Source organism: Spermophilus citellus (assembly GCF_964194105.1).
Source record: "Spermophilus citellus genome assembly, chromosome: 2".
Taxonomy (NCBI): domain Eukaryota; kingdom Metazoa; phylum Chordata; class Mammalia; order Rodentia; family Sciuridae; genus Spermophilus; species Spermophilus citellus.
Window position 1 is genome coordinate 44,984,523 of NC_138183.1, and position 144,179 is coordinate 45,128,701.

Below are 144,179 nucleotides of genomic sequence, written 5' to 3' on the forward strand. Positions count from 1 at the left end.
CTAGGGCTGTACCCCATTCCTTCCCTTCATACCACTTAACTGAACTTTGTAATGATTTAATAATTTGTTGTCTGCCATCTTTAAAAGACCAAGTTTTTAGGGGAACCATGTTTTTTTTCTCTCTCTCCAGAACTTAGCATTGTACCTGACACAGGCCATCAGTAAGCATTTGGATAGATAGTGGACATGTGAATTATTTATGTAGCTGTAAACATAAGTATGGATGATATTGTAGTAAGTTCTATGAAGAAAACAACACAGAGGAAAAGAAATGGAAACTGTGGGCGATTAAATATGGAATAATTAATGTAGTAAAGTAAGTCAGACAAGTTTTACTTGTCTTTAAAGCATGGAGAACTCAGTTTCAGGATATAGGGGTGAGAGCTATGAATCTTCCAAAGAACAACAAGGAGAGAAGACACTGAGGAAGAACAAGTGTAGTAGACACAGGGCAGTGAGCAGAATGAGGATTTTGCGATGAGCAGACTTGAGCTTTGGGCTGTTTTCCCACCTGCTTTCTCTGGCCCGGTTACTTATGCTCTCAGAACTTTTATTACCACATCTATAGAAAGGGTTTTATATGGAAATTCAATGAGCTGATGTGTCAAATCCTGGACACATAATGAATGTTCTGTTAACAGTGGTTCTCTGCTTCCTTTCTCAGCAGAGGAGAAGAGGAAGCCGTGGGCTGCCAGGATTGGATGAGTAATGTCTGGATTGCTTAAGCAAGAGCCTTCAATGCCAGCCAGCCAGGGAAATTTGCATTCGATCAGTAATGTGCAAATGAACTTCAAGTATAGTACTTAAGGAGAGGGATATAATGAAAATATGCTTTAGGAAGATCAGCCTTAACATACTTAATGTATAAACTAAAACAGAGGCAGAGGATTTGTCAGGGAGCAGTTGACAGAACATTGTCTTGGGCTAGAGGACCGGCTCAGTACCTGACCAATTACGCAAAACAAAGAGTGCATCTATAGTGTGGAGGTCTTGCCAAGGTTGGAGCCAATTTCTGTATTGTGGTCTCAGTCTATGTAACTGGGTGATCTTGGACTATATGAAAACCTTGGATAAGTGACAGGAGAAGGTGGTAGGAGCCAATCATTGAAAGAGTTCCAGTAGAAAGAAAAGGTCAGGGAGTAGGAGTAGATGTGGAGAGGATATTTGAAGTAGTTTGTGGAGTCAAGACAGGAAAATGAAGTGAGGATCTAGGGGAGCTGGTGGACCAGGGCAGATGATGAGGTGAGGGAATTAAACGTGTTCATGACTTTGGACATTATAATTCACCTTCAAAGCACAGCCCCTGAGAGTTCTTATAGTAAATTTTTGTAAATTTTTCCTGCTCACTGTAATATCTAAAAAGTAACTGTTGATAGTGGTAACATAAAAACATTTGCACAGTAGAGTCCTTAAGAGTCTTTGACATTCATGGGTCTTAGCCATTTTGCCTTGTAAAGCTTATTTGTTTTTATTTTATTTTTGGTAGGTTTGCAGTTCTTGTGGCATAGAATCTTAATACCACTGTTGTGACCTTAGATACCCTGAGTGTCAGGCTGCCAAGGTAAGACTTTTCAAACAGGATGCTGCTTGTTTCAGTTACCACATCAGCACAGACCTTAATGATCAATAACAATTCGAAAAATGTTTCCATTGATGAAATTTTCATGACTTGCCTCTACAAAAAATAGAATAATATATTTGGCAATGCTTGTCCAATGCTCACAATCAAGAAGGAATCCCGTTATGCTAAGTGAAGCTAGCCAAGCCCTAAAAACCAAATGCCAAATGTCTTCGTTGATATAAAGAGAGCAACTAAGAACAGAACAGGAAGGAAGAGCATGAGGAAAAGACTAACAGTAAACAAAGATGAATGGGGGGAGAGAAAGGGAGAGAGAAGGGAAAGCATATGGAAATGGTAGGAGACCTTCAATGATACACAAAATTATAAGAGGTTGTGAGGGGCAATGGGGAGGGAAAAAAAGGGGAGAGAATTGAACAACAGCAGAGGAGGTAGAGAGGGAAGATGGGAGGGGAGGGGAGGGGAGGGGGGATAGTAGGAGATAGAATGGTAGCAGAATACAACAGTCACTAATATGCCATTATGTAAAAATGTGAGTGTGTAACAGATGTGATTCTGCAATCTGTATTTGGGGTAAAAATGGGAGTTCAAAACCCAATTGAGTCAAATGTATGAAAGATGATATATCATGAGCTCTGTAATGTCTTGAACAATCAATTAAAAAAAAAAAAAAAGAAGGAATCCCAGAGGGCTTTGTGAAGTTTTTTGTCGAAGTCCTGGCTGCTGATGGTGATCAGTGTGTTTGGGAGGTGGTGCATTGATTTTATGTTTTATTACTGTAATTTCAGCCAAATGATTGAATAGCATTCTAATTTCCAGGGCCTTATTTCTCAATCACCTTTAGCTTTGAAATGTTTGTTCACACATTTTCAGATGAAACTGAAAAGAATTAGTAGACTTTCACAACTGAAACTGAAAAGAATTAGTAGACTTAGTTAGCCAGGTTCATATGCTTAGTAAGTAATGGAGCCAGGAATTGGCTCTTGATCCTCTTTTTATTTGCTAATTTTTCTTTGTATGTAATCAGTGGCAATTATAATTATAAAATTAATGAGATTATATGAGTGAAAAAGGTTATGATATTTGTTATATTCCCAAATTGGCATAAATCTTTAAATACTTTAAAAAACATCATTGATTATAGAAACAGAGAAATCTTGGTAGAGATCTTCCTTCCTTCATATAAAAATTAATAGTAAAAAGTGAAGAAGGAAACAGAATTGGAAACCACAAGACCAAGGGTGCCTCACCATTTACCAGCTGTGACCACTGAGTAAGTCTCCCAGGTGCTCTAAGCTGCCAATTATGGGATTAATGACAACTTCACAATGAATGCAAGAAACAGATGCTAAAAATATGGGGCCATGCTTTGTACATGTCAAACATCATGTGAGTAGTCATCTAATAACAAAACATTTATAATTAGGGTTTTATTCCCTATAATATATTTAGAAAGCAAACGTGTGGGGTTACTTATTAATGGTAGAAGGACAGTGTTACCATTTCAATCTTAGAACTTTCTGGAAATAACATGCTGCTTCTAGCTTACAAAGCAGATATCATTGTCATACTCTCTCTAGGATTCCATGTTTATATGGTTATAATAAAGATTCTCCTGTTGAAGCTGTTTTTTTTCATTCAACAGGGAACCTGGCACTATATTGTCCAGTAAAGTAGATACTAGTCACATGTGGCTACTAAAATAAAGTTTAAATATTGGCTTTTGGGTTGGACTAGCTATATTTGAATGGTTGCTGAGATCCTGCTGATTTTTTTCTTCTTCTAGTGAGGTTGTGGTTTAGAAGATCCCTCTTGGCACAAGGTCTGGCTTGTGCACTATTTTGCAGTGGTACTGGGATCTGATGAGTAGGGCCCATGGAATAGCCATGGAGCTGAAGTCTGAGCAGAGAAACATTTGGAGGGACTATAGCTCTGGGGTCTGAGGGTTAATAGCGCTGGTACCTGGGCCGCAGGCATTCCCACTGCCACATTGTTTTTGAGGTAAGGGTGCTTGTGAAGTAAGCTGGGGAGGCACAGAAGAGCACATAGGCATGTGCCTGTTCAAGTGGCTCTGGGATCAGGATAGGGCCTATTCTCTATGGTAGCTGAGCTGGTGACAGGAGAGGCATATATGAGGGCTTAACTTTAGGGCCTGGAGTCTGAATTAGTTTGCTATGCTGTCTGAGATGTGGACAGGCCCAGTGTGGGCCTATAGAGCACCTGCAACTCCTCTCAAGAGCAACCGCTGCTTGACGTTGGAGAGAGAGTTGGGTGTGCAGCTGTGCATCTCTGAGATCCCTCAGCAGAAAGAGCTGTTGGTTATCTCAGTGGCAAGAGATGCCAGTGTTTTCTGCCAAGCAGGTTGCTGGGGACCAAAGTGGTTCCCACCCATCGTGGTTGGTATCAGTAGCCTCTACCTTTCTTTGCACCTGTCTCTTTGGCATCTTGAAACGCCAATATTGCCAATAATGCCCTCTTTGTGGATCCTCTCAGTTTTTGCCCTGTTTTGTGGCTGCATATTCCTTAGTGGGTCCTTGAGTCCAGCCTGTCTATTTTTGATTTGTGAATAGCTTTCTATATGTATTCTTCTGTGGGAGGATGAAGGTTGATATCTTCTTCTGTCCCATCTTGCTCATGTGACTGGATATTTCAATGGCTCTTCATTTGAGTTTCCATTTAGTTCATTATGATAGGCTGGCAGCTTGCTCTTGCTCTGTATCTCCTCTTTAATATGCTACTGTGAAAAAAGAGCACTTGGGATAAATTCAGTTTCCTTATTTCTGAATACATGAGATTGTTTAGGAAGGCTAGAATCTCAAACTTTATGTAGCATGTTGAACTGCTATTGAACATTGTAACACAAAAAATTCTAAGCCCTGGGTTCACATTGGAAATACCAAAGATATGCTGCCCTGAGACAAGAAAATGAACTAGATAGAAGGCTTCTAGGAGACCTTTCCGACTTTGTGAGCTTTGGATTTTGTTGTCTGATAGCGTATATTCAGCAGCAGCCACTCTACATGTTTGTTACTGACAGAAGTTAATAATTAAAGAAAATTTTCTTAAAATAGAACAAAGATTTGGCAATGCCTAGGAGACATAATCCTGGACAAACCATGGATAGGCAAGACATTTATTCACTTATATGATCTCGGTGCAACATGTTTTTACAGCTTAATGGTAAACTCACAACTGATCTAAACAAACTTTTTACAATGTGAAATACATGTAGGAATGTTAATTCAATATGATACATATCACACATCTCCCAAATCTCTCTCCTGGCTATTTTATTTATTGGAATACACAAGTCAATATTGCCAGAGAAACCAAAAGGTAAATCCCACTAATTCATCTATTAACCTTGTTTATACTTTTCTGAAGGTTCTTAGGTGTCTAAGAAATTTTTTAGGTGTCAGTTCAGAATGCTGACTTAGGGGCTGTAGAAACAGAAGACAAAGCTGTCATATGATCAAATGAAACTAGACTGGCTTCTTCAGGTAAGGGGTGAAATTGATAGAAAGATCTTCCACATCATTTGAATGTAACAGATATTCTTTAATATTAACCCATATCCTGTTAGAATTCATACATCGTCCTCGCTTTTCTTATCTGTGCTCTCAGGGTAACTGCTAGGTTTATTAACCATATTTTGCTTCTACACAGCTAAATATTTTATAGCATTCAATTATAAAGGCAAATATCAAAAAATATCTAGGACAATAAACAAATTATGTATTACAGTAATTGTAGTCTCATACCTTCCTATGAAGTCCATGTTTTTAGAAAAATATATTATTGCATAACCACAGGCACTCAGACTTCAGCACATTCTTACTTAAAACAGTATATACAGTCCTACTGGAGTCAAGAGTATACTACAGATCCACTTGGGGGTTTGGGGTTGAAGGTCCCAGACGTACAGCAATATATGTACACACTCCTATATCACATCTCTTGGCAGAGGCTTGCTTATCTTCTTAGCTTGCATCAAGGATCTCTCATGCCAGTGAAGGGGAACACAGGACACGCAGGTGAAGATGTTCTGTCCTAGGCTGCTTCCTCAGCAGAGCAGTCGATGCCTGCATAGGTAAACTTCTCATAAAGTGTGGTGTTCACGTAGGTCTGGAAGAGCAAGAATGGTTCAGACACAGGCAGCCTCAGCTCTGCCTCTGCAGGGGCAGTTACGATGATACCCTAGTTTTCTTTGCTTGTTTCAATTCACATACTAGATCTTTAGGGACACTTTCCTATCCTCAATCTCTATTGTATTTGACTGTTTTCCTGAAAGTGGATGTCATATGCTTCCTGTCCTTAGTCTTTGAGCTTCTCTTTCTCATGATCTCTCAATGCTCCCCCTGAAATAAGTTCTCTGGGGCTTCTTGCTCTGTTCATGTGTCCCAGGAGTGATCTTACTCATATTACTGGTTAAATTACCACTGGGGCTTTGGTGAAGCCAAAATCTGTTTCCTTCATCTAGATTTACTTAGCTGTATCAATCTGGGGCTCAACAGACAACTACCTTTTAAAAATATTGATAGGATTCCTGACCCTCCATGTAGTAACCTGTAGTCTAGACTTGGTTATCTACTTGTTGAGTGTCCTTCAGCAAGTTACTTTTACCTGAGTGTGTTTTTTCGCCTACAAAATTAAAGGGTCAGCATATAGGCCCAAGATTCTTTCTAGCTCCAATAGGGTAATTCTGTGTGTTGTTCTAGCCTGAATATGACTTTATCTTGTACACAAATTTATTTCCCTCTAATTGTAACTTCCTTGGAATTGGGGGGCACATCCTTTATATCCCTGTATTATCTAAGAACTTGTTAAAATCGTATCAGTGATTTTTGATGAGTCGCCCTCGGTGTTTCAGGAACTCCAGTTAAAGAGTTCCTGCTTCAAAGTGCCCACTCACCTTTCGTTCTTCTAACATTCTGTTTAAGGACACCAATATCTGGGCAAATGAAGGCCTCTCGTAGGGCTTCTCCCGCCAGCATTGTCTCATTAGATCATACCTTTGAGAACAAGAAGTTTAAGGGTTAACTCTGTGCTTCAGTCCTGGGTGTGTCTTAGTGTGGGGCAGGAAGAGAGGAAAGAGAATTAGCAGAAGATGAGAGCACAGCACCTGGAAGTTTCCACTAAGCTTCCTGGCTCTCTATCCACATCCCTTCTTCTCCACCCTGAGTGCTCTTCCTGCAGGATCTTGGTTTCCACTGTTCTGATCATCCAGAATGAACTGTTCTCTGGGTGGAGCAGCATTTCTCTTAGAATACTACCTCTCAGAATGGGAGTGTCTCTTGTAAAATGCTACCCTGGCATCTTCCTCTTAGAGGCAAGACTCTCAGGAGCCCTGTCATTAAAAACAAAAGGCTCCAGGGTCAGAATGGCAAGCAGGCCTGCTGTGGTAGCATCAGGATGGTGGCTGGATGGTATTCACAAATGGTATTATAATGCTACAGGATTTAATGAGCTGGGGTTCATGCAAGATGATGCAATGTAAAAGAAGCCATAGAAGGCTTCCTGAGGACCTTTATAATGACAGGGTGTTTTGCATCAAGAGAGCACTGGACCAGACCATGAGGCATCAGATCTTGCCTAAAGAGCAGGGAACAAAAATAGGAAGAGGATAATATCAAAGAGGTCATTCAGGAAAGAAGACTGGAAAAAGAAGTAATCGTGTGGTTGAAATCCGTGGACACAACAGTCCTCATAATATTTTTACAAAATTGGTTAAGTCTGAAGCACACAATTTAAAAATCATTTGGTCTGCATGTATATTACTTTAAATAAATGTCTATCACAATAATAAAGACCTGTTTAATCAGGTGTGATGGACTGAATGTTGGGCAGTCATCTCAGAACCAGGAAACAGTTCAGAGACACCAGACACCAAATCCGCTGGCACCTTGGTCTTGGATCCCAGCCTTCAGAATGGTAAGAAATATGTTTCGGCTTATAAACCATGCAGTTTATGGTACTTTGCTATATCAGCCTGAACTGATACCAGGCTTAACGTGAAGCTTTCTCAGCTTGCCTGACCACAGAGCTCCCTTCCTCTTGTATCATTTATTTCTTGCAAGACACTAGTAGATATGCTCTCTGTGGTCAGAACCTCTTGTGTTATGCAGCTCTCTGGGACCTGCCCTAGACGTACAGAAGCAGGATGTCTAGGAGTGGGCCAAGACCCCACATACTGAACAAATGCCTTGAGGAAATCTTAGGTACACAAAAGGCTATCAATTATCAGTCAGTTACAGATAATAGAATGATTTTACTGTAACACATTTCTTTTTTTTGTAACACATTTCTTAATGATGGGAGTTAATCTTCTATGGAATGACTCTCACAAAGTGATATCTGAGGAACTTCGTCTACTAATGGTACAAGTACATCCAGGTTTGCCTCTATGGCCTACATGTATGCTACTATTAATAGTTTTCATTCTCACAAAGTGGCATAGTCTGGACAATAAATTACTTGTTCAACTTAGAGCCTCTGAAATTTCCATGCAACATTAAAAAATTCTATGCATTTATTTCAGATGTTGTCCTTCCTCATTTCAGTCTTGGCAAGATTCATACCTTAAAATCCTCCTAGATTTCTATGCTTGGAAAACTACTCCTGCCTCTCCATTATGTAAAGGTCTTAATATAGAAGTACTCATTTTCTTCAGCTCTCTGGGGTCTCTATGCAGTGTGTGTTGATGGGTGTGTAGGTATCAGTGAGTTTTTCATTAGGGTGGACCTGTCCAAGCTGCACAGGAGGAAGGTTGAGATAGAGCAGCCCTCAGGGTGAGGCCTGACTTACACCTCGTCATCACAGTTCAGGGGCTTCTCCAGCCTGTAACCCTGGGGCAGCTTCTCATAGAGTTCTGCACAAGTCATTCCACAGTAGGGGGTACCACCTGAAAGATAAAGTGGTATAGCTTTGAGTCCCTCAGGCACAGCAGGCAGTACATCCTGACCCAAAGCCAAGAGGTGAGGAGGGAGACAGGCTATCAGCGAGGTGAGCACCTGCTCTGCACCAGGCTGGACTTGCAAGGCAAGAGTGCACGGAGATGCGATCATTCCTTCAGGGGAGGCCCTATTACTGACTGAGCTATTTTTCTTCCCTAAGTCTGCCTATATGCAGAACAGCTGCTGTGCCCACAAGATTTTTCTAACTGGAAAAGTCAGTAGTTATGCAATTCCTATTTTATCAATAATAGCTATTGTACATTTTTAATTATAAGATTAATATAGAAAAACTTGGGATACAAAAATAAGGGGGGAAATCACAATAGTTCTTATTATTTTTTCTGTGTAATGCCTTAGTTTTCTTGAACATGTAAGTATAAAATTGAGGAAGTAAACAGTTCTGATACCCTTGCACAAGCAGAAACAACCTATGAAGTTCCTGGCTACTATGTCAATAGTATTCCATATGTTAGGTGTATGGCTTTCAAAAAGAGAAGCATGAGAATAACTATACTTTGTGGAAACCTGTAAGGTTGTATTTCCCAGTTACATCCTAGCACCACACGCAAACAGTGCCCTGTGGAATTATTAGGAGACAGTGCTGGAGGGTCCCCTCCCTTTGCCCAGTATCACCTGGTAGGGAAACATACTCACCTAAGCTGACAATCTCCCATAGCAACACACCATAGGACCATCTGCAGGAGGGAAGAATGCAAAACCTTTAATCAGCAAATAGGTTGGCCACTCCACTTTCTGGCCCCAAAGGTCAGGGTGATCCACCTTTTCTCAGACAGGGAAATGTAAAATGTCTGCTTCCTGGAATGTGGCCCTGCACACAGTGTGGGCTCCTTGTAGGCCAATGGAAGGGTATAACAGGGGAATAGGCTCACTTTGCCAAAACCTTTAAATTACTTTAAGTAGGAAATGCAAAGTAGTACTGTGAAAAACGAGGAAAATTATAAGCCAGTTGGGTCTGAGTCAAATCCCCTCTCTGCCACCTAATACTCCTATGACCCAGGCCAAACTACTGAACATTTGGTAGCCTCTTAGTGTGTGTGTGTGTGTGTGTGTGTGTGTGTGTGTGTGTGTGTATTTGAAATATTTTAACTAAAGTTTTATTCTATACAACTATGAAATATAGATTTTTACCCTTTTTTATTGCAGATTGTCTAGAAACTGCATTACTGTGTGGCTGGAGGAGAAAAAATATATATTACAATGCTGAGGGGGCAGATCTACAACAGAGATGGAAAGCAGTCACCCAAGACTCAGCACACGGGGCGAATTGACCAAGTGAAACCCAGTCCTTTATCTCAAAGGCCCCTCGTGCAAACACAACTGAGGGCTGGTAAAGGAATATTTCATTTAATTTATTTGTTTATTTATTTTTGCCATTAGTTCACAACTATTGCTAATTGTTGTACCCAACTGATAGAAAGGATTTTTTTAAAGGAGCCAATTGCTCTCTGAGGAAAGGATAAAGACCACCTCAGCTCCTGGGAAATGTGGCCATGTCTTTGCTCACTTCTTCAAGGCGCAAGAGGTATACTTTCCAGAGTTAGCTGACCAGCAGCGAGAGAACTCTGTCTCTGTAGTTGTGCAGGTCAGAATATCTTAGCATATTTTTATGAAAGTGGGGAGACCAATCCTGCTTCAGAATTATGCAGAGATAATATATAAAAGGGACCTTGCAAGTGAGGATACAGTAGCTGCCAGTCCTCAACGTAGGCATAAGCAAAACCCCTGAAACAAGTCACCCTCTGGGCCTCAGCTTTTTCTTCTGAAAATGGGGTGCAAGACAAGATGGTCCAGTCTCAAACCCAATCCTTTTGACCACTGCCAGCCTAAGACTTGTCACTGCAGGCAGACATGGCCCTACTGTGCTCACCAGCAACTATTCTGGGCTGTGTCCTCAGAGCTAGGTCCAGGAAGGGGCGTCAGAGGCAGGATCATATGCCCTTCCTCTAGAGATCACAAGGACACAATTTGAAGCAAAGGAGACCCCAAACCTGCCGTCAGTGATTTTACACTCTGGAAACTGTTCTGTGGCTTCATTTATTCTATATTTCCTCCACAGAAGTATAGGATATTCCTGCTTCTCTTTTAAGCCTGTTAGATGTTGATTTTTTCTTGGGGGGAAAATCCCTTAGCAATAAGAAGATTACTCACACATCACTGTTGGTTGTGTACACACTGTAATTTAGGGACTCGATTGCCATCCAGCGCACTGGGAGCCTTCCCTGTAGAGAAGAAAAGGAGAGGTCACTCAGACAGGTTAGGGACCCTTCAGAGGCCTGTGTCTTACTCAAGGCCCACAGGGAACCCTGTGTGGTGCTCAGCAGACCTAAGGCACGACAGACTCAGGAATCTTTGCTTTATGAATATCCCAGCCACAAGCATATTTTCAAATTCAAAAATGTGCAGATAGTGCTTCACTTACCTCAGAGGGCCCCTGTAACAACTGTACATGAATTTGTGGATATGCACATTGACACACATTTGACCATTTACCTTGTGGTTTTCAAGACCATCCAGTGACTTGAAGAGGCAACAGGTGTAGAAACTGAGAATTGGAATGTGGGAAAGGGTAAAGGGAACACTGGGGTGGGGTGGAAGACCAAATGTGCTTGGAGGCCATGAAGGATTGCATTTTCCTGAGAAGGAGACACCTGAGCCCTGTTCTTTAAGAGATATAGGCATCATCCAATATATGAGGAGGAAAGAGCATTTCAGGTCTCAGGGAACAGGATACATATGTATCAACAGAGGTTGAGATAATGTCTAGCCAGTGCAATTTACATTGTGTTTGGAAATGAGACAAAGACACACACTCACCCTTTGGGTGCCTGGCCCTCACTCCAGGTTGCTCCCATTTTTTTTTTTTTTTTTTGCTCATTGAATCCCCATAGGCAAAATGAGATGTGCACTAGACATTGTGAAGCTTGGTTTCAGACTTTTTCCCCCCATTTCCTCAAATTCTATATGATTTGTAGCTCTTTTCCCATCTACCCACCCCGGGAATCATATGATTTGCCATGGACAGATCATCTCTCACTTCCAGAGCTTTGTCCAAATTTTATCAGCTGCACTTCAGCTACATTAGCCGGTGGCAGGGCAAATCCAGGAGTACTAGAGCATGTTTCTCAGCACTGCCCAGCAGGCAGCTCCCAGGCCACTCATCCACGCAGTCACCCCACTCCCATCCCAAGGATGGTTCCTCAATGTGCCGTCTTCTCCCAGTTCCGTGTGGAGTGGCAATTTTCGGAAGCATACATTTATGATTATAAATCCCAAAAGGTACTTCTGTACTTTTATATTCAAACATAAAAGTGTCCTTTCCTACATCTACACCTTTAATGTTTCACACTCACACCCTCATTCACTCTGCATCCACCTCACCCTGTCTCCCACCTGTTACTCCAGCTCTCTTCCCTGACGTGGCTAAGGATGGAAGGTGAAGCCCACTCTGACTGTGTCTTAGGACTCACTTACTTCCAGCCTGCTGGCTTTCTAACCTCTTCTAACCTCCTGGTTATCAAGTTCCACGTGCACTTTTTGGTTTTCTTTTTACTCCTGTTGGATCTGTCCCTATAGTTACCACCTTGATTCAGGCCACCATCATCCACCACCTCATCACAGCCGCTTGTTCACTGACCTCCGTGCCTAACTGACCTCACTCTAATAGTCTGTCCTCCACACAGGACATTTAAACAGCAACTCTAACCACATGGTTCTTTTCCTTAAAATTTCTTAATATCCCTGTCCCAAGATCCCAAATGCTTAGCTGGAATTCAGGGACCCTCAAGATCTTCTCCCTGCTTCCTCCTCCAGCCTGAAAATGTAACCCTGCTCCTGTTTCAGCAGTACTCTCCAGCTTTGTTCTAAAGGTCTCTTGGGCTCTCCTTTGACTCTATACTTTTTGTATGTAGTGTACCTCCAGCTCATCTGACTCATTTTCATATCCAGTATCTACTCGATATTTACTGTTAAACTCGGGTTTTGACCTCCTACAGGAAGCCCTCTCTGACTGCTCTCAGTCTTGGTTCAGTGCACTTCTCTGGGCCCCCATGGCATGTGTGATTTTGTGAGCTCTTCGAAAGTGGAGTCTGTCTCTAATATATGTTACCCCCAAACCTAGCATAAAGCATGAAACATCATGGTACTAAATAAATCAGTGACGAGGGTATGGAAACATTAATGATGGTAAAATTTTAAATCACTTAGTACAGGAGTTTGCAGCAACACTTCTAATAGTAGAATCCTCTAGGAGGATTTAACAAAAGCCCCAAATAATGCAGGACCACTGGAATCAGAAGTATCTAGATGGTAGGACTCAGCATCTGTACTTTTTTAAAGCTCCTCAGATAATTCCAAGGTGCAGTGAAAATTGGAACCCCAATTTAAAAAATGGGCCAGAGTTTGGCTATTGTGAATTGTGCTGTTATAAACATTGATGTGGCTGTGTCCCTGTAGTAAGCTGTTTTTAAGTCCTTTGGGTATAGACCAAGGAGAGGGATGGCTGGGTCAAATGGTGGTTCCATTCCCAATTTTCCAAGAAATCTCCATACTGCTTTCCATATTGGCTGCACCAATTTGCAGTCCCACCAGCAGTGTATGACTTTTTACCCACATCTTCCCCAACACTAATTGTTGTTTGTCTTCATAATAGCTGCCATTCTGACTGGAGTGAGATGAAATCTTAGAGTGGTTTTGATTTGCATTTCTCTAATTGCTAGTGATGATGAACATTTTTTCATATATTTGTTGATTGTTTATGAATGGATAAAAAATGTGGCATATATACACAATGGAATATTACTCAGCAATAAAGGAGAATAAATAAAATCATGGCATTTTCAGGTAAATGGATGGAGTTAGAGAAGATAATGCTAAGTGAAGTTAGCCAATACCAAGAAACCAAATGCCGAATATTTTCTCTGATATAAGGAGGCTGATTCATGGTGGGGCAGGAAGGGGGAGCACTGGAGGAAAAGATGAACTCTGGATAGGGCAGAGGGTCTCTGAGAAGGGAAGGGAAGCGGGGCATGCATGGGGTTAGAAATGATGGTGGAATATGATGAACATTATCCAAAGTACATGTATGAAAACACGAATTGGTGTGCATATACTTTGTATACAACCAGATATATGAAAAAAAGTTCTGTATTTGTAATAAGAATTGTAATGCATTCAGCTGTCATATACAAATAAAAAATAATAATTTAAAAAATTGGATAAGAGAGGATAGTCACTCTGCCCCCTGGTGGTGCCTTGCTGCATTGCACCATCCTTGCAAAAAGCTTATACCTCTCTATTCTTTTCTCCTTTCTTTTCCCTTCTTTTTTCCCCTTGCCCAGTCCCATGCTGCCACTGAACACAATACTCTTCTCTTATGAGATAGAGTTTGGCCCTGATCAGTGCTCTGCCCCTCTGAGCATCTCTAAGCTCTCCAAGACATCCTTGTCCTTTATGAAACTCCAAGCAAACAAGGGTTAGTCTTAGGAATCTGAGAGCATCCAAACATATAGTCTACAGAGCAACCATCACTGGACTTGTATAAACCCCTCCATTCCCTCGTTTGGGATGCCATAACCCCAGAGTGAAGCAGCAAGGGATTCTGTGTAGGAGATAGGAGTTGGGAGGGCTAGACTAGGTGGACGAGTGATGGGGCCTGCTTTCTTTACAGAGGAACACTTGCATTGAGTGAGTCAGTCTGCATAGCCCTGGGAAGAAAGGATTGTCTGGAAGTCAGCCCTCAGGGGGGTGTCTGTGGCTTCTGAAAGTGCTGGTGATAAGACTGCAGGGCCGTGGACAGGGCCAGCAGGGCCCCATTTCAAGCCCTCATCAAAAAAAGATCCAAAATGACTATGTTCACTAGCTTTCTGTGGAAAGAATAACCCCAAAATAAAAAGCTGTCAAGGTAGTGAATTATGAGTGCCTTCCTTTAAAAAAAATGCCTCGAGTATTGTTTCTTGTTTATCTTGTCAGTACCTAAAATAAATACATTAAGAAAAAAGGAAACCTGGATTTGAGGATAAATGAAGGACCCAAGCCTGGCTAAGAGGCAATTTGGTGCCTACCAAGCAAAAAGACCTTCGGTTTCACTTGACAACTGGAGCAATACCAGGGAAACTGAGCCTAAGTAATTTCTCTGACCTAGAAAAGGGACAGCCATAAAGAATAAAAAGGGTTGGAATGTAGCTCAGTGGTAGAGCACCCCTGGGTTCAATCTCCAGTACCACACACACAAAAAAATTACAAATTTCCTACAAGGTCTCTTTATGATTTAGGAACCCATTAAATATATTTCCTTGATTTGGGAGAAGTTATTTTTTGTTTCTCTGAGATGTTTGCTGTTCATGAAGACATTATCGGAGCTCTTAGAGATTTGAGACAAAGACATCGAAGGGCCTAGACTGAATACAGACAAGACACTCTGCCTGAATCACAAGGTCTGAATGTTCAATTACATAGTCACGTGAGACAGTGTGTCCATCATTGACCATATGGAGACCATATCATCTTAGGAACCAAAACTTGAGAGAATGCTTGCTGGGCCAGGCAACATGTGCCAAGATACAGTTCTATTTCAGTCACCACAGAGAACTGGAGTTCTAAGAGAAGTCCCTTAAGTGAAGGAGGGCCCTTGAAGTATGTTGGTTATCAGCGTCTATCCTGAACTCACCATCGTCTTTTTCACATATACTTCTTGACCTCGGGACAATCCAAAATCTGCTATTTTGGCTACGTAGTTTTCACCTACTAAAATGTTCCTGGCAGCCAGATCTCTGTGGATAAACTGAAACAAACAAAAAGCATGTATTTTCAGCATAATACTTGCTTTTCCACTAACTTATGTTAACACGAAGCCCTGGGAACCAGTTTAGGAAACAGAGAAGAAATAATAATATGAAAAGAGTTTTTTTAAAAAGTCACCAGAATCCAGTTCCCTTAAAGTACCTCTCCAAAAGTCTCAGATAGTATTTTGTGCCAAATGACCCTATCACATCCTGGGAGAAGCATTTCAGAAAAAAAAAAAAAAAAAGTACAGGTCATTAAATGTTCTAGTTACAATGTAGCAGCGCCTTTGCTACTGTGCATTATTTAGAGGCAAACCAAACTAAGATTTAAGGCTTCTCACCAAATACATATTATGAAATGTACTAGATAAATAACTGTCAATATTGGGCATTGAATTGTATACTAACAGATGGGATATTAACAAAATAAAACTAGGGAGACTGTAAGAAGGAATTGAAAGGTTGACAGAAAAATCATGCAAAACACGAAAGCCCTGACTCCAGAGGAAAGATGCCCAGAGCAGGGTCCTCAGGGCAAACCTGCTTTTGGCTCAAGTAGTCCATGCCCCGGGCCACGTCTGCAGCAAAATGAAGCAGCTGCTGGGAGGACAGAGTGGAAGCGGTGCTGTTGGCAATGGCGAATGCAGGGTCTGTCTCCAGCACGCGGCTCTTTCGCAGAAAATCCAGGAGGTTTCCGTGGGGGGCATACTCGATGGCCAGGTACAAGTAGCCTGTGGGGAAAGGACCAGGGCATTGCTGCATCATCAGCTGAACAGTTGTGAAATTTGGGAGATGTACTATGGGCCTTGGCAACTGATTACAAACTCCCTTCTGTCTAATAGAAACACGATGGCATTTTCCCCCCAAAAGGATAGAGCTTGAGAATGTCTTGCTCAGCGAAATCAGCCATCCCCAAACACCAAAGGCCGAATGTTTCCTCTGATAGGTGGATGCTAATTCACATGGGGGATGGGAGGGGGGCGGCTAGAGAGAATAGAGTTACTTTGGATTAGGCAGAGGGGAGGGGGTAAGGGGGTCAGGAGGATAGTAGATAGTACATAGGATAATAGAATGAATCAGACATTATTATTACCCTGTGTGCATATATGACCACATGACTGGTGTGATTCTACATCATGAACAACCAGAAGAATGAGAACTTATACTCCATTTATGTATGATGTGTCAAAATGCATTCTACTGTCACGTATAACTAATTGGAACAAATGTAAAATAAAGGGTTGAACAAACAAAAACACAAAAGAAAATATCCAGTGCTACGAAGCTACTAATGCTGGGGACATGAGGGACTATAAGTGGCTTCCTCCTACAGTACTCTAAGCGGGCAGCCAGAACTCAAGGCATTCCTCTCCCAGACTCTCCTCTCCATTCCTACCAAGGTGAACTAATGTGACCTTCCAGAAGTGCTTTCACCACTAGGGAATATGAGTAGAATGAACTCAAAGCATCCTCTTCCACATCAAGAACACTCTCTTCAAGTCACCTTTAATTATTCGTAAAGAACTTACTATGTGTCAGATATGTTATTCTAGCCTGTCTCTAGCTTTTCTTGAGGTTATTAAAAACGATTAGATACACACAGTGGAAGGATCCACCGCATTCTCCCCTGCCTTCTACTCATTCAAAACCTTAAGTCACCATTTTGCTGATTTAGGCCACTGGCCAGCAGAATATTGTTTCAAAATTTGTATGTTGCATAAAGAAACCAGAAAACCCAACTAGGAAAAATAAAACAATAGTTCCTAGAAAAAATTATGGTCCATAATCTAAATTTTAATTCTAAGGGTTTCCCATCACCCCCCCTTTTTTTGCTTTGATAAAATTTTTGCTCTTTAGAGCCAGTGAAATCTAAAGCAATTTTGCTGGTGTATTTTTTTTATAAGGAGGTTTTATTTTGATAAACAATTTTAAATGTCAAATGAATTTGAACTTCAAAAATATTCTAAGAAATCAAAATTCTGACAAAAAAAAAGAAATCTTCTAAATTTGAATTCTGTTGTATTATCAGGAAAGATAGAATTAAATTCTGGTATGAATATGCTTTCTCACATCTTTAGTGAATTATAAATTTTAGGAGCCAAAGAATTATGTGCTAATGTGATGATAGAGCAAAATTTTAAGACACATTTTTTTCTCAGTTGTTGATGTGATTTTCTTTTTAACTCACTGCAATCCCACTGATTATAGTTTTCAGGAAGTCACTCAAAAATAAATGTTATTACTTCATTATGTAACTAAGGGACATGATCTGGCTTCCAGAATTACACCCTTATTGGATCATAAAATGATATACTGTTGAAAGTACTAATATTTTTAGTTTAATAAATTGAGGAAATAGAAGTAGTCACTTTTCTATTGTTGGTGTTTGTGCCGCAAAGCCAACAAGAGGTTGTCAAGTTTATAAATCACTGCATGGAGCTTTTCTGTGGAAGTAAACTTTTCCATGAGGAAATCAGTTTAAGCATAAATTCAGAATTACAAACCTATGCAGCATGCAGGGGTGAACTCAGATTTTTATTGTAATCTACTCATCCATAGCTCATCACACATCACAATAGCAAGTACTCAATAAATATTTGAGTCCACAATGTAAGTTTGAAAGTAAGTGTTATGCAGACTAGTTGTAAAGCTCCAATCTAATTGTACATGAACACCCTTTGGATACAAAGAATATCATATATAAGCTGCTTATTATCATTATTATTATTATCATTATTTAATCTAAGTATCATCAATGTTTTCATATTACAGTACATTATTGGGATTCATGGTGTTAACATTCAGATTACTAATTTTCTTGGTTCTAGGAACAATGAAAAGACAGACAAGAAGAACCTGTGCATGGCACTCTTTCAGATGGTGAGGGGTGGCACCCCACTCTCTCCTAGTAATAATAGCATTTGAGAACACCCCTAGGTTTGTGAGGATGGGGCTGGTAGGAGCTGTGGATAACTTTGGGCAGTAATAGACCACTGCAGAGGCCAAATGATCCAGCCTCAGCACCTCCCCACAAAAGATGGCAAACCAGCCTAGAATTGGGATTGGCAAATGCAGTTAACTCCACAGTCTTTGTATTTCAGCTATAACCACCACATATATTCCATTGCTGACCTTGTGTCCGACTGTCTATTATCACCTAGCAACCTGGACAGTCTTCAGTGTACAATTTCTAGTTTCAGTGTGAACTGGGTGCACAAGTAAGATCCAGATCCATAGGAAGAGGAGATGGTCAAGAATCTGGATTGTCAAGAATCTTCCAGTCCAATTAAACCTGTGATTGTTCTAAAGCACAATGATTAAATATATATATATATATATATATATATATATATATATATATCTGAAGAGGAACCACCACCATTTTAAGAGCCAGGATATTGAAGCTAGACCAGAAGGAGAAGGAAAAGAAGAAGAAATAGTTGTGGTTGAAATTGAAGAAGAACTTGAACTTGATGTTGGTTGCCTGGAAAAGGACTGTGGGTGAGGGTAGAGATGACCCCTGATGTGAAAGAGAAGATTCCACCTCATCTAAAGAGTGCTAAATTTCTGGAAACAGATGATGTACAATCATAAGTCAAAAAGAAGACAAGCTGAAGTCCTACATGTTGTTGTTGTATTGAAAAATTTGACTTTTTAAATTTTCTCAATAAAGCTTCACAATTAAAAAAAAAGATGGCAAACCATGGCTCAATCCATTAATGGGACTAGAATTCAATTGAAACTGCAACTTAATAGGTAACCTTCTTAAGATTATTATTTTTCTTAGTTTCAGTGTGGAATGTGCCTATTTACAAAAAAGAAAAAATAGCCTGGCAGGAAAAATAAGAAAAAAGCACCTTACCTCGATGTTCACATGCTCCCAAGAGATTGATGATGTTTGGATGATGTCCAAGTTTACAAAGCACTTCCAGTTCTCCCGCAAAGTCCCTGTGGTCATCTTTGGAGGCATATTCTGGGAAGGAAGTCAAGGGTTGTGATCCTTCTTCACTGAACCTTTTCAGATGTAACTGTCTCCTCTTGCTCCCCAGGACCTTCAGGTGCGCTCGGTCACCATCAGGTCTGGAAAACTGTACCCACAAAGAGATGCTCTAAAGTAGGGCTTCTCAGCCTCAGCATTGCTGGGGGCTGACAATTTTCTGCCATTAGGGGCTGTCCTGTGCATTGCAGGATGTTTATCAGCAACCCGACCTCCACCCACTAGATCCCAGTAGCCCAACCAAAAAGGCATTGCCAAATGGCATTGCCAAATGGCACCCAGGGGACAAGGCATTGCCAAATGGCACCCAGGGGACAAAATTGAATAAGAACCACCACTCTATAAAGTTTTCTTGATTAACTCTCAAATACTCAATGAAATAACTCAGTAGAGGTGGAGCTGACCCAATGTTTAGATTTCAGCTCTTCCAGCTAAATCTGCTATCTAGAAACAAAAAGCTAAGGAAGAGAACCAAATTTTTGGTGAAACATCACCAATAATGTACTTCCCTTACTTTAATAATTTTAACTTTTTAACAAACCAATCTTGCTAAACAAATCAAATCCCAATGACATTTTATAGGCATTCCTGTAGTCACGAAACTGGGTTGCATTTTTTTTTTCCTATTCTTTTTGCCCTGTCTCATCAACACACGTTGACCAGAGTGAAAACCACCAGCATGGTTGGTGTATGAACTGACCCATCAGACTTGAGTGTAGAACAGGGTGCTATTATTACTGATTTTGGAAAAATTACATGGTAGGGGAGGGGGAGACTGCAGGTGGCTCTCTGTATGGTTGAATGTGCTGAGAAACTGCAGTGATGTTTTAGATGGGCTAGTGGTACCTATAAAACTGACAGTAAATTTCAAGTCCAGTGCCCTGTTCACAGCCACAGGAGCCTCACCGTGGCTCTGGCCCAGAGAGTCAATGTCTTAGGAAAATTTTGCTCTTGCTTCAGTAACCACCCTTGGATGCATTGCTCCTGCTGCCTCATTAAGCTATTTTACCTCTTCATATGGATATAAGATGGAAAAATCAGGCTTGGGTCATATCCCAGTACAAACTGACTTCATGAGATTCTGCACCCTATCTCCTCTCACCATTTACACAAATTCTCCATGACTAAAGTAACAGAAGAAAAATTTCTGGCTATTAAGGGGGTTTTTTTTTTTTTTGGTGTGTTTGTATTTTTATAAGAAATACATTACTATCTCTAAGCATAGGTAATGTTTTGTTTCTTGATGTGGTCTTCTTAACAATGCAGAAAGCAGATAATTTAAGAAGCCTTAAAATTAATTCTCATCTTGGGTTCTATATTGCAATCTAAAAGAAGGAAAGCCATCAGTGACCTTAGAGAGTCCCCAAGGTAGAACTGCACAACACCACAGTTAATCACATTTTCTGCTCTAAGGGACCATTTTTTGGACACACAGGCTGTAAAATCAATAGGAAGCTCCACAGTTAAGTCCTGCAGAAACTGCCACTTCACACAGAAGGCAGCTATGCTGCCAGTAAGCCAGACATTCTGCTTCCTCAATACTTATTATCGCATCTTATTAAACAGGTAGGTACAAACAGTCTTGAGATGGATGCTGTTAGAAAGGATTTAGTTCTTATGGCTTTAGATCAGTGCTTTTTACACTTGAGTATGCAGAAGAACTTGGTGGAGGTGAAGGGGTGGTTACTGGAGATTGAATCCAGGGGCCCTCTCTACCTCTGAGCTGCATCCCCAACCCTTTTTGTTTTTTACTTTGACACAGTTTCCCAGATTGGCTTCCACCTTGCAATCCTCCTGCTTCAGCCTCCTGAGTCACTGAGATTACAAGCATGCACCACCATGCCTTGCTGTAAGAACTACTGAGTAAACCTGTTTAGAACAGAGTCTCATATTCATTCAAAAAACTTGAATGAATTGGGTATCAGAAGGTCAAGTGGATGCATTTCTAACAATGTCTCCAGACATTTTGGTACAGAAACCCCATGGAGATTGTTATTAAAAAAAAATATAGTTTCCACATGTAATGCACTCCACTATTGTCATTTACGTAAGAAATTTTTTTAAAAAGTATAGTCTCCAAATAGGATCAGCATCATTTAGGAATTATGAGATCCAAATTCTCTGTCCCTGCCCCAGATGCAGCCCAACAATTTTGGGGGGTTTTGTTTTGTTTTGTTTGTATTTTTCTTTGTTTTTGCAGTAGTTGGGATTGAACCCAGGGGCACGTTACTACTGAGCTGCATCTTCAACCTTTTTTATTTTTTATTTTGAGATAGGGTGTTGCTAAGTTGCTAAGGCTAGACTTGAACTTGGGATCCTCCTGCCCTTCTCTCCTGAGTTGCTAAAATGATAGCCATGTGCCACTTCAATTGGCCCATCAGAGTGATTTTAAATAAACCTTCCAGGTGATTCTGATGCATGCTCAATTTTGAAACCAATCCATTATGATAAATAATGACGTGCCCCAAAAGTTAGCAGAATATGACAGAGAATCAGTGTTTCCAAATTCCCAGGAATCATGACACTGGTGTTGAATGACTCCCACCTTCACATCTGCCTCCTGATGCTATCACAGGCTGCATCTCAAAGGAAGCATCATCTTCAGCTGCACACTGCAGGCACAGCTGACAGGCCAATTTTTGGTTCAAAAATATGTAAGGGCATAGCGGAAAAACTTCAACAGGAAATCAAGTTGTCTCCCCACCCTGCTGAAATGCTGACTATCTGTGTAACCACTGACCTTTCATTCTCTTGATGGCAGCGTCCATCCGTAACCCATCCTTCTTGATGCGCGCCTTAAGGACTTGGCCAAAGTTGCCCTCCCCAATCACGTCTTGAAATTTGATGTCATTCCAGTCAAGCACTGGATAAATTGTGGGATCTGGGTTGTTTTTGGCCTTCCTGTTCAGGGCCAGAGTTCCTGAGTTGAACTGCACAGCTGGTTCTTCCCGCTGGAAAAATAATTTTTTAAAATTGTTTTTGTATTATTCTAAGGTGAATGCCTTCTGATTTGTACCCACACCATGTGAAAAAAGAAACAGTATATCTAATTCTAGAATGGAAGTGGAAACTGGTTTCATCTCACAGGCCACTCTGAAGAAGCCACTATGTGGGTTTAAGCCTGGGCCTCAGTGGAAAAGCATGTCAATTAGCCATGCCCTCAAAAGCCAAGAAAGAACAGAATAGCTATGCATGCCATGGGTTGATCATTCCCAATTTGGTCACACTTGAATTTTCTACTCTGCCATGAGCGTTCAGTTCTGGTGTGGAAAATAACCTGGGAATCCAATATGGAACAGGCACTGAATATAGGAGCCCTCCTAGCATCATCTTAGTCCTGGTCTATTCTTGGCACTCCCATTCTCTCTTATCCAAAAGTTTAGAATCTCTTAAGCCCCAGGATAGATAATGGTTACAGCAAAACCCAGCATAGTGTCTCTTATTCTCTTGAATCTAAATGGCTCCTGACAAATGATATCATGACAAGCTCTAGAACTCCAACCCCCTTGGTCTTTTCTTTCCAGTGACAGCCAGAGTTGAGTCAGCTCTGGCATGGAGTCAGACAGTGCAGTTCCCCTGACCTCCATGGCGGGGAACCTTGGGGACTCTGGCTCATAAAGGAATGCCTCATTTCAAACATGGCATTATACTTGTTTTATGTACAGAATTGATAAAGTCAGGTACACCAAGTAATTTTACTCAGCTTGAAATTATAAACTAGAGAAATGTCTAGGTTTTAATATACCAATAAATAAATAAAAGACTCACATGGAATGGCTGTTGGTAAAGCGTGACCTTGCAGACCTTTGCTATAGGTCAAAATTCCTAGATAAATAACAAGACAGCACCAGGCGCTACAAACCAAGTGCAGGCTGAGTGTTCACAGGAATGGGAGGCACGCATACATGTATGATTCTTATAAATGTGAGGGATGATGGGATTGAGGGATATGTTAGAAGAGGGAATGGGAACTAAGAATAGGAACATGTGGGGAGACCTGTCTAGGACAGTACATCATTTTCTGTCACACTGAGTAAAGTCTGGTTACTCTCATGTCCTTCCTTACCCAGAATGTTCAATTCATCCTACTGCAAAATTGTTCCCTCAAGTAACTTATCACTAGGACAACCATACCTCTCATTTGGGGAAGGAATGGAGAGCAGCTCTGTTTCAGGCCCAGCTTCCTGCATAATTAAGAGTGCCCTCTTTACTCTCAAAATTATTCTGGTTTGAACAGGAAATAGTCATGCTACCTATATCCACTTGATAATGGAAGCCAAAGAGAACATGAGACTTGCCTATGGGAATTGTTTACTTTGCAAGTAAGGTCTCCTATTCCACATCGTTAAAGTGAAGGTCCTGTCTACATGTGGAATTGCACTTATTAGCTAAGAAGAAGACAAGACACTACCACGTTTTGGAAGGCTTGGGCCATTCTCCTCTGAACATTTGCCTTCTTCAGCTGCAACATGATCAGAAAGGCCAACAGCACCGTCAGGCAGGTCATTCCAGCGGAGCCAAGGATGGCTATCAGCAGCATCTTCCCTCCACCCAAGTCTGTTGGGGCTGTGCAGGGGAAGAGAAGTGAAGCAGATGGGTCAGTTAGGTAGACAGATGGGCCAAGACTGTCTGTGGGAGAAGACACCATGTAATAGGAGTGCAGCAAGCCCTAGTCCTGCCACTGAACTACTGTGACCTTGGGCAGCTCATTTATTTTCTGGAATTTAGTGAAGATAAGTCTGACTCACCAGGTTGTTACCTTTTATTTAAAGTGTGCTTCTAAAATAGCAATATGCTAATCATTATCTATTTGTTCAACTTTTAATTCCAAACAGGGTCACAAGTAGATGAACAATATTGAATAATAGTGAGAATGACTGACCAGATGGACGATCTCAAGAGAGTGCCTCAATCTCCCCACCCAGGATGCTTTAATGTTCTGTGATGCTAAGAGCTGAGTGTATAAGTTGTTTAGTTTTCCTCTTTCCTTGTTTTAAAGACCTGAGAGAGAACACTGGATGATATACAAGGGTGGAAAGGAGGGAAAGATGGTAGAAGGGAGAGAGGGATAAGATAGAAGGGGAAAAAAATTAATTTAAGGTTCAGGTCAAAATAAGCTATTAAAGACTGATCTAATCCTTCTACTTATTTCCTTTATTTAAATTTAAATGCAATTAACTCAATATATTTTATTAATAACAACACATAGATCATGATCCCAATTGAAGTATTTCTCTGTGCTCATCTTCCTCTATTTCTATGTACTGTGCCTGAAAAGACATCTAGAAAGGTGAAGATATTTTTTGTTGTGGTCTTGTTTTTAAATATTTTTTCTTTGTACTTTATGTATAGCTTGGGTTTAGTACCAATAGACATTTTACCAAAACATAGTAATTATAAAAATGAGACATTTATTAAGAATGTGATCTGAAAACTATAATTCTCTGCAATTGGCAGATGCGCCATTCCTTGGACATTTCAAAATTGTTCCAGAATCAGAAATGAAAACACAGGTTCTTTTTATATCTTAAGCCCTAAACAAACCTTCAAGAGAACCAGGAAATTTTTAGTGCTACAAGACTTTCTGTAAAAACAGACTAATCCAAATTATAAATTTGTAAAAATCACCTTTCCTTCTGAAATCTTACTATCTAGCTCCCTTATACACATTGTACGCTGCAGAGGGCTAGGAGGTGCCATGTGCAGACTTGGAGGAGACCCTCAGTGGCAGGCTGGTCCACATGGGGGCACTGCTTCATGTGATGACATTCAACAATCACAAGCAGTGGCACAGTGTGCTGGGCATTCTGGGAGGATCTCTCCCAATCTTGAAGAGCTTACCCTCCCCGAGGTGGGGTAAGGTTGGAAGTAGACATGAAGATCTAATAACCTGGATTAGAAGAGTAGAAGAAAACTCAGAATAGCATAGTATTATCCAAGCCAAAAGGAGAATTCATTTTGAAAAAGAATGGAAGGCAGTTCTTGGATCCTACTGAGGTGGCCAAATCAGCCTGTCTTCCATAAGCAGGTTCCTCACTTTTCTTTCACCATAGAATCAAAATTCTTTTTCCTCAGAGTATTCTTAGAATGTCAGATTGGGTACAGCACTAGGCTAATCTGTTTCAAGGTGTAATAGAATATGGACTGACAGGGGTCCTTCACTTGTGCACTTTGATCTTAAGGACCTATGTAGAGATAATAAAACCTATTAGGATCTACTCTACCAACCTTGAGACTCTGGGAGGGTCATCAGCTCATGGGAAAAGGACGGATTGCTTGACCCAATGTTGTTCTCAGCAAAGATGTCCACCTGGTATGCCGTTTCAGGCTCCAGACCCTTGAGCTGATACTGAGTGATGGTGGCATTCTTGATCTTCACATCGATGTGCTGGTCTTCATTCTTTCCCTGAACCTTGTAACGGATGATAATGGAAGAAATAGAATAGCCATCCAGTATTGTCCAAGAAACCACAGCCGAGGAATCTGTGATGTTGGAGATCTTGATGTTTTCTGGTTGAGGAGGGAGAACTGGAAATTTAAAAAAGAATTAAGATATACCACCATCTCTTAGATTATCATGCTTTTGAGAAGCAGTTCATGTCACCTCACACACCATGAATGGCAACTGTGTGTTTTCTCAGATGGTAATTCCAACCCACTGGTAGTGGCACCGGACTCTGTGCAGACTGGGAAGACTGGCACAGACAGAGAAATGGCAACACACCTATCACCTACTTGTCTCCTTATACTAGATGAAGATCTCAGAAATTCTGTTACTCTACAATCTGTGACAATGTTCTCTAAGTGGGGAAGAATGAAAAGATTAGGTGAGCCTATGTTTAGGTAGTGTTTACAAAATACCAGGCATCATTCTAGATCTTTCTATGTATTAACTCATTTCCTCTTCCTTACTATATTACTGTTAAATACTCAGTCACAGAGAGATTAAGTGACTCAGCCAAGGTCACACTGCTAATAAGTATAAGTAGGATTCAACTCTGTTAATATGGCTCTGTTGTCTGTAGTCTTATCCAATGTGTCTCATGGCCTCGGATTCAGATTCAGTGGGTCTGGGATCAACATCTGCATTTTAGAAGGATCTTCAGATGAGTCTTTCCCATAAACTCATTTATGGAATAGAAGGCAAGTCTGCGTACACATAAGGAAATGTGTTAAGCTCTTAGGATAAAAAGTGCTACAGGGATTCTGGGAAAAGTAAGATCACATTCCATTCAGGACCACAGGCAGGAGAAGAGATAGAAGATTTGAGGTTTCCAGGTCTGAATTTGACATGCACAGAATCAGTCCTGAACCTTACTGTAACTCCTTCCTAAAGGGCACAGGACACAGGGAAGTTAGGCTGTTTAGAATGTGCCTCCACATTTAGACCTTCAGAACCACATCAGCAGGTACAGAGGCAGTGCTGATATTTTTATATCAAATTTTAGAAATGAGAAAACTGACTTCAATAATTTAAGGGACTTGTACTGGTCCTTTAATTGGCAATTAGTAAACTCAGGCTGTTTGACTCCATATACCATTGTCTTCCCATATGAAGGTTATAAGTAAATTAGAACCTTTTAGAAGTGTCCTAAGCCATGCTATTTCTATTCTAAACCCTCAGAGATTCTTCATTCTAAATTTCCTGTTTCTACCATATTGATTCCCCATATCATACTCCTTAGGTAACTGTGGCAATTTATGAGAATTAGATATTGGATTTTGGGCCTTTCATTCCAATTGTTATTCTCTTTGTCTCGCAGGTGATAAATTACCCAAAGCACAATTAATCAAAAGTCTGTGGAACTTCCTTTATATCTAGTAGTGAGCTTTTTGGATTTTTTTCTACAAAAATATAAAATAACCTTCCTTTTCATAAAAAGATTACACAGTAATAGAAATATGAACATTTCCAGATTTCTATGAACACACGTTTAATATTTGTGAAGTTGTACCTCAAAAAATTCAACTTTATAAACAACTTGTCGTCTGAGCACAAATGTAATCAGTGCCCTGTTGACATCTGCTAGAAGAATTATGAATATTGATGCCAACTAAAAGTCATGAATTTACATTGGTCAGTTTATCCATTTGGGGCCTGAAAGGAGTTATCCTCTGAGATAACTCAATGAACCTCTGATTTAGAGTCAGTGAACCTGGGACTAGTATCTCCATGTCACTAGGTTCCCCAGATGAGTAAAAAATGGATTATAAAATACTTTGGGAAACATTAATTAGAGTTTAAGTAATTTTGAAATGTGACATCACCCCTAAAGAAACCTTCAAGACCCAGACTTGCTTTGAAGCTGTTGATTGCCAATTCAGAGACAAATCAGTAGCATGGTTTGAAAGGAAAAAGGATGATAGTAAAGGAGGGAGAAAGGACATAAAGGGAGGAAGAAAGAAAGGAAAAAAGGGAGAGGAGGAAAAGAAAACTGAAATATGACTTAGGATACTACTTTCAGTGAGTACTAATTTTTGTTTAATCCAATAAATATGATACTGATCCTATGATCAATAGTCCATAATCCTAATGAGGATAAAATTTATACAGAATAGTAAATTAGCATAAGATAATTTTATAAAAGAATATAGTAATTCACCATACAGTTATCAAGACACTTTACGAATATATAGTTAATTTAAACAGACTGGAAATGATATAGTAACCAACATAGGTCAATGGAAGAGAACAGAGAGCCTAGAAGTAGAATCAAAATCAATATGAAAATTAGGGATATGATACAGAAAGTATCACAAGTCACTAAGGGGACTATTCAATATATGGCATTGGGACCACATGTGAATCAATAAGATTAAGATAAAAAATATTAAAATATACTGTATACTCAAATAATATTCCTATATGTTAAAGACCCAAATATGTAAAACAAAACTCAAGAACTACTAGAAAAATACAAGGAATATACTTGTGGCTTGTAGCAGGGAATGATTCCAAAATACAAAAAACAACAACAAAAAACCCCAAAATGTGCCAACTGTACAGGCAAATATTAACAGGCCTGAGTGCATCAAAATGTGAAGAATATATGGGGTAAAAGACATAACACACAAGGTTAAAATAAATGATTAGAAGAGTATATTAGCAATGCATAAAACAAGATGGCACACAAATTATCTTTCTTGATTGGTAAAAATATATAATCTATAGCAAATGAACAAATTACATCCACAAGTATATTTTTTAAAAAACACACAAATGACTCATGCACATAAGAAAATGTGCTTGACCTTGCTAGTCGTGAAGGAGATGAAGCTTGAAATTAATAATGGGATTTCTTTTTTGCTTTTAAGATTGGCAAAACTAAAAAGGGCTGACAGTATTAAGTGATATAAACACAGAGGAACAGTATAGATACAGAGATGTGAATCCAGTGCCCTCAAACTCCGCGACACAGTACACATTGAGTGGTGCCCATGAGTATCACTTCTGGACATGTTCCCTAGCAAAGCTCCCCCTCTGCACATGGAGGCATGAATAAGGTGGCAGTTGCATTTTTGTGACAGTAAAACAATGAAAACAGCTTAAATGTCCATCTAAAAAGAAAGATATAAATGATATAACATGTCATATATAACAGATGTGTATAAGGAATATATCAGATCTAAATAAATTAACAGATAAGAATCATGTTTATTAAGAAACAGATGAATGGTCTGTATGCATATGTACACTTATAGATCTCTATATATTATTATATAACAATGAAAGGAAAGACAAAATTTCATACTTTTGATTGTCTCTGGAGAGAGGGGAATAGAAACAGGAATGATAGTCAAAGGGGATTTTAACATATCTGTATTGTATTATGACTTCAGGTCAACAAAAAAAATGCTGAAAGCAAACATGACCCAGTGCTAACTATTGTTAACCTGGACGGTGAATGTGTGTTGTGTTAGTCTCTGCACTATTCTGTAACTTCTAAATTTCACATAATGCGCGTGCACACACCACACACACACACACACATATAAACAAAAAACAACCCTAAATACTAGCAACACAGGTCATACTTTCAAGAGTCAGCGACATGAGAGAGTGACTGGAGAAACACTGAGCCAGCTTGCACACTGTTAATGAGGAGGCAGAGACCAGCTGCAGAAGAGAGCCTCGGACTTTGGGGATTGACAAGGGGCCACGTCACACTGACTTATCGTAGTGTTATGCCCAAGAAGTATCTCGTCTTTCCTAGGCCTCCAAAATGTAATGCCACAGTTATAATTCATTGAAGCAAAACAGCACTTGCTGCTTAATGACATAAAAACTTTCAATCCTAAAAGAAACCCCAAAGTTGTAACAGATTTTAAATAACCAATCTGAAATATTGAAAAGCCTGAACTGTAGACTATTTTGAAAGAAAAAAATGGTTTTAATGCTCTCAGATACATATATTTTAACTTTAAAAAGTTTTCAAGTAAGTTGTTTAGCTTTTAAGATTAAGAAAGACTCATCCCTCATTACTGGGTATCCATGTACTCACAAACCTTACAAAACCTTATTCATGTTACTAGTCTACTTAATAAAGCCTTAACAAGGAGGGGTGAATTTAGCAATCCTGCCTGAATCACTGAAAATCCTAATGGGCTTTGTTCTGAATTGCAGGTTAGTAAAACGACTAGGTGAACATTAATTGGCCTTAACTAACAACTACCTTTTATTATTTCTAAAAATAGTCTTTTAAAATTTATATATGACAGCAGAATGCATTACAATTCTTATTCATATAGAGGGCACAATTTTCATATCTCTGGTTGTATGCAAAGTATATTCACACCAATTTGTGTCTTCATACTTGTACTTTGGATAATAATGATCAACACATTCCACCATCATTAATAACCCCATGCCCTCTCCCTTCCCCTCCAACCCCTCTGCCTATCTAGAGTTTGTCTATTCCTCCCATGCTCCCCCTCCCTACCCATTATGAATCAGCCTATTTGACCCAGCTATCCCTCTCCTCGGTCTATACCCAAAAGACTTAAAAACAGCATACTACAGGGACACAGCCACATCAATGTTTATAGCAGCACAATTCACAATAGCTAAACTGTGGAACCAACCTAGATACCCTTCAATAGATGAATGGATAAAAAAAAATGTGACAATGGACTATTAGCAATAAACGAGAATAAAATCATGGCATTTGCAGGTAAATGGATGCAGTTAGAGAAGATAATGCTAAGTGAAGTTAGCCAATCCCAAAAAAACAAATGTCAAATGTTTTCTTTGATATAAGGAGGCTGAGAACAGTCTTGAAGTGGCAGAAGCTAAGCCCCAATGTCAGTAGCTGAGTGCTGTTCAAGTGTGACTAGAGAAGCAAGAATGACTTACTGTCACTGAGGGTCCATGCGATGAGATCTTCACTCCATTCCCCCTGGGCCTTGGTGTTGACTCTGGCTCGGACTACGTACTGCTCTCTGGGGTGTAAGTTGTTGAGCAGCACTGAGGTCAAGTTGCCTGGCACTTTAATATTCTGCTGATCACTTTTTATTTGTACCGACCTCCTCTCTACTTCCACATAAAAATCATCTTCTGAGCTTGGAAATATTGGTTGCCAGGTCAAATTTAGCGTGGTCTGACTTTTTGGTAGAAGACTGAGACCCCGTGGGGGAGGGAGTCCTAGGAGAAACCAGGAAGATCATTATTTGACAGAGGTCAGAAGTGATGATGTCCCAAAGGGAAACCTTGGAAGAATAACTTTGGCTTCTAGAACAATATACAACTTCACACGCTGTCAAAGGAAACACAAGCTAGCAGCCATATGATACTTGTTTTGCTACCCAAATAGCAAATCTTTAAAATAGTATGTGGTTTGAGTAACTTTAACACAGGAGTACAACCCCACTGGAGAACTTGGGGGATATTTCTTTAAGAGTCTTAAAAATGACTGAAGAAATAAATCCTGAAGGAAGAAGAAAAACTATGTGCATGGAGATGTTCATTATAACATTATTCATAACAGCAAATGATTGGAAAAAACTAAATAGTCAAAACAGGGAAATTTTTAATGAATTATACTATAGCCATCAATATATTAAAATAGATAATTAAGAGGAGTGTGGAAACCTAGTAAAAATATATATAGTGCATGAGTGAAAAAAAAACTTGAGTGCAACTTGGTAAAAGTCATCTAAAATTGGTAAAAGATAGGAGGGAAACTATTGAAAATAAAAACAATGGGTTTTCGTAGGTTGTAGGGTTGTGAGTATTTAGCATTTGTTACCATTTTGAGAAATACATTTTAAAGCTGTTTCAGGGATACTTCCCCTAAGCAAGGGGAATTTCAGACATTATAGCAGCTGTGATGGCAAGGTCATCCCTTTCCCTGCTCAGTTCACATCCAGGTATCAGCTATGCCAGTTCTGATGGTTCACACCTGTAGTCCCTACAACTTGGGAGGCTGAAGCAGAAGGATCTATCACAAGTTTGAGGCCAGCCTCAGCAATGTAATGAGGTCTTCACTAACTTATTGAGATCCTACCTCAAAATAAAAAGTAAAAATAGCTGGAGATGTAGCTTATTGGCAAAGTATCCTAGAGCCCCCCCACACACACACACACACAAAGTATCAGCTATGACTACACACTGCCATAATTACCCACATGAACCTCCGTGACCAAAGAGGTGGCTGAATGGAAACAATATGGATTTTAAAATCAGAGAGCAGGAGCATGCCACTTCAGTTTCATGACCTGGTGCAAATTCATAGCCCCTCCAAGTTAACATGTAAAGTAACACGAAAATACTCTCTTCCAGACTTAGGAGGAATGAATGAGATAATGGATGTGAAAATGTTTTGAAGGTATTGGAGGCTCTGTTTATATTTCTTCCCTCCCATCCTGCTTCCTTCTTTCCTCTTGTGTTAATGAACAAAGGAGGAAACTACGGGTTCAGTTAATAATAGTAATCAATGTATAAATCCCAGATATAAATTCTTTTCAAAACAAGATGGGTATCCCTTCATTCGTGCATTCTCAGTGGCAATGTTACCAACCCTAGGGGACAAAAATTGGCTCTTAACAGCATAAGAAAATATTAGATTATTACAATGGTTCATAAAGGGTCATGATACACAGATGGACACTATCATGGTATTAAAATGTCTTGGGGAGAGGAGAAGCCTATTAGGACAAAAGTGTTTTTAAAAAGCTACTTATGGAGTTTTTTTTTTTTTTAATATGAGGTTAAAAAACCCTGCTCTGACTCTTGATTAGAGGTGAGAGGAAGGGGCTGCTTTCATTGAGCTGGAAATCACACCAGCCATCCTGACTGCTCTCAGACTAGTGAGAACCAGCGACCAGGCATGCTCTTGCACTCTTGCATCATGCTAAAGATCTCTAAAATCTAGGCAAATTGAGTGAGGTGGTGTTCACTCCTTTTGCTAATCTCTGAAGTTTAAATTCCAAAGGCAGCCACCCAGAGTGGTTAGGCAGGCTTACAGTGGCAAAGTGGCCTGAAGAGATGATGTTTTGGAGAACACATTGGAGCCTCCCAAGCTTGTGTCTCACAGAGGAGACGCTGGACAAATACAGACACTTCCCTTTCCCTTTCCCTTGAGGAGCATGGCAGCCCTTGCCCCTGCCCTGTCTGCTCTTTCTCCAACATGTTCAGAATATGTTTTCTTCCCTCTTCTGTTGGTCTCCCTGGCTTTCACCACCTCAATCAACACACATAAACAGTGCAACTTTCAGATGAATTAAAAACCAGCATCAGCAAAATTCAGATGGGAAAAGGAGAACCTTCAAGAACTCCCTTCCCGTCCAGCCTTGAGAAGTACTTTGAAGTATTCCAAGAGACTTCTGAATACATCCTGGTTGGAACATATTCTGAGGGCTATATGGTGTGGGCCTGTGAAGGATTTATATTCTGTTCCATAAATACTGCCCATCTGAATCAAATTAGGACTTCTTCCTTCAGATTCATCAAGAGAAAATCAACACCGATTTGCCTTTTGGCAGCACCCTGATGACACATATGAGTTCCCTTTAATTTCAGTTACAGAGATCCCTTTCTAATGTATATACACCTTCTAGTTTTATTTTTTTGCTTTCACAGCATGATGGGTTCCCAGAAAGCCAGTTCTTACTTGTGCTTAACCTCTACAAGCCCCATTTGGTTCTTTAAGGATGTTGGTCAGATGAGACTGGTGGATAATGAGGAGGGGGGAGCTGTCTTTATTGGGGTGCACAATCCCCCCAGAGGATCTAGGTGTTCTTCCTAGTTCTCTCACTAAATCATTTTATATCTTCCTGCCTTTAGTAAGTGGACCAAAAGAAAAAAAAAGGGAAATAAGGAAATGGCAACTTTGGGCTCATAGGTAAAAATAAGAAACAAGGATATGGATTCTGATGATTTAGTATGGTACATGATTCATAAGACGCGTCATCACAGGCAAATCACAGGCAATTTATTAACCACTCTGAACCTCTACTTTTCCATCTGTAAAGTGAGGAAGATGATTATTTTTACCCTATAAGGTAGTATGAATTAAATTTATATGAACCTGAAACTAAACTATAAAGAATTGACCAGGAGAAAGTAAGATAATAATTATACACAGTGATTATGCACAGTGAATAAGTCAAAGGTCCAGAAAAGAGAACTTTGCAGAGGATCACTCTGGTGTTTCAGAGGAGGCCCCTGGTGGCAGAAAGCTGTACCCCAGGTAGTGTCAAAGAGGCTGCAAAATAACATCAAGAGCTTCTCCATTAAACCACTGGAAGGCCAACAGGTACCAGACGATTTTGGTGAATTGAGAAATATCTCTACACAAATTATCTATAACATGTAGACCCAAATCAGCAATATTAAACATCACTTGAGAATTTACTAGAAATGCAAATTATTGAACCCCAGCCCCACCCCTACTTCAAACCTGCAGAATCAGAAACTCTGGGGATGGGCCCGGCAATCCAGTAAAACAAGCTCTCCAGGTGATTCTGCTGGACACTGATGTTTGAAAACCACTGATTTAGCAACAGGGAGGCAAAGATTGTAAGAAACAGTTTAAGGAGATAAAAGTGGCTATAGGAGGGAGATATGGGAAGTGGAGGGGTAAAGCAGGGGGTGCTGTTCTTTAGATAAAAGCCTTTCATTCTATTTGAAGTTTTAATCATGTGTATGAACTACTTTGAAAAGTTAGAAATTGTTTTAAAAAATAAACAAACTGGGATTTCTAAAGTATGTCTGTGGCAGAAGCCTGGCCTGGACCCTTAAGATGGAAACAGGAAGCCGGTGGTGAAATACAGGAGCCCAGGCTCAGCACAGTTGCTGCTAAGTAAATCTCAAGTCCTAAGGGATGTCCCTGCCTTCCTGAAGATTCATCTGCTTCCTTTTCTGTCCCCGTGGATGGCTGCAGACCCCCTCCCCCAGGGAGACAGACCAGGAGTCCAGCCCAAATAAAGGCACTGTTTGGCCTGAAGTTGCCAGCCTTCCTGTCACTTTCCCATCCATTCAAAAGCAAACTCCGTCCACCTCCATCCCCACCCACCCACTCACCCACCACCACCCTTCCTGGTCTTCCTTCCTCTTTCCCTTTCCTCCCCCTCCCACCCGGCTCATGAATAAATGCCTGTTGGCTTCAACTGACCTATAGAAGCTGTTGTGAACCGTCTCACGGGTCCAGGATGCCCTTCCCCGCCCTCTCCGCGACGGACCAGCTGCACACAGAGCTCATACTCTGTTCGAGGTTCCAAATAGTTGAGCGTAACAATCTCATTTGTCACTGAGAAGAGGAAAAGTCCAGGAAACTTCAGTTTGCATTTTGTTAAATTGTTTAAACTTGGGAGGTTATTATTGCAATGTAAAACAAATTTAAAATTTCAAAAAGATAACATCTGGGTGAAATAAGCAATTCTATCTTTAAGACCTCACTTTTTCAGAATAAGAAAAATTTGACTTTTGGAAAAATGTTTTCAGGTCATGTTGTGTCATTATGCATATCTCTGGGCCACCTGCACATTTCTGCCCTTGTGCTTTTTATCTTTCCGTTTGCAAAATAAGACCTTACAAATTTACTATATGAAACATCATACTTAGGAGGAAAAACTCAATTAGAATAATTTTATTCCTACCTGTTTTCAAGTTAATACACTGATTATAATCAAGTTATTGAGCAAAAAAGACTCTTGAAGGGTTTGCTTAATGTGATCGGACAACCAATTTGTAATAGTCACATCATTATAAGGAAGGGTTCTGAAGTCCCTGAAAAATACAGGATTATTTTCAAATAGCATTTTCTCCTTAGTTATTTGCTTTAGACAGCGTCTGTATCTCCATGGACATTTCAAAGGTAAATTTTTTCTTTACCCTAAGATAAATTCCTAATTGGCAAGGGGAGAAATAGACTATGTTTAACAGTTCTTAGAAAGGTACTCTATGGATATTCACTGGTAGACAAGGTGATGGCTTATTACCACCATATGACAAAACGGGCCTGGCCACTGATGTTGGAAACAGCTGTCGAGCAAATCAGCTCAACATCCCTGAGTCCAGATTTTATTTGAATCTACAGTAGAACAAGAAGAACTCAGTAGCAATATTTTGACTTCCTCCAATCTACCTAGGTTGTCAGCAGCATTATTGAATTCAAATCCTCCTTTTCTTCTTTAATAACTTTCTCAATTATCTACATACAGTAGATACAGAATCATTTTTAGGAAATCTTGGGCAAAGTAAGATTAAATATGGAAGGATACATGTTTCCTACAAGCTGCATAGTGGCAGGTCTGTCTATGAGATGGCTCAATTAGAGCATCAATTGATATTTCTGTTCTACTTTCATTTTTAAATTATGATTTTATATCATACAAACAGAACTGTAATTTGTATTTCAAAATAAATTTAACTGTTATCATGAACTTTTGACATTTTGTCACATTTTGCCGAATTTTTTTCTTCTTTCAGGAAGTTGGAGGAGCGTGATAGAGCTCTCTTTAACCACACCTCCCTCTTCTCCCATCCTAGTTCTATTTACAACTGCCCAAACTTTTCAGGTTCAAAATCCTGAACCTGTGTGTTAAGAGTCTGCAGGACAGGGCAAGACATGAAAAGAGAAAAAGAGTAAATGACTTAACAAGGCACAAAGAATCACCCCTAGGATTTAGGCAAATTAAGTCTGCCTTTCCAGCAAGCCCTGGGCTTCCTGTTTCCACATTCATGGTGTAAACACATGTTTTCACCATGACCATGCAGGAGAGAGTGCTCAAGGCAGAACTGGAATCCAGAGAGGCCTAGACAGGAAATACTGACCTAGTTAGTTACTCACAATGCAAACGGTCTCTGTGCCCCTAGTACACAGAGACTTCCAGAAAGTCAGTCCCAGAACTTAGAGGGCCCCCGACACTCTCCTGAATATTCTGAAATGGAATAGAGGGTAGTGGCAGGGAGAAGGGGATTTCTATATTTGGGGAATAATTTTTTTCCTGATGTCATATCCCTTGGGCCCCTCCTGAACAAACCTTACCTTGAATGTGTCTCCAAGCCTCATAATGATTAACAGGTTTATACAGAAGTTTCTTGGATTTGATTGGCCCATCCCCAAAGTAAGGCTCAGAGCTGATGTTGATGATAGCAAAGTTATGTCCAGTGTCAATCACATTCGGTGCATTCAGGGGCTTTGGAAGAACTAAATAAAGTTAAAGCAATAACATTAGTCCTTAGGCTTTGGGGTTTTGTTGTTGTTCTTAATAGGGGTAGAGGAAGAGTGCTTTACATTTCCAAGTCCTCTTGGAGTTCTCTGCTCAGATTCAATGCTCTCTGAGCTCTCTTGCTTTGATCTTGTCCCTCCTACCCATTACCCAAAAAATTCTTCCCTAAAATACTCCTTAGCCCACACCCCTTCGGTGGATTCTCCTTATACATAGGATTAAAATCAAAACCTGTACCATGACCTGCCAGGCCTTGCATAATTGCTCACTCTAACTCCAAGCCTTCTCTTCCCTCATTCAGTACCCTCCAGTCCCATTTACCTTTTAGTTCACTTAATCGACAAGCACCTAGCTCCTTTCCCTCTCAGCCTCTCTGTTGATGTGCTGCAAGGAATCCACCTTCTATTATTCTCCCAGTTAACTCCTACTGAACATTCACCTTTTAGCTCTGATATGGCTTCATCACAGGAGGCTGTCCCAGAACCTCAATTAGATGCCTGTGTTATATGCTCTCAGAGAACCTCTACTTTTCTTTCCTTGTAATTTTCTGAGTTAATTATTCTAAGTTATTGTGATTATTTTATTGGTCTTCCTACCACGTCATGTATTCACTCACTCATATATATGCGCTTTTTTCTGTTTAACAAAACACAGATTTATTATTTTACAGTTGTGGAGGTCAGGAGTCTGACGTGAGTCTGACTGGGCTACCATGGAAGTGTCTGCAAGACTGTGTTCCTTACTGGAGGTTCTAGAGCAGAATCTATCAGAGACTACCTGCCTTCCTTGGCTCCAAGTCTCTTCCTCTACTTCAAAAGCCAACAAAGTCAGGTCTCTGCGACCCTCCTTCCACTATGATGCCTCTTTCTGGCTATGGTCAGGAAAGATTCTTGCCTTAAGTCTATCCAGTGGGCGTCCACTGGAGAGTCTAGAACAATCTATCCATCTCAATGACCATGCATTCTCAATGGAAGTGAGAGCAACTCCAAGAAGCTGAAAACTGGTTTTTGGAGGAATCAAAAAACTTAGATATTATAATAGATTGTAGACCTCCAAAGGGTCACAGTCCATAAATGGATGACAGTACAGCTGTAATGTTGAAACTTTATGGTGCTAGGAGTTTTAGAATAAAATTTTTAAAAGAGCTCCTCAGTCGAATGGTAATCAAAGAAGGTTGTAAAAACACTAGACTCTAAACTACTGTAGGGCAAAGACCATGAAGGTTTGTTCACCAGTACAGAACCTACCAGGTGCTCAATAAGTGTGTGTCAGTGAGTTTCCAGAAGCTCAATAGCTCCATTAGAAAGAGACCTTCTTGGGCTGGAGATGTAGCCCAATGGTAGAACACTTGCCTAGCATGTGTGAGGACCTGGATTCCATCCCCAGCACCTCAAAAGTGGCGGGGCGGGGGGAAGGTTTTCTTAGAAATACATACCTGGGTTTTCTTTCCCTCCTCAAGAATGTGTATTATATGATACGGAAGCTTCAGATATCAGGGGACAATTCAACATTCAGTAATTTTACTTTTCTTCTTTGCCTCAACACTTTGACTTAGAAGTGACCTTCAAGGCTACCCCACTTAAAATTGCAGTCATCTCTTCAGCCTGCCCCAGATTCCTTACCCCACTTCTGCTTTAGTTTCTTCCATGGCACTCAGCATTTTAACCAATGCTACAGGTTACTTATTTGCCATTTATTTCCCCAAAGGAATATAAGCAAGGTATAAGAAGTTATTTTGATCATATAAATTTTCTACTGAATAAAGAGATTTTGGCTTTTTTCTATAATTAAAAAATAAATAAATAAATAATGAGTCCAAGATGCTGTACATGGATTCTCAGGGCAGAGAATTAAAGTCTATGCAGTTGTGTTTATGACTCTGCTATTACTGACCTCCTTTTAAAACACTACTATGTTCTGAGTACTTATACCATTTCCTTTATTGAGGTTATATCTGGGATCTCCCAAAGGATTTCTAATTAAATAATGGGATGGACTAGATGCTATACAACTTTGGCCATCCTGCTTCCTCATCTGTAAAAGAGACTTCAAAAGCAAAATGGTCTAGAAAAGATAGTTCTGGTGTTGAGGTCAAGAGACCCAGATTTAAAACTAAGATTGGCCACTTATCAGCTGTGCTACCTCATACACTTTAAATCCTCTGAATTTGTTTCCTCACTGGAAAAGGAGATAAAAATATCTGCTGTCCAAGGCTCTTGCAAAGATTAAATAAGATGAAGTATGCAATGACTTAGTATTTAGATATTGTAATATCAGTGCCATTTGTAGAATTTATACCAGAGAGCTATTAGGTATTTTTGTCTAAATGAATTCATATGTCACTACCATATTTAAAATTCCTTGTTATGTCTATGAATGACCAGCCAAGTTAATTTGTATTTACCTCTAATTTATTATTTCCCTTCAAGCCACAAATGTATACATATTCACTCAGGTTAACTAAAAAATTTGAAATACCAATTTATAACAGGAAGAATGTCCACAACCCTGAATTCATGAACAATCATTCATATTAATTTTTTAAAATAGCTTCATACTAAGTGAGTGATCTTCCAAACAGATTCTCCAAATCATTCTTCATGATGAGTAGAAAGTCACAATGATGAAGCTAAACTTATTGAGAAAACTTACTGAAAAATGTCACAACGATGATGATAAAATAACTCTCAGGGGTTGAGAAAATAAGCTTCATTTATAAAGAATGGCTCATGGAGGTTAAGTTCATTTGTTCAAGACCACATACAAGATTACCAGCTGTTAGAGACAAAACTCAAACCCAAGGCTGTGTGACTTCAAAAATTATACTCTTGATCTTTTTATTCTACTTTCATGGACATGATTTTAATAAAAAAGGCTCAGTTCCTAAAAAATTCCTCAAAAGTATTTTGGTTCCCCAGCAATACATAAACACCACGCATCAAAGGTGTAAGATCTTCCCATGAAAAACGAAGCTTACCTTTAACAGAAATGTTGAAGGGCTTTTCCACCATCCCAGCTACTGTGTTCACACTGCAGACCCACACCCCTGAGTCAGGGGGGAGAATCCGGTGGATGGTGAATATGGCCACTGAGAAATGATCTGTGTGGTTAAAGTCGTTTGGCTGAAATAGTCACGTACAAAAAAAAATTAATTAAAACTTCTAGGGAGTCATAAACACAAAGGTCCAAAACACTGACCCCATCTCATTGTTTAATAAGTTTTCTAGGAGAGATTAAGTAGCTAAATGTAATGCTAATATAATTATGGCTTATTTCCAAAGCTATTGTAGTAGCCCTGAACGTTTATATTGGATGGATGCCCTCTCAGATCCTGCTGTTGTATTTATGTTTGGGAGTGTGAGGTAAACACAAGTGAGGAGTCTAATTCCCTTTAAACTGCGTCTGATAGCATTTGTTCTTTTCTGTTCTTATACCAAGATGGCTGGGTGGGAGGATAAGTGGTTTCCTAAGTATCTGAGGAGCTGTTGGGTGTGGATCATGGAAAAAGCCAGGGATCTGAAGACACATGGACCTTGGTTTACTTTTGATAAATTCCTAAGCTACTTAACCTCACCCTGTCAGTTTCCACTTCTGTAGAAAGGGGGACAGATAGGACTACGAAGCTATGGGTAGAGAGCAAGATGGTAGCTGAGTAGGAGGTTCCAGCAATTGTTTCCCCAGAGAAATTAATTTGAAGAGCTATTCACACACCAGACTGCTGTCACAAGAGCAAAAGAACAAATCAACATCAAAAGTCATAGAATAAAGGAAATAATTGAAATCAGGGCTAAAATGAATAAAATTGAAATTGAAAAAACAATTCAAGAGATCAACAAAACAAAAAGTTGATTTTTTGGAAAAAAATCAATAAAATTGATAAGCCCTTAGCCATGCTAATCATTAAGAGAAAGGAAAAATTTCTAAAATTTGTGATGAAAAAAGAAATATCACTATAGACACCACTGAAATACAGAGAATAATCAAACTATTTTGAAAATTTAATACTCCAAGAAAATAGAAAGTCTTGAAGATATCAACAAATTTCTAGTGAACATAAATGCAAAAGTGTTAATGAAATACTGGAAAATCGCATTCAAAAACACATTCAAAAGATAGTGCACCATGATCAAGTGGGTTTCATTCCAGGAATGCAAGGTTTTTTCAACATATGGAAATCAATAAATGTATTTCACCACATCAATAGATATAAAAACAAAAATCACAAGTTTATCTCAATAGATGCAAAAAAAAAAAAAAGCAGTTGACAAAATACAGCATCCATTCATGCTCCAAACACCAGAAAAACTAGGGATAGTAGGAATATACCTCAACATTGTAAAAGCTATATGTGCTAAATCCAAGGCCAATATCATTCTAAATGGAGAACAATTAAAAGCAGTCCCTCTAAAAACTGGAACAAGACAGGATGCCCTTTTTCAGTTCTTCTAGTTAACATGGTCCTGGAAACTCTAGCCAGAGCAATTAAGCCAAAGAAAGAAATTAAAGAGGAGTGCCCATGGGGTTGGGGTTGTGTCTTAGCAGTAGAGCGCTCACCTAGCATGTGTGAGGCCCTGGGTTCAATCCTCAGCACCATATAAGAATGAAATAAAGATAATGTGTCCAGCTACAACTAAAAAATAATAAGTATTTTTAAAATTTTTTAAAAAGAAATTAAAGGGATATATATAGGAAAAGAACTGAAACTATCTCTATTTGTTGACAAAATGATACTATATTTAGAAGACCCCAAAACTCCACCAGAAAACTTGTAGAATTCATAAATGAATTCAACAAAGTAACGTGATATAAAATTAACATCCATAAATAATTGTTTTCCTATACACAAATGATGAATCAGCCGAAAGAGAAATTAGAGAAACTATCTCATTCACAATAGCCTCAAAAAAAAAAAATCCTTGAGAATTAATCTAACAAAATAAGTGAAAGACCTCTACAATGAAAACTACAGAACACTAAAGAAAGAAATTAAAGAAGACCTTAGAAGACAGAAAAATCTCCCTGCTCTTGGATAGGCAGAATTAACATTGTCAAAATGGCCATACTACCAAAACCATTACATAGATTTAATGAAATTCTTATTAAAATACCGACAACATTCTTCATAGAAATAGAAAAAGCAATCATGAAATTCATTTGGAAAAAATAAGAGACCCGAAATAGACAAAGCAGTCCTTAGAGAGAAAAGTGAAGCAGGAGGCATCACAACACCAGACCTTAAACTATACTACAGAGCTATAACAACAAAAACAGCATAGTATTAGTACCAAAACAGACATGAAGACCAATGGTGCAGAAAAAAAGACATAGAGACAAACCCATATTAATACAGTTATCTCATACTAGACAATAGGCACCGTAAATATACATTGGAGAAAACATAGCCTCTTCAACAAATGGTGTGGGGAATCTGAAAATCCATATGTAGCAAAATAAAATCTAGCCCTTCTCTCACTCTGCACAAAACTCAACTCAAAATGGATCAAAGACCTAGGCATTAGACCAGAGACCCTACATGTACTAGAACAAAGTATAGGCCCAACACTGAATCATGTTGACTTAGGAACTTCCTCAATAAGACTCCTAAAGTGCAAAAAAAAAAAAAAAAAAATCTTTGCTACTTGCACCTCAAATAGAGAATTAATCTCCAGGATATATAAAGAACTAAAAAAAATTAACACACACATAAAAATAATCCAATTAATAAATTTGCAAAGGAACTAAATAGACATTTCACAGAAGAAGAAATATGAGGAGTCAACAAATATATGAAAAAATGTTCAACATCTCTGGCAATTAGAGAAATGAAAATTAAAACTACACTGCAATATCATCTCACTACAGTCAGAATGGCAACAATCAGGAATACAAGTAATAATAAATGTTGGTGAGGATGTGGGGGAAAAGGGACTCTCATACATTGCTAGTAAGACTGGAAATTGGTACAACCAATCTGGAAAGGAGTATGGAGATTCCTCAGATAATCTGAAATGGAACCACCATTTGACCCAGTTATCCCACTCCTTGGCATAGATCCAAAGGACTTAAAATCAGTATACTACACAGCCACATCAATGTTTACAGCAGGTCAGTTCACAAGAGCTAAACAATGAACCATCCTAAGTACCTTTCAATAGATGAATGGATCAAGAAAATGTGGTATATATACACAAGGGAATGCTACTCAGCCATAAAGAGAAATGAAATTATGGCACTTGCCAGTAAATTCACGGAACTGGAGACTATCATGCTAAGTAAAATAAGCCAATCCCAAAAAACCAGAGGATGAATGTTCTCCCTAATATGTAGATGTTAACTCACAATAAGCGGGCAGGGTTGGTGGTAGAGAAGAATAGAAGTACTTTGGATTATACAAAGGGGAATGAAGAGAAGGAAGGGGAAATGGGAATAGGAAAGACAGTAGAATGAATCAGACATTACTTTCCTATGTGCATATATGATTACATGACCAATGTTATTCCATAGGCAAGACAATGAAATGAATCTGACTTAAAGTTCCTAAGTACACACATAAATACACCACAATGAATCTCCACATTATGTACAACCACAAGACTGTGATCCTAATTAGAATAAGATGTACTGTTGGTAAAAATATATCAAAATATACTCTACTGACATGTATAACTTAAAAGAACTTTTTAAAAAATCCTAAAATTTTAAGAAACCATACACACACACTGCAGATGGCCAAAGAAATACTGAGCAAAAAGAATATAGTAGGAGGTTTTACAATACTTGACTTCAAACTAGACTACAAAGCTACAGATTTTAAAACAGCATTAGTCTTGGCACAAAATTAGACACATAGACCAATGGAACCATATAGAGAGCCTAGAAGTAAGCCCACACATCGGCAGCCAACTGATCTTGACTTAATTGCTGAGAATTTGCACTGGAAAAAAAGACAGTCTTTTCAGTAAGGAGGAAATTGGATATCCAAATGCAGAAGAACGAAACTACTCTCTCTCTCATCATATACAAAAATATAGAAAAATCAAATTAAAATGGAATAATAATTAATAAATGAATTAATAAATGAAGTAATAATTAAATCTATGAAACTACTAGAAGACTACACAAAGGAAGTTCTTGAGGACATAGGCCTGGGCAGGGTTTGAGAAGATCCAAAGCCCAGGAGACAGAAACAAAACTGGACATAGGCAATTACATCATAGTAGATAGCTTTTGACCTCAACAGAGATCAAAAGTATTGAAGTGAAAAGACAAGCTATATATGAGAGGGAACATTTGTAAACTATATATCTGACAAGAGATTATTAGTGGATGATACACTCGAGTAGACATTTCTAAAAGGAAAACATACAAATGGCCAACAGGTACATGAAATAATACTGAACTTCAGTGGTCATTAGAGATGTGCTGTGAGTCTCCCTATACTTTTCATTTTGTTCTTCTAGCTTATACTCACCACCGAGGTCTCAAAACCTCATTCCCGTTAGAATGTCTGTTAAAAAAAAAAAAAAAAAGCATAACCTTGCCACGTGTTGGCAAGGATGTGGAGAAAAGGAAAGGCTTGAACACTTCTGGTGGGAATGAAAATCAGTACAGCCATTGTAGACAACAGTATAGAGGTTTCTCAAAAAAAAAAATTAAAAATAGAAATACCATAAATTCCAATATTGGGTACATATCCAAAGGAAATGAACTCATTATGCTAAAGAGACATCTGCACACCCATGTTTATTGCAGTACTATTTACAATAGCCAATAAATGGAAACAACCTGTCTCCAACAACGGATGAATGAAGAAAATATGGCAGTAGACACAATGGAATACTATTCAGCCATAAAATGGTTGAAATCTGTCGTTCTTGATAACCTGGACGGAACTCGAGGTCATTATATTAAGTGAAATAATTCATGCACAAAAAAGGCAAGAACTACATGATCTAACTTCTATGGGAAGTCTAAAAAAAGTTCATTTCACAGAAGTTGAGAGTAGAATGTTTACCAGAGGCTGGAAAGAGTAGAGGGGAGGAAGGATGTGAAGATGTTGATTAACAGGTACTACATTAGCTGAGACTGGTGGAGAGGGGTGTAATCTCAGCTATCCTGAAAGCTGATGCAAGAGCAACACAAGTAAGAGGTCAGTCTCAGCCACTTAGTGAGAACCTGTTCCAAAATAAAATAAAAAGGGCTGTGGATATAGTTCAGTAATCAAGTGCCCCTGGGTTCAATCTCCAATGACAAAATATAAATGACAAAAAATAAAGAGAAGGGAATGGAAGGAAATAGAGAAAAGAAAAAAAAAGAGATACTGAAGAGCCCTTGCCTAGCATGAACAAGGCTCTATGTTCAATCCCAGTACCACAAAAAATAAGTAAGTAAATAAACAAATAAGAAAGAAAGAATGCACACACAATTCTATGATTAGATAGAAAAAAGATTTGTGGTTCTATTATCCAGTAAGTTGACTGGGTAGTGTTTGATAAGAATATGGATGTACTTACCTTCATTTGAACATTATACAATGTAAACATGTATCAAAGTATCATACAGTGACCTATGTACATGTACAATTTTATGTATCAGTTAAATTTTTTAAAATAAAAATAAAGGATTAAAAAATAAGTTAGAATAATATGATTCACTGTTACTGGAAGGTGGGCATTACTTCTACTAGCTCATGGTAAAGCCACCAAGATTTTTGGGAACTGTCCATTAGTTTCTTCTACCTAATGCATTCATTGTTTGGGATTAGGAACAACTGATGTGTGGACAATGGTAACGGAGAACTTTAAATACCCTGCTCCCAAGAGGTCCCTCATATCTGTCTTTAGTCAAGTTGATTTTTCGGTCATCTTTATTTCAAAATCTATAACTTTCTATTAGTTAATTAAGCCATTAACTTTCCAAGGATTGCTTATAACATGAAAAAATTTAGACTGGCTCCTTTCTCTGCTACATTTGGAATGGCTGGGAGAGAGAAAGGAAGATGTTGGATAGTTAGATCAGTCCTATCCAGCAAAATAGAAGTGCTGTGGCACAGCCCTAACTAGGAGAGCAAAGTGAAGATGTACAGGGAATCCTAAGAAAGGCACTCAGATCTAAGGGGTTCTGGGGAGCGTGGTTTCTGAAGTGGAGATGTGGAAAGGAGATTCAAGACCTTTCCATGTAGAGTCAAATGGATCACGCTGAACTTTCCTCTTCTATACTCCCATAATTGCTGCTCTGAAAAGCATGATAGGAGTAGACCAGTCAGTAAAACTCCATGTCCTAGTAGTACATGAATGTACGGGCCACCTTACATTTCCTTACATTTCCTGAATATGAGGAGTTACCGATGTGGGGATATGGTGAGGGCAGAGTCTTGCAGTGTGGCATGTATGCACAGTGTGGTATGTACATCCAGCTCGCCTCACAGAGTTGGACAGTTCTGTAGGACACCTTCCATCCTTGATACTCAGCTCCATTGACCCCGCAATGGTGGCACATTCCCAACCTCACACTGCAGAACTGGCCATGCAGAAGAAACTAGTGAGGCTGCTCTGAGTCTGTTCTGCATCCACCAGAATATGGCATTTTATCAAAGCATGCTGGCCAAGGAGGATGTAAACACTGAGTGAAAATCTAGCCTTGAGAGAGTGATTACCATAATGAAACCATCTCATGGTATTAGGAAGGCAGATTAAAAGTGGCTCTTACTTGGAGCACTGTCCCATCTGGCTTCACCAGGGTCATTTCTTCATTGGCAGGTAGTGGCCGGCCAGAGGCTTTGCAAATGGGATTAAATTTACCACTGTTTACTTCTATATGATCTGGCAAATCCTCTATCTTTGGCGTCATCCTTGGCATGCCTGAATGAAGAAAAGAGAGCCATGAAATCGGATCCTGAACCCAGCAGCAGCAGCAGTAATAATAATAATAATAATAATAATAATAATAATAATAATAATATAGCTAGTTCAGCAAGTCACGCACAGTGCAAGAGATTTACAAATATTTTATCATTACATAATAAACACGTGAGGTGGGTGCTATTGTGGTCTCCATTTTATAGATGAGGAGACAGAGGCTCCGAGGCCAGAATCAAGCCTAACCCTTTATAAATCTAACGTCTACACTCTTCACCATAGGGCTACGTTCTCTTAGTGGATCTAGGAGAAGGAGTCTCAATATTAAAATGATCATCATGGCCAAATCTTCCCCTGACCGTGCAGTTCAGTCCCTGTCTTGCTTATTAAGAGTATTATTTCAAAACCAAAAGGCAAATTCTAGTTTCTTCCACTTAGCAAATGACCATACAATGTTGCTAATCAACAGCATTATTCTTAGTTGGGGTAAATGAAAACTATCTCACTGATTGGGAAGTCTAAAAGTGACACATAAATTAGAAGGAAAATGTGATTTAAATAATAAACAGTTCAAAGAAGTGATGTGAAATGTAACTTCTCAATATCAAATTCTAGTCAGCAGCCAACTCCAAAGTAGTGCTGCCAATAATGAAGGGAAAAAAAATGTCTCTGGTATTAACAAAGGTAAAGGGATCAGACTTCCTTGCCTAATATCTGCACAGTAGAGAATGAATTATGCTGAAATGCAATTATATCATTCTGAACTTCAGGGTCTTAGGGAAACTTGCCATTTGTGATTTAAATGATCCATTGTTAGTATGTATGGGATATGGCTTAAGTGTGCCCTCCAAAGGTTCCTCTGCTGGTAACTTGATCCTTAGTGTTGGGTTTTAAATGTTGGGATCTAATGCAAGATAATTAGGAAATTAGGGGTGCCATCCTCAGAAGGTGTTAATGTGGTACTTTTGGGACCCCGTTTAGTTCCCTCAAGAGTAGGTTAATATAAAAACAGTGAGCTTGATCCCGGAATCTCTCTGCCTTCCTGCCATATCATGTGATCTCTTCTGTATACACTCCTGCCATCTGCCATGAAACTCACTAGAGCCCAAACAGATGGGACCACCCGATCTTGAAATTTCAGTTAAAGAAGTCTATTTTATAAAGTACCCAGTTTCAGGCATTTTGGTATAGCACAGAAAACAGATTGGCATAGGTCAGTAAAGGATATGGGAACTGATCGCCCCAAAACAATGTGGAGAAGGGAAGGAGGAAGAAGGCAAAACATTGATCCTTTCCCAATAAATCCTTTCCTAGTGACAAGACAATCCTGAGAAGGAAGCACACATCAATCCTAAAAATGGCAGTCCCTGGATAAACATTGATCCTTTACTATACAATAACCCCTGGAGGAAAAAAGATAAGCACTGAGACCCTCCATTCCTGCCCAGTAAAAACAAGTTTCAAATTCTCACAACCTATTTCCTAAGGACCCAAACTGACATGTTCTGTCAATAATTAAGTCACACCTCAGTGTAACCTATAAAACCCAGGCCCCTCTTATAACCAGTGGCTGTTTTCTACCCAGAAAATGAGCCCCTCTGATGCGTTACTCCACTGCTGAATAAAAGGCCTTGCTGATCCATGAAGTCTGCTCTCATCCTGGTTATTTGTGTTTTCATTATGGTGCTGAAACCATTTTAATTATTTTTGCTTATAAGCAAAACTTGTCTAACACTTAGTAAAATATAACAGGAGACAGAGGTGCCCTAAGAGCAGCAGTAATTTATGTGCTCCTGCATATTGGTGGTGGGAAAAGGTGAAGTCAAGGTAAATACATCAATATTGATATTTCATCCTGATATCTCATTTCTCAGGCTTAAATTGACATGGATAGACATGATTAGAAAAGCTACAGAATTTTGGAATCTAAGTAGCTGTTCAAGGAGGAATTTTTTAAAAAGTACTTTGACACTTTAAAAGCATTCCATTCCTTTATTCTTGCATTTTTTGAAGTTGGTCAGAGGTGAAGGGGATGTGCTTGAGGAGTGGGGAATAGTGGAAGGGAGCTGCTCTTTGAAAGCAGGGACTTAGGGAGAGTGCAAACCTGTGTTAGGGTCGCCCAAGCAGAAGCATACATTTTGCAGCATGAACCTTAGAACAGAAAGGAAGCAGTAAAGTAAAAAATACAAATTCTTTAACTTATGAATTGCCTGTTTTCAATTCAATTCCCTGGTACCTAAGGCATTTCCTTCCCTTCTCAGCACTTAATCTCTGCCCGGCTGCTAAGTCCAGACTTAGAAAAAAGAAAATGTATAAAGCTAAAGAGTTTAAAAGCCTTTGGGAAAACCAATTTTTGATATCCTCCTCCCTATATTTCTGATTTCAAAACTAACAAGAGAAAAGACTCTGACTGTCTTAATCTGAGTGTAGATTTCACTGAATGTATATCTTTTTTAAAAATTATGATTGAAGAAGTAACATTTTTTATATTTTTAAAATTTGAAAATATATAAAAGGTATGCCTCTCAATTTAAAAAAAAAAAAAGCATATTTTGTGGGTATTGATTAGCAAACTTTCTGTAAGGAAAGCAAGTATTTTTAGCTCTACAAGCCACATTCTCTGTAGTAACTGTACAGTCTGCCCTGGTAGCATAACAGCAGCCAGTGTCTGTATATGGTAAATTAACAGGTGTAGCTGTGTTCCAATATAATTTTTATTTACAATAACAGTAGAAAATGAAAAAGAATTAGATACTGATACGTTCTATAACACAAACTTAAAAAATAAGGTAATGGAAATGAAAGAAGCTAACTACAAAAGATCATATGATTCTTTATTTTTATTGGCATAAAATCTTTATAGACAAAGTAAATTAATGATTGTCAGATACTTGGAGGGTATAATAAAATTTATTGCTAATCGATACAAGAGGTTTGGGTTTTGCATGTTGAAAATGTCCTAAAATTAGATTATGGTTATAATTGCACAATTCTAAATATACTTTAAAAACATTGAACTGTAGATTATAATTGTAATAGACATTATTATCCAAAGTACATGTATGAAGACACAAATTGGTGTGAATATACTTTGTATACAACCAGAGATATGAAAAATTGTGCTCTATATGTGTAATAAGAATTGTAATGCATTCTGCTGTCAAATATAAATAAAAAATTAATTTTAAAAAGTGAGCATATGGAATAATAATTATATCTCAAGAAATCTGTTAAAAACAGTGGGTTGAATTTGATCTGTGAGTCTGAATATGCTGACTTCTACTCTAGGGTAATTTCTGAACTAGGATTATTTAAAATCTCATCTTGAGTCTAATCTTTATTAAATGTTTTATTTTTTTCTCTTTTTGAAAGTATGCTTTGTCCAAATCCCTCCAAATAACTCTTTCCCTGTTATGTAATTCAGGGGAATGCCTGGTTCTAGGGAAGGGAAAAGAGGCCACGGAGCTCTCTAGGGCCTGTCCTCACTTGCTGTGCAACAAAGAGAACAGGGTTTCCTCCTGGTGGAAAGAGGAATTTAAAGATAGAATAAGGACCAAAGAAGAGAATTTGAATGCTAATTTTTAAGTTTTACAATAAATTCTTCTTAACTTCTGGAGGGAAATGGAAGTAGTGGGAGGATTCTGGGGCAAGAGCCCCACCAGGACAGCTCTGTGGAGACGCAGTGAGCATGCCCCTGTCTACAGTGTTACCTTGCTTTACCTTCTCTCTCACACTGGAGCCCTTGCCATCCTGGAGAGCAGAGACACCCTTGGAACCGGTCGCACGTCTCCCCATTAGTGCAGCTGCACCTCAGCTTACAATCTGGCCCATAATAACCAGGGAGGCATGCTGTAAACGAAGACATCACAACCACTGTTAACACAGGGAAAGGAGGAAACGGAGGCTGAGAGTAACTGGTTCTAGTTTTCCCTCCCAGCTATCAACTGTGCTGATTCATATAAGGTAGTAAGTGATTGATGTGAATTACCAGGAACTTAAAAGGTTGGAGAGTTCTGCTTCCAAAGAGTTGAATAAGTTCCTACCAGAAAAAAAAAAAAATTGAAAGCACTGAAACATAGAAAAAAAGAAAAAAGAAAGAAAAACAGAGAAAATGAAATTTGAAAGACATAATGGTATGTTTCTCATTTTTCAGCTTTTTGCTTAATTCTTGGGTACAACTGACACCACACAGGGTGATTAAAACTCCAAAGAAAACCTGTAGTCTTACTGGCCTGACAAATCAGAGGACAGAGCTGGGACAACTATAGCCACTGGAGTGTAAGAGGGAAAACCTCAGAAAGGGAGAATCAGAGAGAAGACTCAAATCTTTGGCTGACCCTTGAACCACACATATTCAGGACCGATTCAAAGTAGCCCAGCTAAAGATTAAAGACCTGACCTGAGTTTGACCTGACAACTAAGAGTCAAAGTTTGCAGCTCAAGTTCTACCTAGTTAATTGCTTATGAAAGTAAAACAAAATCAACATTCCTCAAAGGAATCAAAGCAACTCCGGAGGCTGACGCAGGAGGATAGCAAGGTCAAGTCCAACCAGGGCAACTTAGAGAGACCTTGTCTCAAAATTAAAAATAAAAGGGGCAAAAGTGTAGCTTAGTGGTGAAGCACTGTTTACAGTACTTAGTACTATAAACATGTAGGTCAGTGGATCAGAGAGCCCATAAATAAATCCACATATTTACTGTCTAATGATTCTACACAGGTACCAAGAACACAAAATGGGGAAAGGATAATCTCTTTAACAAAAGATGCTGGGAAACTAGATAACCACACACACACACACACACACAAAATTAGATCTCCATCTCTCCCCATATACAAAAATCAACTCAAGGTAAATTAAAGACTAAAACGTAAGACCTGAAATTATAAAACTACTAGAAGAAAACATTCTGAAAATCTTTTTGACACCAGTCTGGGCAATTTTGGGTTTTTTTTTTTTTTGACATGATCCTAAAAATACAGAAAACAAATGCAAAAAATAGACAAATAGGATTGCATCAAATTAAAAATCTTTGACACAGCAAAGAAAACAACAGAGTTAAGAAGCAATGAATAGAATAGTAGAATGTATTTCCAAACTATACATCTGATAAGGGGTTAATATCCCCAATACATAAAGAACCCAACTAAAAAGCACGAAATTAATCTGATTAAAAATGGGCAAAGGAAGGTTAATGAATGGAGTTGGAGAACATCATCCTAAGCAAAGTAATCCAATCCCCAAAACCCAAAGTCCGAATGTTCTCTCTGATAAGTGGATGCTGACCCATAATTGGGGGAGGGGGCGCATGGGGAGAATGGAGGAACTTTGATTGGGCAAAGGGGATAGAGGGGAGGGGAGGGGAGGGGAGGAGAGGAGGCATGGGAGCAGGAAAGATGGTGGAATGAGAAGGACATCATTACCTAGGTACATATATGATTGCTCTTATGGTACAGCTCTACATCGTGTACAACCAGAGAAATGAATAGTTGTGCTCCATTTGTGTATAATGATTGAAATGCATTCTGCTGACATGTATAACTAATTAGAACAAACTTTAAAAATGCCCAAAGAATGGGCAAAGAATCTGAATAGACATTTCTCAAAAGATAACATACAAATGGCCAACATGTATATGAAAAACTGTTTGATATCATTGATTGTCAGGAAAGCACATTTCAACAATGAGCTATCACCTTGCAACCTGTTAGAATAACTATTATCAATAAGACAAGAGGTAAGTGTTGGTGAAGATATAGAGAAAAGGAAACCCTTGCACATTGTTGATTGGAAAGTAAATATGAATAACAATGTGGAAATTCCTTTAAAATATAAAAAAATAGAACTCTCATATTGTTTTAGTCAACCTTTTCACTGCTGTGATGAAAACACTTGGCAAGAAGAATGTTAGAGGAAGAATGTTTATTTTGGAGCTCACAGTTTTGGAGGTTTCTGTCCATACATGGCTGGCTCCATTGTTCTGGGCCCAAGATGAGGCACAACATCAGGGCAGAAGGACACAATGAAGGAAAATAGCTCAAGAGCTTAAGGCAGGACAATCAGAAAGCAGAGAGACAGCTCTTGCTCACCAGGGACAAAATATAAACCCCAAAGGCACATCCCGAGTGACCTAAATCCTCCAGTCACACCCTATCTGCCTATAGTTACCACTCAGTTAATCCCTATCAGTGGATTAACACACTAATTAGGTTAAAATTCTCATCACCCTACCATTTCACCTCTAAACTTTCTTGCACTGTCTCACACATGAGCGTTTGAAGAACACTTCATATCTAAACCATAACACATGCGATCCAGTAATCTTACTTTCTGGAAATGAAATTGATATCTCAAAAAGGTATGTGCTCTCCCGTATTCCTTACAGCATTACACACACACACACACACACACACACACACACACACACACAGAGGAGTAATATTCATTCCTAAAAATGATAGGAGATCCTGTTATTTTTGAAAACATGGTTAAATATGGAAGATATGATGTAAATGAAATAAGCCAGGCACAGCAGGGCAGAGACTACATGATCTCTCATAAGTGGAATCTAAAAAAGTCAAACTCATAGAAGCAAAGTCCAATAGTAGATACCATCAACTGGGGGTGGGAGAGGGCAGGATGTTGGTCAAATGGTGCAAAGTTTGTTTTGCAGGATGAATAGTTCTGGAGATGTACAGCATAGTAGCTGCAGTTAATAAACACTATATTGTGCATTTGAGATTTTCTAAGAGAATAGGTCTTAAATATTGTCATCACAGACACAAAAAGATAATTATGTGAGGGAACAGAGATGTTAGTTAACTTGATGACTGTAATCACCAAATGCTTGAATAAGGTCCATAGATGATAAGATCATAACTTTTTCATTTTTGAAGCTTGGTTTGGATCTGACCCCAAAACTGATTTTTGTGGTTCACTGAAATACAACAAACACACACACATCTTCCAAGATCTTCTTATTCAAAGACTGATCTAAAATTCAACAGAAATAGAAGCATCTGGAACCTTGTTAGAAATGCAGAACCTCAGGCCCCATTCCAAACCTACCAAATCACAACCTGTGTTTTAATACAATCCCCAGGTGATGTGTCTGAGATGCACTATGACATGCATAGTCTCGTTATGAAAGCATCATTTCTCTTGAATGAAAGCATCTGTGATTTAAAACCCTGTATCCCAGCAACAGATGGTTGACTGTGCTGTCCAGGTGGGTCCTACTTTGATTCCCAGCAAACTGCATCTCCTTTGCACACCAGCTAGAATGTTTTACCATCAAGGGAGTGACCGGTGCATACCTTCATTGCACTGCAGACCCTTCCAGCCTGTGGCACAGGAACAGCCATAAGGGTCTGGGAGACAGAACACATAGGACTTGCATCCCTCTGGTCCACTACACCTTTCTTGACAAGTTCTGCCGAATGTGTGTAGTTCACAAGCTTTGGGGGAACAAAAAAAAAAAGCTGATTGAGAGCCCAATTACAACTACTTGAAATGAAGGATTTTTTTAAAAAAGGAATCTCTCAGACAGGTGAACAGAAAAGGTAGTCTGATCTCAGACTACTAGGCTTGGGCAGGATGAGCACACATTTATGGCCCATTTTACACACAGTCTACTGCCTCACAGACAGGATATCAAGGCTGCCACTTGGTTTCACAAGTTATACACTGCACAAACCAAGGTGATAACATTCACATTATAGGCATCATGGACTTGTGTATTCGTTATAGCTTTAGAGTGGCTGGTAATAAAGCATCTTTTGGAAAGGGTATCATTTTTTAATTCTTGCAAAGGCAGCATATAGACTAATAGAAGCCATTTAGCTTCCATTCTTGATGCCCAGATTTAGAATTCTAGATCTGATTAGTGATTGCTTTTTAAATCCACAGCTTACTCATCAAGGACTCTCTACTTACCCTTCTCACATGTCCTTCCCATAAATCCAGGAGGGCAAATACATTCCCCAGTATCTTCATGGCAGACACCATTGTTCATACAAGCAGTACAGACATGCTGACATTCAGGTCCCCACTTCTGAGCTTTGCATCCTTTTTTATGAGAAACAAGGTAGTGGTGAGCAAAGTACAATCACTCAACAAACATTTACTGAGCACCCATTATGTGTCAATCATTTTAGTGGACATGGGTAAATGAAGATAAAATAGCCTCTACTCCTCACCCTAATAGTCTAACATAGGAGATATAACTAAACAGTAACTAATGATAGAAAAAAAGACAAGAAATACTAAATCTTATCTTGCAGGTACAAGAGGGCACAAATGAAAGCTTCCCAGAGGACATGGGATAGGAGTGGAATTTGTAGGACCACCTTAGCAGCAAAAAACACAAGGTTGGAAAACGTGTGGCAGGCAAAGGCAAGGCATGGGAAAAGAGTCTGGCATGTTCAGGGAGCTGCAGGTGCCATTAGAGACTGTAGCCTTAATTTTTAAAGTGTGGTCCCTGATAGGCAGCATCTCCATCACCAGAGAATCTCATAGAAATGCAAACTTCAGACAGATCCTCTACCCACAACCTGTTAAATGAGAAACTCTGATGTCAGCCTAGTAGTCTATGCCGAAAAAGCCTTCGCAGTGTTCCTCTCGTATGCAAGAGTTTGAGAACCACTGGTCTTGAGTACATGAAGGAGGGATAAGGCAAACAAGGAAGAAGCAGCCTAGGACATCCACCTCACAGCAAACAAGTGAAACAAGAGACACAAGCCAATAGCACAAGGATGGGGAATTCAAGAATCATCTTTCCTGGTAACTTCCCTCCAACACTTGGCTATTTTAAGTTGTTCATGAGGTCTGAGGTTACCTTCTTATATAAGGAACACCCAACAGGTCTGGGATGATGCTTTGTGGTCAGGAATTTGGTTTCATTTCTCATTTAGAAGGAATTAGTCTTTGTCCCTGAATGTTAATCTCACAGAGGTGAGCTTGGACCTGTGCCTATAGCGGATGCAACCTGGCCATCTCTTATCGCAAGAATGCCTGGCTATCAGTATTCTAAAATAATCAGGAGAGATTATTCTCTCCTGTCAACAGAGACCATTTCTTACAGCCTTCCATGTAATAAAGCCACAAATTGTGGAAAAGCCAATATTTATATTCCTTAATAAAGAGAGGAAGGGTCTGCACAATTAATGATTTCTCAAGAGCCAGACCACAGGCTGTTTAAAATGATGGTAGACAGTGTACATGGAACTGTCCTCCAGCCCTGTGCCTACCCACAGAGCTAACCCAGACTCACTCCTGATCCCAGAAAGGAAGAAAAAATAAAGCTTCAGGGGACAATAGGGTGATCTCTTAGGGATGGGGAAGTCAGGACTTTGTTGATAACCAACAAGTATGCAATTAGGCATCTGTGATTTTCTTCAAAATCTTGTGATTCTGTATTTTAAGATGACAATATTCCTTGCACAAAGAAAAAAAAAACTACTGTGAAAATTTTTTTGTCAGGGAGAAAATTTATACTGAAAAGAAATGCAATAAGTGTAATCAATGTTATTTTTTTAAATGTTTATTTTTGTAGTTGTAGTTGGACACAATAACTGTTTATTTATATGTAGTGCTGAAGATCGAACCCAGGACCTTACACGTGTGAGGCGAGTGCTCTACAGCTGAGCCATAACCCCAGCCCCACCAATGTTATTTTTAATACAAAATCTTTTAAGCTCCTAGTCTACAATTCATCCCAGAAAGATACTCTCCAGCTATATGAGGGGAACAAAAGCCTTCAGCTTCCATCATTTCTTACTAAATATCAAAGAAATCATACCGGGGGAAATATTCTCAAATAGGATGATTTTGGCCCAATTCAAACTTCCTTAGATTGATTTCAGATATTAGCAGTGTTTCTTAAATAGTCTCATTAAAACTCCTTGAGCTCGGAGGGCCCACCGGCTCCCGGGTCCGCAGCGGAGCTACTGGACCCGCCGCGGCCGCGCCGAAGGAGGGCGGGGAGTGGACCATGTGAATGGGCTTCGGAGCCTGAGCGCCGCACAGTGTTTTAAAGAAGCAGGATGCTGCTCTAGATGTGGAAAAAAAATCAGTCCTACCGCTGTTTTAGAAGACATGTGGTGTATATAAAGTCTGTGATAGTTGGCGGAAATTTTGACAAACAGCTGTGACTCAGCATTAATCCATCTGGCTGAAACAACTGGTCAGCCCTTCTCATCCTACAGAGGTAAATGCCTACCGAGCCTTCATAAGTAGTGGCCACAGGTTTGAAACGGGGCTTGGGAGAGTCAGTAAGGACCCACCCGTTGCATTGGTCGCCCGGCAAAGGGAAACGAACTGCCGCCATTTGCAAGAGACACCACTATGGCAGAGAAATGACATCATCAGACAGCGGCGGAGGAGATAACTTAATTGAAACCTGAGGCTACAGGTGTGTAATTTCCTAGCCTTCCCTCTCCACACATCGGGGAAACCTTAAGGGCCCCTCCCAGCTCTCCCGTAAGGGCACCTCCCAGCTCTCCCGTGAGTGCGACAGCCAGCCCGAGGGAATCAGAGGTGGCGCGGGACGCGAGGCGCGGAACTACCGCTCCCACCAGGGCTGACTGCTGAGGTCTCTTGCACCAGCTACCGGGGGAGTGGCTACCGGATGGCAAGTAAAATTCGCTGAGGATTCTCAGCCCCAAGCTCTACAAACTTAGGGTCTGAGGGAATGGCAAACAGGGAGAGTGTGCCCAGTCGTTCATGAAAACAGGGCTCCCGGGAGCAGCAGACCTGGCGTGTAGCCAGTATTGTGATGAGCGGCACCCGTGACAGGGGCCTGGCTAGAGGAAAAGTGGGAAGTGACTAGACACAAGAGGAGGCCCTAGGCACTCAGGATTGGAGACTCGCCCAGTCTGGGAGGAGCTGCTGCACAGTGATTGGTTCCCACATATTGACAGGAGAAACTTGACCTGGTGGGCACAGCGCCACCTACTGGAAGAGAAGTTAATCAAACTCTAAGACTGCATTTATTAGGTTTTTTTTTTGTTTCTTTTTCCTTTTTTTCTTTTCTCTTTTTTTTTTTTTTTGATTTGGGTTTTTCGTTCATTTTCATTTTTCTTTCTTGTTGTTTTTTTAATTTTTTTTACAATTTTTTTTAATTTTTTTTCTTCTAATTTTAATTTTAATTTTTTTATTATTATTATTATTTTAATTTTTTTTCTTTTTTTATTTCCTATTTTTTTCTTCTTTTGTCTTTACATTTTTCTTATCCCCCCTTCCTTAAATTCTACCTGCTTACTCTCATTCTCTTTAGTGACTTCTTCCCTTCCCTTCTAATACCTTTCCTCCCAAGCATCTAATAAATTTATAGGAGTAAACAGTAACTCAGCAGTCAAACAGAACAAGAAGTAACATGAGAAGCTTCAAAAAGCAAGGAAGAAAAGGAGTACAAACAATGCAGGACAGCCTAAATATTCAGGAGGACCTAGAGTCATCAGAAAAATGGTCATATAAAGAACTCAAGGAACACCTTAGACAGATGGAATGGAACCTTAAAGAGGATACAAGACAGCAAATTCAAGCAGCGAAAGAACACATTGAGAATGAATCACATAAACAGATAAAAGAAGAAGTTAAGCATCTTTATCAGGAGATAGAGATTATCAAAAATAATCAAACAATAATTCTAGAAATGAAGGAAACGATAAACCAAATTAAAAACTCAATTGAGAGTATCACTAACAGAGTGGAGCAAGTAGAAGCCAGAACATCAGATAATGAAGACAAAATATATCATCTTGAAAAGAGTCTAGCCAACTCAGAAAGGCTGGTAAAAAATCACGAGAAAAACATCCAAGAGTTATGGGATAACATAAAAAAACCAAACTTACGAGTTATCGGGATAGAAGAAGGTACAGAGATTCAAACTAAGGGAATGAGTAACCTGCTGAATGAAATAATTACAGAAAACTTTCCAGAAATAAAAAAGGAAACAGATATACAAATTGAAGATGCATACAGGACACCGAGCACACAAAATCACAGTAGACCAACGCCAAGACACATTGTTATGAAGATATCCAATATACAGAACAAAGAGAAAATATTAAAAGCTGCAAGAGAAAGGAGACAGATTACATTCAGGGATAAACCAATAAGGTTAACAACGGATTTTTCATCACAGACACTGAAAGCAAGAAGGTCATGGAACAATGTATTTCAAACACTGAAAGACAATGGATGCCAACCAAGAATTCTGTATCCAGCAAAATTAAGCTTCAGGTATGACAACGAAATAAAAATCTTTCATGATAAACAAAAGTTAAAAGAATTTGCAGCCAGAAAACCAGCATTGCAAAGCATTTTGAGCAAAACACTACACGAGGAAGAAATGAAAAACAATAACCAAAACCATCAGTGGGAAGTGCCTCAGTAAAGACAGAGGGCGAGGGGAAAGATAATCATGGAGAAACAAACTAAATTTTTTAAAAAAAGGATAAACAATCAAACATGGATAGAAGTACAAACCATATATCAATAGTAACTCTGAATGTTAATGGCTTAAACTCTCCAATAAAGCGACATAGGCTGGTAACATGGATTAAAAAAACAAATCCAACAATATGCTGCCTCCAGGAGACACATCTGATTGGAAAAGACATACACAGACTGAAGGTGAAAGGATGGCAAAAAATATACCACGCACACGGTCCTCGTAAGGAAGCAGGGGTGGCCATCCTCATATCGAATAAAATCGACTTCAAGACTAAGTTAATCAAAAGGGATAAAGAAGGTCATTATATACTGTTAAAAGGAACCATTCACCAACAAGACATAACAATTATCAATATTTATGCACCAAATAATGGTGCTGCAACATTCATAAAACAAATTCTCCTCAAGTTCAAGAATCAAATAGACCACAACACAATAATTATGGGTGACTTCAACACACCTCTCTCACCATTGGACAGATCCTCCAAACAAAAGTTGAATAAAGAAACTATAGAACTCAATATCACAATCAATAACCTAGACTTAACTGACATATATAGAATATATCAACCATCATCAAATGGATATACTTTTTTCTCAGCAGCACATGGATCCTTCTCAAAAATAGACCATATATTATGCCATAGGGCAACCCTCAGTAAATATAAAGGGGTGGAGATAATACCATGCATTTTATCTGATCATAATGGAATGAAACTGGAAATCAATGATAAAAGAAGGAAGGAAAAATCCTACATCACATGGAAAATGAACAATATGTTACTGAATGATCAATGGGTTACAGAAGACATAAAGGAGGAAATCAAAAAATTCTTAGAGATAAATGAAAATACAGACACAACATATCGGAATCTATGGGACACAATGAAAGCAGTTTTAAGAGGAAAATTCATCGCCTGGTGGTCATTCCTCAAAAAAAGAAAAAACCAACAAATAAATGAGCTCACACTTCATCTGAAAGCCCTAGAAAAGGAAGAGCAAAACAACAGCAAATGTAGCAGAAGGCAAGAAATAACTAAAATCAGAGCGGAAATCAATGAAATTGAAACAAAAGAAACTATTGAAAAAATTAACAAAACTAAAAGTTGGTTCTTCGAAAAAATAAATAAGATCGACAGACCTTTAGCCATGCTAACGAAGAGAAGAAGAGAGAGAACTCAAATTACTAACATACGGGATGAAAAAGGCAATATCACAACAGATGCTACAGAAATACAGAAGACAATTAGAAATTATTTTGAAAACCTATATTCCAATAAAATAGAAGATAGTGAAGACATCGATAAATTTCTTAAGTCATATGATTTGCCCAGACTGAGTCAGGAGGATACACACAATTTGAACAGCCCAATATCAATGGATGAAATTGAAGAAGCCATCAAAAGACTACCAACCAAGAAAAGCCCAGGACCGGATGGGTATACAGCGGAGTTTTACAAAACCATTAAAGAAGAATTAATACCAATACTTTTCAAGTCATTTCAGGAAATAGAAAAAGAGGGAGCTCTGCCAAATTCATTCTAGAGGCCAACATCACCCTGATTCCGAAACCAGACAAAGACACCTCAAAGAAAGAAAACTACAGACCAATATCTCTAATGAACCTAGATGCAAAAATCCTCAATAAAATTCTGGCGAATCGAATACAAAAACACATCAAAAAAATTGTGCACCATGATCAAGTAGGATTCATCCCTGGGATGCAAGGATGGTTCAACATACGGAAATCAATAAATGTTATTCACCACATCAATAGACTTAAAGATAAGAACCATATGATCATCTCGATAGACGCAGAGAAAGCATTCGACAAAGTTCAGCATCCCTTTATGTTCAAAACATTAGAAAAACTAGGGATAACAGGAACTTACCTTGACATTGTAAAAGCTATCTATGCTAAGCCTCAGGCTAGCATCATTCTGAATGGACAAAAGTTGAAGGCATTCCCTCTAAAATCCGGAACAAGACAGGGATGCCCTCTATCACCACTTCTATTCAATATAGTTCTCGAAACACTGGCCAGAGCAATTAGACAGATGAAAGAAATTAAAGGCATAAAAATTGGAAAAGAAGAACTTAAATTATCACTATTTGCAGATGACACGATTCTATACCTAGAAGACCCAAAAGGGTCTACAAAGAAACTACTAGAACTAATAAATGAATTCAGCAAAGTGGCAGGATATAAAATCAACACGCATAAATCAAAGGCATTTCTGTATATCAGCGACAAAACTTCTGAAACGGAAATGAGGAAAAACACTCCATTCACAATATCCTCAAAAAAAAATAAAATACTTGGGAATCAACCTAACAAAAGAGGTGAAAGATTTATACAATGAAAACTACAGAACCCTAAAGAGAGAAGTAGAAGAAGATCTTAGAAGATGGAAAAATATACCCTGTTCATGGATAGGCAGAACTAACATCATCAAAATGGTGATATTACCAAAAGTTCTCTATAGGTTTAATGCAATGCCAATCAAAATCCCAACGGCATTTCTTGTAGAAATAGATAAAGCAATCATGAAATTCATATGGAAAAATAAAAGACCCAGAATAGCAAAAGTAATTCTAAACAGGAAGTGTGAATCAGGCGGTATAGCGATACCAGATTTCAAACTATATTACAGAGCAATAGTGACAAAAACAGCATGGTACTGGTACCAAAACAGGCGGGTGGGCCAATGGTATAGAATAGAGGACACAGAGACTAATCCACAAAGTTACAACTATCTTATATTTGATAAAGGGGCTAAAAGCATGCAATGGAGGAAGGATAGCATCTTCAACAAACGGTGTTGGAAAAACTGGAAATCCATATGCAACAAAATGAAACTGAATCCCTTTCTCTCGCCATGCACAAAAGTTAACTCAAAATGGATCAAGGAGCTTGATATCAAATCAGAGACTCTGCGTCTGATAGAAGAAAAAGTTGGCTCCGATCTACATATTGTGGGGTCGGGCTCCAAATTCCTTAATAGGACACCCATAGCACAAGAGTTAATAACAAGAATCAACAAATGGGACTTAATTAAACTTAAAAGTTTTTTCTCAGCAAGAGAAACAATAAGAGAGGTAAATAGGGAGCCTACATCCTGGGAACAAATTTTTACTCCTCACACTTCAGATAGAGCCCTAATATCCAGAGTATACAAAGAACTCAAAAAATTAGACAATAAGATAACAAATAACCTAATCAACAAATGGGCCAAGGACCTGAACAGACACTTCTCAGAGGAGGACATACAATCAATCAACAAGTACATGAAAAAATGCTCACCATCTCTAGCAGTCAGAGAAATGGAAATCAAAACCACCCTAAGATACCATCTCACTCCAGTAAGATTGGCAGCCACTATGAAGTCAAACAACAACAAGTGCTGGCGAGGATGTGGAGAAAAGGGTACACTTGTACATTGCTGGTGGGACTGCAAATTGGTGCGGCCAATTTGGAAAGCAGTTTGGAGATTCCTGGGAAAGCTGGGAATGGAACCACCATTTGACCCTGCTATTGCCCTTCTCGGACTATTCCCTGAAGACCTTAAAAGAGCATGCTACAGGGATACTGCCACATCGATGTTCATAGCAGCACAATTCACAATAGCTAGACTGTGGAACCAACCCAGATGCCCTTCAATAGATGAATGGATAAAAAAATGTGGCATCTATACACAATGGAGTACTATGCAGCAATAAAAAATGACAAAATCATAGAATTTGCAGGGAAATGGATGGCACTAGAGCAGATTATGCTTAGTGAAGCTAGCTAATCCCTAAAAAACAAATACCAAATGTCTTCTTTGATATAATGAGAGCAACTATGAACAGAGCAGGGAGGAAGAGTAGGTAGAAAAGAGTAACATTAAACAGAGACATGAGATGGGAGGGAAAGGGAGAGAAAAGGGAAATTGCATGGAAATGAAGGGAGACCCTCATTGCTACACAAAATTACATATAAGATGTTGTGAGGGGAATGGGAAAATAAACAAGGAGAGAAATGAATTACAGTAGATGGGGTAGAGAGAGAAGATGGGAGGGGAGGGGAGGGGGGATAGTAGGGGATAGGAAAGGTAGCAGAATACAACAATTACTAATAGGGCATTATGTAAAATTGTGGATGTGTAACCGACGTGATTCTGCAATCTGCATTTGGGGTAAAATTGGGGGTTCATAACCCACTTCAATCTAATGTATGAAATATGATATGTCAAGAGCTTTGTAATGTTGTGAACAACCAATAAAAAAAAACATAAAAAAAAATTCCTTGACAGTATAAGGGGGAGAGAACACACAGTCCAGGCAATCAGGACATCAAAAATGTATTTTAAGTCTTTTGCTTTATCTTGAAAATTCAGGTGGGTTTCAAGTTTTAGTCTACACTAAATTTTATTTGTTCTCACATTAAAAACAACAACAACAACAACTTAAGCTCATCCCACTGTGATGTTGTGATATACTAAAAAATACTTAACTGGTCTCTACCCCTGGTTCCCAGCACACAGTTCCTAAAATCCTTGGAATCTCCAAAGTGATGACTTCCCTGTGTATGCTAATGAGGTGACTGGTATCCAGGAAGCCCTAAACAGCTTCAGATCAGGAGCTGATCACCAGAAAGACCAAAGCATGATGTGAGAGTTGGGACACTCAGTACCACCCCCCCAATCTTCAGAAAGGGGGTAAGGGCTGTAGGCACAAGTCCAAGTTCATCAGTGTGAGATCAACATTCAGGCACAAAGGCACCAATGGCCAGTGATTCAAATAATCACACCTGCCTAAGGGAGCCTCTATGAGATCCAAAAAGACAGGGTTCAGAGAGCTTCACATTGAAAGGTTCCTAGAGGGTATCTGTGCCCTATGCATCTCTTCCTCGCAGTTGCTCATTTGTTTCCTTTGTAATATTCTCAATAATAAACTGGTAAATGTGAACATTTCTCTGAGCTGTCCTAGCAAATTAATCAAACACGAGGAAAAAATCTTGAGAAACTTTGATTTACAGCCAGCCAGTCAGAAGCACAAGCCATAACCTGTGGCTGGCAATTGGCATTTCAGGTGAGAGCAGTCTCATGGAACTCAGCCCTTAGCAGGTGGGATCTGATGCCACCTCCAGGTAGACAGAGTCAGAACTGAGTTAAATTGTATGATACCCAGCTGATGTTCACTGGAGAATTGCTTGGCATACAGGTTTAGTGAGAACAGAGAATAGGAAAACCATTCCATTGTTTCCACTGACAAACAACCATGTATCAATCTGAAGTTTCTGATGTTCCTAGACAAGGTTCCCCATTTACCCCAGACTCTAAGTTCCTTGGGAACATGGTAGTGAATCAGACTGGAAACTATCTAAATGTAGTGAAGAAAATCATTTCCTTGCCATTCACATTTGTTTATCTAATTCTATATGTAATTCTGACTGGTAATTACCCAAGGGACAGGGATTTATATTGTTATACTCTTCTCAACACTAATACAATGCTTGGTCTAGAGTTATGATCAATACATTGTACTGAATGAATTAATTTACTAAATGAATTAACTTATTTATTAACTTGTGTTATCTTCATGAATCATAGATAGTATTCGGAAGAATGACAGCAGCTCATGTACTTAGACCTGAAGACCTGAATATTTAATATCACAACTAACCTAATTTTTTCCTAAGAGCCAGGAAAAAATCCAGGACAAATCTTTTGCTTTCTGTAGATAAATTTCATGTAAAAATTGCTAATGGAAAGTCCCACTTCAATAGTTATAACAGGTAAAAAATGTTTTCACTAGCTGAGTGTGGTGGTATACATTCCTGAAATTCCAGTTAATTGAAAGGCTAAGGCAGAAGGATCTCAGATTCAAGACCAGACTTGGCTACTGAGACCCTGTCTTAAAATAAAAAATATAAATAACTGAGAATATAGCTCAATGGTAAAGCATCCCTGCTTCAATGGAAGGAAGGAAGGAAGGAAGGAAGGAAGGAAGAAGGAAGGAAGGAAGGAAGGAAGGAAGGAAGGAAGGAAGGAAGGAAGGAAGGAAGGAAGGAAGGAAGGAGAGAGAGAAGGAAAGAAAAGATATTTGAAAGTTAAATGACCTGAAAAATGTGGGATTTTTTAGAAAACAATGTTTAACTAGAGGTTAACCTAGTTCACCCCACCCCATAGCAGACACTTTTCAGGGAGATTATCCTGCTCACTGCAATCCCCTTTTAATAGGAATGATTCTGCTATTCAAGTGTGAGCCCCTGGTGTCTATAGCATGTGGCTCCTCTCTTGCCCATAACCCCTTAATCTAGGCTAATAGAAATCAGATATATGTTGGGATGATCCCATCTTTTCTCCTGGGAATTCAAGATCTGAAAGGAAAGTACATTGTGGGAGCTAAGGTACAGTAATGGCAGCATCCTAGAGAGAAAGCACTCCCCATTCCCCCACCGCTGAGCTTCCATCTTTCCTGGAACTTGCTTGTTGGTTTTTTTCATCAATTCTCTCAGAGTCTTTGTTGTCTTTCCAACCAATCCCTGTTTTTTTGTTGAGTAACAAGAGTAGGTTTCTTCCCTTAAAACTGAAAGTCCTGCCGGGCACAGTGGCACATGCCTGTAATCCCAGTGGCTCAGGAGGTTGAGACAAGAAGAGCGCAAGTTCAAAGCCAGCCTTAGCAATGGTGAGGCGCTAAGCAACTCAGAGAGACCCTGCCTCTAAATCAAATATAGAATAGAGATGGCCATGTGGCTCAGTAGTTCAATCCCTGATACAAAAATAAAATGAAATAAAATAACTGAAAGTCCTAACACTACACCATCACAGGGGGTGGCCTTACAATCACTTACTCCGGACTATCAGCCTGGTGAAGGCCGATGTGAAGAGGTTTCCTCCTATGTACCTGGCGGAGTACACTCCAGCATCGTGGGGCTCAGCACGAGGCAGGTTCACTTCTAAAATATCAGGTACTTCGTGGCGAGGCACAGAGTGGATAAAGGAACCTGATGAGAGAGAAAAGCAGGAACAATAGGTTGTACTCAAACACTCCTATTTCCTTATCTATCCTTGCAATCAAACCATCTCACATTTTACATGGATGAATTTGGGCCTTATCATATGATGATGGTCTTTTATTATGTAGAATGTCATGCACATTCATGAGTGTACAGTGTGCATTTGAACCCCCTCCTTTACTTAGGTAACCAGAGAACCTAAGAAGGCTTCTATCAGCCAGAATTGAATAAACTTGCATCATCGTAGCTTTACAGCAAACATCTGCCCCTGAAAACCACAACAGGATGATGATCCAGTACATCATCTATGTTATCTGATGCCCCGCACCCTGGTGCTGGAAGGAAGTGAAACATGTACTCACCATTTTTGTAAATCACTGCATCTTCTTCCTTAATTAACACCTTTCTGAAAGATATAGTCACGTTATCTCCCCTGTCCACAGTCATAGTCAATGTAGCTGGTAGGAAGGAAGCTTTTGAAAGAGACGACAAATACCAAAAATGAGGTCACACATTTTCCCCAAGGAACAGTGGAACACCAAATTTCAAAAGATGAGACTTGGCATTTGCTAGGAGTCAGCTGGTTTTTATGATATGAAAAACAATGATGGCTACTAGATTTCCACCTTTCTTAAGATATGTATGTTTTTGAAAATTCTGACGAAAGAAATGGTCATTTTTTTCCTGTTTTTCCATTTATATATCGTGTGTATATACCTTTACACATATAGATAATTTTCCTATGCAATTGATTGGAGAGGCAAGGACTGTTAACATCTAATACCCACCGAAGTCCTGACATTAACTATAAACTATATACTAATCATAAATCTGCCATTCTCCTCCAATTCCTACTGAGTTTCCTCAAAGTGAAAAGAACATGAATAGAACATGAATTTCCTCAAAATGAAATGAGAACATCTGCCACATGGCTTTTCCCTTGGTCCTTGGGTATTGTGGTAGTTGCTTCTCAAACTAATTCTAATTCCTTTAGAATGCTCCAAGCATTTCCCAAATGGAATGAGCACAATGCTGGACTAATGAAATATTGAACAGTAAAGGATGAAACCTAATATCTTATTTTTCTATCCTTTAATTATATATGTGTGAACTGACATAGTTATGGAACTGGACGGTACTGGGGGGAAATGGAACATTATTCTATCTTTGACTTATAAATTCAGAGTCAATTCATTGAAAACTTCTGTCACCATGCCAACATTGGAATACAATATTGCCTGAGACCTTTGGGTTATTGGAAAAGATGGTGAATATAATCTTCTCACATTCTCCCAGCTGCAAGAGTTTCTGAATTCCTTTAATTTATACCATAATCTGCAGAGAACCCACACTCAGTGGAATGAGGAACAATTAACTTTAGACTTGTAAAATTAAACAATGTAAAATATAAGGATTACCACTAAAAGAAGGGAAACAGTACATATAATTTTATTAAACATGGAGGGCAAGAGAGAATGCAAGTAAACAAAGGAATAAAATGAAAATACATAAAGCCAAAGAAAATCATGGTGGAGAAAAGACAGAAAAAGATGGCAGAAGACATGCAAAATACATGGTTTGAAAAATTGAACAACTCAGAATGAATTAAAATAAATATGTAACCATGTACTATTTTCATGAGCTATACATTAAACATAAAGACAACTCAGGTTGAGAATAAGGGGATAGAAAAATATGTACTGAATTATCTAAAAGAAGCTAAACTTTGCAACATTAATATAAAAAAATTTCTAAGGCCAAAATTTTTAGGGATAAAGATGGTCTTTACATGAAAAAAAAAAAAAAGCAACAATCCACCATTCTAATAAGTCTCATTACAAGATGTCATTCTCATATCTTGTTCAGGAAGATACAATAGTCCTGAAATTGTACACATACATAACAATACAGCTTCAAAACTCATGGAAACAAAAACTATTAAAGAAGGAAACTACAAGCATACTGGAAACTTTCAGAAACTTGTCAAATGGAAAATCACTATGCAAAAATATAGAAGATTTGAAAAACACCATTAAAATGTGTTGAATATTCATGGGATCCTTACCCCCCCCCCCATCTCAATACATGTTATTTCTAAGTGTTTTACTTCCCTGTTAAGCCAAAGCACATCTCCATGAATAACAAATTCCTAGAAGTCAACAGCAAAATAACAAAACGCCCCAAGGTATGAATTCAAGAGTTTCAAAGGGCCAAGATTTGAAGAATAGAGAGACTCCTGCTGAGGACCTTGTGCTTACTCAGCCAGTCATTGTGCCGTAGTTCTTGTTTCATCTGTGGCTTTCTGACGGAGACTTGAGAGAGATTGATTAAGAGATAGGCACACCTCTGGTTTAGACAGCAATCCTGTGAGGGCAGAAGATGCCTCTGAACCATGCTCAGAAGGACTTGGTTTCTCTCCTATTGTCCTTGGCTGTGGGCTGACCCTGCTAAGTTGGGCATAGCATACTGCCAGGACTTCTTTGGGAGGCCAAGTATGTAAATATCTTTAATGCAGATGACCACCTGGGGCAAACCCAGAGGGAGCATAGAGTAGCCCTCCCATAGTATGAGATGCAAGACCTAGATTTGAATCTACCCTCTGCCACTTACCCATTCTTGAGTCACTTCACCTCTGCAAATCTCAGTTTTCTCATAATTTGGAAGTAGTAACATCTACTATAAAGGCTGTTAAGAATATTAAGTGGTGTGTGCCTATAATCCCAGCACCTTGGGAGGCTGAGGTAGGAGGATCACAAGTTCAAAACCAACCTCAGGAAAAGTGAGGCACTAACCAACTCAGTGAGACCTTGTCTCTAAATCAAATACAAAATAGGGTTGGGGATGTGACTCAGGTCGAGTACCCCTGAGTCCAATCCTCTGTACCCGCCTCCTCCCAAAAAAGAATATTAAATGATGGATGCCAAGCCCCTGAGGTGCTTATAGAATCCTTTCAACAAATAAATAGCAACAGTGCTGAGCTGATATTTGTACTATGGATGTGAGTGGGAACTTTCTTGATGGTGGTAAAATATTGCTGCAGGGAAGGCAGCAGGGATCAGGGAAGGGGGAAACTGGTTTTATGGGGCTCCTTCTCACAGTGACTAAGTGCTTCATGAAGCCATTCTAACACATGAAATTCTGCTCTCTGCAAACGGCTTCTGGGCTCCTGAGAGAGTTTTTCCCCCCAACCATTCCATGCCATTTTTCCTTCCTATATGGTTTGTTTATATTTTCTGGCCCTTTGTGTAAAGGTTATTTAGTTGACTGTGGGACTTCTCACTCAGCATTGTATTGAGATTCTCCAGTAGGCTCAACTCCAATGTAGTTCTCCCCCCTACTCTGTGGCCCTTTTTTAATTTCAGACATTGTACCTTTTAAGCACCCTGCTTTCACACCAGCGCTCTGTTGCTGTCTAGTCCCTTCCCTCCTACATTCATGTGTCCAGGCTGACTGTCCTCTGTTGGGTACTAATGAGGAAGGGCTAACCTTCATGTTCTACTTTGAGCTTCCTGATGCACAGGAGCCTGGCTGGGGTTTAGTACACATATTGAGGTTGTGTGACTTCGGAGATCTTAAAAATAGTAGTGCCTACCATGTACTAGGTACTGTGTCCTAAGCCCTTAAGCAAACTAAATCTTCATAATATCCCTATGAGATGGGTACCACCATTATGTTAATTTTACAAAAGAGGAAACTAAGCTACAGAGAGTTTAAGTAACCTATTCAAGGTCACATGAGAGCTCGGGAGACCAAGGATTTGAATCGGGGAAGCTGGCTCCAAGGGCTCTCATAGATTACATAACATGAGCACTCAGAAGGGTTTCAAGTCCAAAGGGGGCTTGGGATACAGCTCAGTTGGTAGAGTGTTCATCTAGCATGCACAGGGCCCTGGGTTCACTCCCCTGTACCATAAAGAAAAACTGGAGGAAAAAGTACACAGTAGTCAGTTATAAACAAAGATGTTTCTCATGGATGAAAAATAATTGATCTAAATTTCAGCTGTCTCCTTTAGATTTAATATTAGATCAATACTGATGACAATAATACAGTATTTCATCCACAATTATTTTGTCACAACAGCTTTGTGAAAATAGCACATCCTCAATTTACTCATGTCAGAAACAGTTAAGGACAGCACAGTCCCTTACCAAAGGCCTCCTAACTGAATAGGTGAAGAAGTTGAGACACAAACACAAGAGGTCCACACTCACTCCTTGGCACCAACTCTGCAGGCCTGCACCCTTAGCTCTCGTCACTCATGTCCATGTGCTGAGTTTCCTTCCTTCTCTTCCGCTTCTTTTCCCCACATCTCACCATCTCCTACTCATTCATGGGTCTCCATATGGATGTCTCTGGGGGCTTTGCACACTTTCTAGAATCCAGGTCAGGTAGTCTCATGGCCACTCTCCAAATACCCTACCCTTCCCCCATCACATTCCTGCTCACAGTGAATGTCCCCTACCAGACTGTGTTCCAGAGGTATGTGGAGGCAGGACCTAGGGTGTTTTGAAAGGCAGCACAGTGATGGTTAGAGCCTAGCCTCAGAATGGGACCCCGAGTTTGCCTTCCAGGTCCAATGCTCACTAGTGAATGCATTGAAACAATTATTAGCCTCATCTATTAATGAGTCTTATTTGTGCTCCTCTGATTAGCATAAATGAGATGGCAACATATATAATGTTGCCAGAGGAAATTTCAGGCACAAAAAAAGTATTCAGGAAATATTAACATTGCATCTCCATTAATATTGCAGCACAAGACAGACTCAAGAATAGTTATAAGATGAAAAAAAAAGAATGAATTTAATTTCAGGTTTTCCCATATCCTTTATGCTTTTAATGTGTTTATTTGTGCTATTTGGATACAGATGGTTCCCCTCCATCAAATTAACAAGTCATGTTTGGGTAGTTTGATGTTCTTAATGTAAAGCTATTTCTCAAATGAAAACAGGAAGGAAAAAAAATAAACCCTGTGTCTTTTCTAATGGATTATTCCGAAACAGTTCTTTGGATCAAAATTTATTTATAACTTCCTACCCCCAAATGAAATCACCTGTGAGGTCTGAACAAACTGCTGTTGATTGTTTTGGATGAGGCCATTGATAAAAATGATTTGGCTATTTGGGATGTGTGAGCCAACTTAAGCTGTGTTTTGGCACATCTCAGATGGATTTTCCACTTCCTCCCAGATGCACATGTCAGCAGAAGTGGGAATATACTGATGTTTATCCTCTCCTGCTGTGTCCCTGAGCAGGCATTTCTGAGTTCCCAGGATGTTTTACTAGGGAATGAATAGTGGCATGAGAGCAGTTGGGGAGGTTTTCTTGATTCACCATGATGAATATCACTTACACTGTGCCATATCTCTCCTACTGGGTGGTCAATTAAAAAAAAAAAAGAAGAACCAGTTCCCCAATCTGAGAGGCTGTTATTGCAATTACAGGAGAAAACATGCCATCTATTTTTCCACTTTGATTAAACCTCTGCAGTTATGTTAATATGTGATATTTAAAAATTCTATAATTAAGTAGGAAATTAACAGTCCCACTAAATTATTACTCCAAGGCAACAAAATAAGAGTTGTTGAACATGTTCTGTGAACCAGATAATGTTGGTGTTTTTATTTGATTCTTAAATTTGCTTATGGTAAAATCTTTATCTTCCACTCTTTTTCAAATAAGGAAAAACTACAACCCCAATTAAGTGATGTGCCTGAAGTCCTACCATTCAGTGCAGAGCTAGGATCAAACCCATGTCTGGCTGACTTCCACACTTCTACTCTGTGCCCTGGGTCATTTGTAGGGTTGTAGAATTGTTTTCTTATTTTTAAAAAAGTGCTCAAAGTCAGACAGTTGTTATCATTGAGACCAATATACAAGGATATAAATGTGAGGGTTACAAATACAGGCTCTGAAATCATATCATTAACTCTATTCTGCACATCAATGTATGCATGGGAATTAACGGGTACACCACCTTATTTAAAACAGCAGAATGCTGTAGGTATTATAACTATTTCACAGATGGTGATAAATGAGACTAACAGAAGTTAAATGACTTGCTTAAGGAAACCCAGTTGGTAAGTGGTAGAGAATTCAAATTCAGGTAAGGTTAGGTCTAAAAGCCAATCTCTCTTCAGTATTGCTCACTATCCAAGCCTGCCTTGCCTTATCCTTTACCTGTGTGATCTAGACTCTCAATTGGGAGATATTATTGCAGTTGATTTTTAACTCCCAATGGGGATCAATACATTTTACTATTTATATATTGTCAGGGGTAATCTTGGGAGAGCCTAAGAAGAACAGGGTGGCACTCCTCAATTTACTTCCATGAAACCATAGAGTAAAAATCTCCCATCATCTTCATTCAGGACAGGGACACTCAGCAGAACATTACTCTTTACACAAGTCAAATCCAAAATGACATGTGAAAAATAACAGAGTTGACTTTCAGCCGTGATAGCTTTGGCACACCTCACATCCTTTGTTCAACCTCTCTTCCCTCACTGGAGGGCTGCATTCCTGGGAATTTCTGTTGTATGCTTTTCCCACTTGCTCTGGTGTCACTTAAAGGTGAACATTTCAGTTTTGGTAAGAAAATCCTTTCCTTCATTTGTAATGAATAGAGATGTTATCACTTTTGACCTTAAAATAAGCTTATTGCCCTCAAATTTTTTTACTTACCACCATTAGCAAATTCAAAGAAATGTTTTCAGGTGGACCCCAGATACTAGCTGACTAAATTCTTGCTACTCAAAATATGGTTTGTGGTAGAGCATTTTCTTATCACCCAGAACCTACTACCCAGAAGAGTCTCAGGACTCTTCCCTAACGACTGAGTCACAATCTGCATTTTAGCAAGACCCATAGTTGATCAATAAATATGTTCAACACTGACAAACATGGACCTAAAAATCCTTCAGATTCTTATATAATAAACTACCAATGAGAAATGTGCAGAGGTGTGTTACTTATCTGGGTCAGCTTAATAATAATAATAATAATAATTATTATTATTATTATTATTATAAATCTAAATCCCCAAAGAGCTCACAATACCATTATTTTTTAAAATAAATTCTGAGCCCTTGTGTCTAGAAACTATTAATTTGGAAAGGACTTCTGTTTTTAGGTATCAGCAACCCAGAGAAGGTGTCTGGATGAGAGGCTGGATCATTCCAAGGAGAGGGCATCACACACAGCTGGAAGTCATGCTTGTTGCCATTTAAGTTTGCAATGCCCTCACTCTGAATCTAGGCTCAGCTCTTTGACTTGCTTTGGGAAATAAAATGAGGCATAATCACGGGTAATTCTGTGCCTACATTGTTCTCATGTACTTCTACCATATTCATGAGATCATACCTCGGTTGGCCTGCTGCAGGATAATAGCCACATGGAACTGAGCCAAGTTGCCCCAGCCAAGGCCAGACTGAAAAGCCTGCAGCCAGCCAACACCATGTATTAAGAAAGCCCCACCAAGGCCAACAGAGTCACTCATCAACCCAGCTGACAGCTTCACACTAAAATATTCCATGTCATATGCCATTGTGATTACATTACACAACATTGTTGAGGCAATAGGTAACTGATACATCAAGTAACCAATTAAATTGAGCTACTTACTGGTATATACTTACTGGTATATATTTCCCTGTTGAAGATTTTATTTCTACAAAATTTTCTCCTGAAAATATTAACTTCTCTAGTATGAGCATTTAGGAAAAAACAAAACAAAGTATCAAATGAAAACTTAATGAGAAATCTCAAAGTAACCAATAATTTGGCAATATGGATTTTTTTTGCCATAATTTTCAAATGAAGACATGACTATGTTACATGTATACAATAAATGTCATGAAGTGAATCTATGATCTATTTCATATCATGAACTAGACACAAGTCTACAGAGGAAGTTGGGCTGGATGGTCTTTTATGTCTACTATTCTAGGTACCCGAGACAGCAATCTTAGGTCCTGAGACAACAAAAAGGTCCTTGAGCTCTACACTCAGACAGCTCATGCAGCCTCTGAGGGAGCAGCTGCCAAAACAAAAGGTATGTGCTCCCAGTGGACCTCACCTGTCCACATTTAGGGACATATTACCTTGTTGACGCATCTTCATGGTCCGTATCCTTATTGCCCGTCCTCGAACTCGCCCTTCACAGAAATAGGCACCATTGATTTTACTAGCCTTTTCTCTCTTCCACACGACTTTTTTAGCCCATTCTCTGGTCACATCTTGGGTAACTTCCAGTGGATCTTGATGCTGGTTCATTAAGGCTTCAAAGTCTCTCCCTATGGTGATGGGCTCATGGGGATGCCATCCAGAGGCGATGCAGGTGAGGGATGTTTCAGCATCAGATACAAGAGGTAGGGAATTAATCAAGATCAAGTCCATGGCACCTTCCACTGTTCCTAAAGGAAAAATGGAGAATAATGCATGCTGAAGGCCATTAAGATGGCTCGTGGGGTAAACTAGTCTTGTCTAAATTATTGTCTAAAAATAGATAGTCTTTCTAAAATTCCACTAGTCACCAAAGCTTCAAGACCCTTTATCACCCAGACCCTGCTAATTCCCTTGCCCATCTGAATACCCTGGGGGCAATGCACTGTAAGTCCCCCCACCCCCTGCAACAAGCCATGCACTATATATATCTATGTATTATATTGCCTGAGACCTAGTTGGGCACTCTGTAAATTCTTGTTGAGCCGAGATAAATTATACTAGCATTACTATCATTATTCATTATGATTAGTAATTATTATTAGTTATTATTGATGCTATGTAGTATTGCCAAAATAAAGTGTTATAAAGAAGCATCAACTGCATTCACTCATGCCAATGAAATAGAGCCTCATTTTTTAAAACTTCCCCAGTTCTACATTAACTTCTTCACAATGAGAGGGACAGTGACTAAGGGAAGTCTGCATTTTCCTCTGAACCTCATTTGCTTCCTCTTTAAAATGGTGACAAATTCAGAAGATTAAATAACCTCCCAGTGATCATATTTCATTTCTCTTTCTTCTGTTTTCAGAACACCTAGTCACAAACCTTACCCCCTTCCCAAGCGTAAAAACAAAACCATACCTGACCTTTAACATTCGTTCTACAAATGTATTCCATAAATGATAAAGCACACTTTAAAAAAAATTTTGTTTTATTTTCTTGCTATTTCTCTCTCCACCCACCCACAACCCCTCAAATCTACCATATTCTTCTTCTCTCTTGATTTCTAAAGTTTCTAACTTGAATAGATGGAATCTGTCTATTCTCTCCTTTCTAAATGTGGAAATATCAGGAATGAAAAATATTTTCTAGCTCTGGTAATGGTTGACCCCAAGTTTAGATAACATGATCAGCAGATTAGAAAGATTAAGCACATTCATTGGATGATGAGGACCCAACCGGAATCTCAAAGACCTCTATGTAGATATAAAGTTATTCAGGCAAATTACACTCTTTAATTTAATACCCATTAAATTCTCCCAACAACCCTCTATAGCATGCACCTTTATCTCAATTTTAAATATGAAGAGCTGAAGGTTCAAAAGATTGAGTATCTTGTTTGACCTTTCAGAGCTATTTAAGGCAGAGCTGGGATTCAAATGCTCACTCATCCCTTAGTCCTCAAATACACCACACCCTTTCCATACTTAAAGTCTATCTATTTGCCGTACCCTCTGCCTGTAAGACTCTTCTTCACCATTGAACAAACTTCTGTTCATTTGTTGGGTCTCAGCTTAAATGCCACTTTCTCATAGAGGGTTTCTCTGCTTGCTGTATATAATACCTACACATTCTCATCCCATTTTCTTCTACCTCAGCCTCCAGTTTATTTCATAAATATCACCATAATTTGTGATTACTTTATTTACTCTATTCCCCTCAATGGTAAGTTCCATGAACTATTCTGCATAGGAATGGAAACTTAGGAATTCATTTATATAGAAATACTCTGCCTAATTTTGACACATACAGAACGTAAGTGTTTGTTGGATGGATGGAGTGATGCCAAAACTCTATTCCAGGTCTATTCCTATTCCTATTCCTACTCCAGGTCTGCCTGATCCAAGTCTATCCACTTACCATGCTCCTAATTTTATAATAACTAACTTAAAAATGAAAGTACTCTCATGAATCTAAACTGATCTCCTTTCCATCATCAACAGATTGTTTTGATAACTGAGTTTTTAGGAGGCAAAAACAAATGTCATTGTTTTTACAAAATACCATAGATAGGTGATCAGCGGTTCCTGAGAATCTGCAGTCAATTGGCATTCACTTATCAGACATTATTTGATAATCTACTTAGGCCAAGCATTGTGCCTGGTATGAAATTCTCATAAAATTCGTTTTTAATGGCAATTACCAATGTTTGCTACATGCTGTGATTTCGAGAATTCCCTTACTTGGAGTTAAATCTTTATCTAGTTATTTAGGAAGAAGAATTTCAAAGTCAATATGAGCATTGTATATAGGGGATTGAAGGACAAAAAAAAAAAAAAAAATCTCTCCTATAATGGGTTTCCCAATCTGACCACAAATGGAAGGATCTATCTTACATCGAGCCTTGTGGATAACTTTTAAAATCTCAGGAAAGGGGACAAAGGTTAGGACTTTTTAAAAGTGTTGCAAAAGAGGATGAGTGAGGAACCCTAGCAGTGGAATTACAGCCCCCAAAATAGCATCAGTACACACCTCCCTCTTTATGTGCACACCCAAACTAGCACTGCTTCCAAGCGAACACCACCATATCTCCTGCGCTCATCATTCCAGGCATGTTCCAGAAGGGGTCATCGAGAGGAAGGAAACTGTCACTCTTTCAGCTCCAGTTAGATCCAACCCTATTTCTAGGGCCAGTTGAGTGATCTGCCAAAACCATGGGTTCTGCTCTAAATTAACACCACTGGCACTGGCTGAGGTTTATTTAATGACTGTAGGAAATAATAGAAAAAGCAAATGATTTGAAAAGACAACCAAGCTTCATCTGTAAATAGTTTCTAGGTATGGATCTAGAGATTTTTTTCCTCTTGTTCTTCCAGTTATCTCCCTTTTCTTTCAATGATGAAAAGGGAAATTGTATGTACTCTGAGAGTCCGGACTTGATTACATTTTGCCACCTTATTTAACATGACAGTTACAGGAAGCTTTCTTCCAACGGTGAGCTCTGTCCTTTGTAATACCAATTACAATCAAAACAGAAGGATTGTACATGTGAGTTTTATATATAAGAGGAAATAACCTATCCTGAGCTGGATCATTTGCCTAGTTTTATTAAAATAAGAATCTGCATTTATTTGCATATATCTAAAGAATTTCTAGAAAGTGACATACAGAACTAAGGACACATGTGACCTATTAGGAGAGAACTGAGTATTCAGTGAAAAACAACAGGAGAAAGGACTTTTGCCATATGCATATGTATAGCTTTTAAATGATTTGAATATTACCCATGCATAAAAATTAAATGTAATAAAAGTAAATGTTATCGGTCTTCCCTTAAAAAATGGATTATTGGAAGGGAATCAATAGCCATGAAAATACATGTCTCTTACCACCTATAGCCACTCTTAGTCTTGGATTGCATTCAAATAATGCATTTTCACTCACTCTCTTCTTTGAACTATTACGGAATGTGATGTCTCTCTACAATGTTGAAAAATGGGGTTAAAATAAAATTTAAAAGGAGAAAGGTGGCTACACTGGGCCTTTCAAAGAGACTAGAGCAGAGACCCCACTACAATTGGTACAACTCTGGCCTATGGCTTCTTGAAAGGGTTCTACTGCTGACACCTTGAGAGGCATTACTGAACAGCGCAGCTGGGGTCACCCAAGGAATTGGTTACTAGGGACATTGTCCTGAGAATGACTATGGAAAGACAGATCCCACAAGGACTCATGCCAATATCAGTCCCCATACCTAACTTTTTTCCTTACATTACAGCAATCCTCTCCAAGTCATCCATTTTAACTCCTTTTTAACTCAATATTGGGGACTAATATTGAGTTTTTTCATCATACCTACAGCCTGAGGGGCTCTGATCAAATTTACTGATTAATTCCATTTATATTTTATCAACAAGGCCAAGAATCTTCCATAAGTACAATGTACATTAAAATCCACACATCTTATCTTTTTGAGTGCAATACTATTTTTTCATAGCAAAGATTTCTTAAGTACTTTACAATGTTTACATAATTGTGTTCTTGGCAAAAAAAAAAAAAAAAACTTTCCTTGTGGCAAGACGATTGTTAATTTCCAAGTGAATCATTGATCATCACATTGAAACTCTAATCCTACTCTTAAATGTCTTGCTCACTGAATTTGCTGTGAACTCAGCAGCATCTGATCTTTCACAGATGCATTTTCTCACCAAACCTCATCATGGTGAATTCAAATGTCTAACTCTTGTTTTGCATTTGGATTTTGTTATATTCAATATTGTTTTGAAAAATGAGCCCTTAACTAAGACATGGAAATATTTTTCTTTAAAAATAGCCAGAGATTCTACTGTCACGTATAACTAAAAAGAATTTAAAGAAAAAACAGAGAAATGATTTTGGACTTGACTCAGAACTCCCATGTAATCGAACTAAATTGAATGAGAAATTAGAGGTAGTGCCATGTTTTTTCAAACTAAATCTCAAGGAATAATTACTTCTCATTTTCTAAAAAGGTGTTCCTGAAGTTTCAGAGAGTAGGAGAGGTCAAAGCAACAGAATGAATTCCAGACACCCACACCCATGCACTCTCAGCAAGCTGCTCAATGTTTTTTGTTTACATTTGGGTTCCACATCAGATTTCATTTGGGGAAAAATGATTCTGCTTAATTAAAATCATAAAACCTCAGAGGTCATCCATTTTAACTCCTTTTTAACAGATGAAGAAAATGAATGTTTAAACATGAATGTCAATAAAATATTCTGTTACAGCACCACATGCTTGCTCCAATTAGCATACCCTCCTCTATTCCAGTTCAGCACAGCTGCACATAGTCAAGTGCTGATTAACCTAGCTCAATGATCTGGAAGCATTGGCAGGCCAAAAGGAAAAAGCAGGTTAAATGTTTGCACAGTGAGTCCATTCCCTTGTGCATTACCTCAGAATTTTTGGGGGGTGGAGTTTCATTAACATGTGTTTGGAATATGTACCACATCTTCAGAACAACCTTCTGTATGGTTCTTAAAAGTTTGGTATGAGCTATGTTTAAAATATTTTGAAGTTGTTCATGGTCATTTTATAGGTATTTTAAATATTTCTGAATATTTGAAATGACAGTCAGGACTACTCTGGCCAAAAGCACTTCAGAGATCAGGGGATTGGCAATGAACTGAAAAGGCCTTAGCCCAAAGCATTTCTGGAATCAAGACCCACTGGCAATGAGCCAAAGAAGCAAAGACAATCCCAAAACTATCCAGGGTACTTTGCGGAATGGCTTGAATATTAGGTATTGTTTAAACTGTCTAGTAAAGGAGTAGTCTCTTCAAATGTACTCAAGTCATTTATGTGTCCATTTATTCATTTACTAAACAAATGTACTGAGTATCTTTGATGTGTTTACTGCACTAGGCCCTAGAGTCACAACAAAGAGTAAAACAGGTATGTTCTCAGCCCATCCCTATAGGTTTTCACAAGAAAACGGGGGACAAAGACATGGAAAAATGAATCACACTAATAAATATGAGGTTGGTACCATGCTAGAAACTATGAGAGGGAGTAACAAGATACTATGGACAGAACAATGGTGAACTTAATCAGATCTGACTTGGGAAGGAAAGGTTTGGCAACATTTAGTCTAAAAGAATATTGGAATTACTGAGACAGAACAAGGCAGATCAGAGAAGATAGAAAAGTTTTCCCCAAAAGGATAACTACTAAGCAGGGTTTTAAAGAATGAATAAATATTTAATAGGATTCACTTCTTAAATCTGTCCTAACACTGACATTAATTTCTGTTTTTGGGTTCTAAGACCTACTGGCGCCATTTCTCCGTGTCAACACTATGTTAAAGTATTTTTAGTATCTTCTCTGACTTCTTGTCTCCCCTGAAGAAATACAGTTCCCAGGCATGCTTCCAACACTTTAATCTTTTCTGTTGTTGTTCTCCATTATCCTTTTATGTATTAGTAAATCTGAGCCATACTCCATCCTCAAGTTTCCTTCCAAGAAAACATTAGGCAATTAACAAGATGATACCGAAATGCACAAGACTGGAAATAACTAAAGGAAGTCACTAACTTTTTATTGTATACCTGGGAGTTTAGAGTTAGACAAGGCATCCTGGATGTGGCTGGGCTGCGTCTTTCTAACAAAGTATTTTCACCCAGGAGTTGTGCCAAACCAGCCTCCTCTAAGGGCATGCCCACTTCCCGTCTCTGTTTCCCAGCCAAATGGGGACCTTGTCTGTCTGTTGGAGAGAGTAGTATCTTTTCCCCACCTTCAAATGCCAGAAAATTTCCATCAAGACTGAATAACACAGGTTTTAATTAGAATTAGAATCAGTCAACTGGTGGTCAACTTTTTATTTCCAGGAAATAGGCAGCATCCACAGAGTGAGACTTTATTGAATGTCTTGTACATGTGTGCATCTACATGCAAATCCATTCTGGGAGGTACGAGGGTGGAGGAAATAGGGTCAAGGATATTTTTAAACTGGAAAGAAACTTTATAGAGATTGTCTAGTGCAAGGCTTATGCTTTATAAGGGGTGTTTTAGAAAGTTTTGTTGCTGCTGTGATCTAAGGCCCTGTCAAGAACAAGTTCAGAGGAGGGAAAGTTTGTTTAGCACTAAGGATTTCAGAGGTCTCAGTCCATAGTCAGCTGGCTCCATTGCACTGGGCTCTTGATGAGGCCACACATCATAGAGGAAGAGTGTAGTAGAGGAAAGTAGCTCAGGACATGGCCACCAGGAAGCAGAAAGAGGTAGGGGGCTCCTCCATTTACCAGGGACAAAATACATACCCCAAAGGCACACCCCCAGTGACCTGCCTCCTCCAGCCACATCCTGCCTACCCACAGTTAGCACCCAGTTAATCCATTCAACTGTATTAAGGCACTGATTAGGATAAGGATATCATAGCTCCATGATTTCACCTCTAAACTTTCTCACCTTATCTAACACTTGAGTTTAGAGCACAACTCATATCTAAACCATAACAATGAGCAATAGGAAAGAGACTAAGGGCCTAGACAAGACATTGGTTGGTTGTCATACAAAGGAGTAGTAAAGCCAACTCTTGAATTCTGATTTTCTAAGGCCCTTTCTGTCACCCCAGGGTTGCAGTGTAAATGGCCAAATCCTTAGTGAGACAGACTTTAGAACATTTACAAATCTGGTAGGATGCCACCTGGAGAATCCTGGAGCTTGGTAGTAATTAGGATAGGAGGAAAGACACTGAAGATAAGTGGTGAAAAATTTGGAAACCATACAGAACAGATGGAATAGAAGTACCAAGGAATGAATATCACAGACATCCCTAATCCTGACAATCATCTTTCCTATTTACTTTGCCCTGAGAAAGAGAAAGGGATGCTCTATAATTGGACCACTTCCATCCAGCACCAAAAAATCTGGTATGGAAGGATTCTGTCTTTGTACCCAAGCCACTTTCTCTTTCTGTACTCTTCTTATTCAATCATCTACCTCTCCCCTATGCTGCCCTAGGATAAAACCCACATTTCACATACTCAGAATCAAATACCTCATTGTCTAAAAGACATCATTGAACAAAACTCTTTAGCTTCTTAGGGCCCTGTTCTCCAGCTCCCCAAAGAGAAAGTTATTTAACTTGACTGCACCAAAAAGAGAGTAACCAAGAATTAAAAAAGAAAGAAAGAAAGAAAGAAAGCCAATCCATTCCATTGAGAACAATTAAAGGAGAAAGCCAAAGAAATGAGTCTATAAGGAAAGCAATTCAGAATTATAATTGTTCCTAAATTAAGATTGACAAAAGAAGTCAAGCCCTCCGAGCAGGTCTAAGATTTTACCACGTAGGAAAGAATGCTAACACTTTTTTATTATATACTATATAAGAAACACTATGTTAGGTACTTTACAAATACTATCCAGTTAAATTCTCACTTTATAAATGATTTTTGTTAGTTCATTAAAGTTATTCATAGTAGTGTTCATTTTGACATATTCATAAATGAATATAACATAATTTGCTCCATTTCAATCCCCGGAACCTCCCCTCTCCCTCCCTTCTTTCCCCCTGGTCCCCTTCCTCTTATACAAAAATTAACTAAAAATGGATTGTGTAAAATGTAAAAATAAAAACTTTCAGGGGGGGTATAGGAGAAAAATATTCATGATGTTGGAGATAGGCAGAGAGTGAATTATTAGCTATGACACCAAAATTTTGATACAGAAAAAGAAACCAACCAATTAGACTCTATCAAAATTTAAATCTTTAGTCTATGAAAGACATGGTTAAGAAAATAAAGACAAATTATTTGCAAATCACCTACCCAAAAACATTTTTAAAGACAAAGAAGAAAATGTAAGGGAGTGTTTTCAGGCCCAGAGACACACAGGAGGACTTTGTGTTAGGTCAGGTAAGCAGTCTCCTGAGGTTCAGTGCAAGGGCCCATGGGCACCTACTCAGGTTCTTCAAGTAGCCTCCTTGCCCTATCCCCCCAGGCTGCCAAACCTCTCAGCTGGATGCCAAACTGCTTTTCCAGAATTACTTGCAAATGAAGAGAACTGGTCTCCTGTTAAGGTCAACCTTGAAAGAACAAAGTAAGAATCAAAAGACTTTTGAAGGAAGCAGAGAGCACCTTCCTTGGCCTAAGATTGTATAAGAATGTATAAGAAGCTCTAAACTCAACAGTAAGAAAACAAACAACCCGATTTTTAAAAAGTAAATAAATAAGCAAAAGATTTGAGACATTTCACCTAAAACAATACATGATGGCAATGAGCACAAAAAAAATTCAATATCATTAGCCATTAGCACAATGCTAATTAAAACCATAACAAGATGCAACGACACACTTATTTGAATAAAAAAAATCAAGCGCTAGTTAGAATATTTAGTATTATATTTCTTTTATAATTTTAAAAGATTTTATTTATAAAAAGTCATATGCAATTATACTGTCGTGTATAACTAATTAGATCAAATAAAAAATAAAATTTTTTTAAAAGGCACATGCAATAATTAACCACTTTAATGGCAGCATTCTAATTAGTCATTACTTTGTTTCTCTCCTGCTTTAGATAGTGACTCCCTGAAGCACAGAATTCTACTTTATTGACCTTCAATTCCCCAGCACCATGCGCTAATTGACAGATTGTACCTCTATTGAATGTGTTTGAGTGGAATCCAAAGAATTCCAACAGGAAGGGAAAGGACTATGCCTAAAACCCAGGTAACTATTTTGTGAATTGCTAATTGCCTGGTACAACCAACTATTCCTGGGACAGTAAAGTAGCTATAAGAGCTTTGGTCTTAAAGTTCTGTCTCCTCATTTGTAAAATGGGAGCATAGCTTTGAAATCATTGATGCTTGCATAAAGGGACATTTTTATCAGCGTGGTACAAAGCTAGTTTGATCAAGTAAATCTGTATAAAACTGTGGTCTGTGTGGACCCCCAACAAAGGACTGAAAATGGCTTTGTGTCCTGCCTACCTTCCCTCATACTTCAAACCCATGCTGACAGGAAACAAGAGCCAAGGAAGGTGCTCTCCGCTTCCTTCAAAAGTCTTTTGATTCTTACTCTTTTCTTTCAAGGTTGACCTTAACAGGAGACCAATTCTCTTCACATGCAAGTAATTCTGGAAAAGCAGTTCGGGAACCAGCTGAGAGGTTTAGCAGCCTGGAGGGATAGGGCAAGGAGGCTACTTGAAGAACCTGAGCAGTTGCTCATGGGCCTTAGCACTGAGCCTCAGGAGACTGCTTACCTGACCTAACACAAAGTCCTCCTGTGTGTCTCTGGGCCTGAAAACACTCCCTTGCATTTTCTTCTTTGTCTTTACAAATCAGACTGTGAACACTTAATATTCTACTCCTACCAACACTTTTGTGGAATGTTCTTTGGCTTTAAAATTCAACTGAATCTGTCTTTCAACCCATGCTTTAGCTTTAAAGTGGTGGTCAAAATATCCTAATAAGAATGTTGTGCAGACTAAAGAGATCTTTTATGGGGAAGTGCCTGTATAGCACAAAACTCTTTCCTAGGGAAAGGCCAAGTAACTTGCTTGATATTCTAAAACAGCAGAAAACCTGCTGTTTGTCCTAAATCATTTCATGAGTAAATAGAGAACCTGACAATGAGAGGTAATTTTCTCATCTTTTGCCCAGTGGGTCTTCCCTTCCGTTTATGGTACTTTGCTTTTCTTCCCTCTGGAGCAGGACACTAGCTCTGGATTCTGAATCATCAACCCTGCTGGCTCACTAACAGGGTCATGAACTTCACCTCATGGAAGAGGGTAAAGGGGCCCTCTAGGTTTATATCATTTGATTTAGGAATTTCTTTATTACAGGAATCTCTTGTTCTTCAGGCTTAATGTGAATTATTTCTATGACTGATTGCCATCTATTTGAAAATCAGCTTGTCTGACCATATTCCCTTTCCTTCATCCAAAAAAAATCCTGCACACTTCCAAACTACAGACACTTTTGCCAGATGGAATTCCAACTGGATGCTACATTACCTATTTCCCTATTAAACTCAGGCCTAAATGTCTCATGAAATATTAAAAGGAGGTTCCTCATTGAGAGGGCTCTTAAAACATCCTAGATATGGCCATATTTACACTAATCCTCTTGGGCCCTCATCAGGCCCAACATATTATACGTATACCTACATGGAGTATAGATATGTATGTGGCTGTTCATGATGTGGAGCTACACTGGTCTTGTATTCATAATGAACATAGGAAAGTTATGTCCTATTTATTCTACTGTCTTTCCTATTCCCATCTCCCCTCCTTTCCCTTCACTCCCTTTTGTATAATCCAATTAATTTCTATTCTCCCCGCCCCTCCTCCTTAGCACAAGTTAGCATCCACATATCAGAGAGAACATTTGGCTTTTGGTTTGGGGGGATCGGCTCATTTCACTTAGCATGATAATCTTCAGTTCTAACCATTTACCAGAAAATGCCATAATAAGGGCACCTAGGTTGGTTCCAGAGTTTAGCTATTGTGAATTGAGCTGCTATAAACATTGATATGGCTGTGTCACTGAGTATTTTGATTTTAAGTTCTTTGGGTATATGCTGAGGAGTAGGATAATTGGGTCAAATGGCGGTTCCATGCCAAATTTGCCAAGGAATCACCATACTGTTTTCCAGAGTGGTTGCACCAATTTGCAGTCTCACCAGCAATGCATGAGTGTACCTTTCCCCCACATCCTCACCAACCTTTATTATTACTTGTATTCTTAATTCAGGCCCCACATTTCTTCCAACAACAATAGAATAATTTCAAACAAATTGGGAGCTCTTTAGGAATCACACCTGGAATCTTCACATGAGTTATACTGCCTGTCTGCATTGCCCTCCTCCAATAATGTCTCCTCCATCCACAGTCAACTGGCTGATTCCTGCTTAGTTCCCGAGATTTGTCTCATGCACTCACCTACACAGGAAAGCCTGACAGATTCCACAAAGTGGAGGCTCTGTCTTACTAACTAGGCTGACTTGGTATCTAGCAGGCACAGCAGTGTGACAGGCCTTGATCTTACATTAGCACCTGCCATGCATCTCATCACACTAACGACATAGGAGAACTCTTCTTTTATCTTCCTAAGTAGACAACATAAGATAAGTGGCTCTGGCAGCAAGGAGACAGGGCTATCTATCTATGCAGATCTTGGGGGAAAAACCACACAAAAATATGAAAATATGAAACCATCCAAAAATATAGAAGCCAAAAGGGCAATTTCATTCATTGTTTCAGTTGGATATTCTGGGTATGGCTGGGTCCATTTAGCATACAGATTTATTTACTCCTTCCCCTTTTTTTCTTGAGATGGGGTCTTGCTATGCTACCCAGGCTCAAGAGATCCTCTTGTCTCAGCCTCTCAAGTAGCTGGGACTACAGGTGTGTACCCCCATGCTGGCTCTAGTATACACATTTGGACTTCATACTGTAAGAGTATCATTTGCTAAGACCAGGCTATTTGGGGGTTCTTCATTTTGACAAGGTGTTCACCTCACCAGCTGCTCTCTAGCCTTCTACGCCCACCTCTGGGGCTGCAGAAACTGCCTGTCTCAGGTTGAGTAAAGCTCATGGGTAGCACCAGTACAGAAGGAGCGTTTAGCCAGGGTAAGTACTCTCCCGGCTCCCTCCCTAGTAAGCCTTCTACAGAAGCCACAGTTCTTATGGACAGCCAGTCTCTGCTCTCTCTAGGTTAAAAAACTGCTCCTTCCTTTTGCACATTTGGTCTACACTCATTCTAAGCAACACTCACAAATAAATAAAACCAAATTTTCTCTAGACTGGCAGGAGGGAGATAGATGCCCATCCGTGTATCTATTCCCCCAGTTTCAAAGCAGTCCCTTGGATACCTCCCATGATCTGCTATTTCTTTAAGAAACACAGTTTGCAAATCCCCACTATCAAGTATTTGCTAGTTCTTTTTTTAAATGACTATTTCAATTACACATGAATGTTTACTAGAAGTACTTTAATAACATAATAGCCATAAGTTATTAAGTACCTACCACATTTCAGATTTTTTTAAATGCATTGTTTACTTTATGCTTACAACCAATTTGTGAATTGGACATTGCATCTTCATAGTGCAGACAAGGAAACTGGCTTAGACAAAATAAGGATCGGTGATGACTAAATGAAACCTCAAATGTAAAACATGGGATTAGTGTTAGAATTCACAGCCCTACCTTTGCTCTGACAGAGCTTGGCAGGGTGGGTTCTCTGTATGCACTATTTCATTGGCTATCCACTGTCACAGTTCTTTCATCATTCCACGTGAGCACTCTACAGCCCTTGTGTAAGATTTTGAATCTAAAATAGCAGGTTTCCCTTGGATCTTGTTTCCCTTTCATTCTCCTTGCCCAAACTCAGCAATTGGCTCTGGCCTTAGTGCGGAGATTATGGCCTGATCAGTACTATGGAAGATACCACTCTGCTTTCTTAGTGAGCTCATCAACTCCCAGAGTTTCAGTTACCACCTGTTCCAAATCTAGGTATTTCAGTTTAACCTCTTCCCCACTGTAAACACATTATAATAACACCTGCTGGATCCTACATAGTCAATTAAAGTGCAGTATGTGCAGAATGAGCTCAGTATGTGTATATATATATATATATATATATATATATATATATATATACTTTCCCTCTCATCCTTCTTTATTTGTAAAAGTCTAACCTTTTCAATCACAAGTGCTTACAAACTCCAAGTTCTTGTCAACAATTCTCTGCCCCTCATCAGTCCCCTGGTCTGTCCATTCTAGCTCAGTACAGTCTCTCATATGCAACCCCTTGTTCTCTCTCACATGAGCAACTGCAAAATTTTAGTGCCAGTGGTCTTTTAGACACCCTCCAGCCTTCCATTTCCTGGCCATTGCTGACATTGTTTCTTCTACTAAAGACACCCTCCCTTATATATATTTATCTGTTGAGGTCTAATCTCTTCCAAGGTGCTACTCAAACCTCATTGGTACTAGGGATTTGTGTTTCATATATTTTTCACAACTTAAAATACAAAGTTCATGTACAGATTGTCTATTATGGTTTGGATGGAAGGTGTCCCCCAAATGCTCACAATGTAAGACAATGCAAGAAGGCTCAGAGGAGAAATGATTGGGTTGTAAGAGTCTTAACCCAATCAGTGATTTAAACTCCTGTAGGGACTGACTTGGTAACTGAACTGGTCAGGTGTGGCTGGAGGAGGTGGGAATTGAGGCATGGCTTTGGGGTGTATATTTGCATCTGGAGAGTGGAGTCTTTCTGTCTGCTTCCTGGTCACCATGATGTGAGCTGCTTCCCTCTGCCACACTCTCCATGATGTTCAGCCTCATCTTGAGCCCTGAGGAATGGAGCCAGCCTTCTGTGGACTAAGACCTCTGAAACTGTGAGCCCCTGACTAAAGTTTTCCTCCTCTATAGTTGTTCTGGTCAGATCCTTTAGTCACAGCAGCAAAAAAGCTGACTAAAACACTGTCATAACAGAAAATCCAAACCTATCACATCTGTTTCTTGAATTACAGAAAATACAGAGGATTTGAAGATTTTTAAAAAATGGGAGCTCACATCTACTTAATGATTTCATATAATGGAAATATATCCACATACTTAAGTCTGACTTTCAGATTTAAAATGTCATTTGACTGGCAACTTATAGCCTCTCCCAGCTTCCCACAAAAGACAGGAGAAAAATGAAGGGCACCTACAGTCAACCTACTGTCACATCTAGAAACCACAAAGACCAATCAAATGAGACTGAAAAGAGTATTTTTATCATTGAACTATTTTAATGTCAATTATTCCCCTCAAAATTGAAATTATATACTATAGAAAGCAAATTGAATCTCAAGTTTCATAGTAAGTTAGGAAAGACTTGGAAAGGAAAAGAATGAATGTGTGCACAGTCCCTCACTAATATGTAAGTCTCAAAATATGTTTTCCTTATTTATTATTAGAAATAGAGAAGTATGGACTAAGGAGTGCTTTTGAAAACTTAAAGGTAACAACTAATAAAGTTTTACAAACAGGATGTATACATCACAAATGACTAGGGAAGATCAATGTAAACAAAGTCTAAGCCAAATAAGCAAAAAGAGGGGAAAAAACACCAAAAAGGAACAGCAGGAAAGTGTAAAACAAATCAAAGCTTAAGTCAGTACATCAGAAGTTAAGATTAAGTAGTATCAATGGTTTCAAGATAGATGTTTAAATTGGCATATAGGAAGACAAATACTCTGAGACTATGGAAAAAATTTAAATCTTCCAAGATGATGCTATTAGGAGACACATTTATCACAAAATCACAAAATCTTAAAATCAAAAAGAGGGGCAAAGAATTTATCAAGAAATTAAAATAAAAAGGCCAAAAAATAAAGGAAAATAAAGCAAAGGTAGTAATATACATTTCAGAAAATGTAGAATTTAAGGTAGAAGGCATGAACTAGAACAAAGCCTAACTTTTTTATGTTGTTGGAAAAGTAAAGCCCATAAGGGAAGCGTAGAGGTTATATGTCTTTGTGCCTTGAATCAGAGAATCAATATAAAGAAAAAAAAACTGATAAAAGCAAAAAGAATGCAAGAAAAGCACAGGAGTTTTTGAAGATAATATCTTAATTCTCTCAAATTCTGGCAGGTGAAGTAGATTAAAAATCAAAGATAAAACTTGAATATATAAAATAATTTCATAATTGTATGTAATTTTTTCAGGTATTTATAACTCTACACCTTAAATCAGAAAATTCCCCTTATTTTTCCCCCAAAAACCTTCATGCCATACTTATCAAAGTGATTGTGCCCCACAGAGCAACATATTATTAAGAGACAGAGTTTGGTTTGGTTTTTTTAAGGTACTGGGGGTTAAACCCAGGGCTTCATGCTTGCTAGGAAAGCACTCTACCACTAAACTACATCCCCAGCCCAGGATTCAGGGTTCTCAAGATCAGTGGGTAAAAAACTATGTGGAGACAAAAGTACTCTTGACAATTCTTTAAATAAGCCATGAAGGATAATGTAGACATACATCATTTATTCACAGATTTAACAACCAGGCTTTCCTCCAGCACTGGAGTAGATCACCATTTCCTTGGTGAGAATCAGATATAAGTAGTTGGCTGGCGTTCAAGAACTAGGCAGCATTCACACATGGTGGTCACAATGGGAACTTCAGGAACCAAATAATTGATACTAAGCTTGGTTTGGGGTATATGCCCTTGAAGTGAAGAGCATGTGGAAATCACTTGCATTATTTATATTTGTTTTGTACATCTTTTAGACCAAGAATATATGCTTGAATTTGCCTAATAAACTTGATATATCTTGAAGGTGGTATTCAAAATAATCTAATGGCGAAGACCAACCATTGAAAATAGATACACATTTGAGCATCAGAAAAGGAACCTGAAAAACTCTGATGAGCCAAGACATTAACTTTTTTGTTGTTGAGTCATGAGTAGTCTCGAGATCCTAAGGGAGTGCCCAGGAAGCCAAGGTGGCAGGACAGGGAACTCAGGAGACCTAATAGCAGTTATTTACCAAATGGTAGAGAACTATTTCACTCCTAAGAGCTAGTGCAGAGAACCAGTGTATGACAGTGGAACTTCAGCCCTTTTCTAACTCCTATTATGCCACACATACACAAATTAATGAAGTCTAACAAAGGGAAACTGCCCAGGAAATATTCCTGAAACAACAAAATTACCCTATACCACAATAAATCAAGTTTAACAATAAATTTGGGAACGAAAATGGAAGCAAACTAACATCTTAAAAATCATACAACAGTCTTCTAATGATTCTCATAAAAGTTCAAATGTTAAAAAATAGAATTTCTAGAAAAATAAGAACTCTACTTTCAAAATTTTTATAATAAGTCCAAAATTGCTTTCAGAGACATCGTTTTAAATATTTGCCTATTGTAAACAAAACAATAACTCCACTTAGGAAACCATTTTAAAAGAACTAAGACTCAAAAAAGGCAGAGAGAAAAAAAACTAAAAAGGGGGGAAATGAGAATTCTGAGATGATCCTTTATGTGGATACAATTCATAATACCAAGCCTCGGACATCTATTTTGAAGTAAAACATTGAGAGTAAAATGTTGAGAAAATACTTTAAATCACAAGAAAATCTCATGTATAATTCTCACCTAATAAATCTTAAAATACACATAAGATGATTTATTAGGGAATACAAATTTGTAAAATTAAACTCAATAAGAAAAAACCTCACCGAGCATGTTGGTTTATGCCAATCCATTTAAGCTGGTATAGTGCCATTTAAATAAAGCTAAAAAATAATTAAAAAAAATACTACATCTCTCATTGAAAAGCAAAAATCCCTAATATTAGCAAAGGAGTTCAACACATTTATTAAATGATCTGTCTTCCATAGTTACTATGGATTCATCCCCAGAAAGCAAGAATGTTTTAATATACCACAAGTATGTTAAAATATGATCTAAATGAATGGATTAAAAAAATGTGGCATCTATACACAATGGAGTATTATGCAGCACTAAGAAATGACAAAATCCTAGAATTTGCAGGGAAATGGATGGCATTAGAGCAGATTATGCTAAGCGAAGCTAGCCAAGCCCTAAAAAACAAATGCCAAATGTCTGCTTTGATATAAAGAGAACAACTAAGAACAGAACAGGAAGGAAGAGCATGAGGAAAAGACTACAGTAAACAAAGACGAATGGGGGTAGAGAAACGGAGAGAGAAGGGAAAGCACATGGAAATAGTAGGAGACCTTCAATGATACATAAAATTATAAGAGGTTATGAGGGGCAAGGGGGAGGGAAAAAAGGGAGAGAATTGAACAACAGCAGGGGAGGTAGAGAGGGAAGATGGGAGGGGAGAGGAGGGGAGGGGGGATAGTAGGGGATAGGAAAGGTAGCAGAATACAACAGTCACTGATACGGCATTATGTAAAAATGTGAATATGTAACAGATGTGATTCTGCAATCTGTATTTGGGGTGAAAATGGGAGTTCAAAACACAATTTGAGTCAAATGTATGAAAGATGATATATCATGAGCTATGTAATGCTTTAAATAATCAATTAAAAAAATATGATCTAATAACATTACATGAAAGGTTCTATATGAAATTTTACCAAAAGATTAAAAAAAGGTTTAAAGACAAGGAGATGTTTTATGTTAAGTGGAAAGGCAGAATTTTGGAAAGACAAAAATTAAAAAATAAATTTAATGTAATCCCAATCAAAAATCCAACAGGTGGCACAAAAGGAAAGAGGACACAAAAAGAAATGCCAAGCAATACAATGGGCAGCTGAAGGATTTGACAAATACAGTTGTTTTGTACTTAATATGAAGTTGCTTCTACTGCCCAGTATAATTTACCTCTTTGTTTCAATTTATCAGTTCAGTGAGTTACACTCACAAATGCATTGTCTGTGTTTATGAGTGTGCCTCTGTCCCAGTGTGTGTGTGTGTGTGTATGTGTAGAAATTGTTGCTGTTCTTATTTTTAAATGAGGTGAAAGGCTGAGTTGCACATCTAGATGGACATGCAGCTGAACAGAGAAGTACAGGCAGCAGTAAACAAGAGGGTGTATGAATTCAACTAAATCAAAACTGAAACCCAGGCAGTGTTAGAGGAACCCATGAAAAGGTAAGAGCCCTCCTGGGCATTCACAAGGGAAAACTTGTAGAGGCATCAGAATTCCACAGAGAGGGGTATAAAATTTTATCTTATCTAGAAAATGTTGATGGTGTCGCTGGATGGTGGTATTGTACATAGAAAGTAAAAAGATAAATATTTTAAGGATTGAATTCATCAGAAAGCAAGCAACCTACTTGTGGTCGACCCACTAAGCCTTGGATTTATATCAGTGCCTTCATCATGGTGGCATGCCTACATTATCTTCTGCCTCCTGATGCCTGTGCGGGGCCATGCCTGTCTCAGAGTGCAGGTGGTATAAAGGTGCAGGGCCCAGATTAGTACTGCTGATCATGAGAGCCACCAGTATGTGGTCAGAGGCTAGGCAACAAGTCATCCCGAGTTTGAATTCTAAATCTGCCACTGTTCACATAGGTCACATAGTACCATAAGCAAGCTATTGAGCATCTATGCCTCAGAGTGGTCATCTATAAAAATGGAGGTAATACACTAGCATTTCCCTGTGGATGGATAAACATATGCAGATGTAATAAAATGTTTTATAAATTTTATGGAAGCTATAGTAAATGTACGTCAAGACTGGATAGGGAGAGTAGGGGAAGAGAGGGATAGGGAAAGGCTGATAAACAGATACTAAGGAGAAAAAAGTTTGGATATTCTATTCACAGGAGGGTGACTATTGATAACCACAATGTTCTATATATTTTGAAAAAGTTAGAAAAAGGATTTTGAATTTGGTACTATAAAAATGATAAACATTTAAACAATAGCTATATTTACCCTGATTTGAACATTACATAATATATTAAGACATCACATGGCACTCCATAAATATATGCAGCTTATATGTCAATTAAAAAGTTTGTGGCACATAGAATAGTCAATAAATAATTCCAATAATGATTATGAAGATAAAGGTGATGGCGATCAGTGATTACAGAAGCTGTAAGACCAATGAAGAGAAAATGGGTCTGGTCCCCTGCAAAATCGTCAAAACCAGACCCCATTGAGCTGACATCCTGCCATCAGAGTCTATCATGGGGAAAAGTTAATGTTTGTGATAGCATTTTTACCTTATAGCTAGAGAAAATGAGGTCCAGAGAATAAGCTGATAATGATATATAAAGACAAAAATCATTTTTTAATGCCCATTTTGTCCTTTTTCTCGTGTCATAACAACCCAAAGAAACAATACAAGAAATGAGCCACAGTTGGCACTTAGGCTTCTGAAAACTCAGATCTGTATTCCTTCCAAGTCCTGGCCTCCTGAGCTGCATTGCTGAAACTTCCATTCTCTATTTATCAGATCATTAGATGGATCTTGCTCTAGAAGGAGATTATGAAAACAAGTTTCAATTTGTGGACTACTCAGTGGTGAAATCTGAGGATGACATCCAAGGATGACACACATTGACAGTGGAGGATTACAAAACAAGATTTACATGGGTTCTAAGAATGAAATTTAAAATCCCTGGATTCAGAATTTTAAAATATGACTAATCAGCCCAGAGTCCTAGGTATCAAATATAATCTGATTCTCCTAATTTGGGTTCCTAAAGGCATTAAAAACTAGGTTAAATTGATTATAGTGCTTAGATTGTGGAATATAGAATGTGATCAAAGAATCAAAGAAAGCCAGAATTTTTCTCTATTGTGTGCAATTAAAATTCAAACTTGGCTGAGGTCTGTGTGGCTAATTTCAAAATTTTAATGTTTAAAAGGGAGAAACACTGAAATGTTGCTGAGAAGGATGTAACTGTACACATTCAATAGAGTCCCCAAGGTCTTAAAGGACTTCAAGTTTGTGGGCAATGAATCTCAGAGTAAATGAGATGATGTTAGCTCCCTATCCAATTATACACAATATCAATACTAATATAATGACAGTTCATATACCCCAAATTCTTCTTTTTAGCAAACATGTTTTGCTACTCCAATGACAAGAATCAATCTCATCATGTTCATGACTTTAAATACATTCCCCCAGCCAGAACATTCAGTCAAAAGCCCCAAGTCTTACCAGCCTTTTCATACAGGTATGCTTATCTGATGTCCAGCTTAAAGCAAATAGAAGATACAAATCAACTTTCCATGCTTCACAGTCCAGATTCAAACTGTACTTCTAACTCCTGGTCCAATAGTCTATAACTTTTCACGCAGGCTACTCAGCAGTCATTCTAGCTCCAGCTCTCGTTGCCAGAGCAAATCCCCAAGCTCATATCAGTCATTCCCCAGTGTGTTCTTACTGAAGTAGAGGCATTGTTTTACCAAGTAAAATATTATGTTAAATAAAAGGGTGAGGCCCGGGCCTGGGTCACACCCATGCCAGCTGTGCTAGCCCCCTAGGTCCTTCCTTGGAGCAAGAATGAAGCCACAGGCCTGCTGTCTAATGGGAGAGTTATAGGGAACAAAGAAATTGAGGACTTGTGCCACATAGCATTGTAATGACAAAGGGAGCCAGGGGAAGATCCTGGAGGGCAGTGGCGGGCTGCATTCTTCACCTTACTCCAATTCAATTGACAGTGCCTCCTAAAGTTTATAAGAGGGTGAAAAGCAAAAGACACAGAGCACATGACATTCCTTTCTGATGGTGGAAATTTCTGGACATTCCCAGCTACCTCATGATCTAATAAACTACAACTTATACAGCATTTTTTAAGTTAATAATGTACAGGTGACCCTCTCATCCCAGTCTTGGTGTTCACTTTCACACTTCCCCCCTTCCTCACTCCACTTCAGGTTTATCTAGGTGGCAGGATTTGTTTCAGGCTTTACTCAGCAATAACAAGCAGCAAAGAAAACCTGTATTAGCTCTGTGACTGCACTCTCCATGTGATCCCTTTTGGTTTATGGTCCTATAGTTAAGACCTCTGTTTTTCTCTCTGGGCTCCTGCAATATAGCAGAGCACGCAGGATTGTGTTTCTCTTTAAAGGTTATAGTTAACTGATGTTTAATCCAAACAATCAAAGCTGTCTCTCACTCTCTCCCTCCCTCTATATAGACATAGGTATCTTCTTGTATCCTTAAGAAGCACATCTGGTCAAAGCATTTAAAAAACTCTTCACCTTTTACCTATTGATTTATGATGCTTCCCTTTTCCAATGTTGCTTTCATGTATAATTACAGTCTCTTAGGAGGCTTTCTATTCTGCCACATTTATCTGCCACATTATTTTTTGTTTTGCTTTTGCTTTTCTTTTTTTTTGGGGGGGGGCGGCAGGGTGGGTACTGGGGATTGAACCAGGGATGCTTCACTACTGAGCTACATTCCCATGTTCATGTTTTTGTTTTTTGTTTGTTTAATTTTGAAACAGGTTCTCACTAAGTTGCTCAGGCTGAGCTGGAAGTTGCAGTCCTCTTGCCTCAGCCTCCTGAGTCACTGAGATTACAGGCTTGTGCTTTTGTATTTTAAATACTGTTGCTAGAGGCATGCTTATACATTCTATTTTATAGGGCATCTCTTATCATTAACTTGACAATACCTGCAAGCCTTTTTATCTTTTTCAGATGAACTTTAAAATTATTTTTCTCAAAGTCCTCAAAAACAAAACTTAAACTCTCTTAAATAAATGTCTCTAATTCTAGGTGAATTGGATCCCACTACCCAGTTATGCCGTCCTTGCCAGAAACAGAAGTCTTCAGTTACTCAAGATTTGTTTTTGATTTGTTAGTATTTATTATTGAGATTATATTTATTTTTAAATCTAAGTGTGCTAATCCTGTTGCCTGCAATATTTTCAAATTAGGTGTTACATGAATAGTCTTCAAGATCTCAAAAGGACCAGATTTATTTTCCTGGATGGCATACATAGGTTTCCATATTAATTTCAACTATACCGACTCTAATTGCCTTTTTAAGGTTTTTATCTCTATAGGCAAGATGTAATGAAGAAATAAATTCAAGGCCAGAAGAAAATTTACATGGATATTTCAGATGACAGAGCAAGAAAGGATAATGCTGCCTGTTTGAACTGGATTATTGATAGGAGACTTAACTTTTCTTAAGTAATATATCAATTTATAATAAACTACTTAGAGGGGAAGGGGAAATACTGGGGAATGATATTGGCCAAACTTCATTATTATATTGGGTACATGTATAAATATGTAACAACAAATCCTACCATTCTGTATAATTATATGCATCAATAAAAAATATGGAAAAATTACAATAAAACAAACTACTTAACTTTGTAAAAAATAGAAGAAGAAGAAGAAGAAGAAGAAGAAGAAGAAGAAGAAGAAGAAGACAAAGAAGAAGATCTGATTAACTCTAGAAGCTAGATTTTTAAAAATGTTTTTCTGTGTCTCCAAATGTTTCTACATGAACAGGATTTTTAATCAGAACAGTGTCCAAACAAATGCTATAGTCTGTAATAACTACTTGGAGTTCCCTTTTTCATAGCTTTTATCCCCCAAACTTCTAAATCAAGTGAATACTAACTATGAAAGACCTTTCTCTTTTTGTCTTATTTCAGTTGATCATCTGAATATCCCAATAAAAATGTGCAGGGAAGAGATCAACTCTGAAATCTCAATCTCTAAGAAACACTGCATTAATGAACTTCATGAAAGTCAGGAACATTTTATGACTCAAAATAGACAACAATCCTGATAAATGTAGGTCCTTTTATAATTATTCTTAGCCTATTAGGTGATACTGATTTTGGAATAAAATAATCTGAATTTGTAAAATCACAAACAATAATGTATTTAGTGGTACTTTAGAACATTCCATTTTTTTAAAAAAATACATATCCTTAATGTGAAATCCTTTTTTAAAACATTAAATTGGGTTTATCCAAACACAGGAGAAATTGTTAGAAACATTCTACCTTTTGCGTACATTTTGATGTATAGCCTTCATTTTTCTCCTAGAATAGATACAGGGAGAAACTGAAGAAATCAACATATATAGTTATTTCTAGGTTGAAATCAAATACAGTTTCATATCCTGAATATTTATTTAATCTTATCATAACATTTTAAAAGCTCTTGCTGTATTTTGCCAAGTTTTTTTCTAAAAACTATAGTATGAGAAGGAACATTTCACCAGCCCTACACTGTGTTATTGAGTATCTCACTGGCTTTTAAACTTTCCTAGTTGGACGCAGAAAAATGATATCTTGTTTTGGTTTGATTTTGTCTTGTGATTTTTTTCACAGGCTCATTAGCATTTGTATTTTCTTCTTTTGTGCATTATTTGTTCCTCTATCAATTTAAACATTTTTAGTCTATCAATTTTGATGAGCCTTTTAATAAAAAGTTTAATCTTTTATTTGCTCTATTTGTTGTTTTTCTAATTTTTTTGCCTTTAAATTTCCTTATTGTTAGAGTAACAGTTTGGGTATTTATGTAGCCAATTTATTTATTTTTATGGTTGCTTCCGTTGTTTTTAAACTTAAGTCTTTTTCTGTATGGAAATTCACCATAGACTCACTTCTATCTTCTTGTGATGGCTAGGGTTTTTGTGGGTTTTTTTTTTTTGTTTGTTTGTTTCTTTGTTTTTTTTTTTTAATGTATTATATCTCTTTTTTAGAATACCTTTGTTTATTTATTTGTTTTTATGTGGTGCTGAGGATCAAACCCAGTGCCTCACATGTGCAAAGCAAGCGCTCTGCTGCTGAGCCATAACCCTAGCCCCTAGCTAGGGTTTTTGACATTTAGTGCACTTGGAATTTATTTTAGTGTGTGGTAGTGAGGCAGGACAGATAGCATTAGGTAGAAAGAGACAAGCAGGCCAAGAGTGGCCATGATGTGCAGTCCATAGTTAAAGTCCACTCTCGCATGGATTAAAGGCCACATTTAATTATCACTTTCGCATACTTTAATCAGAAAGAGCACTATTAAATCAGTTATTAGACCTTATCCACAGATCCAAAAGTAACTTCTTTTCTGACCTGGACCAAAGAGCAGGTCAGAGAATGCCTGTTTTTAACAAAAAGATATTTCTGTGATTTATATTTTTAAGACCTGATTACTTCATCCATACATCATACTCTCCATCACAGTCACATTAACATAGTACTGTTTAAGTTCACAAAGCAGAACAGGAAAGCTTCTGATGGGAAAATTATTAGAGTTTTTTTTAATCAAAAATAGACAAGAGAGTTGGGGTTGTGGCTCAGTGGTAAAGTGCTTGCCTAGCACATGTGAGGCACTGGATTCGATCCTCAGTACCACATATAAATAAATAAAATAAAGGTATTGTATCCACCTACAACTAAAAAAAAATTATTTTTAAATAGATAAAAAAGACATGGCCTCTAGGAGGTAATGGTCAACATGTCCAGGCATTAACACAAAGGAGGGCTAAAAACACATTCTAAGGTCAAGTCTCTGGGCTATTAATCTTAACATGTATAAATACGCCTAGCTAAGACATAGCTGATGTGTTCCTCTCCAAAGCCCATGCTCTATTCTATTTCTCCTTCAAAAAAAGAGAAAGAAAAAGTGTGTGTGTGTGTGTGTGTGTGTGTGTATCACACACACACACACACACACACACACATAAAATACATTTGTGCTTTTTTTTTTTTTTAAGTATCAGGGCTCTCAATCACTGAGCCACATCCCCAGCTCTTTATTTTATTTAGAGACAGGGTCTTGTTAAATTGCTGAGGCTGGCTTTGAACTTGCAATTCTCCAAGCTCTTGGAATTACAGAAGTGCACCACCTGGCAAGGCCTATGCCTCATTTTAACCCATCCTTAAATTCCTTTCTGGTGACATCAAGAACCCTCATGGCCCAGTTGAGTTCCACCTCCCTTTTGTAAGACCTCCTTGGGACTCCTGCCCTAGTGATAGAGAGAGATTAGGGGGAAAAAAAAAGTTGTTTTTTGGAAAACCAATTTTCCTAGAGCTATTATTTCTTTCTCCACTGACTTGTGTCCTTTATTAAGATATTAAAATGTTATATAAATGCAGATCTGATTCTGGCCTTTCTACTCTGTTGATCTGTCCACTTTCATCATAGAATTTACTCCACTTTATGACCTAGCAGAGGTATTTCAATCACTCTTCTTTTGAAGAATTTTCTGTTATTCTTCCCGCTAAAGATTATAACTTTATTTTTCCAGATAAATTCTTTTTTAAAAATTTTCAGACCACATCTTTGAGGAATTAATAGCAAGCAATGTTTAGGATATATAGGATGAAAATTATAAAAGTTTGTGTGAATATATAGGAAACCAACATCTAAGGTTACATCAGTTTGTTTGTGTGTGAGAGTGTGTGCGTGTCCACATACTGGGAACTGAACCTAGGACCTTGAGCATGCTAATCATATGCTGCACCACTGAGTTTATGCAAGGAAATATTGTAAAGATGTCTCTTTCCCCAAAGTCATCAGTTTAGTAGAAATATAATCATTTACTGAATATCCAGTGTGGCTAGGGCTTAGGCGAGGCTCCTCAAACTGTAGAAACCAGAGATCATTCTTCTAAGATGAGAAAATATTTATCTGTCAGGAATAACTGGCAGAGGCTGTGATAGAGAGTGGTAACTCAGCAGGGACCTTGAACTTCTTTACTGTTTGTGCCAAAACCTGGAACAAATATTTTATTGGGTGGATATTTGGATAAGTCACTCAATGAAGGATGGAGTGAAAACTGAAAGCCCTGTTTGCATAACAGTCCAGGGCTCCTGCTGAGATTTCCAGAGGAGATGAGATTGGATAACTACTTGGCTCTTATTTGCAGAGTGGTAGTGGTGGGTGGGGGGGATTGCCTGGAATAGCAGTAGAGGCAGTGGAAGAAAGAGAAAGGATCAAGTGGGAGTTGGAGAGGAGTTTAGTCATAAGAATGGAAATCTGTCTCTTTGTGAATCTTAAGTTTTGTACACTGTACAAATCTTCAACCCACCAAAAATTCCAAGATACTAGCCTATGGAGTTGGATCTGTTTTATGTTGGTTTGACATCTCAAGGGGTTGAGTCCCATTTATAATGACTGTGGGTGAGAAGGGCCTATTTCAAGGGATGCAGTCACGTCTGGTTACACTGTACAGTAGTGGAGGCAGAAGCCCCTCCACCCACTAACCCCAATATGGGTACTGTGTCTACATCTAGCCACCTGTTTTCTTTCCTCCATATGTTTGTCACTAGTGTGTCCTATCAGAAACATCCTATGATTTCAGTCAATGAAGCCTGAATCGATTTCTCTCACCTGTGCTGCCTTGCTCTGTACTCCTGTGAAAACGTGATAACTAAATAACTCAGACTGCAATACACTGTCTGTCCTCATTATTTATGGGTTCTGAGTCTGTGGATTTGCCTGCTAACTAAAATTTATTTGTAACTTCAAAGTGAATACTGGCAGTGAGTGTTTTCCAGGCATTTGAAGGCATATGCCCAGTCCTTGATGTACAGGTTCCCAGCTGAGGCGGACCCAGCTTCCTTCTTAGCTCACCTACAATAAACAAGTGTCCTCTTCATGATAGATTTAGTGTCACTTTTTGCATTTTTTGTACATTTTGTTGGCAACTTCACCATCTTCTGTGGTCCCTAAGCATAGGGCTGAAGTGCTATCTAGCATTCCTGAGCTCAAGAAGCCAGTGATGTGCTATAGGAGAAATATGTGTTAGATAAGCTTTGTCCAGACAGGAGTGCTGTTGGCTGTGAGTTCAGCATTTAGGAATCAACCACAAATTTTAAATGATTTGTCTTTAAACTAAAACATACTTGAACGGCGTTATATACAATCTGTTGACAAAAATGTAAACAGAGGCTTACAGAAACCCAGTCCTGTGTTCATAGTTGACAAAACATGACTATCATGAATGACAAGAATCTTCCAAATGTCTAGCTGCAACTCACACCCCAACAGCAAACTCCTTAACAGCTAGGTCTGTGATTTATTTACATTTCTACCTGAAAAGTGTCTGATGGCTCGATGTGCAGAGAGGGGGCTTATAAAATACGGAATAGGAAGGGTTGAGAATCAGTAAGTTATGTTGAGAAGGGACATGATGGAATGCAATAACCTTTACAACCGTGGAGGATTCAAAGTTCCTCAGTGGGTGCCTGAAACTGTGGAATATAACAAATCCTATGAGATGTATTTTTTCCATAAATACATTGACAAACTTAATGCTTTTTCTATCTTAACTAAGCACTTATAGCACATTGAAGCCATAACTTTTGCCATTTGAGGTACAATAGCGAAACTAGCATAAAATTTTTTTTCTTCCCGGTTAACAGAAGATTCCTTCTTAAGATAGATCTTAGCAACCTAAGCATACAATGTTTTTTCCTTCCTTATTAAGAACTTACATTTTGTCATTTTCGGGTTCCCTTTGGCCTATACAAACTGCCAGCATTGCTACTGTAACTAATATTAAGCTAAGTGTTACTTAAACATAATAAGTAGTGTACTAATGGTAGTCGATCTAGCACCTAAGATGGTCCCTAGCTAAAGAGCAGGTAGCATATACAGCAATGGATATTCTGGACAAAGGGATGATTCATATCTTAGATAGGGCAAAGTGGTGGAGTAGAAACAGATTTCATGCCATGCCGGAATGGTGAGCCATTTAAAAATCTTTGAATTGTACAGCCAGGCATGATGGCTCACATCAGTAATCCCAGTGGCTCCAAAGCCAAGACAGTAGGATCACGAGTTCAAGAACAGCATCAGCAACTTAGTAGGCCCTAAGAAACTTAGCAAGGCCCTATCTCAAAATAAAAAGGGATGGGGATGTGGTTCAGTGGTTAAGTACCCCTGGGTTTAATCCCCAATACAAAAACAAATTAACTGATTTTAAAAATAAATCAAAAACGCTGGAAATGTAGTTGAGTGATAAGAGCATTTGCCTCACATATGTGAGACCCTAGGTTTAATCCCTAGAATGGAAGAGGGAAAAAATTTACAAAGAAAAACTAAACAACTTCTAGTTATATATATAAATAGAAGTAACTATTTACAACTAGTAGGGGCTTGGGAGTGTAGATCAGTGATAGAACACATGCGGTCCCTGGGTTTGAAAAAAAAATAATAATAATAAAAATCACTTGAAAAAAGTAAAAAAAAAAAAAAAAAACTTACATTTATTTCTTGACTTTGCCATGTAATATTTTTGGCTTAAGGTTAACCACACATAACGAAGTGTCAAAAGCTGGACTATAGATGGGGAGATTACTGTACAGATTCTTGGAGTCAGGGTCCTCCTAGGAGCAATTATCCTCACTGTCTAGTGAGACATAGGAAATAATAATGATAATCAGTGTCCATTGAGCATTTGTTATAAACCTGTATTTTATGAAGCATTTGACAAGCTCCATATTGTATTATTCTCACAACTCTTTCCAGTGGGAAATATCATTATCTTCATTTCACAAAGGAGGAATGACTTATTCAAGGTCACCCAGCTATCACATTGTTGAATGGGCTCCTGTCCAGATTTATCTGTGCAGAGATAAATAGGTGCTCTAAACCATCTGGTCATAAGGAGAAAAAGATAAACTTGGTAGGAGTCACAATCTATGAATTTCATCAGAGAGTGACCCACAGGATATAATAATAATAATAATAATAATAATAATAATAATAACAAGGCTCCTAATAGAAGCTAGCTCATCATTGGCTCTCCTCAGCATTAATGGGTGAACAATGATGTAGTCAACAGTGATTTTTCCCCCTAGCTGGCAATGACAGTGCCTTTTGTTTGATTCCAGAAGCAGCTGGCAGGACTCATGTATTACTCACGGTGGAATCATACTTCACTGATGGCTGACGTACTCTAGAGTCACTCTGTGGTCAGGGTTGTGTCTAGGCCTGGAGATTACTACAGGCCTCTGAATGTGGCTGAGCTTCTGCAGCTGTCGTGTGTTTCTGGCTCCAGCTCTACACCTCTTGGCAGGTGGCTTGTGTGGAAAGCATTGCTGACCCTGGGTGTGAGATGCACAGGATGAAGGGGGCTGGGCAGGCCAGGCAGTGCAAAGCAGGCTCATGCTGCCAGGGGCCTGAAGTCTATGCTATGAAGCACTTATACACAGAAAAAGGGAAATTATAAATGCATGATTTGGGGATTCTTCAGAAGATCACTCCTTTGAGTCCTTTTGCTGATACAGAATGCACTAACTCTAGGCCAATTTGTGAAGGAAACCTTTCCATATTCACTCTAGTGGTGAATATTCCACATGCAGGGATAGTGATAATTAGATGGATAAAATTGGTGCTAATACTAATATTTACTTTGTGTTTTCTAAATATAAGCATTGCTCTAAAAATGATTTATGAATTAACTCATTTATTCTTCCACTAAAACCCCTCAAGTTTGGGACTATTGTGATGCATATTTTACAGATAAAGCCAAGTAACTTGCACCATGATACAAGCTGGTAGTGGTTGTAGGTGGTTGAATTATTGGCTCCAACTCTTCAGCTCTCCTTCTGCATACTTGCTCTGAGACCAAGTGTACTTTCTAGCCCTTGAGAGTAGGCTTCGTACATCAATTTGAGAGTGATAGTGTGCTACTTCTAAGCCCAGGCCTTAAGAAACCTCACTTCATTACTTGTTTCTATGAAGCTCCCTTTTGTTTCTAATATCACCAAGAAAACAACTAGCCTGGGTATCCTGCTTATCCAAGAAGGAGGACATAGTAGCAGAGCCACCCAGACAACCCACATACCTGCAGCAAGAAGCAGAGCTGCCCCAGCCGCTTCACCCTAAGGCAAAAACACTCATCCCAGGCCACCCGTAGATGAGTCAAACCTCAAAGAACCCAAAGCACATGACCAATCAAGTATTGGTTTAGTCATCAAGTTTTGGAAATTATTTGTTACACAGGAAAAACTAACCCATACAAGAATAAAGTTTGTTTTAATCGGTTTTTCACTGCTGTGACCAAAAGACCTGACAAGAACAATTTTAGAGGAAGAAAATTTTATTTGGGGGCTCACAGTTTCAGGGGTCTCAATCTATACACAGCCAACTCCATTGCTCTGGGCTCAAGGTGAGACAGAAATCATGGCGGAAGGGTGTGGAGGAGCAAAACAGTTTAAGACATGGCAATCAGAAAGCAGAGAGAGATAATTCTCTTCACTGCAAACAAAATATATATCCCAAAAGGCACACCTTCTCCAGCCATACACTAAAATTACCACCCAGTTAATCCCTATTATGGGATTAATGCACTGATTAGGTTAAACAATCTCATATCCCAATCATTTCACCTCTAAATTTTCTTGCATTTTCTCACACATGAGCTCTTGGGGAGCACTTCATAACTAAACCATAACAAAGTTGGATGCAAGCTCAGGCATTGTGCCACACAGTACCCGCTTTAAGCTCTAATTTATATCACCTTCCACACTTGGTGAAAGTAAAGGAACTTAGGTTCTAATGAGCTGATTGAATTCGAGCAAAGAACCTGTAAAATGAGCCAGTTAATGTAAATCAGTATATCTGATTTACACAGGCACAGAACATTAGCTCCACATGATAACTAGTAGAAGAAAAAAAATGGATTTGTTGGGTGTGGAGGTGCACACCTGTAGTCCCAGCTACTTGGGAGGCTGAGGCAGGAGGATCTCTTGAGCCCAGGGGTTGGGGGCCAGCCTAGACAACATAATGAGACCTCATCTCTAAAAAATAATAATCATAATTAAACAAAAATTTTAAAAGGATTCTATGATCTTCTGGGAATTGGTATTCTATGAAGATACTGCAGAAATACTGGGACAGATAATCTTCTAAATCTGATCATTCTCTTATTCTGTTATTCTAGGTAACTGTGTGGCTCCTCAAAAACATCCACCCCATAGGTAGTTCCTAAATACCATGTAAAATAATTGCTTACTTCAGGTAATTTGGGGATGACATTCAGAGGAAATTGTGTCTAGGAAGGAACAGTTCTCTCCCTCCTTCTTCAAACCCCTGTATATCCTGCCTAGAACCTGGAGCTAATGCTGACAGAGAGAAGGAGCTGACCTCCTTTCTACCAGCCTGCTCTCTAACCAAACTTACATAAAACTCATGGAACCTGCCAGGTCATGAGCCATCTCTCAGAAAGCAATCTCTGCTTACCTGCCCTATTTCCCCACCTCCTACTTACTCCTAAACCTAAGCCTCTCACAGTCACTAAAAATGCTTTGCAACAGTAATAAGTAGCCAACATTTCCAGTCTCTGTCTCCTGCTCCTGCCTCCACAATTATTTTTCCTTTTTGTAGTGCTAGGGATGGATTCCACAATTTTTTGACGTATTTGAAACTCCCTCCTCCCTTGGCTTAACCTTTCAAGACCCTGTGTTTCCTCTTCCTCTCTCCACATTACCCCTTGATGTAAGTATCCCCAAACCTGCATGCTATCTTCTTCTCTGGACAGGCCCCATGCCATCTCACCCCCTTGCACAGTTCCTGCTATATCCTGAAGGCTCCCACAGGTCTTTGTCCCTGCCATTCAGCCCATCTCAAGCCAAATTACCTTCTTCTCAACCCATTTTCCTCGACTTCTTCCTTGCCACCTCCTTCAATGTACCTGACAGTATAGCCACACGGAACCACTGCATAAGTTCTTAAATGTTTTATCCTGCATTTTTTCATGTTTTTCCCTCTGCCTAGAATGATTTTACTCACTTCCATAACTGAATATCCATAAGGCTTAATCCTAGCCATCCTTCTCAAATGTCACCTCTTGGTGAGACTCCAGTTGTCTCCTGGGATTATTTGCCCCAGCTGCCATGCTTCTGTCTGCCTATCTTAGAGTAGGGCTTCTGAGCCACCAGATTGCAAGCTGATTGAGCTAGGGCTCTTCTCTTCACTATGTTTGGGCCAATGCCTAGCAGATTTCCAGGATGAAGGAAGAACTTAATAAATGTTAGCTTGAATGAATGAATGAATAAAACTGACCTACCCTTTTCTCCATTGATAGGAAAGGCTTGCTGCCTAACTGCCTGACCTTTCCTGTATCCAAGGCATAAAGTAAGTCTTGACTGTAGTTTGACTAAGAATGCCAACTTTCCAGGATTCCTGGGAGAAGCAAGATTAAAGCCCAAGGCAGTTCTTTGAGACATACTGATTTGCATGAGACCCTTTCACTTTATTCCTGTCACTAGGATACAAGTTGTTTTAATATGTTTATTTGAACTCACATGTATATACATAGTTCTAAAAAGGATGAGATTAAAGGACAAGATTGGTTAGAGCAGATCTCCCAACCTGCATTCATTCACATATTGCTTTTGTGGTTCTTACTCAGTTTGTATGCTACCTCTATAATTTATTCCATAATCATTTTAAAAATTAATTCAAGTTTATTAACCTCATATTGCACTGTCACATCATAGATATGATACATACACATCTATCTATAGATAGGTACAAATTTATATATATATATATGTATATATATATATATATATATATACATATATATATATATACAAAGAAATATTACAACTTAAAATATTGTTCTGAGTACCACATAAAATCATCTAGAAAGCTAGCAATAGTATATATGACAATTAGAGATGCACTAGTTCAGAAAATTTAATCTAAAGCAAAGTTATTTATTAAATCAGTTCTCTGCTGGCACTAGTGTACTATGTATGCCTGGTGCTAAAATATTGAAATATCAAGCACAGCTCAAAGTCCAGCGGGCAAAAACAACAAGTAAATTGTAAACTGCAATTTAATGTTCTAAGTACTATGACAGAGGCAAACACAGGGTACCTCTGTCTGACCCTTCTTGGGCATCAGTGTAAGCCCCCATCCCAGCTCTTGTTCTAGTTGCTCCTGCAGAGGCACTTTCTGAGCTCTGAGCAGGTGCAATCTCCAAGTAGTTCACCCAGAGCCCATCTAACTGTAGCTCAGAGCCCACTGAATTACTACATCACCCTCAATAGAAGGGTAGGACAGCAATGGATAAATGTCACTCCATTTCATTCTTAATTCTGCATGTCATCTTGTAGAACTTCTCAGAAACTTCTCAGAACTGCATCCTGGTGCAGTTCCATTGCCCTGGTCTCTCACCTGGAATCTCTCACTTCTCTTCCCTGGAATGACCTTCTAGGTAACTGGCCTATAGGTGTGGACCTGCCTCAGGGCACATTTTTTGGCCTCAGGCAAAAGCAGGGCCCTAATTTATGTAAGGAGGTCTGAGGTCTTTAAAGGGATGACACCTGAGCTACCCTCTTAATCATGGGTATATAGGGAGGGTGAAGAAAAAGTGAAGAAGGTGTTCTGGGCAGAAGAAACAAAACGACATGAAGGCTTGAAAAGAAATATTTGGGAACTGCAAAGAGCCGGGCATGAAAGGAACACAACTGTAACACACCATGAGGGATGGAGAGTCGCAAGAGGTTGGTACAGTAGGCAAAGGCTGGCCCTGAAAAGTCACTGGCAATAACTAACCAATACCAGCAGCCTCTTCTTAGGTTCTGAAAGAGGAGCCATGAAGAGCAAAATAGGTGGATGTTTAAATCAACCCTAGAAGACAAGTGTTTTTCAAGATGCCAGGGGTATGGACACTAAGATTTGAGCGTAAGGGAAGGAAGAATTAGAAGATGCACTGAAGTGAGGCAGAGCTGCCTGCCCCGCCACCCCCAAACACAGACTCACAGACTCTCTCTGCAAGCTGGTTCCAAAAAATCCAGTAACAAGTTTAATCCAAAGCAAGGCAGAGTCCACTTGAATTCAGTAAATTGTGAATAACTAGAAAGTAACAGGTTCAGGATAAATAAGATGGGGATCTATAGATGACAAATCATTCTAGAGCCTCTGTTCCGTCAAGACCCAGAGAAGAGAGGAAATTGTAGGCCGGCAGGGAAAAAGAGGAGAACCCCATCTTGTCAGCTGGTTGAGCCACAAAAGGAAATCCCCCTCCTGACAATTCAGATACTTAGCAAAAGCCCAAGAACTCATAGCTCTAAGCACCTCTCTCTGGTGCAAACCAGGCTTAAGGCCTGAAGAGAAGCCAGGGAGTCTCCTCCAGAGGATGAATTGCGTGCACCAGAGAATGGAAGCCTGTGTTAAAAGGACTAGTTTGAGAGGCTGCAGCTTTGTGTATAGGCAAACAATCAAGAAAATCTGGTTTCTATTGAGGGCTTACTATGTACCAACACTGTAAAAGTACTTTTAAGTAGTTGTTTTTTTTTTTTTTTTTTAAATAATCTTCCCTGAAACCACAGGAATAGGCACTGTTAGCCTCATCTTCCAGGAACCAGCCTGAGGTGACCCTGAAACACCAGTTAGAAGATAGCACGGTGAAGCATTTTAAAGAGCTCACAATTTGGGTTTATGTCACTCAGTTTAACTCTTGTCTCCATCATTTCTGATGAGACAAGGTCATTCAGGACGATTCACTTTTAAGATAGAGAAACCAATTCAAAATAGCTCAAGCAACTAAAAGAAACTGGTCTATATAACCAGAAGACGTAGGGATGGGTCTCTGGTTCCAAACCAATAGACCCAGGGATCAAATAGTATCATAATGCCTGTCTTGGTTCTGTTCTATGTTATGGGCCTCATTTGCTCCCAGGTTAGAACAGCTTCCTTCAGGTGATCACGGCAGTAGCTAACTCCAAATAGTATCCTCAGTGAAAAAAAAGAGCTTTGCTTTCAAAGTCCTCATAAATCTCAGGGAAGGAGTCTAAATAACTCTATTGGGTCCTGCATTCTTCATTTGAATCGGTTATTAAACAGATGGAACATTCTGTGATCAATGATTGGTAGTCCCATCAGAATCACGGAGAGAAAGTAAGGCAGTTCTTGAAAAGTAGGAATGTTGAGCAGTTCAAAATAATGTATGCCTACTACATTTTAATTTCTGGCAAGTCGTTTAACCTGTGAAAGCCTTTGTTACTCCGTCTATTAAAAAAAAAAAACAATAGTACCTGTTGTGCAAAGTTGTTGTGAGATATTAAAAGTCATATTAAACACTTGACACATAGAAGCAGTCACTTTATGGTAGTCTTTTTGTTGTTGTTGTTATTATTAGGTACTGTTATTGTTTTGTGATTGTTTACACATGGGATGGGAAGTTGAAGTCCATCCCAGATCTCCAGATCGTCATAAAGCACTCCTGGCCCCAGGGCGGTGTCCTCTTTGGCCCTGCAGCCCAACGCCTTGCACAACCCAGGCTGTGTGTGCCAAGGTTAAGCTGGTTCACCGTTAGACTGCCACAGAGCAGTTGAGTGCCTCCTGGCCCCAGCAATGTCAATACTGCCTTCCTGGCTCCGCCTATTGTATCTGGAGGAAAGTGGCTGAGCATTGTCTTCCAGAGCTCCCCCCAGGAAGCATGATATCACCCTCTAACAAAAGCGGGAAAGCTGACAGATCTGCTGAGATGGGTGTGGCCACCACACACACCTCACTGGTCAGGCCAGTGCTCCCTGCTTGTCACAGCCTCTGTGACAAGCAGGGAGCAAACAGTAGCCACACTCAACACCCGGCCGCATGCTCTGACTAGTCCTTATATTTTCTCCCTGTCTTTGTCACCCCCACACTACGTTAGACACAACTCCCAAGTAATGGGAAGGTACTCCTCCTTTTTGGCAGATACTTAGGGGAGAAAGATGATCAGATTCCTGAAGGGACAGAAAGAGATGAGGGTGGGGGTGTATGGGTGGGAGGAAGCAGGCCTGGCTCCCTCTAAAAAATCATTCTGCACGTGTAATGCAGAGAGTTAAGGAATAGTCTGGCCAGACTGGTGGGAACTGGGTTATCAGTTAAAATTCCAGAAATAAGGGAGGCAACTTTAGACATTCCCTTTCCTGAAGGCCGGGAGAGACGCCAGCTGATCTTCTGACACCCCTCCCAGCCCTGCTCCAGCACTGCTGCCAATACAGCTGGCTCCCTGTAAAATAACACATTTGCAGACCCATGCCCAGTGCCAAGCATGGAGACTGTCATCCTGCTGTCCCTGTCTTACTGATCCCCTTCTTAAAATGCTCCTTCTGTTGTGACTGAAATTCCAATTCTCTAAAATCCCAGGAAAAGAAATCTAATTGGTTTTTCTTTTCCTACCAACTCCCTGACTGCTGCTGCTTCATCAAATCCTTGGACATCTTCTCTTTCCCTTCCCTTAAGTCTTGGTTTATACCCACGCCCCTGACTCTACTTACCATAAACTACAGATTTCTTTGTCTTAATTTCTTGCCCAGTCCCCTTCTTTTGAGCTTCAGATCTAGAGAGCCAACCTTTTGCTAATTATCTCCCTTTACAGGTAACCTCAAAATCATTATTTGCTCCAACTCCAATGAGTTCCTTCTGCCATGTTTCCCAACGGAATGAATGGTACCACATTATCCAAGTAAGAATGCAGAAGTTTGATGACTCTCCTCCCTCAGTCCACCTCCCACAGGGAACCGTAACCTAAGGCCCACTCAAACCCCAGTTCATCCCTATAACCTTCCTTCCTGAAATGTTGAAAACCCAAATTGGTCCTAGCCCACAGTCCCTGCCATCTTAATCCATCCTCCACCCTATTATTGGAGTGAATTTTCCAAGGCATAAATCAGATATGATATGATAGGACAAGCACCCTGCTAAACTTCAACACACAGAGTGAGGCACAAACTACTTCCAATGACCTACAGGGCCCTTCCAGATATGACCCCAATGTTTATTAAGGCCCTTTCTTTTTTTTTTTAATTTATTTTATTTTTTTTATTGGTTGTTCACAACATTACCAAGCTCTTGACATATCATATTTTATTAAGGCCCTTTCTGATCTGACCCCAACCTTTATCCTACTTGGGGTGGGAGGCGATTAGGGAAGAATGGAAGTACTTTGAATAAGACAAAGGGGAATGAAAGAAGGTAAGGGAGGGGAAATGGGAATAAGAAAGATAGTAGAATGAATCGGACATTACTTTCCTATGTTCATATACGAATATATGACCAGTGTAATTCCACAACATGTACAACAGGAAGAATGGGAAGTTATACTCCACACATGTAGATGTCAAAATACATTCTACTGTCATGCATAACTAAAAAGAATTTTTAAAAGTTTAAAAAACTACTTCCATCTTATACCCCAAATTTATTCAACTTCCTTCCTTAAGTTTGCCCTGATATTTCACACCCCTACCTACCTCCTTATAGAGTGCTCTCTCTGATGAGAAGTTCTTCCTTTTTTTCTTTTTGTCTTGATTTTAAAATTATTTGGCTATTCATAACCCATATCTAAGATTGGCTGTGCTTTTTGGCAATGTTCATGATATTTAGTAATTCTTGGAAAGTGAGAAAACTTCAAGCTAAAATTCTTTTCAAATATCATTCATTTTCTTTATATTAAGTTTAATTAAGTTGACATTGTGTTTTTAGACATTCAATTAAATATTTATGTTTAAGGGTTGAAGGTATAGTTCAGTGGCAGAGTGCTTGCCTACTGTGTGTGAGGCCTTGGGTTCACTCCTCAGCACTGCAAAAAGCAAACAAATATTCAGGCTTAATTTGGATGTTGTGGCTTCATTGCATCAAAGACAATTTTTGTAGTCCTTGAAAAGCTCAAGATGAATTGTAGGCATATGAGATAAATTTTGTGTTAATATGTTATAGGTATTATTCAAACTAGAGGTATTTACAAAATCTGAGATTGTCAAGAATTAAAAAATGTTTTATTAGCATTTGTACTATGTTTACTTGCAGAACTATAAGGTCCAAATCAGAAATATCTAACATCAAGTAAAGACCTCCTTAATCATGCCTTTATGAATGTATCATGTATCAACAAAGGGAAGAAGGAAGTTTTCTTTTCACTTTGTTGACAGGAAATATTTAACATAAGCTAAACTTTTAGGATAAGAGTGAATACTACTTACAACAAATACAAAAACTGATTATAACTATTTATTACTACTATTTCCTCCTGGCTGAAACCCTTTCTACAACATTTCCTTTTTCTTTCAGATCTGTCGTGGAGTATCAAAGGTTGTTTACCACCTTTAATTTTATTCAATAAAAATTATTAGACATTAAATACATGGAATACGAGGATAGAAAAGAAATAACATCTGTTCTCAAATATTTTAGAGGCTTATTGGGCTAAATTCATGTGCCCAGAGCTCAAAGACACAGCCTCCAAGGGCTGCACAGAACTAAGGGAAGAACAACAGCAAGGGACAGGTTTGGCCCAGGCAGGCAGAGCTGAACTGTTTGGAGAATGAAGATGAAAAAATGCTACTTCCAAATGGATGGAACAGCATGAACAAGAGCCAAGAAGAAAATGTGTAGATTGTGGAGATTGGCCTGGGTTGAAGCAGAAGGGCCATGAGAAGGATGAATGGGTAGGGGAAACATTGAATAGTGGGTGAAGTGAGCTGGCTTATTGAGTGAGGAGTGGCCAGCGAAAGATTTGAGGGACTGGATAATGTTGAGCTCTTGTAGGAGGACACTGAATAGTGAGAGACTTGCCTGCATCCTGGGAAAGATGACATCACTCTTGACTAGCATGGTAGTCCTCACAGCAACACTTCTCCTCTGACTATATTGGCTTCACTTATTAAGAGAATTCTTACTGGTTCAGCACTTTACATGCAGTATCACCTTTGATCTTTATATCAACCCTGAGAAAAGGATAGTCTCATCCATAAAAGATGAGGTTAATATGGCCTCAAGAAATTAACTTTTTACAGGCATCCAATTGGGGCTTTGACATTATCATCTCACATCTGTGACTTCATGCTTTCAATCCCTCGACTTTCCCAGTATATCTGTTGTCAAGTTTCTTGGAGTGTTTAATGGCTGTGTTCTAAGCTGTGGATTGGAGTGAAGTGATTACTGTTTCTGATTTGGGCCTTTTATTTCCGCTAATGCAACATATACTTTCTGCATTATCTTTTTAGCAAGTAGAGCATGTGTTAGCTCCCATGAAATTTATGTATTACCAAAATCCTGGGTGTCATAAGAAACTTTCAAGTCAGTTCTATCCTACATTGAACATACTAAATCCAAATACAACTTTGCATTTATCTATTTTGAAATGGTATCTTTTGGTTTTAGTAAACCCTTGTAGCCTAGAGAAATCTATTTGAATCCCAATTCTGTGTGCTAACAAGTAAGTCCTCCACAACAAACAGGCACAGGCACATAACACAATCTCTCTCTCTCTCTCTCTCTCTCTCTCTCTCTCTCTCTCTCACACACACACACACACACACACACACACACACATACACACATACATATCTTTTAATGAGTACAGCCTTAGGAGACACTGATAATTTCAGAAGAATTGAGAGCTCATTAATCTAAATCCCTCAGAGCACATACAGTCTTTTGAGATGGACTTGGAAGGCTCCTTCCCTTCTGGAGAGATTCTTAAAAGAACTAGACTCTTCCAGGAGGTTCTCCCAGGACAGGGCTGAAAGGGGAGTGCTAAGACCTCCCTACAAAGAGGATGCATAAAGGGTACATCTGTGAAGGAAGTAAAACCTCTCTCCTTTGAGAATAATCCCAAGGGGTGTCTTTGATCCCAGCTTCTAGACTTCCACCCTTGACTATTCCACTTGACTCTAGTCGCCCAAGATCTTTGCTAAGAAGGAGGCTCCACCTGGGCCCACTTTCCTTACCCAATAACTGCATTTCCTCTGCCACCCCAGAGAAGATCTCTGCCATCTCTGAATTCATTCACTGTTTAAAATGTCAAATGAGACAGGAAAGAGATATGAAGACATGCGACCAGAGACTTTCCCTTTGCATCAGCGTTGATCACATAGCACATTCCATAATAAAGCACAAAGAGTCATTTTGGTGCAGGAGGGGAAAATATATTCAACTCTTCAGAGAGAACTACCTAGTTTGAGGACGGGGGAGTAAGGAAAAGGTAATATGTCTATTAGAACTTGTTTGCAAGCTGAAGTTGGCAATGATTCTCAACTGGGAAAGGCAAGTATAAGAATGTGAGAATTTGTGGGAAGGTTTCTGACAGCTACGTATCTCTTCCAACCTCTTATGGGTCAGCATCTTCACCAACCAGAGTCACTTTTATTGAGGCAAATGGACTGTATGTTTTCCAATTCTCTTGGTTCAAGAAAAAAAAGGAGTATGAAACTACCCATTGGACGAGAGAGAAACCTATAAGCTGTACATCGCTTGCCCCACTTCTCTAGTCTTGCAGTGGAGTCTGGCTTGAATGGGTTCCTACAGCTATGGACACGGGCAAGCTAGATTGCTTTTGCTACAACCGCCAAGCCTTGAGCATTCATGTGAGAACACAAGATAGGACTCCACACAACAAACCTACCCCAGAAATTAACATTGCTAGGGTCCCCCTTTCTGTCTCACAAGAACATGACCTCCTCCCTGCCTTCTGCTTATTCTCTGGAAATCAGTGCTTGTGTGTGTGTGTGGGGGGGGTCTTTCTCCCCACCCCCTTCTTCAAGGTACTGAAGTCAGACACATAGTAACTATTTTGGCCACATAAATTTTTTTTTGTTGTTGTTTAATTTTGTGACAATGTTTCTAAGCTTCTAATTGCGAAGTGATACAACATGGTCATTTATGGGGAAAAGTGAATTAAAACAGCTCTGTGTATTATTTAACCTAAAAGGTACATCAGAAAAACTGAAGGCACTTGGAATTTGCAGTCCTTTAATCCCTAATGTAGAATTGGTTTCAGATTTTGTATCACTAATAAATATGACAATTAGAAAGAAAGCAAACCCTGGGTCCAGGAAAGAAAGCAAACCCAAAATCAGGAATCATAATTATTTAGGTGATTATAGAGAAATCAACATTTTGCATTAATAAAAACAATCTATATACTGAAACCATCTAAGAAAATCTTTCATTTTTAGTAATTTTTTTTATACATTCTTACTCTTTAAAATACTTAATTTTGCCAGGCACACTGGCATATGCCTATAATCCCACTGGCATGAGAGACTGAGGCCACAGAGAATTGCAAATTCAAAACCAGCCTCAGCAACTCAGCAAGACCTTGTTTCTAAATAAAAAAGGGGCTGGGGTTAAGCGCCCTGGGTTCAATCCCCAGTACAAACAACAACAACAACAACAACAAAATCAAATTTACAATACATTCTTTTATTTAAAAAAATTTTTTAGTTATGGATGGACACAATACCTTTATTTTATTCACCCATTTCCATGTGGTTCTGAGAATCGAACCCAGTGACTCACATGTTCTAGGCAAGCACTCCACCATTGAGCAACAACCCCAGCCCCTCCAATACATTTATTTTTGAAAGTGATATAGCACAAACTGTATGCGATTCTGTTATCTTATTGAATTTTAAAATACTTAATATTTCAATCAAAGAAAAATAAGAATATAAACTGCACTGCTAAGTAAATTTCCCCAGATTCATTTTCAATATCAATTTAATTTCCATTATAATAATTACAACATTTTCAAGCCAGAGGTAAGAGACTGATGGCAATGATAATGTATGTGTGATCTGCCACTCAGGTCTCAATGCTGCTCTGCTTGTGTCACACAGGTGGAGAAAGCTACTGGGGCACACCACTATCGAAAGAATCCGTGCAATAAGTACACTAAGTCCCAACACATTCTGGCCAACCACTTCTTAATGCCACACCATGTCTTGGTACTCTCCTGTGCCCAGTGATCTGGGTAACTGTCTAAGCTTTAACTTCACTGGACCAATAAGCACTATGAATTGCTATATGCCAAATATTGTCTAAAGTGAAATAAAGATTATGTACTACAAAGCCCAGACTTTGGCTGCTTTCATTAAAATAGGATGGGAATATGAAATCTTTACAGAAAAATATTTTTGTTCTTGTTTGACAATAACAGTCTGCACATTGTCTTAAGTGGGCCCCCATAATACTTGACATGAATTTTATTTTTAAAAAATTGAAGGGTTTTTCTTTTGAAGCAGGTAAAATCAAGTTTTATTCTGGTTTATTAATAAGGAAGCACTCCAGAATGAGGAGCAAGAAAACAGTGCACAGTAATAAACAGAGCTTTCTAAATCAGGTGACTTAATCAGTCCACAGAGAGTTTATGGCAACAGAGGAGGCAATCACCCAAAAGAGCTCTAGAAAAAATCAGTTTTTGCCACAAGGGCTTTGAGTACATATATTAACTAGAGAGTCCTAGAGAAACGGTGCGGATGCTACAGCCACCCCTGGTTAACCAGCACTAAGATTTGGTGAGAGAGCCCAGAAAGTCGCTATTTTAAAAAACATGAAATAAAAATAAAATAAAGCCAAACCTTACCAGAAAGGAGCAAGCTGACTCCATAGAGCACGAGGCCGGCTAAAGAGTCCATGCTTTCCCAAATCTCTCCATCCAGCGTCCACAGATGTGCATGAGGTCCCAAGGATCTTTTCAAAAACCCAGAGCTTTGTGACTTTCCACTTGCATGTTCTGCTAGCTCTTGTTTACAAGTTCGAGGCAAGAAGGAACAGCACAGAAGCAGGCTGTAACAGTCTCATTTCTGTCTGAGCACAGGGAGTTTTAAGTTCCTTTTTCCTGTTTCCTTTGTAGATTAGGATGGGAAAGGCTGTATCTTAAAGGCATTTGGTATCAGCAGGGCTGGGGGCACTGCAAGCCCTGTCCATCTTGCAATTCATCAAAACACTTATCTGTTACTCCTGCTTCTGCCTGTGCTGCTGTTGTAGGAGTAGAGAAATTTTTGTTGAAAGTTATGAGTCCTGGTCAGCATTTTCAGAAACAATGGGGGTATCCTCTCATAGGCGGAGACCTGGGAATAACAAGCTCTCCACCTATGTATGGTATGTGATGAAGATCAGGCCTCTGGGGGACCTCTAACAGCTCTCCCAGCTACAGAAGGGTCTTGTGGGCGTGGGGAGCTTTTGCTTTTGTATTCTCAGTTTAACCCACATGGTTTGCATTGGGGGGGGGGGAAAGTTTCCTGTGGCGAGAAAACACAACCTGGAAGGCAATTAATTTGAGCAAGCACCGGTGAGGTCAGTTCTCAGCGTAACCAGGAGAGAACAGAGTCCAAAATTGTTAGTCTGTTTTCTTTCACACAGATGGCCTATTTGCTGGCCAGGAGCCCAAACACAGGCATGCTACTAGCTATAGCTTTAATTTTTATTAACATTTCATCTAAAAAGGTGATCTAATTTCATGAAGCACTTGGCATAGTATGATTTTGGTAATGAGTAAGGCACAGTGGTGCATGCCAGTAATCTCAGCTACTCCAAAGGCTGAGGCAGGAAGATGACAAGTTCAAATCCAGCCTGGGCAATGTAGTGAGATCCTGTCTCAAAATAAAAAAGGCTGGGGGTGTAGCTCAGTGATAAAGCACCCCTAGGTCCAATACCCAGTATCAAAAGCAAAACAAAGATTTTGATAATGGGAAGAATTTCACAGTTTTTGACCAACAGTGTTTCAGAAGTAAGTTATATACATATTTTTAAAAAGTAAAAATCAAACAAATTCCCACTAACCTAGGAGAGAAATAGTATACCTCAGAGCAGTGAGAGTCCATGGGCCAAAATAAAGGTGCCATTGGAATAATGATATCTAACACAAGCTCAGAGACCATATTCTTTTTTTTTTTATTGGTCGTTCAAAACATTACATAGTTCTTGATATATCATATTTCACACTTTGATTCAAGTGGGTTATGAACTCCCATTTTTACCCCGTATACAGATTGCAGAATCACATCAGTTACACTTCCATTGATTTACATATTGCCATACTAGTGTCTGTTGTATTCTGCTGCCTTTCCTATCCTCTACTATCCCCCCTCCCCTCCCTTCCCCTCCCCTCTTCTCTCTCTACCCCCTCTACTGTAATTCATTTCTCCCCTTGTATTATTTTTCCCTTTCCCCTCACTTCCTCTTGTATGTAATTTTGTATAACCTTGAGGGTCTCCTTCCATTTCCAAGCAATTTCCCTTCTCTCTCCCTTTCCCTCCCACCTCTCTTCCCTGTTTAATGTTAGTCATCTTCTCATGCTCTTCTTCCCTACTCTGTTCTTAGTTACTCTCCTTATATCAAAGAAGACATTTGGCATTTGTTTTTTAGGGATTGGCTAGCTTCACTTAGCATAATCTGCTCTAATGCCATCCATTTCCCTCCAAATTCTATAATTTTGTCATTTTTTAATGCAGAGTAATACTCCATTGTGTATAAATGCCACATTTTTTTATCCATTCGTCTATTGAAGGGCATCTAGGTTGCTTCCACAGTCTTGCTATTAATTGTGCTGCTATGAACATCGATGTAGCAGTGTCCCTGTAGCATGCTGTTTTTAGGTCTTTAGGGAATAGACCCAGAAGGGGAATAGCTGGGTCAAATGGTGGTTCCATTCCCAGCTTTCCCAGGAATCTCCATACTGCTTTCCAAATTGGCTGCACCATTTTGCAGTCCCACCAACAATGAACAAGTGTACCCTTTTCCCCACATCCTCGCCAGCACTTGTTGTTGTTTGACTTCATAATGGCTGCCAATCTTACTGGAGTGAGATGATATCTTAGGGTGGTTTTGATTTGCATTTCTCTGACTGCTAGAGATGGTGAGCATTTTTTCATGTACTTGTTGATTGATTGTATGTCCTCCTCTGAGAAGTGTCTGTTCAGGTCCTTGGCCCATTTGTTGATTGGGTTATTTGTTATCTTATTGTCTAATTTTTTGAGTTCTTTATATACTCTGGATATTAGGGCTCTATCTGAAGTGTGAGGAGTAAAGATTTGTTCCCATGATGTAGGCTCCCTATTTACCTCTCTTATTGTTTCTTTTGCTGAGAAAAAACTTTTTAGTTTGAGTAAGTCCCATTTGTTGATTCTAGTTATTAACTCATGTGCTATGGGTGTCCTATTGAGGAATTTGGAGCCCGACCCCACAGTATGTAGATCGGAGCCAACTTTTTCTTCTATCAGATGCCTTGTCTCTGATTTGATATCAAGCTCCTTGATCCATTTTGAGTTAACTTTTGTGCATGGCGAGAGAAAGGGATTCAGTTTCATTTTGTTGCATATGGATTTCCAGTTTTCCCAGCACCATTTGTTGAAGATGCTATCCTTCCTCCATTGCATGCTTTTAGCCCCTTTATCAAATATAAGAAAGTTGTAGTTTTGTGGGTTGGTTTCTGTGTCCTCTATTCTGTACCATTGGTCCACCCGCCTGTTTTGGTACCAATATCATGCTGTTTTTGTCACTATTGCTCAGAGACCATATTCTTATCCAGTGATCATTTCTTCACAGTATGAATTATAACTTTAGGGGAGAGTAGGCATTCCGCTCCTCACTGTCTTCCCTCCTTAGTAAAAAAATTTTCTACCCCATTTCCCACCCATTTGGGAAAAGGCAGATACTACCAATCTTGAGTAGTTCCTGTCACAGGTTATATCACATTAGAGATGGTCATAAGAACCAAATGATATTTCCAGCCTGCGGGGAGGGCAAACTTGATGCTCTGTCTTCAAGCACACCTGGGATCAAATGCTGACTCGGCCACATGTATTTGAGACAAGTTAACAACATGGGTTTTAGTTTCAGCAAATGTAAAATGATAATAACTTTTTTGTGGGTTTTTTTTTTTTTTGAGAAGATTGAGAGGTTTAAAAATACGTATAAATACTAGTACCATACCTAGTTCACCAAAGCTTTTCATTAGATGTTAATATGTTTATTTCTTCTCATCTCTCCATTCTGTTTTTTATTTAGGTCCGAAGAGCTTCTGCCAAAAAGCCACTCTCTATTCCTGGGAAATGGCTTTAAGTTTGGCATTGTAAAGGACCAGGAGTCTGGCCTTGTGGGCTCTAATGTCACCTCTGCCACGATGTGCCTGTGAGACCTCAGGCAAGTTGCTTCCCACCTCTAGTCCTGATTCCTCAATTGCAAAATGAAATATTTAGACTGGATGTGACCAATTTCTCTTCAGGTTCTATCATCTCAGAAATCTAAAATGACGTAGTAAATGGTTCCACTCTCAACACCCCAGGTTACTCTCCTAGATCCTTTAATCTGAGCAGTTGTGAGAAGATGCTGGATTTGTATCTGTGTCACTGTGAAAACCTGGAGGGTCACACATGTGTTGTTTTGAAAACGTAACAGCTAAGATTTTGTGAGATCCACTGGCCCACTTTGTGGGGCAGTAATGAAAGGCCTTGGAAACAAGCCCCAGGGCACCTACCTCCCCAGGCACAAGCTTCCTGTTTGTTTTTGAAAACTATGCCCGGAAATAATCATTGCCTAAAGCCTCACCTGTTGTCTATTTCTTGTAGGCTGAAGGTGCTACCTTGCTGTCTTTTCTGGGCTGACTTCCTGTTATTCAGAAAAGCAGCTTATTTTCATCCTTTTCCCATTATCCAGGAAAATGCACTGTTACCCAGAGATGTTGTTCAAGTTCTTCCTCTCTCCATTAACCAGAATGGTTGACTCACCTTCATTCTTCTCTCTACATTCCAGATGTTTCAGTTTAATTCCCTCTTACCCAGAAGAGTGAAGTGGTTTAATTTTACTTTCCAGGATCCATAAATATTATCCCATTTCTTTCCATTATTATCCACAAGAGTGGCTCAGTTTAATAAAGGCTGCTAGGTTTCCTGAGCCTATGTATCCATAAGCTAGGCAAAAGGCTAAGCAACTTTTCTCTGGGATGTCTGAATCTTCAGCATAGGGAAAAATTTCCAGGTGTCAAGTGAAGGTAATGTGTGCATGAAAATTGGTGGACAGCAAAGTGTGGTGGTACATGCTTGTAATCCCAGATTTCGGAGACTAAGGTGGGAGGATTCCAAGTTTGAGGACAGCCTCAGCAATATACAAGACCCTGCCTCAAAATAAAAAATAAAAAAAAAAAAAGAGAAAGCTGAGGATATATCTTAGGAGTAGAGTACCTCAGGTTCGATTTCCAGTACCACAAAAATAAAAATTCCCAGAAACTCCAGATTTCTGCCCATGGATCTTAGAACACGGAGAATTTATGAAGAGGCAGTATGAGCTTCACCGAACATTTGGGGACCAATAGTTTGCAGAACTGATTGGCAACAGGTTGGGAAGTTGCAAAACTGGATGGCATGCCAGGATTTCCAAGGGAAGGGCGAGGCCACTTCCATGTCTGGACAGGATTTTTCCCAATACATAATATATTAAGGAAATAAGCTGGACATGGTCACAACCCTTCTCCAGAAAACCAGCAGTGGCCATTAGAGGAGAAGGTGAGCTGACCTTCACTTCTCAGGTGCTCCATCTCACTGGAGAAGGTGAAAATCTCTTTGAGAGCTCAGCCTCAGAAAGATCACCCCTATTGTCTTATAGTCTGTTCTTTTCAGATATTAATCGTAATTGTTAATTACACATTTGTGCCTTTATTTTATTTTATTTATTTATTTAGAGAGCATCTCCCTATGTTGGGCAGGCTGGTCTCTAACCTGGACTCCTCCCTTAACCTCCTGAGTTTGGAAATTACGTGTGCCTGCCACCAGGCCTGACAAGATTTTGTGTTTTAAATGTTTTCCTCTGCCCCCTACTTGACTGCAGTCTCCATGAGACAGGGACCATATATACCTTTATACCTTTATCATTCACCATTAATTCCTTGATCTGAGTACAGTGGGGGTTTTGTTATTTGTTTGTTTGGTACTGGGGATTGAACCCAGGGGTGCTTTACCTCTAAACTACATCCCCATCCCCTTTTTAGTTCTTATTTTGAGACAGGGTTTTGCTAAATTGCTAAGACTGTCCATATAATCCTCCTATCTCATCCTCCCCAGTCGCTGGGATTAAAAGCTCTGTGCCATTGTGTTCGATTAGACCTTAAACAAATGCTTAGTGAATGATTAAAATGAAAATACTTCCATTGTTACTCATATGCACATGTTAAGAAATGGGCTTTGGAATCAGGCTGCATCTGCTGTATCTGTAATTTACTCTGTGTGACCTGGGCAAGTGAAGTCAAATCTCTGAACCTCACGTTTCTCATTACTAAAATGGAGGGGAAACAATAACAAGTTAGGCAAGGCACTAAAATACACACCTGTAATCCCAGCCGCTCAGGAGGCTGAGACAGGAGGAGCATGAGTTCAAACCCAAACTCAGCAGCAGTGAGGCACCAAGCAATTCAGTGAGACCCAGTTCTAAGTAAAATACAAATAGGGCTGTGGATGTGGCTCTGTGATCGAGTGCCCCGGAGTTCAATCCCTGGTAACCTCCCCCGCAAAATAATAATAATCATAACAAATTAGTAAGATCTACAACATCAGGCACAAATACATACTGAATAAGAATACTTGAGGCTTCCTGCTTTACCCACAATCACCACCCCCTTGGACTGTTAAACAGCTATTTGCAATGAGGAAATGAAGTCTCACACAGGCCAAGTAGCTTGCTTGGTTATTGGTAGAGAAGCAGTATCACAATTCTGGTCTATTGGCCTCTGATTTTTGCAAATTTAGTATATGTGCATTTTTTTTTCATAGTTCACTTCATAAACCACAATATGCAAAAAAAAAAAAAAAGATCAAGAGAAATCACTGAGAGAGTAGTTCATAAATTTAGGAAAGCTTTTGAAATGAAACTCTGACAAGTAATGAAAAAGTCTGGTGACACCGAAAACACAATTCTCAGCATGCTTCCAAATAGTAATAACTAACATTGGGATCTATGGGTACCCACTGCCTTGCTCCCGGAAAGCCAAAGGGTGCTCCCTCATGAGTCCATACCAAATCAGTTTAATTTGGTATTTCCAAACATAGCAGAACAAGAAAGAAAACCAAATTGATCCAAACAAACAAGGTACTTGGGGCTAATATTTTCATTTTCGTTTTCTGCCTTTTATACTAAACAGATTAAAAACATCTATAGACAACATTAAAAGTCTTAAAGAGATAGATCAGCAAAAATATAAACAGAGAACAAAACAACTTTTGTGAAAGGCTATGGAAAATAACTTACCAATGCTACTACAACTGTATGTCTAGAGGGCAGTATCACAGATTTGTAGCAAAAGCTTTATAGTCACATCCTTTGACACAGAAATTCACTTCCATGATATACACAAAGCCAAAATCAAAGAGGTGCTCCAAAATGTATGTTTACAAATCTTATAGAAGCATTGTTGGTAATAATCAAAACCAGGAAACAATCTGAATATCCAACAAATATGGATTTTTATATAAATCCTGGAACACAATAAGGTACCAGACAAATATTAAAATATTGTGGTAAAAGCATATTAACATGGAGATGTGAAGATGTTTATGGTATACTCTTGATTGGAGGGGAAAAAACAATTTGGGCAGGATACACACACTCAAACATACACCAGTGTCTGTGCCAACATACATCAAAATATTCAAAATGACTACTTCTGAGTTGTTAAAATTTTTATTTTCTTCTTTATAGTCTTCTATATACCTAACATTTTTCAAAATAATAAGCATATACATACAAAGAAGACAGAGAGGAAATCCTTGAAACAGTTGATCCAGGGCAACAGTATGTACTTTAAAGCCCCCCCTGACAAAAAAAAGAAACCAAACCCAAAAGCACCTCCCCCTACAGGAGTTGATCAAACAGATCAGGTGTGGCCGGCCTGGGCATCCTGCCTTTTGCTGGGCTGTAGACAGCCTCCAGACTATCGCATCTCTCTGACTTAAGGACTTGGATGAACGTTTTTGTGACCCCGTTGTTCTTAAGAGTGGCTAGCAGAAAAGGAAGGGTCATCAACAATTAAGTCTTGGCCTGCAGCCAGGACACCACAGTTAAAGTGGCAACACCCACTCTGGTCTGGAGTATGGTTGTGGAAAATACCTGACCCTCTCTGAACCCCATTTACTCTAAAGTCCAAGCTATTGCAGAAGTTTTCCTTTCCTGCTCTTCCCTTTTCTGTTTTCTTTCTTCTTTCTCATTTAGCATCAAAATGGCAAGCACTATGCTAGTTGTCGGAGGAAGAAACACAAAAATAGATGTGTTTTCTGCTTTTGAAGCTCATAATTACACAAGCCAAGCGACAATGCATCAAAACAGGAAGAGTTAAATAACAAAATCAGGCATCAGGTGGTCAAATACCCAAGGGTAGGGCAGGCAGTAAAAGTCTTAGTGGTTCTTGGCTTTGGTCTCCTTCAGGCCATACCTCTTTTCCTTCTCCTGGCACTTCCTTGGCACAGGTAGCATCCCTCCAGATCAACTGTAAGCCCCTCTGAGGGCAAGAGCTTGGATTTTATTTCAGATGATCTTGCATTGTTTGCGAGGATGCCTCTACAATCACTATGGGACAGAAACATAAAATAAGCTTTATAAACTCATTTTGTAAATCATAAGAAAATCATAAGAAAAAAAGAAATCCCTATTCATCTTTCAAAGTATAGTTCAGATGTTGTCTCCTCCACAAAACCTCTCTGTAGGGCTGGGGATGTGGCTCAAGTGGTAACGCGCTCGCCTGGCATGAGTGCGGCCCGGGTTCGATCCTCAGCACCACATACCAACAAAGATGTTATGTCCGCCAAGAACTAAAAAATAATAAATATTAAAAAAAAAATTCTCTCTCTCTCTCTCTCTCTCTCTCTCTCTCCTCTCTCACTCTCTCTTAAAAAAAAAAAAAACCTCTCTGTAGTAGTTGTTAAATACCTAATAAACCACTTATTACTTATCAGCTTAACACTACAATCAATTATGTGTTTCATGACTCTGGGCAACCACTCATGTTCCCCTGGACCATTCTGATCCCATGTGTCCACATTCAAATGCCTGTCATCGTGGTAGTTCAGCTTCAGGAGTGGACTGACTATATGGCACCTGGGTTGACAGGCCACAAATCTCAACCTTTAATAAGTTAACCTGCCTTTGTACTATGGCAGGCCCCCAAAATCCAATAAAATGAATGGAAATGTAAGGGACCGGCGAACGACGGAGGAAGAGACCACCAAGAGACTGACTCATGCAACAGCAAAAGGGGGTTTATTGAAGATCCAGCGCGCTGGGGCTCTGTGCTCACTCAAGGAGGGAAAGCAGCCCAGAGCCCCAAGCAGGGTTAGTTAAGCAGTGCTTAAGTACACTTTTGGGGGAGGGCGGGGGCTTTGCATACATCAGAGCAAATCATCATGAGGTGCAGGAAAATCGAACAACAACTCTCAAACATGATTAGCACATTCATTGGCGGGGACACGTCGGGAGGGAGTGATAGGTCAGTCCTAAATCGGGATATACATTCAAACTGATTGGTTTAGGCCCTGAGGTGCCTACTTGCTGAGCTGCACTGGGTCCAGGTTGTTAAGCAACTAAGTGGTCAGGGGGAATTTCGACACATATCTAATGGGCAGTCCTGGGAATTGTCTTAACAGCTACAGGAATTTCAGGCTTTTAGTGTAGCTTAGAAACTTAACAATACCTGGTCCTTTACATTTTAACTTCAGTTTCTTTTACTCTTTCAGAAATATGCCAGTTTTGTCAAAGCCCAGGCTAAGAATTGGCACATCATTATTTCTGACACATTCTACTGACCAAGTCGCAAGGCTAAGACTATGTCCGGGTGGAAAAATAGGTGCCACCTTTTCATGGAGTCATAAAGTTATAATGCAAAAAGGCAAGTATAAAATAAAGAATGTGGATCATTTTTAAAAGTCAGGTTTGTTGGAATTTAATTTAGATACAGAACGAAATTATACCTCAAGAGATTGTGGTTAAAAAAAAAACCTGTATACCTTAAAATTTGCCATCATAACTATTTTAAATATACAAGTCAGCGGTGTTAATCATGCTTGCACTATTGTGCAGCAGATCTCTACAAGGGATTCATCTTGCAAAACTGAAACTCTTTACTCACATTTTCCCTTCCCTTCAAACTTTGTCAAGCACAATTCTACTTGTGCTTCTATTAGTTTGACTACCTTAAATACCTCATGGAAGTTAGTCATGCAGTATTTGTCTTTTTGCAACTGGTTTATTTCTCTTAACATAATGTCCACATGGTTCACCCAAGTTGTAGCATTCGACAAGATTTCCTTCCTTTTAAGACTGAATAATATGCCATGGTATTTATTATATGCCACATTTTCCTTATCCACTCATTGGTCCATGGACCTTTGAGTTGCTTCCATCTCTTGACAGTTGTAAATAATACTGTGCAAACATTTCTTCAGCATCCTGCTTTTAATTCTTTTGGATATCTACCCCAAAGTGTGATTGTTGGAACACAAAATAATTCTGTTTTTAATTTTTGGAGGAACTCCCTTACTGTTTTCCAGAGTGCTACAACATTTTATGTTCTCTCTAACAATGCCTAAGAGTTCCAGTTTCTCCACATTCTCTTCAACGTTTGTTAGTTTCTGATTTCGTTTTTGTTTTTTTGATGGTGGGTATGAGGTGAAATTTTACCTCTAGGATTCTTCATACAGTTTTATTACTTTTGGCAAAGTTATGCCTTAGTAAATCAAATCTTTAATCACTCCAATTTTCACCACCCCAAAAGTTTCCCTGGGCCCCACTGTGTAGTAAATCTCTCCCAAACAATAGCCCTAGGCAATTCCTGATCTGTTTTGTGCTCTCATAGTTTTGACTTTTCTGTAATGTCATGTAAAAGCAGCATATAGTATATACGTTTTGAATCTGTTTCCCTTCATTTAGTTAAATTCATTTGATACAATTACGTATTTGTAAGTATGACTTGTATCTTAGTTAATTTTCTATTGTTAATAATATGATTCCACAGCCGGGGTAAATTATAAAGAAAAGAGGTCTATTTTTAATCAAAGTTCTGATCCCAAGACAAGAGTCCACATCTGATGATGGACATTTTCCAGAAAAGTCCTGAGGACCATATGGTGAGAGATAGGGAGCATTCGAGAGAACTTATATAAGCTGGCTTTTATAGTGGATACGCTCTCAAGATTACTCATTTGTCCATTAATAACATGAAGGAATGAACCAATTCATGACAGCAGATCTCAAATAACCTCTTAAAGTTTCCACCTGAACTCACCTCTTAATATTCCATAATGATATTAATTTCAAAATGAATTTTCAAGGAGATGAACCATACTCAAACCAAAGCAAGTAGCTTATTCCTTTTTTGTTCCTGAGAAGTATGTTATTGCATGAATATACCACCACTTAACTCATGAGCCATTTGTTTTCAGCTTTGAGTGATTATGAATGAAGTTCCTGTAACTTTATTCATCTGTATAAATCTGCAAATATTGTGTGTGTGTGTGTGTATGTGTGTGTGTGTGTGTCTGTCTATCTGTCTGTCTTTCTGTTTTTCATTTCTCCAGGGCAAATACCTAGACTAGGAATTGGTTGATTAACAATAAGCATGGGTTTAACTTGATAAGGAGCTGCTGAACTTTTCTGCCATGGGCTGTGCTATTTCACATTCCCCTTACCAATAGTTGTAGTCAGGTTTTTGTCACTGTAACCAAAATACCTGACAAGAACAACTTAGAGAAGGGAAAGTGTATTGGGGACTCATGGGTCCATGGAAACTCCCCCCCCACACACACACACACCAATTCCATAACTCTGGGCCCAAAGTGAGGCATCATATCATGGGGAAATGGCCCAGTGGAGAAAAGTTGCTTAGCATATTGTGGGGTCAGAATACAGAGGGAAAGGGAGGGGAAGGAGGCCACAGGGAATATGCACCCTTCCAGAGCATGTCCCCAGTGATCTATCTCCTCCCTCCATGGTATACCTGCCTACAGTTACCTCACAGGATGAAGTGATGAGGTTGTAGCTCTTACCATCCAATCATTTCACTTCTGAATGTTCCTGTATTAACACAAGAGCTTTGGAAGAGGACTCCTCCTATCCAAACCATAACACCAAGATGTAAATGTTCTAGTTATCCTACATCCTTCTGAGAACTTTTGCCACTTTTTGTTTGCTTTTAGTCATCTTAATAGGTATGCAGAGATAATTCAATATGATTTTACTTTGTATTCTCCATGGCCAACAATAACGAGTACTTTTTTGTGTTCATTTGCCACCTATTTATCTTCTTCGGTAAAGTGTTTTGGTAAAGTTTTTGCCCACTGTTTGATTCAGGTTTTTTATTATTAAATCTGGAAGTTCTTCTTAAAAACTTTCTGTTGTTGTTTTGATACAGGGTCTTGCTATGTTGCCTAGGCTGGGCTCAAATTCACCATCATCTAGCCTCAATCTGCCATGCAGCTGGGATTACAGGCATGTATGTGGCTTATACTTTTATCAACTGTGTAATTCACAAATATTTTCTCTCAATCTGTGCCTTATTTATCCTTTCTCTTAACACTATCTTTTGCAAAGAAAAAAAAATTTAATATGAAAGGGAGTTCAATTTATCATTTTTTCCTTTTCTAAATAGTGTATCTGTGTTGTATCTAAGAAATCTTTGCCTAGTGCAAGATTACAGAGATTGTTTCCTAGGTTTCCTTTTTTTCTGAATGTTGTATTATTTTTATACTTAAGTCACTTATTTAAGTTATTTTTTTGCATAAGGTGTCAGGTGTAAGTTAATTTTCTTGCATGTGGAATCATTCCAACACCATTAAATGAAAAAATTATTATCTTTCCATTTTCACAGATTTTCTTTGTGTCTTTATCAAAAGTTGAGCACAAGTATGGGTGTATTTCTAGATTCTCTACCTGTTTCTTTAATATATATGTATGTTCTTTTATCAATAACATACTGTCTTGGTTACTAAAACTTTATAGCAAGTCTTGAAGTAAGGTAGTATTAGCTCTAACTTTTTTCTTCTATTTCAACATACTTTTTTTTCTGTGTGATTGTATTATATTTATTTTTAAAATTAACCCATATTAACTGTAAAAAGTAATGGGATTCACTGGGATTTTCCCCTACTTGCATACAACATGCATTGATCATATCCTTCCACCCTTCTTCTACCTTAAAGCCCCGACCCCTGTCCCAGTAACCTCACAGTCCCTAGTATCATTTACTTTCAGGTTGACATTTTTTTTTCTTTTTTAAATTTTCAGATATGAGAGAGGTCTTGAAATATTTGTCTTTCTGTGTCTGGATTATTTCACTTAACATGACGTGCTCCACTTCCAAGAATTTTGCTGCAAATGACAGATATTATTCTTCTTTATGACTGAATAATATTTTCTTGTGTATACCTACAATGTGTTCTTTATCCAGTCATCTGCCGATTCTATATCTTGGCTTTTCTGAATAGTGCCACAGTGAATATGGGCATACAGGCATCTCTTTTGTATGTTGACATTTCCTTTGGATATATTACCCAGGAACAGAATAACTGTATCATATGGTAGTTCTATGTTAAATTTTTGTTGTTGTTGTAGTTGTTTGTTTGTTGAGGAACTGCCATACTGTTTTCCACTATAGATGTACAAATTTGTATTCCCATTAAGAGTATATAAGAGTTTCTTTTTCTCCAAAACACCTTGCCAGCAGTTCCCCCAACCTCTCAACATTGTTTAATTATCCTACTTCCTTTATATCCTACTGCTTGCTTTGAACTTAATTTGCTCTTTGTTTTCTAGGTTTTCTTTTATTTTTTTAGTAGAAACATATCTTTGAGACCTTTAAAAAAAACACTCATATAATACTATAAATTTTTCCCTAAAGATTGTTTTAGTTTTACTGGACACAATATGTTGAAATTTCATTTTCATTTAGTTCCAAATTTCATCTAATTTCCTTTTATCCTAGAAATTATTTAGAAATACTATGTTGCTTAGTTGCTAAAAACGTGGGGAATTTTCCAGGTCTTTTTCTGTAAATTCTATTGTGATCAGAGAATATGCTTTGTATATTTTAGTTCTTTTACATGTATTGAGTTTTGTTTTATGGTCCAGAGTGTGGTCTGTCTTGGTAAATGTTCCCATTCGTACTTGAAAAGAAAGTGTATTTTGCTGTCATTGTGTGGTCTCTTATAACATTTTCCACTAGATCCAGTTGGTTCATAGTGTTAAATGTTCTATCTCTACTGACTTCATTTCCATTTTCATATCAGTTTCTAAAGGCCAATTATTAAAAGTGCTACCTGTAATTAAGGATTTATAACTATCCTTACCATTCTATAAATTTTTCTTCGTGTATTTTGAAAGTCATTTTTTAAGTTTATTCATTTTTAGGAATTCACAGTTACCTGTCAGTAAATTAAAGTATTATTCGTGTGTGTGTGTGTGTGTGTGTGTGTGTGTGTGTAAACACACACTGAACTATACCCCCAGCACCTTCACCACCCTCCTTTTTGTGAAACAGGGTCTCACTAAGTTCACTAAAATTGCCTAGGCTAACCCTGAACTTGCAGGTCTTCTGTCTCAGGCAAAATCCCTCAGTATCTGGAATTACAGAGGTGCAACACCAAGCCTGTCTCTGAAGCATACTTTAATATTAATTGTGGTAATTTTTGAAATTTGACACACCAGACCTATTCTTTCTTCTTCGAAGTTACTTTTTTACTCATATCTCTACCTTAGAAAGAGCCAAAAAGAAAGGAATCTTGAAGCAGATACTGAAAGCTTTGTTTATCAGGTGAACCAAGGCAGTAAAAAGAAAGATGACAAACATTTCTGACTAGTGCTCCAGTAGTTTGAGCAAAAATGCCTTTGATTCAAAGGTATGAAACAAGTTACCCGTAAGGGGAAATGGAAGTTATTAAGCCAGGATGCACTAAAGGTAAGGAGAGATGTGGCCAAAGACAATATTCATTAAACAAACAGGGTCCAGATTTGGTGCTCCCTCCTATGGCCTAAAATAATTGGAAATAAAAGGTCTGCAAGTCAGGGAGTTGTTGTGATCAAATTTTTATCTTAGAAAGATTACTCTTCAAGCAGTGATGTGTTAAATTTGTAGAGATTAAATCCAGGAAAACTTATGATAGATGGATATTGCGATGTCATATTTGAAGATCATGAAGATGACAACAGCATCGTAGGTGGAAAGAATGACAAAATGATAGAAATATTAATTTTAATGACTGTTGGGGTGATACAGACAGAGACTAAGGCCAATCCAAGTTTGCCTTTTTGTATAATTTTTATAAAGCATTTAATCATAATATATCATTATCATCATCATCATCATCATCATCATCATCATCATCATCAAATACAGCTCACATATTTTTCTATGGCCCTCATTAAACACATTAAATCAGGCCTCTACTGGAGAATCTGTCCTCTTATTGTAGAATACTTATGTGCCCATCTTTTATTATTGACTTTGGGCTCCCCAGAGCAACAATTTTTTTATGTCATATTTATCTCTGTATCTCCAGCAGCTGTTTCTACAAATGTTTATAGAGTTGGAACATGAAATACAGAGACTTTAAACGCTATTTAGAGACATTCTGGATTGGAGAAGTTTATTTTGATAACTTGGAGAAAACAAAGGCAGCTCAACTCATTTCGACATAAGACAAAGTTTTCAATTCAGTGTTGTTAGCATTGATGGCTTAAATGTCCAGGAAAATCTCTCTGAACCGAGGCTGTTTTATGCAGATAAGATATTTAATATCCATATATACATCTGATGTATGTGTATGTGTCCATAGATATCGAAGATATCTCTGCCAGGCCTGTCAGGAATGTAAGTTTGTCACTGTAAACTAAACTACAATCCTTCCATGTTTAAGCACAACTCCCCAAACTACTAGAAACGCAGGCTCAAATCTCTGCTTTTGACTCCCTGCAGATACAGTAGTGAGGGCTAAATTCCAGGCCACATGGAAGTCCCCTGCTTTGTGACTCAAGGCCTACTCACCAGCTCTGCATTGTGAACTGTTGATCTGGCCTGCTGTGCCCTACAGAAGCCACCCTGCCAAGCTTTATCTGGAGCTACCTGCCCTTTGCCCTCTGCACTGTAGACACAATGGCCTCCTCAGTGTTCCTGGCACATTCCAAGCTCGTATCCCATAAGCCATTCTTCCCTCATGGACTTTGTAGCAGGTTCCGCCTTTGTCTTGAAAGCTCTCTCTGTTAATCACACTTCAGCTAAGTGGGTAAGAGATGGAGAAGAACAAAATGAAGCTGAAAAGAATGTTAGACTGTGCATCATCCCTTCAACCACACCCACCCAGAGATAGCAATCGGCCCTTCTTGTCAGATGAGGAAAAAACAATAAAACAATTGTAATGAGGAATTTAACAAAGAGAACTCAAAATAGAAACTAACTTTTTTTTTTTTAAAGTAAGAAGATATTTTTTTTTTTCTCCTGCATTTGGCAAAATACTCTTTAAGTCAGGACCATGGAATCCATGCTGCAGTTTTTTTAGACACCAGAAAGTCCATATTCGAATTGATGTCTAAGCCTGGCATTCCAGGATCACATTAAGTTAATAGTGTTAATTGATAATTTTCTATTCTTTAACTTGGCATAAATAACAAAGTCCACAAGTAGGAAAAACTTTTTTAATCATTTATTTATTTTTAATTTAAAATATAGATTAAAATGTGGGGGCATTTTAATAGCACCTAGAGACCCACACACAATGTGTAAATATGAAGGTACATAATTTGCGTTCTGGAAGATTTAACCAATCTGGCCTGTCTGTAAATTGAACAGACTAGGGTCTCCCCCAAGTACAGTACAGAGTGTTGTTAAGAGAATAGGCTTTGGAATCAGAAAAGCAAATATAAATGCCTTGTCCACCATTTTCTAGTAGGTTACACTAGATAGTTAATCCTTAGCCTCTCATCTGTAATAGTATTTTTAAATTTTTTTTTTTGTAGCTGTAGATAGACACAATACCTTTATTTTATTTTTATGTGGTGCTGAGGATCAAACCCAGTGCCTTCCACATGTGAGGCGAGCACTCTACCGCTGAGCTACAACCCCAGCTGCTATAATAATATTTTTAAAGTATTTACCTCATGAGGTTGTTAGAAGTATCAAATTAGATAATATATGGAGAACATTCAGCACATTGCCTGGGAGAGAGTATGTAAGAATTAATATTACTATTTTTTTAAAAGTTTTAAAAATGACATTAATAGCCATAGCTCAGAGGAAGCTTGAAAACATATCTCACTGATTAATTTAAAAGAAGTGAACAAGTAATACAAGATATGTCCATATAATTTAAAGTGATCACAAAAGTAAAGGACCACAACAAACAATTCATTTATTTCCAAAAGCAATGTTTTATTCAGTGTGCCCTATGGATTGATTACCTATTTCAAATACAGAAAAACACTTACTAAACCTCATTCTCCTTTAAAAATAAAAAACAAATTCACAGTGCAAATAGAAATGAAAATAAACTTCCAGTTTAGAGATAGTGAATTATATGTGTATTAGCGTCTTCTCTCTCTCGCTGTCCATTAAAATAAAATACGTCAATTTTTAAGGACATAAAACCAACAAGACAAAGAAAATGGAAGAGAAAATAGGAAACAACTGAAATTCGGAAGCTAGACACTGTCAGGCCAGAGTTAACTGATACGGCCGACGTCAAAATGCTACTGCTAAGTGGTCAGTGTGGAGAAGCAGTAGATACTGCAGACCCTATAAAAGATCATAAATTATTGACCACTTGTAATAAGAAAAGGGAAGTGGAATAAAATTAAGAGGAGTAATTGAAAGTGTGCTTAAAACCTGTTAGATAAAATAAGATACCATACCACACACACTAGGGTGGCTGTAATGAAAAGACAGTGGTGAGTGTTGAATGGGATGTGGTACATTGGAGTCCTCATACACTATGGTGGGAGAGTAAATGGTGCAGCCATTTACAGACCAGAAGTTCCTCAAATGGTTAAACAAAGAGTTACCCTATCATACAGCAATTCTACTCTTAAGCATATACCCAAGAGAAACGATTATGTGTCCACATCAAAATATGTAATAAAATGAATAAATATACCCATAAAATGGAATATTATTTGACAATTAAAAATGAAATACTGATACATGTGATAACATTATTCTAAAGCAAAGAATTCAGTCAGAGAGGCCAAATTGTGTGATTCCACTTACACGAAATGTCCAAGTAAGACAAATCCATTGAAACAGAAAGCAGATTAGAAGTCACCTCAGTTGGCCGTGGAGGCATTGAGGAGGCAATGGAATATGGGAGAAATGGAGGGGAGTGACTGCAAAGTTCGTCCTTCCTTCCTTCCTTCCTTCCTTCCTTCCTTCCTTCCTTCCTTCCTTCCTTCCTTTCTTTCTTTTGGTTCAAGATACCTCTTTTCTTTCTTTCTTTCTTTGTTTATTTATTATAATTAGGTATAGATGACAGCAGAACACAGTTTGATTCATTATACACAATTGAAGCACAACTTTTCATTTCTCTGGCTGTACAGGACATAGTGTCACACCATATGTGCAGTCATACATGTACCTAGGGTAATGATGTCCATCTCATTCCACCATCTTTCCTGCCACCATTCCTCTTCCCCATCCCACCTTCCCTTTGCCCAGTCAAAGTCCCTGCATTTTTCCCATGCTCCCCCCATTATGAATCAGCATTCACTTATCAGAGAGAACATTTGGCCTTTGGTTTTTTGGGGTTGGCTTATTTCATTTAGTATGATATTCTCCAACTCTATCTGTTTACCTGTAAATGCTATAATTTTATTCTCTTTTAATGCTCAGTAATATTCCATTGTGTATATATTTCACAGTTTCTTTATCCATTCATCTACTGAAGAGCATCTAGGTTGGTTCCATAGTTTAGCTATTGTGAATTGAGCTGCTATAAACATTGAGATGGCTACATTACTGTAGTATGCTGGTGTTAAGTCCTTTGGGTATAGACGGAGGTGTGGGATAGCTGGATCAAATGTTTGTTCCATTCCAAATTTTCTAAGGAATCTACATACTGTTTTCCAAAGCAGTTACATCAGTTTGCAATCCCACCAGCAATGAATCAGTGTATCTTCTTCCCCACATCCTCACCAGTACTTATCATTGTTTGAATTCTTGATAATCACCATTCTGGCCGGAGTGAGATGAAATCTTAGAGTTTTTTGATTTGTATTTCTCTAATTGTTGGAGATGTTGAACATTTTTTCATATATTTGTTGGAGTTCTTTATTTTTTAAAAAAATATAATTTATAAATACATAGGCTATTTTGGAGTTGATGAAATGTTCTAAAATTGATATGATAGTTGAATAACTTTGTAAATGTAAAAAAAATACATTGAATTATATACCTTAAATGGATGAATCTTATAGTATGTGAATTATATTTCAATGAAGCTGTTCAAGAAGAGTGGGGGTTGTTTCTCAGGAGGGGATAAAAATGATATTTTGTCAACACAGTTATGAGCAATAGGATTAGGCTGAAGTTTTTAACTGAATTTGAACTTTGTCCCTTCTTTCCCCTTGGAATCCTAAAAAGTTGAATAATGTTTATCCTCTACAGAGAGGGATTCAGTGTATTATTGGGGTATCTGACTAACCCAAGGGACCATTTTGCTACATGCGGCTCACAGTCAACAAAATGAATTCATCCTCAGAGCTTCCAGTCAGCCTTTGGGTGCACCACTCTTACAGCAAAACAGGTATTTGAGGGAACCCTTTAATGTAAAAAGAGAGGCTCACAAAAACATCCAGAAGAAAAGCAACCTGAGCTGGGTATGGTGGCTGGCAGCAGGAGGATTGCAACTTTAGGAACACTCTCTCTTCAAAATAAAGAATAAGGGGTAGGGATGTAGCTCAGTGTTAGACTCCTGGGTTCAATCCCAAATTCTGAAAAAAAATAAAAAGCAAACTGACCTGGAGGAAAGAGACTATGAAGGAAGAAGTAAATCAGCATTTAAAAAAGATTAATATTAATATCAGAAATTAAAACAATAGAATTTTATATTTTAAATAGTCAAATACATCTATATAATGAGATACTATTACATTATTCTTTATATATATAAATAATAATAATATATATATTATTTTGGTGGTGTATCAAAGCTACATCTCCAGCCATTTTTATTTTTTATTTTGAGACAGGGTCTTGATAAGTTGCCCAGGTTGGCCTTGAACTTACCTCAACTGCCTGAGTATCTGGGATACAGATGTATGCTACCGCATCAGGCAGATGTGGATTATTTTAAAAGCATATTGCTATATTAATCTGGGTGTGCTGGTGTAGGCCTCTAATCTCAGTTATGGAAGGCTGAGGAAGGAAGATGATGTTAAGTTTCTGACCTGTGTTTGCCATTTAGTGAGACCCTGTCCCAAAATAAAAAATAAAAAGGGCTAGGGATAGAGCTTAGTGGTAGAGTGTATGCCTGGCATATGTGAGGCCCCAGTACTTGGGAGCAGAAAGGCATTTTGCTCTAGGAAAAAAAAAAAAAAAAGCCATTCTGAAAAGACTACATACATATTGTATGATTCTAATTATATGATATTCTGGAAAAGGCAAAAATGATAGTGATGTAAAAAGATCAGTGGTTTTCAAGGTTTAGAGGACCACAGCAATAGTAGGTGGATTATAGCAGATTTTCAGGGCAATAATGCAATTCCGTGTGACAGTGTAATGGTGCAATATGACATTTTTCATTGTTAAGCCATAGAACTTTACAGAGTAAAACATAATGTTTGCAAAATAAAAATTTAAAAATAAGGCCAGGGGATCTCAGAATGACATATAGAAAGTCACAAAGGAATCAATATTACAAATATCAGAAACAACCTCACTAAAGTGGTTGGGGAGAAAAGAAAGAACCTCTTAACTTTAAGTTGCAGCATTGCAAACATTAAACTATGGAATTCTCTTAATGTTAGTAAAGTTAGAAAATTTTTTTACAAGTGACACCTCCAAATAAGCATGAAATGCTCAAAGATGAGTCCAAATTACAGGATGTTTATTGTGACAAAGAAACTTTCTTGATAGGGTGTCTCTAATTTTTGAAAGGAGTTCTGCATTCCATTTTTACCCCTAATTTTTATAAAGTATCTATTTAAAAATAAAAAGTAAAAGTCATTTCTACGCTAACCCAGGTCAAGTACTTGCCTATTATGTAATCTTATTCCATCTTCCAGAAACTTGAAAGATAGTAAGTTCCATTTCATTTTACAAAGGAACATTACATAAAAAAATGATCAAGATCACAGACTATGTGGTACATTTTCCATGAGTTTTTATGGGAAATAAATATAAAAATGAATAATTTTAATATGGTTTATGCATATAAAACAAATATCTTATTACAGATTGCTAAGAATAGAAACACATAATGAATGTAAGTATTACTTATTAAGTTCATTTATTGTTCAGTGTTTTCTGGAATTTTCCAAAAGGACTTCACAGGCGATGAGTTTTGAGTTGGACTTTAAAGTGTGGGTAAAATATAAATAAAAGGATGTGAGGAAAGAGGAATTTCAGGTGGAGACAGCTAGAGTCAAGAACATAGTGGTAAAGAGTGAATTGGAGTAAAGCACTTTTCATAGGACTTTCAAATCTGTTTTTTTTTTTTTACTTAAAAAGATATATAGGCTCTGCAATCTATATCCACTAATTTCGTGGCTCTCCTAAAGTTCATATTTAACTTTCTTCAATATATTAACAAATATGGAAACAACAGCTAAATCATTGTCTAACAATGTAAGCCCTGGGAGACTTAAAATTTCCCAGAAACACACACACACAGAGTGGCAGAGTTGGCGTGTGAACAGACATTCTTGGTTTCCAAGTTCTATTCTTTTTTTTTCCCCCTTGCAATTTTCTTATTGATATATTTTTCTTATGACTGCCTTATTCTCTTTTTATTTTATTTATTTATTTACCTTAATGTGTTATATATGACAGAAGAATGCATTTCAAATCACAGTACACCTATAGAGCACAATTTTTCATGTCTTTGGTTGTTCACAAAGTAAAGTCACACCACGTCTTCATACATGTACTTGGGGTTCTATTCTCTCTATTCCTTCTTCATTCACAAATTGAGGAACTCAGGACAAGCTGTATTACATAGTAATTTATTAAGAAATAATACTATAAGGTCATTAAGTGAGGTCATTCCATTCTCATTTCTTTAAAAACACACACAGAATAACAGAACAAAGTATAAATAGAACACAGTCACCAGGTTCCCTCATAAACAGGAGTCAAAGTAGACCAACAGTTTAGCGAGGAAGATTATTCTGTTTGGTTTGTGTTAAATTTGAGCCTCTTCCAAAAAATATTGGATTTCCAGAGCACCCTTTACAGAAAAATCCTCCAAAGAATGGTGAAACCACTTGAAGCTTTGACAGATTTTGTAAATTATGTATTTGTATTTATGCTTGCTTACTATAATTTCAAAGAGTCCTTTTCTCTTCCAGTTACATGACCAAGTTGTAAGTTGCCCTCTTGATAGGTGTTAGGCATGTGCCTTTCCTTGGCTTGAGAGTTTAAATTACCTTCTATCATTACCCTCTTTGAAGACAGATTTAAAAGAAGAGATGCAGCCTTTTTTAGTGAGTCCCAGGCTTAAAGATATGCCTGGTCTCTACCTTCACCCTCTTCTCTTCAGTTCAATGGAAACCTGATAAAAACCAGGCCTGGGGCTTATCCAAACCAAGAGAATGAAAAGAGACAAACCCCACTGGTGCAGCAAAGCAACATTTTTACCCTACTCCTGTTTTCCCAGGAACTAAGAATTTCTCTCCCTCATTATGAACACATTACCCACTTTGAGTTAGTGTTATTTAAAACAAAATTAAATCAAGACTACTTAGTCCTTTAAAAAGATGACGAATTTCTTAGTAAAATGTGTATAAATATTTTCTAGGGTGGTTTTATCTTAATACAATAATTGGAATGTAAGAAACAAGAAAATGAAAGTAGTTGACTAAATTTCCAGTGGATTGAGAAATAAGCTAATAAGACTACATTGACAAATTTATGTCATAAAATATATTTCAAGTTTAATCAAATATTTTTAGGAGTATTTGAATTATTCTGAAAATAATTTATAAATTTATATGTGCATTTTTCAAAACTTATCTCTATTGTGTTTTTTAAAAATTATTTTATTTGCCATGTATTAATCTTTTTTTTAAAATGGCCTATTGTTAAATGGTGAGCCACAGGAAAGAGATCAGATAATTTTAAGTTTTGACAATATTGAACAACTTTTAGTCCTTTTATTTTTGTGACACATTTTTAATGTCCATATTAAATGTGTCAATCCTTGCTTAATATGTGTCTCTTAGGTATAGACCTCATAATGGAAATTACCGATGGAATCATTTTTAAAATGCTAACGAGATTCTGGAATGTTCATCCTTTAAAAATAAATGGTTAGGGACTGGGGCTGTGGTTCAGTGGTAGAGCACTTGCCTGGCATGTGTGAGGCACTAGGTTGGATTCTCAGCACCACATATAAATAAATAAAATAAATGTCTGTCAACAACTAAAAAATATTTTAAAATAAATAAAAATAAATGGTTAGGTAAATTTGCTTTAGGATTTTTTTTTTCACTTTTACTTGTGAATCATGGAATTTTATTCTGTACCCTACAAAGATGCACTGTTAACTTAATGAACTGAGTAAATTATCTCTGCTGAGTTTCCTTAGGCACTTATTTAACTACCTAACAGCATCACCTGCACTCTCACAGAGAGCCCATCCTTGGAATTCTCTCTCTTTCCTTTACCCTCAATCACAGAAAAGTGCCGAAAATTGTTTAAGCACGGTGTGTCTGCATGCTGCATACCACAAAATAGGCCAAAACATAAGAAGCCAATGTAGTGGAAAGGAAAAGTATGTATCAGCCACATGATTGTATATTACCAAGATACTCAGACATCCTGTTTTGAGACACCATTGCTATGAAGGGGAAAGTCACCTATTGATGAAAGTGAGCTTAGGAAAATTTTTATTTCTGTAGTCATTCTTCAAGTCTGGTACTTGTCTCTGTCCCCTACCCAACCCCACTTCCCAATTACAGTAATTAGAAAGGAGGACATACCCCAATGGAATTCTTCTTTGTTTGAAACTTCCTTACCAGAAGTTTATTGTTCTCTCTTAAAAAAAAAAAAAATCACATTTATTGCTACATAACAGTTGTGTACATGTGACATTTTCTATTAAAGTGATTTAAAATCTTTTTACATTTCTTGCTGCTAGTAACTGACCTTGCTGCTAATAGGTTTATCATTACCTATTAAAATTAAAAATGCAATACCCTCCTACCTAGCAATCCTACTCCTTGGGATCTGTCACAAAGAAATAAACACATCAGTAGATAAAGACAAACAAGGATGCTTATTGCAGCATTATTTGCAGAACCAAAAAAAATGGCAACAAAATGAATGTTCAGACAATTAGGGGGTTGCTGACTAGATAATGCTCCATCTAAATCATAGAATACTGTGTTGCCATTAAAAAATATGAATTTAAGGTACACCCAGATGAATCAGTTATTTCCCACAGGTAATGCTAAGTGAGAAAATATAACCTATGTTTAAAAATTGAAGATTTTTAAAAGCCCTTTTGTTTGGATATATATAGATAGATATCTATATATCTATATCTATATCTATATCTATATCTATATCTATATCTATATCTATCTATCTATCTATATATATATATATATATATATATATATATATATATATATATATATCCTGGTAAGTGAGCACTCTACCTCTGAGCCACCAGCCCAGCCCTATATTCTGGATTTTAATACCCTGTCTGAGGAGCAGGTGATAAAGATCTTCTCCCATTCTGTAGGTTGTCTTTTCATGTTCTTAATTAATTCTTTTTTCTGTGCAGAAGCTTTTTTAATTTGATGCCATCCCACTTATTGATTTGGGATTTTTATTTCTTGTGCTTTAGGAATCTCATGAAGTCAATCAGTTCCTGAGCCTGTATGTTGGAGTGTTGGGCCTACCTACATTTTCTTCTAGCAGGTGCAGGGGTTCTGGTCTAATCCCTAGGTCTTTGATACACTTTGAGTTTGTGCAGGGTGAGGGATGGGGTTAAATTTCATTCTACTACATATGGATTTACCGCTTTCTCAGCACCATTTGTTAAAGAGGTTCTCTTTTCTCCAATGTTTGTTTTTGGAACATTTCTCAAGTAGGAGATAACTGTGTTTGTGTGAGTTTCTCTCTGTGTCTTCTGTTTCATTGGTCTTCATGTCTGTTTTGGCTCCAGTATCATGCTGTTTTTATTATTATAGCTCTGAAGTATAATTTGAGCTTTCATATTGTGAGGCCTCCAGCATTGCTCTTTTCACTTAGGATTGCCTTGGCTATTCCAGATCTCAATGTTTCCAAATGAATTTTAGAACTGCTTTTTTTTCTATTTTTGTGAAGAACATCATCTTTAGTACTTTGAGCAGAATAGCATTGAACCTATATAACACTTTTGGTAGTCTGGTCATTATGACAATATTAATTCCGCCTATCCCAGAACATGAACATGGGAGATCTTTCTATCTCTAAGCTCTTCTTCAATTTCTTTCTTTGGTGTTATATAGTTTTCATCATAGAGATCCTTTGCCTCTTTTTCTTTTCTTTCTTTTTCCTTTGAGATTATTGTGAATGTAATAGTTTTCCTATTTTTTTTCCAGCAGATTCATTATTGGAGTCCAGGAAAGCAATTGATTTATGTATTTTGATTCTGTACTTTATTAAATTTGTTTAATCAGTTCTAGAAGTCTTCTGGTGTAGTATTCAAGGTCTTCTAAATATAAGGTCATGTAATCTTCAAACAGAGACAATTTGACTTTTTCTTTTCCTATTTGTATCCCTTTAAATTCCCTCTCTTGTCTGATTGCTCTTGAGTTTCAAGAACTATTTTAAATAGAAGGGATGAGAGTGTGCATCCTTGTCTTGTTCCTGTTTTCAGAGGAAATACTTTTAGTTTGGTATGATGTTGGCCTTGGATTTGTTTCACATAGCCTTTATGATGTTGATATAAGATCTTTTATCCCTAATTTCTCTAGTGTTTTAAACTTAAATGGGTACTAGACTTTGTCAAATTATTTTTCTGCATTTATTGAAATAATCCTGAATCTTGTCTTTAACTTTATTTATGTGATGAATTACATTTGTTTGTGTATGTTAAACTAAGCTTGCAGCCCTGGTATAAAGCCCACTTGATCATGATGCCCTATCTTCTTAATGTGTTTTTGAATGCAGGTTGCCAATATTTTATTAAGAATTTTTGCATCTATGTTCATCAAGGATATGGCCTCAAGTTTCCTTTCCTTAATAGGTCTTTGTCTGGGTTTTGTATCAGAGTGATACTGGCTTCACAGAATGAATTTGACAGTGTTCATTCCTTTTCTATTTTATGAAATAATTTGAGGAAGACTGATATTATTTCTTCTGTGAAGGTCTGGTAGAACATGGCTGATAATCTGTCTGGTCCTGGGCTTTTCTTTGTTGGGAAGCTTTTGATAGCTGCTTCAATTTTATTACTTGATATTGATCTGTTTAAGTTTTCTGCATCTTCATGCCTCAATTTGGGTAGATCATATATATCTAGGAAATTGTCAATATGTTCAAGATTTTTATTGGAGTATAAATTTTCAAAACAGTTTGTAATGGTCCTCTGGATTTCAGCAGTGTCTATAGTGACATTTCCTTTTTCACATTCTGTTTTGTTAATTTGGGTCTTCTCTCTCTTTCTTTTGGTTAGTTTTGCAGAGGGCTTTTCAATATTTTTTATTCTTTCAAAAAAACAACTTTGTTGATCATTGATCCTTTGTATTTTTTATTCTCAATTTTATTGATTTAAATAATTTCCTGTAGTCTACTGATATTGGTGTTAGTTTGTTCTTTGCCTGTGGTCTTGAAGTGTTAACATTAGATTATTTATTTGGTATCTTTCTATTTTTTTACCATTTTAATGTTTGTATTTGTTTTAATTAGTTATACATGACAATAGAATGTATTTATGTACTTTGATATATTATACATAGATGTGATATAATTTCCCATTTTTCTGAGTGTACATGTTGTAGAATTATATTGGTCACATATACACATAAAGTAGTAATGCCTGTTTTGTTCTTCTATCTTTCCTATCCCCACATCCTCACATACCCTTCCCTCCCCTCCCTTCACTTCCCTCTACCTAATCTAAGGTAACAATATTCTTCTCTAGTGCCCCCTGCCTTATTGTGAATTAGCATCTGCATATTAGAGAAGACATTCGGCCTTTGGCTTTTTGGGATTGCCTTATTTTGCTTAGTATGATATTCTCCAACTTCATCCATTTACCTGCAAATGCCATAATTTCATTCTTCTTTAAAGCTGAGTAATATTCCATTGGGGGAAATATAAATATATATATGGAGAGAGAGAGAAGTGTTCCAAAAACAAACAAGCAAATATATATATATATATTTTTTTTTCTTTATCCATTCATCTATTGAAGGACACCTAGGTTGGTTCTATAGCTTAGCTATTGTGAATTGAGCTGCTATAAACATTGATGTGGCTGCATTACTATAGTGTGCTGATTTTAAGTCCTTTGGGTATAAACCGAGGAGTGGAATAGCTGAATCAAATGGTGGTTCCATTCCAAGTTTTCTAAGGAATCTCCATCCTGCTTTCCATGCTGGTTGCACTAATTTCAGTCCCACCAGCAATGTGTGAGTGTACCTTTCCCCACATCCTCGCCAACATTTATTGTTGACTGTATTCTTGATGATTGCCATTCTGACAGGAGTGAGATGAAATCTTAGTAGTTTTGATTTGCATTTCTCTAATTGCCAGAGATATTGACCACTTTTTAATATATTTGTTGATCGATTGTATTTCTTCTTCTGTTAAGTGTCTGTTCAGTTCCTTAGTCCA

At 38.4% G+C, this 144,179-nt stretch overlaps 1 protein-coding gene across 2 annotated transcripts; it reads right to left on the reverse strand.

Moving 5' to 3' along the window:
- Nucleotides 1-4,698: 4,698 nt before the first annotated feature.
- Nucleotides 4,699-117,329, reverse strand: TEK (TEK receptor tyrosine kinase). 2 transcript variants are annotated; one of them, XM_081282064.1, is made up of 23 exons: nt 116,763-117,329; nt 74,415-74,726; nt 66,677-66,787; nt 66,150-66,302; nt 54,791-54,922; nt 54,172-54,312; nt 50,577-50,705; nt 46,708-46,859; nt 39,977-40,121; nt 36,816-36,977; nt 34,941-35,075; nt 30,683-30,970; nt 25,558-25,857; nt 23,741-23,895; nt 22,070-22,280; nt 19,195-19,305; nt 15,873-16,063; nt 15,218-15,331; nt 10,702-10,772; nt 9,187-9,227; nt 8,384-8,480; nt 6,492-6,591; nt 4,699-5,704 (listed from the first exon to the last, which is right to left on the reverse strand). In XM_081282064.1, exons 1-23 carry the CDS (start codon nt 116,812-116,814, stop codon nt 5,630-5,632), a joined length of 3,378 nt encoding a protein of 1,125 aa, XP_081138190.1. In that variant the 5' UTR covers nt 116,815-117,329; the 3' UTR covers nt 4,699-5,629. The 2 variants fall into 2 exon arrangements, with proteins under 2 accessions (XP_081138190.1, XP_081138191.1); XM_081282065.1 differs by having other exon boundaries at nt 23,744-23,895; nt 116,763-117,328.
- Between the last annotated feature and the right edge of the window lie 26,850 nt (nt 117,330-144,179).

Coding starts and splice junctions, on each gene's coding strand:
- TEK (XM_081282064.1), bottom strand. CDS start 116,814: ATGGACTCTTTAGCCGGCCTCGTGCTCTATGGAGTCAGCTTGCTCCTT. Junction 54,313..54,790: donor GGGAAGGACATGTGAGAAGG/GTAAGTAGAGAG, acceptor GTTCCCCCAAAG/CTTGTGAACTACACACATTC. Junction 5,705..6,491: donor GAATGTTAGAAGAACGAAAG/GTGAGTGGGCAC, acceptor TTGCTCTTCCAG/ACCTACGTGAACACCACACT.